General features: G+C 41.8%; 2 protein-coding genes across 8 annotated transcripts; both read left to right on the forward strand.

Annotated features, from left to right (window-relative positions):
* Positions 1 to 9,877: 9,877 nt before the first annotated feature.
* LOC6588940 (fasciclin-3) lies at positions 9,878 to 103,850 on the forward strand. 6 transcript variants are annotated; one of them, XM_026989047.1, is made up of 8 exons: positions 9,878 to 10,278; positions 10,873 to 11,034; positions 92,678 to 92,995; positions 93,825 to 94,169; positions 94,250 to 94,684; positions 97,494 to 97,524; positions 102,546 to 102,894; positions 103,461 to 103,850. In XM_026989047.1, exons 2-8 carry the CDS (start codon positions 10,992 to 10,994, stop codon positions 103,677 to 103,679), a joined length of 1,740 nt encoding a protein of 579 aa, XP_026844848.1. In that variant the 5' UTR covers positions 9,878 to 10,278; positions 10,873 to 10,991; the 3' UTR covers positions 103,680 to 103,850. The 6 variants fall into 6 exon arrangements, with proteins under 6 accessions (XP_026844848.1, XP_026844849.1, XP_002014910.1 ...); XM_026989048.1 differs by having other exon boundaries at positions 102,549 to 102,894; XM_002014874.2 differs by lacking the exon at positions 103,461 to 103,850 and adding an exon at positions 103,263 to 103,322.
* Positions 103,851 to 113,971: 10,121 nt separating this feature from the next.
* LOC113565819 lies at positions 113,972 to 115,539 on the forward strand. 2 transcript variants are annotated; one of them, XM_026989051.1, is made up of 3 exons: positions 113,972 to 114,152; positions 115,144 to 115,280; positions 115,348 to 115,539. In XM_026989051.1, exons 1-3 carry the CDS (start codon positions 114,034 to 114,036, stop codon positions 115,503 to 115,505), a joined length of 414 nt encoding a protein of 137 aa, XP_026844852.1. In that variant the 5' UTR covers positions 113,972 to 114,033; the 3' UTR covers positions 115,506 to 115,539. The 2 variants fall into 2 exon arrangements, with proteins under 2 accessions (XP_026844852.1, XP_026844853.1); XM_026989052.1 differs by lacking the exon at positions 113,972 to 114,152 and having other exon boundaries at positions 115,096 to 115,280.
* Positions 115,540 to 144,179: the final 28,640 nt, after the last annotated feature.

A 144,179-nucleotide genomic window follows, 5' to 3' on the forward strand; every position in this document is an offset into this window, starting at 1 on the left:
TACAGCAGGAGGAGGACAAAAAAAAAAAAAGAGTTTTTAGTGACGACACAAACCGGCTTGCCTCAGGGGGGAGTCAAGGGGGGGCTGGGGGGGATCTGGGTCTGGGTCCAAAGTAAACTTCACACTGCCTTTGCCCGTGCCTTTGGCCGTGCCTTTGCCTTCTTATTGTTATGTTTTATAATATTTTTTAGAGCCAGAAAAGACAAAAGACAGGCGCAGAGACCTTTAGCGGTGGTGCCTGGTCCGAGTCCATCTTTGGGCCAGGGAGTCCCGTCTTGGAGCTGCTTGGGGGGGGGGGGGGTTGGGGGGGCCTGCCACGGAGGCGACACTTTAGTTATTTTCCACTTCTTGCTGCACTCCACTTCACTTTTCAAAGGCCGCATTAAAATGCATGATAAAAACGAGTTGCATTGCATGATGATGGGCATGGCCGGTGCCTGATGATTCTCCAAGCGGATAAAACAGGAGGATGATGCTCTCTGGAGTACGTCTCCCACACGAGCAACACAATGATGAGGATGATGCACGCTGCTGCCGCCGACAAGATAAACATTCTGCCTGATGATGATGATGAGGCCGGCCCCAAGGCCTGGCTAGGAAGACTGCAACTGGTTGTTGCAGGCCCAGGCCTTGTCAGAATTGTGGGTGCGGTATGGATGGATACATTTTACATGTGATGGCCCTGCTCCTCGTGCTCTGGGCACCCACTCTCTCTCTCTCCCTCTCTGAATAAAGCCTGGCTACATGGAGAGAAAAGAGAGGTTTCTTTTGATGGAATTTCCCGGAATAAAGTCGGTTTGAAAGTGGAAGGATAGAGGCGGAAGCTGAGTTCTGATCGGTCTTTAATATGATCACTATATAGTCCTCAAAGATTACAATCTTTCAGATCTATCAGACTTCAGTTTATTCTTACAACAAATAGATATATTTGCCTTGAAAACTTTATCCAGAATCATCCCTGGCATGCTTAAAAATATTCCTTAAAATTCCCACAATTTCCAATCTTTAATCAAAGATCTTTCTTTTATCATGACTACTTTTCTCAGTGTTCTTCTCATTTGCCTGTGGAACTTCTTCTTCTATTTTCTCAGTTTTGGTTGAAAGTCTATGTGGGCGTGTCGCCCCTGCAGAGAGTGGGAGAGGAGGAGAAGCAGGCCTTAACCCTGGCGTTGGCGGGCTAATGTCAGTGTCTGTCTGGGTCTGGGCCTGGCTCTGTTTCTGGCTCTGACTCTATTTCTGGGTCTGAGTCTGAGAGTCTGCAGCTCTCGGGTCCCTGACTCCTATCTGGCCGTCACATCTCTGCCTCTGGAGTTCTCTCTGCTTGCTCTAAAGGTTAAGTATCTGCCTCTCTACGTAGGAGTATCTTTGTATCTCTCTAACTCTGCCCTTAGCCTTGAATCAACAGTGCAGACTCTTCCACGAAGGACTAGGACTCAAGTTTTCTGCTGTTTTTATTTCTATATAATTATTAGATTGCATTTAATAGAGAGGAGAGAAGCGGAGAGGAGAGGAGAGGCTTGAGTGCGTAATAGCCAAAGGGTTTGACCTTTTGTTGGTGTACAAACATGCCACAGAACATTGAATTTTAGTTGTTCGTATCTGTATCTTTCTATCTGCATCTAATCCAACACAAAAATACAGATACAGATACGCACAGCCCTGGCTGTTGAAAAGGAGAGTAAACTGGAAGTAAAACGTTGAATAAATAACAGACCAAAGTCACATTCTGCTCCATCTCTGGTTCCCCCTCTCTTTCTTGCTCTCCCCGTCTCTCTCTTTCTAGTTTTTTTTGTAAGGAAACAAAGAGATGACCGTTTGCTGGCTTTTTTTGAGGTGAGGCAAGAGGTAGCTGCAGCAGCAATGCAAACAAACAAACAAAAGATACAGATACAAAGATACAAAATAAAACCCAAGATACAAACACACACACACACACACACATGCACATGACATGGCAAAAGCGCGCGCAAAGAGCATTCAAAAAAAGCCAAGCAACGGCAATCACAAAAGCAACAACAACGTGACGGACAGACAACAGGTACAACAAAAAGGTACAGTCACAAATGACGGTTGGGGGCAGAGTCGGTGACTGCGGCAGCGACTGCGAAGTTAGCTTGGCCAAAAGCAGCGAGAGAGAGAGAGAGAGGGAGAGAGCACGAACTTAGTGCCCATAAAAGGGTACTAACAGCGGGCGAGCTTAACAGGTGAGATAACAGCGGTCTAACAGCATAGATCTCTAGCTGTGGGTGCGACAGAAAGGGACAGAGAGCATGCGAGAATGAAATGGAAATGAAACACTGATACAGCTCCAGCTACAGAGAGAGAGAGAGATTGGTAACAGAGCATTAACAGTAGCTCTGTTTGCGGGTGTTAGAGGGCGGGAGAGCTTAACAGAATGAAATGGAAATGAAACTGTAACAGCACTGGAAATACTATGGCTTCCAACCACCAAGATCTTCAGTTGTAGTGGAGTTTAACAGAGCAGCAGAGAGCAATGTTAATGAAGAGCAGCAGAGAGAGCAGCGCGCTCTCACAGTGAATGGAAACAAAGCAGATCAGCAACATGTTGACAGAGATCGTGGAGTTTTGTGTGAGAGAGAGATTTGTAATTTTTGTTGCAGAGAGAGCAGCGGCTGCAACACTCCGAAACGACTTGTCAGCCGCCAGCAACAAATGTAGCTATCAACAAAGGCGGCCAGGCAGCAGCAACAAATGTACCCAAGCGCTTGCTTTGAACAGTTTTTTGGGAGTTTTATGATATTATGATTCCTTTCCGAGCACACCCCATCTTTGAATACATTCTAATTGAAAATGACACTCATTTAGTCCACTTTCATTCGGGTATTGTGCCAAGGATGCACTTTATTCATTCAATTAGCCCTGCCGCACGAAATTCATTTGTATCTTTGAGTGGAGTAAAGAAAAGTACTTGTGCTCCCTTAACCCTTCAACGAAAAGTTTGTCATCCAGTGACACCCCCCCCAGTGACTGCCGTGCCCCATGCCACACGCTCTTCGAGCTAATGTTGCACTGGCGGTGGAGAGGCGACAACTTGGCAAACTTTTTTAACCACAGCTGGAAACTGTTAGCCCATTGCCAGTTGCCATTTCCCATTTTCCCCATATTCCCAGACGGTCACCAGGCCACACATCCACAGGGAGAGGGAGGGGGAGGGGGAGGGGGAAGGACTCTCCCCTCTCTCCTTCGCTGTGAGACAATTGGCTGAGGTTCTGTGTGCAACTTTTGCACAGACACACACATAAATCTCAATTTGTTGCAACACTGAGAGTGCGAATAGTTTGCAGTTGCCGCACTCGAAGGCAGTGTGCCACAAGGGGAGGCAAGGACAACTCATAAGCTCTCTCTCTCTCTCTCTCTCGGACCCTAGACAGGGGGAGGGGAGGGGGCTGCACAATTTAATTTATGCTCTCACTTGAATCCCAATTGGAGCCAGCCAACCGCAACATGTTGCACGCACACGACTCGGCAAAAGTTTTCCCCTCTCCCTCCCCCCACCCCTTCAATACTTTAAAAATATATTTCCTTCAATTCCCGAATCACAGCTCCGCCGAAACCCACCTTCTGCTGACTTGCAACCAAAATGCTGAGGTGGCATACAACAAAAAGTGACTTTAATGCGAATTGCCAGTGCCTCCACCCACTCACACGTGTGTCCCTCCTTCAGCAACATCATCATCAGCCTCATCAGAACTGAAGAACTGAAAAACCAAAGAGAGAGAGAGAGAGAGAGAACAGAATTTCTCATTACAAGCGCAGTTTAATCTGCAGTCAACGTCAGGGCCCCGGGGCGTCAAAGGGAAGGGATGCCCAAGAGGGTGGGGGGAGCTACGAACGAGGGGGCTGTCTGGGAGGGGGCGGGGAGGAGGGGGCGGGGAGGAGGGGGCGGGGAGGAGGTGGCAATAGTTGGTTAAAGCGAGGAACGACTGAAAGCAAGTCAAAAATGTGTTAAGCTGCTGCCTTCCCTCTGACTGACTGACCGTCCGCCCCCCGCCCCCCGCCTCCGCCCCTCCCTCCGATCCACCAACACCGTTGCGTAGTGCTTCACTCTGCCACTGCACTCCAACTGCAGTAGACACCCCCTACGATGGACCCACCCGTTCTCTCTCCCGCCCCCACCCTCATTTCCCTTGTAAAAGTAGGAATAAAACAAGAAATTAAATATTGTTTTTACTACCGAAGATTTGAATGCCCTTTTCGAGATCTATTTCTTCTTGGAAATCTATTATTCTTAAGGGTATCTCCCTTGAAGAGCTATCAAGTCCTATCCCATGTTGGAGATACAATTTTGCATCTATTTATTGGTACTCTTTAAGATCATATTTAGAGGAATGAAGAGGGATACATCTATTAATAATCAAGCATCTGATCCTACGATTCCTTTTAGGTAGAATGTGTTCATATCGTAGGCATTCTATTCTCCACAGAACCAAAGGAGAGATCCTCCAAAATCTATCCCCAACAGGATTTTTGGTTGATCTTCTGCTGAAATTTTCATAAAAATTATACAATTTTTTTACGATCAATCGATTTTTAAGAACTTCTGTTTATGTTTTGTAAAAATACAAGAAATAAAAGTGCAATTAGAAAATTTTAGATGGTATTATCAACTAAGAACTGTTCTAACTGTCTTTAAGAACTGATCTACGACCCATGTTTTCTTAGTCAAAAAAGAAATGAAATTTATCGAAAAACCAAGAAAGTTTCAGCTATAGATCTATCACTATATCAATTAATTTATCTATCTAAAATTTACAAAAATGTACAGCATAATATCCAAGATTGAAGGACATCTTTTCCACCCAAAAAACAGACAGTCTTATACGATCTTGTCACTCCCTTCAAGGGAAATCCTTCCTTGTTTATTTTTAGGCATTCCAGGTTCCAAGTTCCTAAGTTCTGTACAAAATTACAATACCCTGGGCCGGCAAGGGCATACAAAAAAAAAGTGAAACAATAGAGAGGAAAAACGAATATAAATTCATTGTTTCGCACAATATGAACATCGGGTGGGGGGGTCCAGTGGGTCTAACACATCGCCAGTCCCTCTCCCAGGCACTCCTTTCTCCCCCCCCTGCACTCCCTTTGGCCGTAACAATAATGGCTACAACAAAAAGCAGAAAACTGAAATGTAACTCAATTGTAATGCAAGGTCTTACCCGCTCATCCGTGCTCTCTGGGCTCTCCCACTCTCTGCAGCACCCCCTCTCTCACCCTCTCTCCCCCTCCGACATACTCCTACTCTCTACTCTCCCTCCAACCTTCCACCTGCTGCTTAATTTACATGTTTTTTCGGGTTACTTTATATAGGAAAAGCCCCCCCTGGCTCTTTGGCTCTTCACATACTTTGCATATCAGCACCCACACTCGCCCCACCACCCACCCCTCCTAAAACAATCCTCCCTCTCACACTCCAGAGAATCTGTGGACTTCTATGCGATTTTCGTTTCATTAAGTTCCTTCGCTCGCTTTTGGTTTTGTTTTTGTTTTTCTCTGTGTGTTTCTGGCTTTCATTTTGGGCTAAAAATGTCAGGGAAATGACTTGCAATGATATTATAATGAGTTTAACTGGCGGTTTGACATCGTGGGAGTACAAAACGGGTCCAGTATGTTTGAAGTTTAAGCAGGAGAAGGGCTTTCATACCCATTTCAAGGGAGTACAATCGGTGTAGAGCCAGTAGCCTCTTGGCAGACAGTTGTCTTTCATAGAACATCATAGTTTTTGTTGAAGAAACGTGGGTGTTCTTTGGGATCCATAGATTTACCTATTTCCAACACTTTTTGAGGGACATAACACTCAATGGCACTCGACATAGATGGTATTTCCCTTAAAATCCCAGACTCTTTTCAGGTAATACGATGGCCAAACAAGTTCTGGAATCTTTAGAAGATTCCTTAGTAGGAATCTCTCTCCAAACCCTAGAACGAACCCAGTGAAAGCCTTGTCGTTCTCTATTTTGATTCCCCTAAAGGACTCCCCTTTGAAATATTGCCCCTTGAAGCCCTTTGGGGAAAATTTAAGAACTGCAAAATACGAAATGCGAAATGCAAGCCGAAAAATTGAAAGGAAACCGCAAAATTGTCTTAGTTTGTTGCCTGCCCTGCTGTGTGATGCTGTTTGGATGCTGTGTGTGTGAATGCAATGCTGTTGATGCTGCTGTTAACACATATGGAAAATGGAGTTGCAAGAAGAAAAGCTGCTGCTGCTGCTGAGAGGAGTGGCAGGAATATGGCAAAAACCAAGGAGATGTGCCAGTGCCAGTGGCAGTGGCAGGCGACAGGGGAGTGAGAGGCAGGAGGCAAAGAGGCAGGAGGCACGAGGCAGGCAGTCAGACGCCTGTTTGTTTTTGCCGTCTGCTTGGATGCTATTCCGGCTGCTTTTCCGGGGCTTTACACGCCGTACTCTCTGGGTCCGGAGAACTACATCCTGCCACCCTCATGGCCCCCCACCCCGCCCCCGCTCTGACCATTACACATTACGTGTAATCATCATTTTGTGCTGGCAATAAACACATGCTGTCTGCGCTCTCACCAACTGCGGGAGTACCAAGGAGTACCCCCCCGCAATCATGCCACCCCGCCCCCACCCATTGGTCACACATACTACAATAAAACATGAAATTTACAATTTCCAGAGCGTTGCGCACTGAACACACACACTTTATTGCATGCGATATTTTTATTGCATGCAAAATGCACAGCTTAAGGAAAAGAGGGGCGAAAAAAACACGGAAAATTGAAGGAAAAAATTGGCAAAGGAAGGCAGGACTAAAAGTAAATGTCGAATGACTAAGGAAATGCCCTGAAGAAAACTTCGAAAAGGTGTTGCACAAAAGAAAAGCTGCGTGCACTCCAGATGGTCTTTGAATGCCTGACTGCCTCACTGAATAAAAAAGTGAATCATTTGTGCCCAAGGAAAACCCCAATAGACCAAATATGTATTCGGATTTACCAGTGGACGCCGCTATCCGTCACGTCATTACAAAACTATTCAAAAAGAACAACAACAGAAAAGAGCCACTGATTAAACGATAAAGAAAAACATTTGTTGATAAAAATAACACCTTAAAAATTCATGTTTTTCCAGAAAGAAATGTTTTGTTCTTAGGCAGGTTTTGCGTTAAAAAACAGATTTTTGTGCAGCCTTCGGAGAACATATTTTTAAAAGATTAAAATATCTACGGTTTGGTGTTTTTTTTTTGTATTTTTATTAGTATTATTTTTTTATAAATTTGGTAATTTATTTTATTGGATTGCAAAATTATTTGTAATAATTGTATTTGTTGATAGATATTTGAAAAATTAAATTTTTCAATCAGAGAAAAAGCTATGAAATTTACATATTTAAAAATTAAATTATTTAAAGCAGGGAAATTATCAAATTAATGGGTTTTTTTTTACTTTTTTTATCATTAATATGCAAATATTATATCGAAAAATATTTTATAAATTAAATAAATATAATTCGTATTTAAATTAAAAATATGGGCCATACTAAAAAATTCTTTTTAATAAATTTATATTTAAATCAAGGTAAATTATATTTATTTTCTTTAGTTTTGTATTTAAAATCCGAATATTTAATGTAAATTGATTGTTTTTACTTTTCAAAATAGTCTTTCATATTTCCTTTTAATCTGTTTGACATTTAAATTCTGATCAAACCCTTTCCAAAAGTCCCGAAGACCCCTTTTTGCCAATTGGATAGAGTATTTATGCTTTATTTCTATGCGTTGTGCCCTGCCTCGCACCTGCTGCCCTCCCTACGAGTGGCGTACACAACATTTTGGCCCAAAGCCTATTGAATGTGTGCTTTGATTAAATTTAAAATGTTTGATAATACTATTTGCTGCTGGAACACAGACGAAAGGGGTTCGTTCGGGAGGAGGCACAGGGGGGGGGGGTGGTCTGCAGTGGGTAATAGTGCAGAAGTAAATACATTAAAGGCCAATGAATAGTAGCTGGATCGAGTGGCTCCTGTATGTCCTTAAAGGCCCCCTGGGGACAGTGCTACAATGATGCAGAAGAAGTGGTGTCCTTGGGTAATGCTAGGGGGTACAATGGTAACTACCCTAGAAATTAATGAAGAGAACTATCAATAGCTAGAGATACAGATAGATGTTTGTTTATGGCCTAGAATCTTTGAGAGTTCTTGTAAAATTAGCCACTCTACATACAAGACTCCTAGGAGTACAAAGACTCCCTTTTGAACCTAGACTTCCCAGAGTTTTTCTCGAAAAATCCACCAAAGATTTACCCCTATATCTGTGACTTCCTCCTTCAGTCTGCCACAACTGCCTAGTCCTCCAAAAAGGATGATAAAACCCCAAAAAACAGTGCTCTGAATCGCGTCAAATCTTCTACCCTTTTTTGAAAGCCCAAGGACCCTAGTCCTTTGCCTTCAGAGACTGGGGGTAATAGATTCCATCTATAGACATTCCATACATAAATATCGAGTATTCAATTTCCTCTTTTTCGAGCCACTGCAAACCACTGTATTGTTTTTCGACATAAATCGATTCGATTCGTTTCGTTACGATTGTGGACATTAAATTTACATCATTCTAATCATTGTGGGTCAGGTGGTGCCTCCTGTCCGCTGTCCTCTCTGCCTCTCCGTCTCTCTATTCAGATCTGGGACAATGGCAAACAGCGGGCGGGCGGCTTTCAATATTTGCGGCTAGCAAAACCCCGGAACCAGCCAGCAGAACGAGGAGCCACTGTGCCAAAGATTTTCTCCGCTCCTCCTCTGACACCCCCCCGCCCCGACTGCTCTGTGTGCCCGTTGCATACAGCAGCATACAGCAGGCAAACAAAAGGCACAAGGCAGAACGAGATGGGGAGAGATTATCAAACGACAAATAGACAGAAATCCGGCAGCAGGCAGCAGGCAGAGGCAGAGGCAGAGCCAGCTTTGGCGACAGGCCGAAAGCAAACTTGGCCAAAACGACAGGCAACAACAATAATGGGAACAACAACAACAACACAAACAACAAACATCTGCAATACACCAGAGACCAACAAATTCAAATCAAACTTACAGGCAGAGCAACAACAAAACACAAGAGCAAATCAAGAACGGAACGGAATGACCCTCTAATACGAGTGGGAGAGTATACGACTATGGGAATACCCCCTAGATGTGTCCCCTGAACACTCGGACAATTGGTATTTAAGGAATAGAAGGGGAATCATCCTTGGACTGCTGCAAAAATCCACAATCGAAATGGAAAACAATGTTCTACGAGCCCAGAATATTTTCTATACAAAATACTCAAGGAACTTAAATATCCCTGCTATAAATATTGAAATATTACCCACAGTTTGTTTCCTTATCCTTTTTTATGCATTATATATTTTTTAATAAAATTTCCTGTCTCCAAAATTCTTTATACCACAAATTGTACCATTTCCCGCCCACTATTTTCAAAAACCCACTTTCTTTTCTCCCCCTATCATAGATCCCGTGATTAACTTCCCGAAAACCCCCCACCAAACCCCCTTCAAGTTACAGGGTACCCCGAAAAAGACTGTCCTAAGCACAGCAATCGCTTGGCAACATTTCCCACTCCTACCGCGGCAACATCTCCGCAGAGCTACACCAAAATGTTGCTAGCTTAGTGCGCATGTTGCCAAGCGGCCGGCCAAATGTTGCCAATGCAGCGCAGTCGGCGTCGCGGCGACTGCATATGTAAAAACGCATACAGGCAGCCCTGCTGTTCGCACCCGATGTTGCTACACATTCGTGCCGCCGTGTGTGTGTGTGCAGCTGGGGCTGTGTGTGTAAGCCGGGGCTGCCGTGGCCCGTCGTTTGGCAACTTCATTCTGAGGCAGCGTCACATTCAACGGTTAACTGTTGCATTCAACGTATCGTTCGCCTCGGCTCTTCGACAATTTTCCCACCCGTACCGAACATTTACGCGCCTCTCTCTGGTCGTCTCGTGCCGTTCGGTTCGCGTCGTGTTTCGTACGTACGCCCTCGCCTCGTCTCGCCTCGCCTCGCCACGCTTGGAGCTTCGTGTTTCGCAAGATACGAGCGTATTGTAATATCATCATCATCGTCGTCGCTGTGCACGCGTGTGTGTGCGTGCGTGTGTGTGTGTGTGCCGAAGGCGTTTTCGTCGTCATCAAATCCATAACGTCATTTCGTTTGTTGCCGCTCAAACGGTGAGTGGAGGCGTCCGTGAGTCGATTCGAGCCACCAAGTCGTGTGCGTGTACTTCTGTCCATCACTGTAGCCATCTCGAGCGCGTGCAAAAGGTGTGTGTGTGTGTTAACGTCTTTGAATCACTGTTAAGGTGTTTAACTTCTGGCGGGGTGTGTGCGTGTGCTATTGCCCCTCACTGTGACTACTCTCCCGCACTTTTATTGTACTTCTGTCGCTGGCCATCAGCTTACTGTACTATTTCGACCCTTAAAAAGCATCAAAGACCCCTTTGGCTTCCTGCGATCCATTCAGCGTGGGTGTGTGTACTTTTGAACCTCAGTGTGTGTGTGTGTGTGGGTGTGTTTGTGTGCCAAAAACCCATAAAAAACCGCCTCCAAAATATGTGAAGTGAAATCATTTTCCCTAGCTTCTGTGTTGACAGTGCGCGCTAAAAGTATATTTACACACACGCACACGCACACACACACACACATAAAAAATCCATATAGTACAGAGCCTCAGCGGCCGTAAAGTGCCAGCGAAAGAGAAGTACACTCCTCAAAGCCCCAAAAGTACGCCTCCGCCTCCGCCCCACCGCCCCCTCAAAACGACACATTTTATGCATGAAAAAAGCTTAAGCGAATGCAGTAACAACAACAACCAACCAAAAAAATCTCTCCCTTTCTCTCCCAAAAAAAAAAAAAAAGAAAAGAAAAAGCCCTTTCCGTAACGGAACCTCGAAAGCAAACGTCAAGAGAAAATAAAACCTGGGATTACAGCGCAAATAAGAAAGGAAGGAAGGAAGGAAGGAAGCCCAACAAACATCATGTCACGGATCGTTTTTGTATTATTCGCGGCCATCTTAACAGGTAAGAAATACTCGAAATAATAGCGGAACAGAGAAAAACACGCTAAGACCCGCTCATCAGATGATATCACGCGCCCGTTTAAGACCCCGCGAACAAACTTGTTCTCACCTTAAGCCCCGGCCAGACCAGGGGCTAAAAGAGTGCTAAACAAATACCCACATATCGCATCGGGCTTGATTGATGAGACATCCATCAGAGCTGCAGGAGAAAGTGTTTCATCCATGAAATATCCATGATATTCGCCGGCTTGACCCCTTTTTAAGCGACTGCGCATGCTCAGAGTCTCGGCGTTGCCTCCTAGTGTGACCTTTATTTTCGGTACAGCCACAGCCACAGCCACAGCCAGTGGCCTTTTTGGCATGCGCCGACGAAAAAGGTCAAGCGATTCGTTTCGAAAGGAGTCGAACAAGTCCGGTGTTCGAACAGATCTTCAAGAGACTTCTTGTAACCATTTTAATGGGCTTACAAAACGAATTTGATTGGTTTTCTACGAGCATAAAACGAATGATTAGCCCCCCCCCCCCTCGCCCCCTCTTTTATGTGGTTTTAATGGGGAGGCAAAATATATATATTAGAGGCATTCTTTTGTGCCGTCTTGTATCTGAATGGCGGGTGCTTATGACATTATGCATCCTTGAAATTAAGACCCAAGGCAACAATCATCCACTTCGAGCTCTTACTTTCATCTCTCCCTCTCTCTCTCTGTCTCCCTCTGTCTCTCTCTGTCTCCTGTGTCTCTCTCTGTCTCTCTCTGTGTCCTCTGTCTCTAGAAATTCTATGACACGCTTCCAGAGCGTATGAGAAGCCCTGGCAGCCTATTTAATTAAAATCCTTCAATGTTTCATGCCTCTACTTATTATTTTTGTAACCCGCTGCCGTTGCTGCTCCTCTTATTACGCCACAGAAACTCCAAGAAGGGCGGGGAGGGAGGTAGTCTGGGCTCTGGGAAAACTGAGACAGATTTCTCATTAGCCTGAAAAGAAGATGCTGGTTTATGCTAAAGCCTAACAACATTAACAGCACAACACAACACACGCGGCAGGGGCGGGGACGGCCCCATCCCCCTCCCCCCCCCACCCACACCATGTGACTTTAAGACACAGAGAAACATTTCATTCAGCAGTCGCTAAGCCTCTCAGAACTCCAACTCGAACTCGAACTCTCTCGGCAGCGACCTTTCAAAAGGTTTTCGGTAAAAATGCAAATGCAAAAAACTGCACAAAAAACCCAAAAAAAGAGGGGAAGAAGGCAGCCTCCCCATTCGGTGGGGGGCGGGGCGGGGTGGGGCACTTCACACTGAATACTTTTACATTTTTATGGGCCCTGACGCATCGCCATCGTCTGTCTGCCTGGATGTCTGCCTGTCTGTCTGTTGTCTTGCAATTATAAATTTTTAATGCGGCAACTGGTTGAGATTCTGTGTTGGGAAAGGTTCCGGCCAGAATTTGAGGGATTTTTGTACAGTAGAAAAATCACAGATCGGGTTTAAGGGGGAAGGATACATATATCGAGGGCTTGCCAAAGTAGTTTCCCTTCCCTACCATCCGTAGCCACAATTCTTAACAAAACCGAAGCCCCACTTGCTTTTAGATGCCATCCATTCAATGGCCATAATACTCTGCCACATGCCGCATGTGCAGCATGTAAATAAGGCAGGCAACGCATCCCAAAAAAAAAAAGAAAAAAACCATTCACAGTAATTCAAATGGAAGCCAAAAGGAGCTCCGCTGCGAATGCGAATGGGAATGCAAGTCCTGAAGTATTTAGCCATGACTGCGGCATCATCTTCTCGGAGGACAACGAGGACAAAAACGGTTCCACATTTATGCATTTTAATGGCCACCAATTGAGGCATGTTCTGGGGAACGAGAGTCAAGCATTGAATTAAATACGTGCTGTGTTTGCCTGCCCCCAGCCCCTGCCCCATGCCCCATGCCCCCTACCCACCGACTGTAACTGCAATTGTGACTGTATCTGTATCTACTTTTTGGCAATCTCCCCCCCCCCGCCACCCCCCGCCACTCGTACACCCATATATAATTTTCAACTCTTTTTTGTACCTATGGTATGGCGCATGGGGGGGGGGGGGGGGAGTGGCATACAGAAAAGAGTAGCATGTAGGGAGCAGCACCCACTGTCCTCTCATTCTCATTCATATTCATAACATCGTTTCATTTTGGCTTTTTGCTTCGCTACCTTTTTGGTCAGCGCAAAAAAAAACTAAAGAGAGAGAGTCAGAAGAGCGCAGTTTGGTCATCAAAAAAGGACACAGAGGGAGGGAGGGGGAGTAGTGCATTTTGGTCATTAAAAAAGGGAGAAATAGTAGAACATTTTGGTCATCAAAAAAATGAGAACGAGTAGCGACTTTTGGTCAACAAAAATTGTAGAAAAAGAAGCACCTTTTGGACTATATAGAAATATAGAAAATATAGAAAAAGATGCATCTTTTGGTGATCAAAAATAGAAAAAAAGAAGATCGTTTTTACCATTAATAACGTAGAATGAGAAGCGACTTTAGGTCATCAAAAATATAGAAAATGAAGCGCCGTTTGGCCATCAAAACTGTAGAAAAAGAAACACCTTTTGGTCAACAAAAACAAGAGAAAGAATATCCAGTTTCGGCTGCCAAAAATTTAGAAAAAGAAGCGCCTTTTGAAGATCAAAAATATAGAAAAAAAAGCATCATTTGGTGATAAAAAATATAGAAAAAAGAAGCGCGTTTTGTATTCAAAAATAAGAGAAAGATTAGCACCTTTTGGTCAACGAAAATGTAGAAAAAGAAGATCGTTTTTACCATTAATAACGTAGAACGAGAAGCGCGTTTTTGTGTTCAAAAATATAGAAAATGAAGCGCAAAATGTAGAAACAGAAGCGTCTTTTGGTGCTCAAAAATGAGAGAAAGATTAGCACCTTTTGGAGATCAAAAATGTAGAAAAAAAAGCGACTTTTGGAGATAAAAAATATAGAAAAAAGAAGCGACTTTTGGAGATAAAAAATATAGAAAAAAGAAACGCCTTTTGGGTGATCACAAATGTAGGAAACGAAGCCCCTTTTGGCCATAAAAAAAAGGAGAAAGAGTAGCGTCTTCTGGTCAATAAAAATGTAGAAAAAGGAGCGCCTTTTGGGATCAAAAAGTAAAAGAAAGAGTAACGCCTTTTGGCGGAAAGAGTAGTGCCTTTTGGCCATCAAATATGAAGCAATAGCCCACCACTTGATGCTGTAACTGAAACAGGAACATGACCAAAGGACACAAAAGCTGTGGGGGGAGGTGGGGGGCAAATAATTCCAAAAATGAAGACCAGCTTTCGAGTATCGCCCCCAAAAACTAACGAAGGAACAGCAGCAGCAGCGGGAGTGGGAGTGGGGGGGTGTGGGGAGCCATTTCCTTCCTCTTTCCTTAGTTTTCCTTCTTAGTTTTCCTTTGTCTTCCGCTTCCTAATTGTTTGCTGAAATATTGGGGCCCCTCCTCCGCCTCCCCCCTGTTGCCTGCTCTGGCCATTGCTTCCTTAATTTATTGATTATTTGTGTGTTTGAAATTAGTTTGTTTTTTTTTTGCTTTTACGCTTTTCATTTAAGTTTTTGGCATTTTTGGAATTTTTTTCGTACATTTTCTATATTGATGATGGCTTCATTAATTAGTTGGCTATAATTATGAGGCAAAACAGAAAGCCTTTGATGGATATACTAGTGTATTTTGGAGAGATATCGGGGGCATCCAAAGCTTCTAAAACTGTGAAAAACTATAGGATGCTTAATGGCATTAATCACAGTCTCTATATGGCTTTTATTTACATCAAATTTTGATATAATTTACTTCAAATCATGCAAAATCCTCCACCGCTGCTAAGCCACACTGCGATAGAGAGATATGGAGTTAGAGCGCATTGCAATCAAGTGGAAATCCTTCCTCCATCCCCCCCACAGAGCCTTCACTGTAAATAATATGCAGACTCCCTTTATAATATACGAGTATATAGTTTTTGGTGCGACAAATAGAAATGCACAATTTCATGACTAATTTGCTGAAAAATGACTGAACAATGTCAACAAAACACACAACTTTTGCATGCATCCTTTGCATCCTTTGGATCGTCCTGTGGGTCTGCCAGTCCCTCCGTCCGTCCCTCTGTCCCTCGGTCGGTGGCTGTTTGTCTGAATATGTTGTTGCGCGTGCACAGGAAGTTGGCAACGCTTTGGGGCATGTTGGAATTTTCGGGTATCCAAAGAGAGAGAGGGAGAGTGGCGGCTGGGGGGGTAGTGCGATATTGACAAAGCGTATGCCAGGCAAATTAAATATAATGGGGATCTACCCTATTTATACTGCCCCTCTGCCGCTGGCTCTCCGCTGCCCCTCTTTTCGGAAAACCCGCTGAAAAGTAGCTCACAGAAACAGAGAGAGAGAGGGAGCCGAAAACAGTTGAAAAGACAATAAAAGAAATGAAAAGGAAAAAGTTGCAGCTTATGGAAAAGTTGCTCGTGTTTCCCCACTTGTTGTTGTGTTGTTTTGTTGCTTTTTTTCGGGTGGTGCGGGGAAGGGGGGCTGCCCCGTCGCACAATGGGGGCTAAAGCACAAGTTTTTGATCGATTCGAAGGCACTGAATTGTCTTTATAAGCACGTTCGTACGTACCCATCGTTCCAGGAAGCGTGTGCGTGTGCAGACTTTGGTCCGAAGAGGCTTTCGAGGGGGCGGCAGGACAGGTACAGTCTCAAGAGTGCACAAATAGAGCACAAGCCCCGGCATAGGGGCTTAGTGAAAGGAAAACATATGTTTTGTGACACACAAAACGATTTCAAGTAGAAAAAGTAACTATTTTCGAACTATTTGGAAATTTAAAAAATTAGGAATACATTTTGAAGCTGTGAGTTTTCTAGGGAAACTCTTTTTGTTCTAAGAAATATATTTTATTGTGGGCACAAAGTCCCAGGGCGAAGTGCCAGCCAACCGATGGGTGCTGCTGCATGACGCAACTTCGCTTAGAGCTTTTGAGCAAAGAATGAATCATCTTTGAATATCTATCTATATCTATGACTTTGTATCTACAATTCCATTCAATCAATAGCATCTACTGGTTCCATCTTATCCTCTATCTCTTAAATCTATCATCTTTCTTCTCATCTACAAACCCAGTCAACATTCTTTCTATGCAAGTTCTATACAAAACAGGGTAGAACCTGCCTACAAAAAAGTTTTCTATACAACGCATCCATTTCCAGATCTTTTTTCTATAAAATCCCCTTGGGATCCGATAGATATCTATATTTTATATACAAAAATGTGGCTTTTTATGGCTGAAACCTTCAATCACAGCTCCACGCTTTGTTTCATCCATAAACCCCATATTTATTTATATCATAGCTATATTTTCCGCCCACTCTTAAAGCTGTCTTTCCCCTTTCTCTATAAGAAAAACAGACCTCTAGCTTAGAGCCAATGAAATTCCTGTAGCGCAGATAATTGCAATTATTATTGTTCTATTTTGTTTTGTTCTCTCAATAAATATAAATTACTTATTCCGTACAGAAACCAGCAAGCAGCAACCAGTTGTTGCCTGCCAAAACGATGATTCAGAATCTATGTATCTGTCGCGGGGGCCTCTGTGGCAGTCGGCAGTCGGTAGTTACTCATGCAGCTGTTTACTTGACCAGAGACGACACACACATGCCCGGGCTCGTAGTCGTAGTCGTAAAAAGAGAGAATAAATAGTAATCGACTAATTCGTAGAGCTGTTCTTCGCTTGATTGACTCTCGAATGCGCTCTGGCTTTGGCTTTCTTTGGGAATTGTGTCAGGTTTTAGTCTAGATTCTAGATAGTTTTTGTGTTGCTGCATTTACTTGCGCTCATTGCAGTTTGGGGTCTTTGATTTGGGTCATGATTCGGCCAGAGATAAGACCTCCATATAAACAGAGAGACACCTGCTATTGCTCTGTCGCTGGCTCTCTGTTTGGGGCAGTGTGTGTGTGTGTGTGGGCGATTAGATAAGGTTTATGTTGCTGTCAGGTTGCTCGGGGGACAATGACAGAGAGTCCCTTATCAGCAGAGGAGCACACACACACACACACACGCAATCGTTGATAGTGGTCGCCGGGAGAGTCTTAGTGGGTCACGATTGTTGGGGGGGATAGAGGAACGAATGTGCAGCGAATGCAATTCGATGCGAGACAAGTGCCATACGGTTGGACATTAGCTAATTGGATATGTAAAATAAGAGCCACAGAGCCACAGAGCCACAGAGCCACAATCGGGCTCCGATCTTTTGGCCATAAATTCAATTAAAATTTCATCAAAACATCAACATATATCATCGGTTTATCCATCTAAAAAGTATATTGTATCTGCTCTATCATTTATCATTTTCATGGCGTGCACTAATCAATGATTTTTCTAGTGCCACGAAGTGAGTGATTGAGAAATGGATGAAATTATAATCAGTGGGATAATGAGTGGCGCGTGGGGGGGCGTGGGGGGCTTTGCTGATGGCCCTAGGGCGTGGCATTCCGTTGCAGTTTTCCCCTAATTAAATGTGCAGTTTTAATTAAATTTACATGACTGACTAAAGCACACAAATTGACACACGGACAGAGGGACGGACAAGGACTGACAGACAGACAGATGGATAGACAGACAGACAGATGGATGGATGAATAGATGGACACTCTCTGAATAGCTTATTGGCTTTGGGTTTTGGGTGCGGGTTTTGGGGCCCCAAAAAAATAATTGAAAATAATGTTTTTGCGCGTGGCGGCATTATAATTATTAATTATATCAAATCATAATGTATTTTGTAGACAGATAATGAATCCCTGTACACAAAATCTACCCATAAATCCATCCACACATCACACAGGAAAAAAAAAATACAGAAAGAAAAGAAAAACCAGTTGTTAAATAATAATAATTCAATAATTCAATGCTTTAAATACTGCAATCAAGATGTATTCACATTTGTGAATACATGAATAGATAGTCAGTGGGAAAAAGGAAAAAGAAAGCAGAAAAAGAAATAAAACAAAGACAAAGATTTTAATGAATAAAAACATTGCCTAATGAATGAAATAATTGGATTTATTTTTGAAATAATAATGATTTCAAAACAAAATGATTTAATTGGAGAATCAAAATTAATAAAAAGAAAACTAAAACATTTAATAAATATAAAAAATTGTTAAAAATAATTAAAGAAATGTAATCAAATCTCAGAGGATTAAAAAATAATTAAATAATTAAATAAAATGCTAATAAAAATAATAATAAAAATAAAAATAATAGAATATTATAAATATTTTTTTTCTTCGTTAAATCACTAAGAAATAATTTTGACAAAATTTAAATGCAAATTAAAAGAAAAGACCGGCCAGATAAAATTTTCTTTCAATAAATTAAACCCCATTAATACTTCAATCAGTAATACCCTCTCCCCGCCCCACAATGAGCCATTTATTTTTTTCTTCCTATCAAAAATTATAAATACAAAATAAAACCCTAATTAAATCATAAATTTAGAAAAAAACCCAATATAAAAACCAATTTGAGCCGCACAAAAATAAACAGATTGATCATCTTCTCCCTCCCTTGTTCCAAGAACCTTTTTCATCTCCCAAACCTCTGGCGAAGCCTAGTCAAAGATCTAAAGATCTCCAGCAAAGTTCAGAGACCAGACTCACCTCAACAGACCCCTTCCATGCCATTCATTGGCCTTATAACATTTTCTTGGTATTAAACACGAACCCTATCCCCGTCCCCGAGCCCGTCCTTGTCGCTGCCCCTGCAGAGTCTTTCGGCTATCTCTTTCCATATATCTAAAATGCTAAAGTTTTTCTTCTCTTTTCTGATTTTTTAATTTTTGTATCTCACGGATACAACACAGCGCCAAAGCTGTTTTGTTGTTTGTTGGCCAGAGAGCTCCATGGCCTGGCCTGGCCTGGCATGGCTCACAAACCGGTTTCAATTCTGTTTTACTTATTTGTGCTTCTCTGCTTCTCCACTTCTCGTTTTCCTGCTCTGCCTCCGACTCTGTTCCAACTAGTTTCCATTTTTGTTCATTATTACTTACTGTTTTATTTTTTTTATTTTTATTTCTCAACATTTCTACAAGTATTTCTTCTGAGCATACCCCTTGATAATTGCTCAGGGGTGGGGTATGCTGTGTGCTTTGAGGGCTTGGAGGGGAATAGAGTTTATCCTTCGATATCTAAAATAGGAAATATATATACCAGCTACAACCCAGCATTAATTTCATTTGATGGGCATACTTTTATGACCCATTTTATCGGCTTTTCGTATAATTATACCACATAAAAAAACACTGTGGTGTCTAGATTTTTATAGATATTAAGCTCTGCTTTGGTTTGTTTAGAGATAAACCTAGTATCTATTTGTCCCACAAAATTCCAAACGATCCTTTGAATTTCAAAGCCAAGATCAAGAAAAAATGCTCCCATTTTTCAAGCTTTATAGATATAAAGCTCTGCTTTGGTTCGATTAGAGATAAACCTAGTATCTACTTGTCCAACAAAATTCCTAACGATCGTTTGAATTTCCAACCCAAGATCAAGAAAAAATGCTCGAATTTATCAAGCTCTAGCTCTAAAAATACTAAAAGACAAGCTCTTTGGATACAAAAACAAGTTTCCAATGTTGCAATAGGTCTTAGAGCCACTTTAAAAGGGAGATCTTCAAGGCAGCTCCCAAAAAATCCACTTATAGATCCCCAGAAAGAGGTATCTTCATGGTCTAAACTTTCAAACTCTTTCTTTTTTTTCCACTGATTTGCCACAAATGTTCTCTCCCTCTCTCGCTCTCTGTCTGCTTTTTGGGTCTCTTTCAAGCGTAAAAACCAAAGCACGCACACATGCGCAATGTGCCCCCAGTATCTCTCTCTATGTGTGTGTGTGTGTTAATATTTTTAACTGTTATTATGCTTTTTGTTGCTGCTGCTATTTGTGGCTCTCTGTTCTACATTATTGCCTTCCATTTTGTGGCCCGTCTCTCTTCTGCCGTTTGTTGCTCATTTCTCCTCCTCGTCGTTTCTTTTTTGTTGGATTGTTTATACAATGGGGTGTTGGTCGACTGCTGGCAGAGACTGTAGCCAGCAGAGACATCCGTGTGTGTGTGTGTGTGTGTGTGTGTGAGGGAGAGCGAATTGTTAAAGTAAATTATTTTATATTTGTATTTCCAGCACGTTGTATTTGCTCAACTTTTTTTTTCTTTCTCATTTTTTTTTTTGGTATTTTCCGTGTGGTTCGCTTCTTGCTGTTTGACTTTTGATGAAAAGAAAAACGAAAAAAGATATGTGAAAAAAAGTCTTTTGGGAGGGAGGCTATTGGCCTCCCCGCTGGCTGGGTAATTGACAGTTTCGTTTCAGGTTCCCAGAGGCTATGACCCATTTTACGGTACCTATTTTTTAGAGCCCCAACCAGAGCCAGAACCTTGGGCGTGGCATGGCAGAGCAGAGATCGTCGTGAGAGTCCAATATTTGCACGCACTTGTGCCCGTGTATCGTATAATTAAGAGACCCTTGCAGCCGGGCAGCGGGTGCTAATGAACCACACCCAGGCCCACAGTGTTGTGTGTACAGTGTACACCATAAATGTATGGCTAAATTTGTTTGTTGCTGAGCCAATTATAGAGCCAGGACAGGGGACACCCAGAGAGAGATGACATGACACGAGAATGCTCGTTATACGTGCATTGTTGGTTTTACCAGGGGCAGGGGGGGGAGGACCACCTACAAAAATAGACAATTTAGCACTTACAGGGGGCCCTGGGTCCAGTGTCCTGGGTTCCTGGGTTCCTGGGTGTTTCTACACCTTCGACATACGCAAACATTTGCCTTGTTCCTGTTGCAGTTCCAATCTCTGCCATCTCACTGAAAACTGTTTAATTTGATAAATGTCCCCAGCCTGTTCGTGCAACAAAACAGTTGTCGGGCCAAGCCACATGGCATTCCCCTCCCCCCACGCCCCTTTTTGTGGCTCTCTTTCTACCGCCCTGTGTGTCGTTTACTCATTTATTGGCCAACAGACAATGGCTTGGGGTTTCTGGCCATTGTCAATCTCTTGTTCATTAGGCGGACAACCAACAAGATTGAGTGACTCGACTCGACCGAGATTAGGATTGATGTTAGCATATTAACATGTCAATTTGAATGCTATTCGAAAATTATGACAGCCAGCGAGCGGGCAGACAGTCCTTCCTCGATGCTAATTCGTTGTGATTGGATCTAGAGTGTTGGCCATTAAGAAGGGGTTGCGATAGTTCTTCGAACAGTTTGAAGGGAACGAAGGGGGGAATGATTTGGTGGGGCATTACGACTAAGGTTTGCCTGGTGATTGGTTAAGTTTTTCTACGAAAACACTTAAAAATCAGCGAAAATTATAGAGTTTTAGTGGAAAAAGTCCCCGATCTACCATATATGGTATATAAAAACATAAATAGAGAATTTTGGAAGTGAAAAAATCCTTAAATCTGAATGATTTTTGGTAAATATATCGATAAACACTTTAGTTTTCTTTGCAAGAAATTTATTTGGAAAATTGTGTGCTCCAGAAGGTTAGATATATACGAGTAGGTGGAAAAATTCACTAAAACTAAATAAATCTTAGCAAATAGGTAGATACAACCACTATCTATATATTCAGGAAAGATAAGCTTCATAGCTTCAAAATTGTGGACACCACCATAAAAAGCGCAATTTTAAATCCACAAAAAATATCCCCTAAAAAGAAAAAAATATCTTAAACTGTATTTTCCAGCCTCAAATAATTTGGGGTATACAAGAAATCGTCTAACCTCTAGGGTCTTCCCTTAACCCACCCAAAATACCCTGTAAAACGGGCTATAAAAAGCCCTAAAAGCCTAGGAAAACGGCCTATTTATACGTCGTGCGTGACTAAACCAATAGACCCCAGGCCCCCCCTTTCATTAGAGCCAAAAAGTGAAAAGCTTTGGCCATAAAACTGCCTGGCCTGTCGCTCTCGCTTGGGCCAAGGCGGAAAAAAAGGTACAAAAAGTACATAGAATTAAAATTAAATTTAAATAAATTTCACAACTCACGCACTTCTCTGGGGAGAGTTTTCCCACCCCCCACACCCCACTCTCTCACTCTCACTCTTTCTCTGCCTGGCCCTGCCTTTCTCTGTGAGTATTTCTGTTTTTTTTTTAGGCTATATTTTTGTGTTTTATACGTAATTACTTTCTAAGTGAGCGTGAGCGAGTGCGTGAGTCAGACGGCAAAAGTTTTTCACTTTATGGCATTTAATTTTGCAGAAAAATAAACCTGCACAAAAAAGGGCTTGCCAAGACGGAGAGCAAGAGAGAGAAGAGTGGAGTAGAGTGAGAAAGTTGTTTGTACTAAATGCCCCTGCCAGATCCCCCCTCGCACCCCCCCTTGGGGTCTTAGTCACGCCTGTTAACTTATCGCTGAAAATGAATATATTTCCTACGCCGCTGGCGACTTTATTCGCATCTAGTCTAGGCCCAAACACCCCGCCACTGATAGTGCCACTGAAAGTGGAGGGGGGATGGGGATGGGGGGCGACTGCTGTTTTCTGCGGGATTTATCAGTCAGCGACTTGGCTTTTGTATAAATTCCATTCTTTTTTTTTATTTGCCACTTGGCCACTTTTTTGGCCTGGCAACGCAACTAAATGAAAAACTTCTGCCTCGGGGCCACAAACACAAACAGAAAACAGAACAAAAAATAACAACAGAAGAAACAGAAGAAGAAAAAGTTCAAGTTTGTCGTTTAAGGAGGAAAATCCAAGTGAAAACTTTTCACTGATGGTTGGAACAGGAGAGCATTATACGACTCCACTAGTTGTGGCCAAGAAAACAGTTTAGGGGCCAAAGAGCTCTACAGGCAATTAAATATTATGGCCTAGTTATCTCCCACTTTTTTTGGGCAGAGGCCTGTGCTTTGGGGTGTCATAATATTGATAAGAATTGGTATATTTATAGCCAGTAATTTCAAGATTAAAAGAGTTTAAGGTGCCCCGGGGAAATGTTATGAAATTTAGGTGAAAAATTCTTTCCAAATAATAATTTTTGATTTATAAATTAAAAGATTACTTTTATCGATCCAATGCAAAACGCATAATCCTAGATATTCCCTAGAAACTGCCACAAAAACCCTTTTTGAAATGCATGAAAAATCATTAAAATTCTACACTCTCCCTCTCTTTCCCTTTCTCCCTCTGACATTAATGTCATAATTGCCCAAAGGGCCGAATAGACCCCTCCAGCCCATATTTATCCTTCTCATTGATGCTTCAATTAAGCACAAAATCCATAAACATATTTTTGTGATATTTTTCCGGGACATTTTTCATTATTATCATTGCCATAATTTAGTAACAATTGTGGCGAAAAATCTAATTATTAAGGTAAATCTAGAATGATTTTTGTGTGGAATTTGCCACTCCATAGATGCACAATAATTTCCGCACTTAATTTAATTATGAAAATCCCATTTTTCACTTAAATATACATTATGCATGAGGGAGGGGAGGGGCGAGGGGGCGGGGCATTATATTACAAGCCTAAAATAAAAATAATAATAATAATAATAAAAATGATTACAGCAATCAAATTAGCCCAGGACTTTTCGAACAAATGATATTCATAATCAATTCCAAAAACAGACCCCCCCCCTCACCCCCTTTTTGGGGGGGGGTTTGCTTGCATAGCACTTTATTTTCATTTATTTAGTTTTGCAAACATTTTAATTACTTTCATTTCTATGGCTGGTAAAAGTTTGTTTTAAATTTGTGCTTTAAAAAATGTTGTTTTGATCGTGAAAACTTTTTGCTGACACTGTAGTAAAAAAAACACACTCTGTTTCTGTTTGTTTCTGGTGAAAGTTGTTTCTGCTTTTGTCTCTATTTTTTTGTTGGGTGTTTAATTATCGCCTTTTTCCACTCTTGACTTTTTTAATTACTAAATTAAATGCGGAAATTAGAAAGATGGAAAGCCAGAAATATGAGAACATTTCATTTCATTTGCTGTGGTTTTTCATATTCTCGGGTGAAAGTCTCTCTCTCTATCTCTCTTTCTCTGTCTGCTTCCGGCAAACTTTTTGAAGGGCGTTGAAAATGGAAATTTGTCATGTTTGTGGCTTAAAGTGTGAGAACTGGAGACACGGGTAGAAAGAGATCTAATTTGGGGCAACTTTTTGTAGGAAATGGTCAGGCATTTTATCATCGCTCATTAGATGATGGTAGGGGGCAAAGAAATTCCATAAAATGTACAATAAAATATTAATAAATCAATGTTCGTTACTCGATGAAGAAAAGCCATTTCTTTGCCCCATTTTCCATGCTTTGTAATACACCCAAGGGACGTATGGCATATCGAAAATGCAATATAGGGGGTACAGCATTTGAAAATCCTACCATTTCCTCTGCTCATTGCCTCTAGCCTCTCTATATGTATTTTCTATACAATTTTGTTGCCTGTTTCTTTGAGAAAACTTATCAAATCCAAAACTATATTATTTTCAGCCAAAAACAAGCAGCAAATTTGTGCATAAATCAATTTCTCTTAAAGTTTGGCTGCTTTTTGATTCCCAAGTGCCTAAGAAATCTAGTTCAGGCCCCCCTCCAAGTCCCTCCCCAACCAAAGCCCCCCACTTGACTTAATTACAGACTTGTGCTGCAGCCTCCAAGCCTCCAAGCCTCTCATTTCAAGGTTGATCACAAACTATTGCCCAAGCCCAAGCCCCTGTCCCTCCCTCTGCCCCTATCCCTCCCCCTGCAATATGCTCTTAAGCAATCTCGTTTCTTGTTTCTCGTTTGGCTTAACTGCATTTCAATCTGTGTTCTGTGCTCTGCTCTCGGCTTTCCTCCGTGCTTTGTGCTGCACTCCACAAGTTGTCTTCGGCGGAACAGATGACTCCGTAAATGGTTTACAACTTTGTCGCCTAACTAACTTAAAGCCGGATAAAGTGAAAGGCCAAGTGGAACTGGGAACAACTGACCCTGCGCTGCCGCTGCTGTAAAGTGTCTAAATTGAATTTCGTGTTGCACTTAGGCGCTCATCCAGGGGGCAGGCACTGCAGTAATCGCACTGAAAGTGACAAAAGCAACAGTACGGGGGAGGGCAGGGGGCATGGGGCAGGGGGCAGGGACCGGGACTGCTACTTGAAGGCAACACCAGAAGCTGCTGCACAAATAACAACAATAACAATTCGCGTAGAAGAACAACTTGGAAATGCAGAAAAACCCAAAGATTTTTTGGGCTATTGAACCGGTGGATACTCTTCAGATCTTTGAAGAGGCAAAGTAAACCATCCAGATCTATGAAGAGGCAAATACTATGATGATCTTGGGGAGGGATTTGGGATATAATCATACAATTCTTTCATTTCTTACGTTTCCATGGACTATCTCTAGATTGAGATGTTTTTCAACACATTTCTGGATGATTTAGGGATCCAATCTTCGGTTTTTCAACGTCTATGAAGCTTGGAGGTCCCTGAAAGGACAGATTCCCGACTGAAGCACAATTTTGCGTTGAAATATCCTTCTTTCTCCTCCTTCCCTTCCCAACCCCATCGGAAAAACGCTATATCTTCGCTTTTCCGCCCAAAAGAGTATCGTAAAACCCCTGGAAACTGCAGCTGTAAATCGTTTTTTTGCCACAAGAACAGCTTCAACGACTACAAATACTCGTACACTCGTTGTGGTGCTCACGAATCGACCCACTTTTGTGTGCCGGCAACGGCGACGACGACTGGGTCAAGCGACTGGCAGGGCAGGCCTTTTGTGTCAGCGATAAACAGCAACAACAACAGCAACAACAACTGGAACTAGAACTGCAACCGATACCGAGTCGAGTCCAATTTAGGCCCAGAAGTGGTTCTGTATATTCCACAACTGCCTTTCCTTTCCCGTCTGACACGCCCATCAAAATACACAGGCAACAAAAATAAGTCCATGAATAAAAAATGCGGTCGTTAGGCAAATTAGCGGTTTTCGGTGTTGGGGATTCGTGCAATAATTACAATATTGTGCCCGCAGCTGTGGCGTAATATCCAAAAAAAAAAAAAAAAACACAAAAAAAAACCAAAACAAAAGCCTCCAAAATATGACATAAGACCAACGGATCGCCCTGTGACGTGCCTAAGTGCAAAATAATTGCAATTCTGTGGAAATGAGTGTTCGTCTGACATTGAATACCCTTTACGCTTTTTATGAATGGGGAATCGTGACGGCGGCTGCTGTGGCGTGAGTCACTTCTAATACGAGTATCCGCCCCTCGCCCCCCCACCCCCCGATTCACGCTAATTGAAAATGATTCACCGAAGAGTAGGCCCCAGCCCCGAGCCCCCAGCCCCCGTGCCTGTCCCCCTCTCTAATCAAACTGCCGCTCTCGGGCTTCGATTTTCACCAGATTTTCCTCCTGGCCGCTGTGTGGATTTAGGCTTCTGGCTCTGCAAGCCCTGTCTGCATGTGAGGATGGGTTTTCCCCCGTTTTGTCTATGAAAATCGACACAGCCTGGCGGAATTGAAAATTTCTAGGCGGAATCGCCTGGGACTATCTGATGGATTAGTGACAGACATTTAAAGTGAAACAAATTGAAGTGGAAATCATGTGCCGACACGTGGAGGGGCAGCTGAATGCATGGAGGTTGGGGAAAGGGAAGGAATGGGGTTTTGTTGGTTAAAAAGTTCACATTTTTCTATACAAAATTTTAAAAGATTTTTACACAATTTCTTGCGTTGCCAAAATCCAACCAAAAATTCCTCTAGTCCCCCTTTAAATTCCTCAAACTAATTGCCATATTTTTTCCTTCTTTTTCTTCCAGGTAAGCCCTCAACAAAATGATCCACATTCCATGCCCTCCAATGAACGATCTCACTTGAGTTCCCAACCGAAAATCGATGCGTATCCAAGGCGAAAGTTCTGGGGGCATTTTGAATGCCAGACACGTCACCGAAAAACGCACGGTAGCCAGCGATAAATGTCACTTGTTCGGGCTGCCGGAAAAACTATTAAAAAAGAATTATCACCTTCTTGAAAATGTCATCGTCGGACCACGAACCATGAAGCGCAAACAAACCGACAATCGACAAAAAAGAAAGTCGCTGTCACAATTTGTAAATAGAAAACAAAAAAAACTAAAACCAGGCCTCGAAAAAAAAAAGCGGAAGCAGAGTGTAAACAAAAGCGTGGAAAACGTTTTTCTTTCGTTTACAACTCTTCATTTCTTTTGTTTTCTTTTCTTTATTTTCCTATAGTTTTTTTCTGTCTTTTTTTTGTTGCTTTTATTTTGGTCTATTTTCATATTTAATTTCAAAGATTGTTTAGGCGTTGACAGCCTCTCAAATGCAAGCCTGTTGACAGCTGTTGCAGCTCTCCGAAAACGGAACGTTTGGCATTGAAACAGAGGCTGCAGAACGCCGGAAAGGGCTTTGCTCGCGATGGGGAGGGTTTAATGCCCAGGAGAGTTTCAGTTTATTTCCTGATCTCAAGAGTTCATCTGTTGACACTCCAATTGGAATCCCTGGCAATGAAACACAAGTTTTGTTTACCTCTGGCAATGCCAAAGACCCAGAAGAGTGTGAACTCTAAACAAACCGAAACTCTCCCTCATTTTCGAGAGAATAGTTCTAGAATTCCTGGGGTGTCGGGCCGCAATAACAAAGGCGTGTGCGTGGCCTGCCGGTAGACAGCCATAAAAATCCTATGGTTTTTCCAGTGATTTTCATTAACACGAAAACGAAAAGGCCAGGCGATGGCGAAGGCTAGGCTGAGGTGCAATTAACACCTCCCCCCCCGCAGGCAGGAAGAAACCTCCACACAATCGAATGTGTGGTGCATGAAACCACACCCCTCCCCCCCTCCCCACAGAGCACGTGTTCTGGAAACAAGTGCCTGGAAGGGGGGGGGGGGCGGCCTGCCAATTGCAATCCGATTACGTTTCACGAATCAACCTGCAATCAAGTAAAAACTACACCAAATGTCATTGGCCTCGCATGAACTTCATGAATTCCCCCATCCCCCGCCCCCCCCCCTCAGGCCTTTTTGCTAGCCATAGTTTTCCCGGCAATTTGCCCCGTTCCCCCTCCTCTCTTCACGCTCTACTGTTTCCCTGGTGCGCTTTCATCAAATTGTTTTCCGGCTTTTGTTTTCGTTTTTTTTCTTTACGTTTCATTTCGTTTTTGCGCTGCGGTTTTTTGTACCTTTAAGTACCTTTTTCTGGGGGCGTGGCAGCTAAAACTTTAACCGAAAATATTGTGCAATTTCATTGTTATTTGGGGAAAAGGGAAACGCCAAGGGGCAAGGGGAAAGGGAAAGGCTTTTACCCTGTCCAAAATTCAATTAAAGTTCTAACAATGCCAGAATATATCCCATCGTAACGTAACGCAACGCAACGCTACGTAACGGGCCACAGACTAAAGTCAAACTAATTGAATTTCGAATGTATAGCAATTGTGGTTATAGATTGGGGTTAAGAGGTGGTTTTCCTGTGGGTGGCAGGACGGTGGGTTAGCCAAGAGATGGCTCTGCTCCTGATTTGTGGGCATGGGCTTTGGTCATGACAAATCAATTGACTTGCAACCAAATGGAATCAAATGTTTTGCGGCTCCAAAACCAAAATCCGCAAATGTTTTTTTTTCGGTGTCGGTGTGTCACATTCCCCCCTTTCCACGGGGGGGAAAACAAATCCACAAAATACGAGTATATTCGCCATAGAGAGAGATTTAGATTCGCAGTTGATTTTGGTGGGGGTTCGGTGCCACAATCTGTTGCACACATGATTTCATTTTTATTTCCTATTAAAAACACATAAAAATACACACAAAACCCACACACATACCAGAGACCAAACAACACACAGGAAAACATAGAAATAAATATCAGAAATTCCGTCTATATCGGATATCGGAGTAACAAAAGTCGTGCGCGCAGGAAAGGGAATTTTTGGGGATTATTTGGTTTTAATTTTTATTGGGTTAGTGGTCACACGGGTCATGGGTCATCGCGAATGGGAATATGTAGAGATTTTTCCATTTAAATGGGTTTATTACGGGGGAATTTTCAATTTTGTCCGAGGTCTTAAAGTCAATGAAAGTTTAAATGGAGTTTAAATGGGGCTGAAAAGGTTTATTGGGTATGCAAATTAGTGGAAAAATGTTTACATTTTGAGTAAAAGTTTGAGAGTAATTTATAATTATTTGTGTAATAGAGAAAAAGAGAAAGACAGCAGCGGAAACAGCCGCCAAGCGTAGCCCTTAATTACCTAGCTGCTAAAACCGCGCCAAAAAATGTACATCAGAGTTGCTAAAAGCGCGTGAAAAAGTTTATCATGCGTTTTTTAACGAATAATATGGAAGCTGTCAAAAACGCGCGGCACTGTGTACAAAGCGTTTTTAAACGTCACAAATGTGGAAATTCGTTCCTAAAAGGAGGCAGAAAGAAAGAAGGAAACAAAGACACAGTGGCAGGGGATGGCTGCTAGTAACCTTCTTAAACGTCTCACAACCAAGCTGCTTAAAACGCTTCCAGATGCAGGACAAGCGGTTTTAGATGCCTCAGAACCAAGCGGCTAAAAACGCCTCCAAATGAACACCAAGCGATTTTAAACGTCTCGAAATAAAGCTGCTAAAAACGCTTCTATATGAGGTCCCTACGATTACAAATGCCTCAAATTCAAGCTGCTAAAAAACGCCTTCAAATGAAGACCAAGCGGTTTTAGATGCCTCAGAACCAAGCGGCTAAAAACGCCCCCAATCGAAAACCAAGCGGTTTTAAACGCCTTTTGTTTATCCCAGCTACTAAAAACGCGCGTATATGAGTAAAATTCCCTCAAAGCCCTTGAATGATCCAAGATATATTGTATTTTGTTACTAGATGTTAGCTTGAGCTTTTCCAAGGAATTTGTAAAGGAAAAACCTGTCCCAAAATTGAAAACATCAGCGATCTCGGCTCCAATCAGGGATCCAATGCTTTTTTGTATGGACTATCAATTATTACTTCTCTAAATATTCATTAAACTTTCCCTAAGTATCTTTCATCAGTGGCCCAGAGATAGCAGCCCTCCGCCCTCCAGTCGTCTCATCTGTAATCATTTTTCATGATTGATCCCAACACTTTTCCAATGATAATCTCTGCAGCGTGCAGCCGTCCCATTGCGCCCTATAAATAGCACAAAAAAACAAAAACAAAAACATCGAGAATCGAAGTATTCCAAATGCCAGACGGTTTTTCCCCCACTTATCCGTAGGGAAACTTAAGCTCTCCTTCTTTTCTCTTTATAGATCTCTGCTTATAGATCTATGGTTTCGATTCTGTAAACACTTTGGAGGCAGACAGTTCCCATCTTGCAGTCTTTTGTGTGCAGGCGGTTCCCCTTTTGTGCCTCTGGCCGTTTCATTATTCTTGTATTTTGATCGGGGAAACAATATTTATAGGGCAAAAATGGAACACCATCGAAAACAAAGCTTCTGCTGCCGAAGGAAAAGAAGTGCTCTTGAGGAATGCCAATTGCCGGTCGTACATCTGTGGCGCTGCCACTTCAGCATCTCAGACAAGTGGGGCAGCTTTAGAGAGAGGGTGGGGGAGGGGTTTGTATCTGTCAGATACATCTGTGGCAGCAGCAGCAATACATGGCTTTACTAATTAGTCATCTACTAGGCTCTTCTTTTTAAGGGGCGTTGCATAAATCTCTAATGCGGGGCGTGGCAATTGTGACAGTTGTATCTGTATCTGTGAGATATCCACGCCCCCCACCCGTCTATCTTATCGCTGCAACTCTTTCTGATGGTTCCTCCGGATACAGGGCCTCCTCCAACTGTTCGACATTCTCCAATCGTTCTGTGTGCCACATCTCTTCCCCACCCCCCCGCCTCTGCCCTGATTTTGTGGCATGTTTCATTTGGCATGTGTGGCATACAGCAGCAGCGGCAGCAGCAGCGGCACACAAGTGCCTTTCTCTCTCAAGTGGCACGGCAGTGTGGCACGGCAGTGTGCAGTTTGTTTGTTCTTTTTGTTTATGTTCGCATCTTTGTCGCTGTGGCAGTTCCTGTCCCCAGTCCCTGTCCCCTGTCCCTGTCCCTCGGCTTCTGGTTTTGCATTCCATTCCCTTGCCTTTTGTTTATCCATCAATGACGACTGACAAGAAACATGCAACATGCAACAACAACAACCAGTATTATATGTAGGTGCCACACAATGGAACTTCCTTCAATTCTTATGGCATCTGCGGTTTGTCTCCACTTTAGTATCCATTCTCAATCCTCCTCCTTTCTCCTCACGCCGTTTGTTTATTCGATTTCGCTTTTGGTTCTCTCTCTTTCTCTTTCGTTTTCGTAATGAAAATGTTTATAAAATATTTCCGTTTTGATTTGACAAGGCGTTGATTGAAATGGGTTAAGGCATTTCATTCATTAGCCTTTTTGCTCGAACAGCAATGAATAAAGGCAGTGAATGGTACAAAAGATTGCTAGATGGAATGGAAAAAGGCGGTTGATGAGTGATGGTGGAGTAAAAGATGTATCTTAGGCCTCAAATATGCCACCAGGAGATTTTCTTCTGAAATATCTTTCTTTTCTTCTTATAAAACCCCTCCCAAAGCCCATTGGTTAATTAACAAACGTGATATGTGGCTTCTGGGCCCACCGTTAGGGTTCTCTGAAAGATCTCCTCAATGACAGAGAGCTTCCCATGGCAATGCCTCATCAAATCTAAAACCCACACCCAAAATATTGCCCTCTCATCTCCGAAAACATTGGAAATTTTTGGTAAAGAATAACAACAACAATTGACCGATCTGCAAATGTTTTTCCAAACTCGAAAATTTCCCATAGAATCCACATTTCAGTATATTTTGGTTTTTTTTTTTTTTGGTCAATCATTTAAATATTCCCCCTTTTATTTTTTGGATCCCCTTCTTAACCCTCAACGAAAAAAAATGCTCATGCAAATTAAGTTTATATTTTTCTCAACTTTTTCTGGAAGCTGCACCGAAAAAGTTAATTGTTTTAAGGGGAAACGGAAACAGCCAGGAAAAAACCATACAAATTTCTGTATAATAATTATGTGAAAAACGGAAGGAAAACACACAAAAATACAAAAACCGAAAACTGAATTAATTATTAGGAAAAATACACAGAAACGTGAGGCTCCAACGAAAAGAAAAGAAAGGGAAAAAAGGAGAACCCATTGAGGCAAAGGTCGCTAGAACTAACCATGATGAAAGGTTTTTCCACTTTTCCCACTGATTTTTGGCAATGAAAAATTGAGTTAAAGGTTGAAAAATGGAGGACATAAAATATAAAAAAAATATAAAAGTATTTTCCAGTGAGTCGGAATGGTTTTTAAAGGTCAATTTCTAAGGTTCAATATTAATAAAACATTATTCCAAGCATAGCTCTTGGCTCTCTCCCATTTGGAGCGCCTTCCGACACTCTCTTTCTCCCCCAATTAATGGCTCCGATCTGTCTTTGGATCTGTCGTCTCTCTTGACACTTTTTCTGTACATTTTAATTGACATAAATTAAATTGTTTGACTTGAATTATTTGCGAGTAGGCGGCTCTGTGTATTTTTCAAGCAATTAAATCGGTATTCAAGGTGGAACCAAAATGCTTAGAGAGTTACCCAAAAAAAAAAAAATAAATAAAACCCGACAATTTCCTGCAATTTTCAAGCTCTTTTTCTCTCTATTTATTTTTCTTGTATTTTTCCAGTAATTTGTACGTGTGTTCGTGTTTGCGTATCTTTTGCTTCAATGAAGTTTTGTTGTGCAAAAAAAAAACAAAGAAGAAACAATTACACATAGAGTGAGGGAGAGAGAGAGAGAGAGTGGGAGAGAGAAGGGGGAGATCTCCTTCTACATGTGTGTGCCGTGCTTGTTTTTTTTTTGCAACTTTTTCCCAGTTTTCCATCGCTGTTTCGCTTTGCTTTAATGTTGCTTTTGTAATTGCAACATAATTCGCTATTACATGCTACTTTTTGTTGCTGCTTTTGTTGAGAGTTTTGTGGGTCTCTGGGTCTCGCAGCTGTTGCCCCGCTGTTTGGGGCAAGTGTACTCCGTAGAGACAATTACCAGCAATTAGAAACGAATTGCTCGAACACAAAACGAAAAAAGAACAACAAAATTATTCGCATAACAGGAAATACTAGATACAGCAGGAACAGATACTAGATACAAAAGCTCTTGGCAAAAGTTCATTGGAAAAGTTTTGAAGAGCAGCCCCAGACACGAGTCTTAATCAATTTTTGAAGAGAATTTCTTGATGAGTTTTCACACACTTTTCCGCACTTTGGGGGAGGGGTGGGGTGGCACTCATTAAAGGAAATTTTGTACATTTTCCATGTCAATGATTTATTCATAGAAATAACCACAAAAAGGCACCACTTTTCGGGCATCACAAGGGGGGAGCCTTCCATAAATTTTGTCTCTGAAAAACTATCTTCGAAAGAAAAGATATTTCTGATTCGCAGAGCAAACCTTAATTAGTTACAAATTTTAGGCTGGACCCCCGTAACTGCATTTGTATCTCTGACACTCTCCAGAGAGAGGCCATAGATACAGATACAGCTACAGGATGTACATGGAGTTGCCAGTTAAATGGCAATTCGTGTTTTGCGGCACAGCCATACACATGTGCCCCTCCGAACGAACAACAAGTGAAACATTGTTCCCTCAGTTTTAGTACAAATTTATTTTCTTTTTTTTCGGTTTCATTCCTGTTGCATTTTTAACATTTTGCTGCTGGACGTGTGTGCACAGGCTTTTTGCACAGACTGTTGTTCGTAAAGGGCTGCTGTTCTGTACACAAATTACTGCTGCCCCTCTGCCCCTGCCCCCCCTGCTGCTCCTGTGGCAGGTTGCTCTTGTAGCAGTTGTTGCCGCTGCTTTTGTTGTGTATGAAAACGTAATTAACAACATTTTCCTGTAATTTTTTGCAACTTTTCCAGAGAGGGCTAACTGCCAACGCAAAATGGCATAACTTATGGCCTCGTTTGTGCACCAAAGTTTTTTTTATACAGGGTAGAGAAGGGCATATGCGACAGGCAGAGGGTGGTCACAAATCTACACTAGGATGTGGCCTCTAATCCACGTAATGGTTTCAGAAGTGCCTTTCTTTACAGGCTAAGAGCCTAGATCTATAAGTAAACCACTATTTTCCTCAAAGAATGAACCCCTTCGAATGATTCTAGCCATCAGAATGGAGCACACAACTTCCCATTAGCGAAATGTCTCTCTCCCAGTGGGTCTTAGCCCAACAGAAAGTGTTTTTCAAACCTGCCACAACCACATTTTCCCAGCTTTCGGCAGCAATCCTGCCTAAAGGGTAGCTCCTAGTCCCATACTCTAGTCCAGCCATCGCTCTCTTGTTTTTTCTACTATGCGTGGCCCCTGACGACTCGACAATTAACTCACTTAAAATACTTTTACCCTAGAGTTGCATTTAATGATTAATTTTGCATGTACTCGTGCCCCATCGTCTTTTTTTTACGATGCCTCACCAAACAAGGGACCGTCGGCTTTGATTACCCCAAAAATAGAAGGAATTAATAAAATTAATATATGGAATGGCCCATCAAAGTCAATTATTGCTGGGGCTCCTCCCCCGCCCCCCATACAAATTGAGGAGCCCCCAACTATTTCCATGCTCAATTGATGGGTTCATGCCCCGCGGAAAAGAAAAGGGAACTTGCCACTTGAACTTTTTACCAGAAGCAGCAGGCAGGGAGGCAGGCAGGGCAGGGGGTGGGGCAGGGGGCTCTGCGGTTTACAAATTTAAATGAATACGGAGACTCAGAGCAGAGCAGACCAGAGGCCGGACAGCATCAAGAATAAATACTTTTCAAGTGACTCAGGCTCTGTCCGTCGTTCTGTCGGGGATTATTGGGGGGGCTTATGCAAGGCCTCAAAAATTTGAGCAAATTCTCAACAGTTTTTCCATTGAAAGAGCAAAGGATTTGCTTACGAGCTGTGGGGGCGGGGGTGGGGGGCGGCCTTTTACCTTCTATTAATTGGCATAGAAAAATGTATTATTTGCAAAGAGAATTGAAAAGTGAGTGGCAAAACGGTTGGTATTTACACAAAATATTATGTAAAACGGCCACACTGGGAGAGAGATTTTCGGGGAATTTATTTGCTTGTTTGTTTCATTTTTTTTAGATTTTTCTGGCTGAAAAACAAAAGTATTTAAGGGACGGCAAAGCAGATTGTTTCGTTTATAAATTTTCCAAAATATAATACCCATAAAAAATTATACAATTTTATGTAAATCAAAGCTCTATCCATGAGCTATTGTTATGGAAAGATATGTTGCCTCTTTGCCACTTTTTCCCTGAATCGGTGGCCCTTTCGTGGCCATCTTTGTATCTCCCAAATTCCCATTCGAGTTCTAATTCTTTGCCTGGTTCTTGGTGGCTGGTGGCTCCTGTTCCTCCTTTGCATAGCAAATCTGCTCTACGGCCTGCTTTCGTATGCAAGACCATAATTATGCCGGTTTCCCATGTAATCCGCATATGTTTAAAATCTACATAATATATATATATTTTTTAATGCCACTTGAAATACAAATTGCCTAGATCTCTGTCTGAATGGGGCACGGCACGCTTTAGGCTACAGCAGGGGGGAGGGCGGGAGGGCATATGCGTAATTGTCTCAATTATTCACCAAAATGAGCCGCCATGCAGCCGCCCACCCCTCCATGGCTCTGTGTCTGTGTGTGTGTTTGCTACTGATTTCATATGCGCCTTGCCCCCCTCTCTGCCCCCCTCTGCCCTCCAATGTTTGCATTTGGGGCAAGAGCATGAGGAATCCGCGCGCTCGTCTGCAAATTACATTTGTATGCGTTTTGTGCACGCATTGCAATCGCTTGCATATAAATTGCGCCGCAAATGCAAAGCCACAACACAATTGTTGCCTTGCCTCCATGCGAGGCATGCACCACTGCACCGCCGCACCACCACCACCACCCTGCCCCCGCCCGCACCGCTGTGGCCCTCCCTTAAGGCAGTCATTAATGCGCTCGCCATGATGATGACTATCTTATGCTTATGCATGTTGACTTCAGCTTTGGCTTTGGCTTTGGCTTTGCTCGGGCTTGCCTACGTTTCCCCCCCATTTAAGGGGGCGCCAAGCTGTGGCAGGTTGTTGGCTGGGGGGCAAGCAGTTGCTAGACGGCGCCTGGCCCACATTTTGGCCTACACTCGGCCAAAGTTTGGGCACATTTCAGGGAAGAAAAGTATCTCGAAAGTCTCCCTTAAGGCCCCAAGTTTTCCTCTCAGTGCATGACTCTGAGACGCCCGACGGAATGCTGTTTGCCTGATGACTTGATGTTTGACTCTCGATTTATTTGCCAGGCGGCGATTTACATGAAACATTTGCCCCCCCCCCACCCCCCTGTCGCTGGCCCCCCCAAACCTATCTACGGGCACAATTAACTCGAGTTTTCCTTTCATTTGATGGCAATTTTCCATGACTGGCCACTGGCCGAGGACTGGCCACCGGCCGCGGACTGGCTACGGGCCAAGTGGCTTTTGGCGGGTACTCTCTTTCGGGCCTAACTTGGAATCCATGTAATTAGTGCAGGCGTAGCCCTCCCCTCCCCACCCCCCTTCCCACTTCTGGCTGATTTTTGGCTGTTGATTGCCCTCCCCAGCGGCCACTGCACTGCGGTTTGCTGTCAGATAATGACTTTTTGGTCTCGAAATTTATGAATTTTAGGCAATATCCGGTTTTGAATTTTGTTTCTGTTTTAAATTGCAGACAATTGCCGGTAATTGAGGGAAACAGAGGCAGTGGCAGGCGCTTGATTGTGGTGTCCGATGATAATTCAAGAAAACTCTGGGATTAGGCAACTTTTGGATGGGGATTGGGGGGGGGAGGGGAAGGAAGGAGCCTCTCTCTTACAGAGTGGCTTAGCTAGCTCTATGCTAGTGAATCCTGCGACTGAATGAATAAAGAGCTTAAGATTTCATCAGAAAATTGTTTAAAAATTTGTAATTTAAAGCATTTTAGAGACCAAAATAATTTCGATAAATATTTTTGATTATTTTGGATACATTTTCCACATTTCTCAGCTGTGTTTCAGGTCTCACCGCCAGATATTTCCCCTGAAACGAGGCGGGCAGGAGGGGGGCAGAAAATATGTAGTTAAAGTCCATCCGTCAGTCCATTGCTTTTTAATTAATTGAATCCGCAATATAAAAAAATAATACAAAAAAATACTGCCAAATGCCACAAATAGCAAACATTTTCATTGCCGCCGCCGCCGTCGCTGGGGGGCAAAAAACAACAACAACAGATATTTCCGATGACAGTTGAAAATTATTAATAAACAATTAAATGCCAATTAAAAGCAACCGACAAACGCAGTGCAAAACTTGTCAACGACTTTCACCTTCCACCTGCCACAGATACAGATACAAAAAAATAATACAAATAAATTTTGTGAATTTTATTTCTATGGAAAGGGTAGATTTTGAGGTCTGAAGTGTTAGATACCCTGTAACCATAGAAGATGTGGTTGAATCCTGATGAAATTCGTCATTTGGGTGTTGAAAGGTGGCTAAAACTAGGGTATAAAAGTTGGTTGGAATATCTGGAAGAACCAAGGACTTATAGGGATTAGAAGTTGCGGTTGCTAGCATAATTTTTGCCCAAAAGTAGCCAGAAGAGGCACATAGCTTTCTAATTGAGGGAATATTCTACAGGGAAAGGGTATAAACGAGCTGTATCTAACTCAAATAGAGGTCTTAAGAGTTGGATACCCTGTAACCATAGAAGATGTGCTTGGATCCTGATGAAATTCGTCATTTAGGTGCCAAAAACTGTCCAAAATCATTCATTAAAAGTTCGTTGACATACCCTAAAGAACCAAGGAGTTATAGACCCCAATAGATAGCAATTCTGCCAGAAAAAATCCCATAAATTGTGTACTCAAAAGTGCTACCCTCTTCTTTGGTTTTAATAAAAAAAAACTTGTCAACTGAAAAGCGCAAAATACTTTCGCCAGATGAATTAATCACTGCCATGCCGCATGCCCCGCCAGCGCAGAGAGGGGGGGTGGGGGACAGGCGGCTCTCTGGTGAGCATGCAATTTGCATGTAGCCACCGCCAGGTGGTGCCGCAATCAATCTAATTACTGTCAATTTGTGGAAAACAGCGCAGAGATGATGGACACCCCGTGGAGTGGAGCGAAAAACTCGCGGGTTCGCACTTCAATTAGGACTGACCAGCAGCACACTCCATGGATCCCATGGATCCCCCCTCTCAGTGGGAGTGCAACGCACTTTGGGAGCTTGGAAAACTGGAAAGGCTGAAAAAGGCTGTCAACTAAAATGGAAAGCTAACATCAATTATGCAGCGAGACGTAGTCGCGGCAGAGTCCACTCTTGGACACTCTTGGACACTCGGACACTCGACTCTCCAGCTGGCAATTAATTTATGAGCTCACTGAGCATCGGATGAGGGGATGAGAGCCTGTCTGTGGCTGTGGCTCAAAGCCGGGCTTAGCTTTCACATCTGGCCGTAGATAAGACCTGAGCCAGAAGTCCTCCTCCTCCCCTCTCTCTCTCTCTCTCTCTCTCTATCGCACTAATCCCATGGCCTGTCATGGGCTTGGGCCTTATCTTGGCGTCAGTTTTATGGCATTTAGCTGTTGCTTTTTATGATATTGCCATAGCCACAGCCATCATGGCCCCTGCAACTGCAACTGCATCAGTAAGTGGCACTAATCCTGTCCAGCCGTTTGGCAGCAGTGACTGGACGGGACCGAACCGGAGAGCGAAGAGCTTCAGAGAGACTGCTGCCATATCAAAGTGAAAGGGTTTTTGGTTTTGGAACCGCATTTGGCCATTGGCCACGACAGACATGCCAACACCACTGGCCTGCCATTTTCGGGGTCACTTTGTATTCGTTTTGTTGGCTTTTACTATTAGGAAAAACACACGCTCCCTCTCCCTCTCTCTCTCACTCTCAGACTCTCTCCCTCATATCTCTCGCAATGTTTGGCCATGGCACAGGCTAATCCGCGTTCCATTTTTGGCCAACAAACAAAAGCATAAACAGCGACCATTAAAACAGCGACTAAGCAAAGAGTCGACTGCCAGATGACCTGGCATGGAGAGGAATCGCCTGTTTGAGGTGTGGCTAAAGTATCTTTGGGGCTACATGGATCTGAGTAGATTTTAGGGGGCAAAGATATGCTAACAATCCATTAGATTCGGTGCTTAAAAGAGTGGCAACCAGGAAAAGAGGTAGAAAATATATTTGAAAGAAAGAGATATTTAAAGACATTTTTTTAAAGGTTTTTAAATTATAAAATAATTATAAAAAAATATCTGAGGTGTTTTTGGTAAATATATAATACATATAGATACATTTATTAGATATTTTAAATCTATTTTTTATTTGTTTTTTTTTTAGAAATCGGTTTTACTTAAACTATGATCTAATCTTACATTAAAAATCCCTAAAAATTCTGTAACTTCATCGATTCCTTAAACCTAGGATTGTCCTAAGTCTAGATCAATTTGGCAGCCTATAAATGGTTCATTATTCAGGCATATTCTTCCCTGCAAAAGCTGACATATCTTCTCGTTGGGGTCGTTGGATCCCCTGTAGATTTCCCGTTTCCCAACTTTCCTTTCAATCAGATCCTGCATGCTGCTGTGTCCATGTCCCCTGCTCTACTCTTTAATCCACTCCCCACCACCTGTCCTCTCCCCTCTCTCCTCTCTCTCTGCCCCGCAAATGATCATCCTCATGGCAACAAAAAGTGTCTCATTCTCTCTCTCTCTTTTTTGATTTCCTACCAACATTTACTGCACTCCATTGCTGCCCTGCCCCCGCGCCCGCCCCCGCCCCCCTTCGACCCACAAGTGTTTTTGGGGCTGGGGCGTGGCATCAGGTGGAAATGATTTGCTTTTGTTTTCCCATTTAGAGACATGCAATGCTGCACTTTTTCCCTCCCTCCCCAGCTTTTCACCATTTTGGTGTTGCTTTCAATTTTGTTGCTACCTTTAGGGGGGGTGGAGAGGGGGAAGGGGAACCCCTGTCTTTGTTTGGCATTGCCATTCGTTGTTTGCAGCCGAGTTTTTGCCATTTCCGTGGCGCTCATGCGTATAATTTTGCTTGAGGCTGTCGCTGAAGTACGAAACAATAAGGCATGGCATTCCCTTGCAGCCGCCCCCACACCCCCCTCCAGCAAGGTCCCCTCAAATATCTGAAGTAGTGCCAAAAAGCTGTGGATGGATGGATGGGGCCTACGTGACGTATGCGCAATGTGACAAACGAAACAGAGGAAAAGCCCACAGGAAAAACCCCAGAAAGAAAAACTGAAAATATTGAACAGACTGTAAAATGCAGTTTCCCAAGGAGGAGCAGAGGAGGAGCCACATTTGCTTCTCTTTTAATTTGAATGCACAAAAAAAAAATTTAAGTTTTTCGGAAAAAAATATATATTTTTTGCTGTTTCTGGAAAAGTCGCTTGATTACATTTTACTCACAGAAAGGGATTGAAAGAGAGAGAGAGAGAATGTCCAGTGTCCCCTCTGCCTGGCTGTCGTCCTGTCTTCCTGTCGCCGCAGCGTTAAAGCCTTAAATTATGGTCTCACATTGACAATTGTCACATGGCTGGGCACAACAATCTCCTTCTCATTGTGTGCACAGAGAGAGAGAGAGGGGAGGAGAGAGCAGAGGGGCAGGCACAGGCGCCAAAGGAGGCAGCAGCAGGAGCCAGTCCACGCTTCAATGCCTCATTTCATTGGAGCCAGTGGAACGCCTGCTGCCGGCTGGCTGCCGTCTGGACAATGGAGGAGTTAAAGAATCCAAAACGGATTTCAATACACTATCCCCACAACGGGGTACTACGATCCAAGCATTTTGGAAAGCTTTCATGGAACAAATTTCACGGCAAAGAGGGCTTTTCCTTCCCTTCTTATCCAACGAAAAACTCTTCCCCCTCGAAACTCTCGAAAATTCCCCAAAAAATCCCCTTGAATATCCTTCATCTCTCATCGCTCCCATCCAGGGATGCCTTAAGAGTATCTACCGCTTCTGCGGGCCACAATATTTCTTGGTTTTGTTGGCATTACTCGGCTTTTGTTCGAACCGAACAACGTGTTAAAACCCTGCACAAAAATGTGCTTTTCATCCGTGGGGAGGGGAGGGGGGGGAGGAGGCGGGGAAGCGACATGGCTTTAAAAAAAAATGTTTGCCCGCTTTTTTTGGTTCCCTAAAGTTGAAGTTTATTTATCTAAGTTTAAGATCAACACGAAGGCAACCCCTTGAGAAAGTCCATACACACCACATAATCCGCCCTCCACGCCCCCCTCCCTCCTGTACTCTCCTCCCCCGTTCGTGCCATCGTCTATGCAACATGCAATCAAGAGCCACATGCACCACCTGCTGCTGCTGCTGCTGCTGCTGCTGCTGTCGTTGCATGCACCGCCAGCAAGTGGCAATGCCTTCATCGCCATCGTCATCGCCATCGTCGGGAGTCTGAGTCTCCATCGTTTTCGTCGTCGTCGTCGTCATAAATGGCCAGTGCGCTCACCAGGGCTCACGTTCTCCTCGTTACGCGGTTCTGGCTTGCTTTTCCTTCATTCTTTGGGGTCCCATATGCCGGAGAGTCGTTGCTTCTGGTTAAAGGTTTCTCCGCTCTCCGCACTCCGCACTTTTGCGGCCTGGAATTGCCTGTCAGCCCCAAAGACCTCCCCCCCTCCTTGCCTCCTGCTTTGCCCCTGCTGAGGCATTAGGCAATTTCTTGCAGGCACATTACACGATTTACTTTTCCATTTCGAATTCGAATTTCAAGCCATGCAAATTGCCCTGCGGCGCACTCTCCGGCTGGAGGGGGGGAGAAAGGGCCCTCAGGGCCGGAAAATGAAAGAAACAAATAAGAATTTGCGGCTACCACAAAATACAGCAACGGCAGCGGCGGCGACGGCCAATAATGCATGCACAGTGGTTGGAAAGTGCACGAAAGAGTGGATTTTGGGGATAAACGCAGGCACGTTTGTGGTTTGGGAGGGGCCAAAGCAAAAGTAGGGAAAACTATCTTGGGAAAATGATGGAAAATTTCATCGCAAAGGCAGAGAAACACAGAGACAGTTTTGAATGAAATTTGAATACCATTTTCGTGCGTGGAACAAAGGCAAATAGTCGAAAAGATCATTAGATTATTTCTTAGGCAAAGAAATGGACACCCAAGGACACAGAACATAGCTTAAAGCACTTTGAATACCCTTCCTTAAATGTCTGTGACTAAAACATTCCATAAATTACATCAAAATATAATCTTCTCCCTCCATCAACCCCTGGTCTTTCCCTTGACACCTTTTCCCCACCCTTCTCCCTCTTTAAAACACATTTCCACACCTTTTTCGCCCAGTGCCACACCACTGTGCCACAAAGAACGCACAAAGACAGGTCACAGAGTGAGAACACATTGACTTGGGGTCTTGGGGATGTTCTGGCCCTGGTCTGGGTCTGGGGCTGAGGCTGGCTTCCCTTACGCTGCACTTAATGCACACGCTTGAGGGAGTTTATTGAAAACCCTCTGCCTGTCGTGCCAAAGGCATTTCCTTTCCGACCTGCACACACACACAAAAAAAAGGAAGCGAACAAAAGACAGGTAATATGTACGTCGAGCAGATTTGGCCGCTCTGTCCCTGGGTTGGCTGGCAGTGTCTTGGCGGCATTGTTGCCGCTCCGATGCTGCTGCTGCTTGTGGGGGGGCGGGGAGTGGAGACAACGAACACGCCTCACGTAAGTAGCTCTGCGATTTGGCTATAGCTTTCGATTCCAGAGATCTTATGAATGCCAAGCATGCCGATAAGCCTCCCCAGATCCCCAGATCCCCCTCTCCTGCTGCCAGCCCGCACTTGATGCGCGAGACGTGTTCAGGACACGTTATGGCAGCGACAGTGGCTGAGGCAGAAAGGGAATGTCCATGGCAACGATGATGATGGCGATTATGAAGATGCAGATAGAGATAGAGATAGAGACGCTATGCTCCCAGCGGATAATACGCCCGCACTCCCGGTGCACTCCTGCTTCCTGCTGCAGGATTTCTTTCCTTCACTTGGTTTTCCTTGGCATTCTCTTTTTTTGTGTTATTGATTTAGTCGAAAGTTTTCCCGCACTCGTATCTGCAGTCTCGTCTTTGTTCGACTTGGCCCTTTGTTCGGCGACTGACTGAAGTGATTGGCTGCGTATGGGAATTGAACGCGAAAATAGCTTCATTATTTAAAGTAGATTCCCAATGCAGGACCAGCATGTGGAAGGATGTGAAAACGCGCTGCGGAGGGCTGCCAACGGATGTGTATAACTTCACAATTGAGCTGCGCATCGGGGACACACACGCTCTCTCCCAGGCCGAGAGTCGTAGTCGGGAAATTGCCTAAATAATTTGTATGCTTCGGGGACCCGCAAATTGAGCGAATCTTCTCCGAGAAAATGCAAAGCTATGGGGAAAATCGGCATAAGTGTATCAATAGGGAAAGTGGTAGGAATGTTGAAAAATGTTAAACGGATTCGAGTGGATTTCATGGCTTCATTGGAAGTCCCTTCTGGGGGGTCTCACGCCTAAGGGAGACACTTATATCACGGATAACTGATGGATCTCTAGTTCACATTTAGTATTTTTTAGTATGATCTAGTATTTTTGGGGACTATTTGGTATTTTCTTGATTATTTGAGTAATATTTTATTGGTATTCTCAGCATTCAGCATTCTTAGTATTTAGTACTTTTAGTATTTTATGATTATTTGGCATTTTTTGTACTAATTTGAATTTTTAGTAATATTTATTTTATTCACCATTTAAAGTATTATTTAGTATTTTAGTACAATTTAGTATTTTTTGATTATTTGGTATTTTTTGTACTATTTTGAATTTTTAGTAATATTTATTTGGTATAACTATTCATCATTTAGTGTAATATTTAGTATTTTTTGAATTTTTTGTATTTTTTGTACTATTTTGAATTTTTATTAATATTTTGTTGGTTTAGCTATTCGTAATTTTTAGTATTTTTAGTATAATTCAGTATTTTTATCATTTTGGTTATTTTTTTATAATTTTTAATTTGTAGTAATAAATTTTTGCTATTTTGAGTGTTATTTAGTATTTTTAATATTTTTTTATTTTAGTATTATAATATTATTAAATATATCTAATTGAGCTTTGGACACACACATTCCATCAATACATATGATTTTTCCCATAAATACTTAAAACTTCTCACATTTATCGACCAATTGCTAAATCCGTTCTCATCCCTTAATCAGCTGATCATCAAAAATCATTTCATTACGCAATTAATTGCATCTTTCTGTCCGATTTTATCAATGCCAATCCCTCGGCCAAAGCCAACTTTGTCAACATTTAATATTAATAATTCCTCGGCATCAGCACAGTTCTTAATTAAACCCACATCCCACTGCTAAATTCCCATAAATGCGCATACGCTACCTCCGCGAAAAAATACATGTAAAAACCAGATTCCTGTCGAAAAAGGAGTCTGTGGGGGGGGTGCCGTGGAAACGGCAAAGTTCAACTGCCAATTCTGAAATCCCTGCTCATTCAAAGCTAACAAAAAAAGAGAGCAGAACAGAAAATGCAAAAAAATACTTGGCTGGATGGCACACAAAAATTTGTCATCGCTACAGGAAGCCGGAAACTAGCAACAGTTGCGCCGATGTTGGGATGTTCGGATGTTGGGATGTTTGGATGTTGTTGCCATGCCTGCTGCCAAAGAACTTTGTTTGTTTTTGCATGTAACCGTATAGTACATATAGTATGTAGCCCCGGCCAAACACCACACCTATACCCCATCGCCGCTATGCCCCAGCAAATCCCCTACGGTGGCAACACCCTTTTCAGCTTCTGGTTTTTGTGGTGCGCCCCCCGCTCTTTTTTGCGATACCCTTTTTTATAGGGTATTTTGATTGCTCGGAGAGGCTTGGAGGATGAACTTCAAGTTTATAGAGTATTCGAATATTTACTTTAAAAGTCCATAAGCGACTGGTGGAGCTATTATTATTACTTCTAGTATTTTTTATTTAAATTAAATTTAAATTTATTCAGTTTTATCTAGCATTTTTGAATAGCTTTAGAATACAGTATTTTTTGTCAGTAGTTTTTTTTTAAGTTTTATATTTTGTGTAAGTAATTTAGTGCAATCTAGTATTTTTTGGTATTTTTAGTATGATTCACTATTAAGTTTTTTTTTTAATAATTTGCATTTTTTTTTAAAGTAATTTAGCATTGTCTAGTATTTTTAGTATTTAGTTTTTTTTTTAATAATTTGTATTTTTTAAAAATATTTTGTATTAATATTCTTATATATCTTTTTTTTAGCATATGGAATTATTAAGTTTTTTTGGTATTTTTTTAATAATTTATATTTTTAGTATTATTTGGTATTATTCAGTATTTTTAATACATAGAATTGTTTAGTATATTTTAGTATTATTCAGTATTTTTAGTATATATTCTTTTTTTTGTATTTCTTGAAACCAGAGATCGTAAGGATTATACATATGTAGGTCCTATATTAAAAATAATGAATTCCAAAAAAATACTGAAACAAGCGAAAAATCAGAAATGACTATTACCCCATGACCTTATCGAAATGCACCTATGTATCTGGCAGAACATATGTATCTACAATCGTACTCTCAGAGTATTCAAGCCCTCAAGCACCCTCAGATGTATCTTTTTTTCTATCATACATTTTTCCGCCCTGTCTAGAGTCTGCAATCATTGTAGGTTCAATGTACCTGAGAGATACGGATGCGATGCGAGAACATGCATAATGTATGTAAATTATGGCATAACAAACGGCAAAAGCGGGAGCTCGAATCGTTTTTGGGTGGCATGTGGCATGTGGCATGGGGCGAGGGGCGTGGGGCGTGGGGCATGGCTGTGAATGCATATGACGCTAAGTGTGAAAGTTGCCATATTAACCACCTGTGGCAGCGCGCTTTATTTTGCCCCGTGATGCTGTTCTTTGCTTCGCGGAAAAGCCATGGCACAATGTGTTTATTGTGTGTGCACTGTTTTGAGAGTTGTCTAATGGGGCGTATGTGTGATATACACAATATTAAGTAAATAAATGCTCTCCGGGGAGAGCCGGGGAGTGCCTCCTCCTCCTCCTCCTCCCCGCAGCCGCCAGCATTTTTGCATAGAAAAATATCTTGCTTTGACATGAGCAAAGTTGTTGTTTTTGCCTTTACTCCGCGTTGCCCCCCATGGCAGCAGAGCAGAGAGCATGTTTTTTCTTCTTATTTATTTATTCATGGGATGGCAGGCGGAGAGTGCGAGTGGGTGGAGCCTGGGAGCTGTGGGGAGGGCTCCATTCCGAATGAATAACACATGAAACTAAAGAAATTGCTTTAAGCTTGTGGCATGGGGATAAATGGAAGATGGAAGATGAAAGATTGAAGATGGTTGATGGTGGATGGCGTAATTGCAATCGTAATTGTTATTGTAATTTTAATAGTCAGGGTTATTTGATTTTAATTAAAATCCGTGTAATTATGATGTGGGATAAATGCAGATATAAATGAGGTAGAAAAACTTTTTGTTTTGATTGTGGCATTCCTTTTTGCCCGAGGAATTTGAATGGGAAATTTTCTAATTTTTCTTAAATGAAAGACAGGGAAATCCAAACAATAATTGAATAAGAACTTAAAGAATTTCTTGCATATTTTTAGCCTTTTCCACAATATTTATTCTACTTTAAATCGTTGATTTTCTTAAGAAAAAACCCATCAAAATGTATCTCTAAACTAAAAAATTCTTTTTCTTTTATTTACAGGTATGTTTTATCTAGTTTCCCTTCAAAAACCCAGCCCCGAAACACTTGTAAGTTCAAGAATTTTCCATTCAATTACGAAAACTGTCAATGCGATAATCCACGCACTAAAACTCAAACATTTGCCCGCCGCAAACTCCCGAAAGCCGAACCAATGTTTGGCGGAAATCAGAAATTCACAGCTCAAGGAAAAAAGCAGGAAAAAAGGTGGGAAAAGCCGAGGAAAAAGAAACTGCAACAGAAGGAGGGGAAAAGTACAGGAGGAGCTGAAGAAAGGGGCGACGAAATTTCAGGAGCAGCACAGGGGAAGGGAGGAGCAAAAATCAGGAGCAACAGAAGGAAGGGAGGTCCAAAAATCAGGAGCAGCAAAAGGGGGCAGGGAGGATGAAATTTCAGGAGCAGCAGAGGGAAGGAAGGGGGGACGAAATTTCAGGAGCAGCAGAGGGAAGGAAGGGGGGATGAAAAGCAGTAACACAATTTTCACCGCCATGCCCCGTCCCGCCAGAGTAAAAGTGAAAAGGCGAAAAACAAAGAAAAATCTTCGCGCGCCGACAATTAAACAGAAAGCGAAAAAAAAGCAAAGAAAGAGAGAAACCCAAAAGGAGCAGAGACGGAACGGAACTTCCAGAGCAGAAGAGCAGTGGAGCAGCCCCCCTGGGAGTCCCCTTGCACTCGGAAGTCCCGGACTCCCGGACTCCTGCACTTGAAGCCATTTCTGGACAATTGGGTCAACAAGGGGCCATAACGGCGGCAGCACCAGCAGCACCTAGCGGCGTTAAGCGAATTACTACCAAAAGGCCGTGAAGAGGGGAGACAGAGGAGTGGCGGAGTGGCCCAAGAGGGGAGTGGAGCTGGAGCTGGAGAGCCGCCCAAAGCTCCAAAGTGGCATAAAAATAGAAAAACCATTCTCTCAGACGACGACGACGACGCGATGGACTTGCATTCAGAAGTGCAATCTGTGGAGTGTCTCTCTCCATCAGCATCCCCCCCCATCACCTTTCTCCCCCTCTCCTCTCTCCTTCTCGCTGTCTCTTTGTGGGCCGCCCTGTCTGTGTTTGCAATTAAAATGAGGCCAAGAATGGCCATAAAAATGGTAACCAGAAACTAAGTTCTTCAGTTCTGCTGCAACCAAATGAAATTAGAAACAGGAAAAACCATTCAAATACTTGCAGGTCGAAGATACAGATACCCTGGAGTTACAGAACTTGCCTCAAGCTTCAATTTTCCCCCTTTTTTTGATGGAATATATTCTTCAATCTTCTGTCTTTTATATCAGAGATTTTTCCTTTCTAAGAAGGTCGGGAATATCTTCAATATTATATATAGTACTCCTATGTGGGGGTACTTCCTCTTTATTCCAAAGTGATTCCAGATGTTATTCCCATCATGAGCATAATATTTATCGAATATCTATCGAACCCTAGCCAGAGATTGTAGAAATATCCACCAAAATCTCCGACTTTTATCTAATTTCTGGGCTCTAGATGGGAGACCTGCTCTCCTCCAACAAACCCGTATACCCCCCTTCAAATGATACCCTACAAAGTCTATATTTTCCTGTCTACCTCCTGTCGTTTCTTCATCTGTCTTTTGGTCATGCCTGACCGTAAAAATGGCGCATACGAGGCTTCATATGGGACTGCGTTTTGCCAATGTCTGACACAGAAACGTGCCAACTGCTCTGACACGCATTCTCGGATCTCAGAGAGCGAGAGCGAGAGCTCTTCCTCCTCTCGAGTTCTGTTACCAACTTCAGGCTGCAGTTGCAGCTCCAACAACTTTGGCCATGATTGTGTGGCTCGAATGCTGATGATGACGATGGCTTTCACATTCCATGACAGCAGCAGCGGCGGCAGCGGCGGTGGCAGCTCTTCACTTGACCAAGTTAACTGCCGTCCGCTGACAGCCATGTTTTTTTCGTAGTCTCTTTCGGTTCTAGGTCTCGACTGACCACTTAGCCAGGAACCTGCGCTCTCGGGCCACTTTCCCACTCCAGAGAGTGGGTGGCATCTCCATTTGCAGCATGCCCCTCTCCACCCACACTCTTACACACAATTGCAGTTTATTGGATTCCATTCCGGGGGCTCTCTCTGTCGACTGTCGTTGGTCGCCTGAGCGCCTGTCGCTGGTTCCAATTTTTGTATTTTCTAAACATTTTTACATTCCCTTTTTTGGCTGCTCCATCTAGATCTCTGCTCTGCTCCTTCCCTTTGTTCGAATCAAGTTTAGCGGAAGCGGCAGTGGCAGTGGCAGTTAGCTCTATGCATGCCACAAAACGCGGCAGGGCATGGAAGTGGTCGCGGCCGCCAGCAAACCACTCGTTTAACGCAATTAAAGGTTCGACGAGGTCCGAGGAAATCCTAAAAACACGGGAGATTGTCTTTTATGGTGGGTTTTTTGGGGAAATGTTAATTGCTGATTGAATTGCTGATGGCAGAGGCCTTAAGGAGGGACTGTTGATATTTTTGGGATGGTTATGGAGGATTTTGCAGGAGAAATATTGGTTTATGTTCGATTTCTGGCCTTGAAAGAAAAAAAAAGCCTGTAAGACCATTCTATTTGAGGCATAAATCGACGATCTATACCGGGAAATGTAATAAGGTTCGGGCCTTTCCCTTTGATTGAAAATTGAGAGGAAAATTTGGCTGTCAGGATGTCTGCCCACCACACTATTTGGCCCTTCGTGCCGCCTAAGAATCAAAAATTTAAATTAAATCCTAAAAATGCATCAAAAATTCCCTTCAAAAATTTAAATAAAACTCCTGAAAATTGCTCCAAAAATGCAGAAATTCTGAAAAATTGTAGAAAGTCCAAAAAAATTCTCTAAAAAATTGCAAACAAAATTAAAAAATATAAGACTCCAAATATTAAAACAAAACAAAAATCAAACACATACAAATTTTAAAATGTTCCGAAATTGTCTTTAAAAATACCTTCAAATTACAAAAATTAAACATCTTTAAAATGCCTTACAAATTTTAAGATTTCCTATAAAAACCTAGAAAAAGACTTCCCTAAAAAATTCTCTAAACGAGTTTCGCTTTACTTCATGCACCCAAAAAACTCTATCAAAAAACTGTCTTGCCCATAAAGCCCATAAAAAGGTTAAGCAATGATAAATTACCCAACAACAAAAATGATAGAAAAAAAAACTTCAGAAAAAAGGCAAAGAAAAACAAAAATTAAATTAATTAAACACTTGGCTCAAAGCCGCCCCGCACCGCCCCGCCCCGCACCGAGCCGCCTTTGCACTAGTCATTAATTAAAGTTGCTTTTGGCCGGGACACGCAGTTAAATAAACAGCAACAAAATAATAACAATAAAAGCCAAGAAAAGAAAGAAAAATCTACAAGAAAAATGTGTGGTCATAAATTCAGCCCCAAAATGCGGAGAGCTACGGAAATATTAGAAGAAATCAAAAAGCCAAAAAGGAAACAAAAAGAAAAACAAAAACAAAAAGAAAAACAAGCTCCAAACAAATTGACTTTCACTTTAATGATGTCTTTAGCAATAGAGCTCGTAAATTAATAAAAAAATAAAAAAGAAAGAAAAAATCGAATGGGAAAAAACAAGAAAGAAAGAAAGAAAGAGGCACTCAAGTGGCGTTTATAATTTATATGCATTTATTTGTCCGGGGGTTAAAACTTTCAAATTTAAATGTGCAATAAAAATGAAAATCACGGGTGCGCTTTGTATCTTTTGTGGATACTGGAAATACACTAACTTTGAGGCGAGGATAAAGGCTGTAACTAACAATAAATACGGGAAAAAGCTATAGGTTTTGTGTTTCGGGAGATCTGTTTCTGATTAGAGTAGAAAAGTGTATAAATCGTGGCATTCCCGCTCTTCTGTGAACCACCTTTAAGAGTACTCCAATCTTCGGCCTCCTCAGGAGGAAATCCTTCCATTGAACTTTTACATTTTCTTCTTTTACTTCTCCTAAAAGTAAATGCAGACAGTTCCAATCCATTGCAGGCCATGACTTTGCTCGGGGGCCATTTGTTGCATGCAAATGTCTGCTGCCATTCCATGCCACATGGCCATAACCATAACCCCTCTGCCACTGCCTCTCCCTCTGCCACCACCCAAAGGCAGGCGTCATAAATGTCTTGTCCATCAAAAGCGTACAATTTGGGTCACCAAGTCTCTCCCTGCTCCCACTCTCCTCCCCCTCTCTGGACGCTCCTTCCTTTCTGTCTGCCTTGGCTGTCAGGCATTGATACTGCGCGAACAATGAAAGGCTTTTCCCAGGCTTTGATTTTGTTCTATTCACAAAAAGAGAATTACGGACAGGCCACGAGTCCAACCCCTTTTTTGGGGAGGGGTCGGGGTCACCAATTGAGTTATTAATGCCTTATTTCCAACTGACTTTTGGGGGCCATATTTCGTACAGATTTATGGCACTAATTAGTTAAATATTTCCCTCTTTCTCTCTCTCTTTTTTGTTTTTGTGGCTCGCCAACATGCAATCCCTAGATCGGGGTTTGATTTATGGCCCCAGCCGCAGCCCCCATCCCCCGACCCCCAAAAATAAAGGAACACACATGTTGAGTGGGTTAAGTGGGAGGGGCTGGGATCGGATCGGTCAACTGTTCTGCGCTGTGGGACTGCTATGATGGCCCCCAAAAAAATCTTGTTAATTGCATGGCGGAAAACCATCCAACGATATACAATAACACTTTTAAATAATAGTCATGGAAAACGCACACACAGTGGAAAAACTACCGACACTTATTGCAGTCATTATCAAATAGTCAATGGGAAATGGGAAACGTTTTTCGGGGTCATGAAACGTCATGAAAATGAAGAGGATTTTTCATGAATTTGGTAAGCAATCAAATCGCCAGGGAATACCCTGGAAAAAGGGAAAAGATAGGGGGTTATATGTGCACATTTTACGGGTAACATTTTTATGAAAAATATAACAAAACTTTTGAGAACTTACATGGTTTTCATCTGCTGTTTATTCTGTAATAAATAAAAGAAATTATTATAAAAAATACCCAAAATATGTATACCTTTTAAAAGAAATATATAGAGAGCTCTTGTGGCTGGAAGATCACAATTTAAGGCTTAAAACAATATTTCCCTAGATAGGAGAGACCCCTCTTTGACCCAAAAAAAATATATTTAGAGAGAGAGGAACCCATAGCGTCCTTCTAAGTGTCAGATAGAGTCTCAGAGAGAGCTTTGAGCTCTTAGATCCCTGGAATCCCCAAAAGAGATATCCTTTCCATTTAATCCATAGGCTATCTCCATAAGCTATCCTTTATCCCTATATCTTAGGGTCTATGGAAGTGCCTAGTGACTTTATAACATCCCCATCGAGATATTTAGACGATTCTCAAATGATTTCCACATAAATCTTGCTATAGATCTTGGATCAATCATAGAGCTTAGATATATTCCTTAGATCCTGTATCTTATCCATGTTTTTCCCAAGCAAAACTCCTGCATTTAATCCTTCTGAAAACCCTCGAACCTTCACAGCTTTACAGAGTATTTCCCCTCTCCAAACCCCACTCCTGGCCACTGCTGTGGCAACCATCGTTTGATGTCGCTTTTCCGGGAAGCATTTCCAGCAGATTTTCAGTTTGTATAGGATGCACTCGGGGGACTGTATCTACGAGTGTATGCCATGTCTCTGGCGCTGTCTGGTGTCCGCTTGCCGTTGCTGGTATTATTATTATTAAATTTTCCTTTGGATTTTCCATGACTTTTGCCGGTCACGGGCATATCTTACGGCCATTTGTTGGACATCAAATGTTGGTTGCTGCCCCCACACAGCCCTTGCCACTGCCACTGCCACTGATTGTTGCTGTTGTTGGCTGCTGGTTGCCGCTGCTGCTGCCGGTTACCATTATCATTTGTTGCCTGACTGCACTTTAAATAATCGTTGGCTCTCTTCAGAAATTTGTTTTGTGTCGCGTCTTTTCTTCTCTTTTTACCTTTAACCCCCCGCCCCCCCTTTCCCTGTGTCTGTAATTTTTATCAAATTTCTTTGGCTTGTTGCAGCAGCAGCAGCGCACATTGTGCAACATTTTGTTTGATGCTGGAGCCAGCGACAACGTTGTAGGAAGATGACGTTGATGAGCTTTTTATGGCCAGTCCATTAGGGGGCGTGGCAGCATTGTCTTTCTCCCCCCATCACCCATTCGCCGTCTGCTGCAGATGTTGCCTCTGCTGCTGCCTCTGTTGCATGCAGCGCAACATTAGCGTCATCGTTGTGGCTTGTCATCTTGATGTAGTATCTCCCATTGCATAAGAGACCCTTCGCCTCCTTTTTGGCTGGCAAACCCGTTTCGGGCGTGCCAGCAATTTGCTTGAACGTTTAACGATCTGTTTATGGGGTTTGGCCCCCTCCTAAACAGCGGAATACCTCTCGTATCTCTCGTATCTCTCGTACCTCTCGTACCTCTTTTAATTCCAGTTCTATCGCACAATCTGCAATGAGAAATCTTCTCATAAATTCATGAATTCAAACAACAAAAAAACATCTCAACAATTGTTGTGGTTCTTCTTTCTCGTTTTTCTATGCATAGAGGGTTTTCTTTTTGTCGTTTTTTTCTTTTGGGACAAAGCATTCCATCTCTCTATCTCCATCGGTGATCTCTTTGTATCTGTATCTCTGCATCCGTAGACCTCAACAGACATGAATTTCTGGTTAAGCTTGAGGTGTAGTTTTTTTCTTTTTTTTCCTTCCATCGATTTCCAGCAACACTTGTGCCAGGGCTCTAGCCCAGTGTTATCCGAGTCAATAATTCTACAAAAGAAATCGCCTTGCAGTTACACTTGCCTCTCCCCCCCTCCCCTCCCCACCCAGCCTTGAGGGGGGGGCACCCACATCTTCTAACACGCTCGATTAAAGCTGAAAATGTCTCTCTCTCTGCTCTCTCTCTCTGCTCTCCCTCTCTGCTCTCCCTCTCTCTGTGTTCTGTGATTTCCATTCATCTTTCATTTTCATGCACTTGGGCTTTTTCTCCCCCCTTTTTTTCTCTTTTGTTGGATTCGAATCCAGCCAGGCCTTTCTCCTTTCTCCCTTTGCCACTTTCTAGTCCCTCGCTTTCCTTTTTTTTTTTTGTTGCTGCCGCATTCAAATGCTCTTTCAATGCCATTGCTTTTTTTTTGCATTCCATTCCTGGAGCTCCTAGAAATGCCTGCAGTCGGACTTGTCGGCTTAGGGCCCCACCCTACGCCCCTCCCCCACCCCTGGGCCTGGCGGAGTTTATTCCGTACGGCACTTCTTATTCCTAACACACGCCATCCCCACCGCCCCCTCCCCTACTGGGCCTCACATGCTCTTCATTTCAAATGCCTTTCCATTTGGAGTCCCAGCCCCCTCCCCAGCCCATTCCATGTCTTGTAAAGTTATGGACCTGCATTCAAGCAAGTCCTGGAGCCCGTAGTACTTCCTTCCTTCCTTCGGCTTAAGGGGGAGTGGGGCGGGTGGTGCATTCCTCAGTCAATCATTTGGCTTTCTTTCTGGGCTCCCCTCGGCTCCTCGGGAAGCGTTTAACTCTGCTGATTGATTGCCGTCAACAATTGTTTGTTCTTTATGCAACATTTATTTCCCATTGGCTTGGGGGCGGACTCCTCCGGAGTTTTCTTTTACAGTTTTCCCTGTGGTTATGCTAATGCCCTGGCCGGCCTTCTGTTGTTATCTTTAATTGGCTTTCGAGTCGTTTTATTGGCTCTTTGTTGGGCCCGAAGGCGAAGGCGAAGGCGCATAGATCAAACACTTGCAACATGCAACACAAATAAAATTGACAGGAAAAATCGCCCACAGACACACAGACGCCCCCACAAACACACACACACACGCACACACACACACACACACACAAATGTCTAATTGCTTCAGAGACAATCTTTTCCTAACCCCCTTCCGCCTCTCACCCCCTGGCATTGATTTATGGCAAAGATGTTGATTTTATTTTATGCGTAGAGAAAATATTTTTTGGTTTTTCCATTCGATGGAAAACAAGGAAATATACGAAATATACACACATCTTAAATATCAATTATTTTTGGGAAATAAAGAAAGAAATTTACAGAATTTTTAAAATGGTAAAATATAAAAAAAAAGCAAATATATTTTTGGGTCCCTAAAATGCCATCTTTATGGCCTTCTTGACTGGCATTTCCCATTCTCAAAAGAACCCAAACACTTTCTTACTTTCTCCCTAAAAATACTCCCCCGCCTGAGCCCCTGACCTTTCCCATTAGCCACCATTTAGGCCATCAATCGATGGGCAATCCATTGATACGATTACGATTAGTGTTTTGCAGGCGATAAAAGAAATCCCCAATGACTCGAACAATCAAAGAGTTTAGTGATCCGATTAACAGGGACCTACCGTCCGTCTGCCTACCCCCAGCCACCGCCCCCCGCCAGCGCCCCTGCTAAATATTCATCCAATAAAGCGTTCCCTTCGATTAAATTGAAGTTTTAATTAAATCCCCGCTTCAAATGCAGCAGCACCAGCATCGTTCCATAATTAAAAGGTGAATAGTGGAAAAAAGGGAAGAAAAAAGGGGGGAAAAGGGGGGAAAAAGAAGGGAAAAAAGGAGAATAAAGTGCATATAAAATACTCTAAAGGGGGGGGTGTCCATGGGCTCCCTTTTTAGTTACGGAAATTGATTGACATAATAAAATAATCCTTGAGAGTTAATTGAAACGAGACGACAAGAGGCGGGACGACGGGGCCGCCCCCGGGCGAGGGAGTGCCCCGTTTGACAGACAGACAGACAGCTGGATCATGGCCACAGAGACAGGTGGCACAAAAAAAAGGGGCACCGTGGAAAAGGCACAAAAGAAATGGAAAATAAATGAAATTAATGTGACTTTTATTGAAATGAAATTTGCCATAAAAACAAAAGGAAAACAACAAGGGCCGGCAAACGAAATGCTCAATTGGCCAATAAAGGCAGGGAAACAGTGGGGGGGGGGGGGGGGGGGAAAGGAAAAGTGCAAAGGTGGAAAAAGTACTCGTTAAATCGATTAGTTTTATTCAATTAAAAGGCCCTGCGAAACAAAGTAATCTTTAAAGCCGTGAAAGGCCCCCTCCCCCTCCTCCCCCCCTCCCTGGAATTTCCATTTAAAAAAAGGATTGGCGTGGCGTGGCGTGGCGGTGGCGTCCCTACTTATTTACCATCAATCAGCGGGGCAAACAAAGCCAATAGCCGAAAGTTCTCTCGCAAGAAAACTTGGCTATAATCTGGCCCGAGGCTTACACCCAGGCACGCAGCGCACAGCACGGAAAATTTTAATTATGCCCCGGCTTAATGCTGGGCACAAAACTTTTCCTGCCACGGTCAGTACTTGCCCCGCCCCTCCCTCCCTCAGAGACAGAGACAGAGAGAGAGAGAGAAGCATTCCTTTCCCCTTGACAACAACACAACTCAAATAGCAAAACTTTTGGCAAACATTTTATTTATTTGCTAAAATGAAAAACAAGTAAGAAAATTCTACAATTGAAGGCGAGGCATTTGATGCCCTAAATAAATTTTAATGGAAGAAGGGAACCTTTTCGTTGCTTTATTTCTGCTTTAGATATTTATTTTTAATTAATTTCTAATTAATTTGCCATCGTAGCTGCTCCAAAGGCTCATAAGCTGCGTTTTTTCTCTCCCAGTGTGGCTTAGCACAACAGAAAATTGCTGCTTTCTCGGAAACCTCGGTCCTCCGATCTCTTTGCTCCTAAAAGCTACTAAAATTTGGTCTTATTTCCCAGAAAAACCCACAGAAAATGTACGAAAATCTCTTGTGAAAACCCCCATGCCCATCTTTAAAGTGTAACCAATAAAGTATTACCCAATATACGGTCTACAAGCAGCAGGGAAAGTTTAATTTAGGCAAAGCAGTGAACCCTTTTATTTTTTTTTGTGTGTGTTTTTTGCGGGGGCACAAAGCCCTCTAGAGAGATTCCACCCGAATGTCCAAAGGGCAACTGTGGAAAACTGTCAAGCAATTTTAATTGACTCTCAATCCCCCCACCTACCGCCCCCTCCCACCCCTCGACACAACAAAATGGTGAATGGAAGAACAGCTTAAATGAGACAAAAATCGAAATACGCATTTGGTTTTCTTTCAATTTTAATTGGCCCAAAACCCCAAAAGAAGCCCCAACAGAAGCCCAAAAGAACCGTCTTCGAATGGCAGGGCTGGGGGAAATTTATATCCCACTCTGGTATGTCCGCTCTGGCATGAAATGAAGGCAGACCCTATGTCTTTGTTATTCCTTATTTCCGGCTCAATTGCTGCACTAAATACTTTGCACAAACATTCCCTGTGAGCCGAGAGCCGTGAGCCGAGAGTCCACAGCCGTCGAGGGTCGGAAGCGAAGCGAAAGGGAACCAGTTTTTTGCAGGCACTAAATCGCGTGTCCCAGCGTTAGACATATGTTAATTTGTAACCCCCCAACTATCTGCTGTCTTCCTGCTGCCCTTTGTTTAATTAGCAAAATATATGCTTATTCGCATCGCATTATCAACGCTTGAGTGAGATAAAACCGTGGCTAAATCAACATTTGATGGGCATTTGGGGAAGTTAACAAGCAGCTGTCGAAAAGGTTGGAAAACTGCTGCACGGAGGGAGGTTTTCGGTATCATTTTCGAAGTTAATCATCCGATGGGTAGAGAGAGACAACTCCATAAGGGGTAGACTTTTGTTCAATCTTTTGAGGGATAAATCAATTAACTTTGACTTTAGTTTGTAGATCAAACTCTAGTCTGACGATCAATTGAGGTGTTTTAGGCGTTACACAACACTACTGGCCTGCGACAACACTGTCTAGATTTTGTGGGTCTGCTCAACGCTTCTTACGCTCGGAACGGCCTAAAAAGTGACTATTCTATGTTTAATCCACACAAATCTTTGGCATTTCCCAACACTAGAAAACTATACACTTTACTATCTACACTTTTAACTCTATTCAGCACTTTTTCAGCTTTGAAGTCGATCTTCTGTAGCATTGTCCAACATTAGTCAAATTTCGAAGTTAACCAACACTGGTTAGACTTTTTTAGCACAATTCAAGACCTTTTACACTTTTTAACACTTCAAATTAAGGAAATTTATCAGTCTAAAAAGTGATTATAGATCTTGATCTCACATAAATGTATAGCATTACCAAACACTAGTCAACATTGCACGTTACACACTCCTGGTTGTTACACCACTGCTCTGCTTAACACTTTTTCAAGCTTTTAAGTTGAAGTTCTGTAGCATTAGTCAAAATTCGAAGTTAACCAACACTGGTTTGACTTCTTTTGGCACAATTCCAGACTTTTTACACTTTTAAAGGCCTGAAATTAAGAAAATCCATCTTGCTCCCCCAAGAATCCATAGCCTTACCCAATACTAGTTAACCAACACTGTTTACCCATTTGCTAGTACTTTTAAAACCCTTTTCCCTGCATTAAAACCTTCCCCAGTCAAAAGTTAAGTCAACAAATGCAAAATTGACTTTATAACATTTCATTTTTTTCCCACACGCCAAACTGCATTAATCAACACTGTCTGAGGGCTAGGGCTGATGAACTCTCGCTCTCTGTCCCACTCTCTGTGGAACCTTTCATATAGTGTGGAATAAAAAGCCCCCGAAACTTTTCGCTGGTAAAAAACATTAATTAAATTGAAAGCATTCGACGATGGCCACCAACTTTACAACTTTTCCGGGGTAAAAAAAAAGATATACAATATATTGATTAATATACTCGTCTACTCGCAAACGCAGGGCTCGCCAAATGTGAGAGAAACAAAAAACTCGCCATGAAATAAATGAATATGAAAATGAATATGAATATGAATATTCGGTAGCATTAAGCGTCGCAAACGAATGAAAAAAAAGAGCCGACACTCGACAATATTCGGGGGGAAAATGTGAGAAAATGGGGGGACTGGGGGCATGGCGGGAAAAACTACCATTTGAATGACAAAAGTCGGCAATTGCAATCAGTTATTGTTGTGGGAGGAGAGAGAGGTCTCTGATGTCTTAAAGAGATTGCCTGTCGGGCGTTTGTCTATTGTGATTATGCGACGGCATCCACTGACAGCAGACCCCAGGGGTTTGGGCCAGGCCAAGACGGCAGCCGCACGGAAGCAGGCAGGCAACACAAAGACTGCCGTTTCATTTACAAAGAGTCTGGCCAAAAACAGATCCGACCGCAAATGGCAAGGAAAGCAAAAGCCAGGGAGTGAAAGAAAGAAAAAGTGCAGACTTTTGCTTTTCGTTGCCTTTTCGCTCTTCATCTTTTGGTGCGGCGGCAGATACAATTTTCCAAATTGCTGGGGACTTGCTTTCCACTGCTGGTCTCTCACGGCTCCCATGGCTCCCAGGCCGCATGCCGCATTCAGGTGGCAATTGCACAGTTATGCAACAGTTTTTCCCCCAACATCTTTCATCGCTCAGCGGTTATGCAAGACTTTCACACTTTGGCCTGAACCTTGACATAGTTTTTCCCTCAAGTTTTCGCTTAATTAAGTGGCAGGAACCCTTTTAATGAACCCCCATCTGCCGTCCTTCCGGGCTTCAAGATCTTGATTAATTCCCGACATTCATTCAATTAAGCATCGAAACAGAGTCCTTGCTCGGTCCTCGCTGACATTTATTAGTCTGCAATTGTTGATTGCCAGCCAGCCCGCCAGCTCTTTTCTTTTGTGTCCTTTTTGGGTAGAAAAAAGGTTTATGGTTATGGTTTCCAGAGATGCGGGCCTTGCGGTCGAGTCACTTCGGTAGTTCGAGTGGATAATGCGGTTAGCCGCAGCCCTCCAGGGGGTGAGACCCACGACATCCCCTCTTGAGGGTTAAGCATCGCAGGAAAACAGGGAAAATCCCGGCAGATACTTAATTACAACATTTCAAAGATACGAATCTGGGATGCAATTCATAGAAATATTTTCGGAATCTTTAGATGCAAAATATTTATATTTTATTTCCAAAAATAGTGAAAAAATTTCCTGTGGCTGATTCTTTCACTATCACTCTCTCTCACGGGGTAGCTTAGACCATTTTGCATATTCTGGTTGGGCCTGCATCGAAAAATATAAACATTTTGGGCTCAGAAACGTTTTTTACGATCGATTTCGGCATCTACTTTCATGATTTATTTTCAAAGAATTTTCTTGAAAATATTTCTTTATTTTTGTGGATTTCTTTCCTCCAAGAAATAATTAAGGAAAACTCTTCTCAGACCTTTTTTCAACATTTTCTCTCAGTGTAGATACTTTTCAAACTGCTGTCTGCTCCGTTTATCCCCACCAATTTGCAATCTCAACTATTTTTGAAATCGATTCGCATCGCTTACCTTACAGATTGCACCACACATCCTGTCCCATATATAATTACACCAGAATCCCCACATCCCCCCCGCCCTCCTCCCCGCCCATACTTTTTTTCTACTAAATAGTTGCGTTGACAGTTTATCTCCGGTTTGGTCCTTGCCTCATTCTCTCCCCGCTGTCTGTAATCTCCTAGAACCGACGCCAGGAACTCCTGCTGAGCCAGCAGCAGCATTTTTTCCTGACGTTGCTACCACTTGAGAGCGGCAGGGAGCCCCGTTAACATGTTGCAACATTGCACACACCCTCCACACTCCACCCCCTCCACCCACGGCACCCTCTGCACAGTTTTGCAAACCATTTGCTGTCCACTGAGGCTGCTTTTACTTCCACTTCCACTGCGGCTGCTCCTTCCACTGCTGCTTCTGCTCCTTCCACTGCCTCTCCTTCCACTTCTGCTGCTGCTGCTGTTGTCAGTGTCATCTGTCAATATTGATTTAAAATCAATTCATCTCCCGTTGCGCCAATGTCTGATTTTGTCCGGTCTAAGCGAACGGGAGAGTCGAGGTTTTCATTAGCCAGGGAAACTTCATCGATGGCGAGTGGAAGACCCTCCCTCCTCGTTCGAGAGGGATAGAAAAGTTAGTCGAATTTTTCACAAATTTCTCCCGAGTTTCGCTCTGAATTTCTAAAGTCTTCGATTACATTTCAAACAGCAGTGGCAGTGGTACGGGCTCTGGCACTGGCTTTGGCCCTAGCCATGCCTCTTGTCGCTGGGTGTACGTACGTACACCTCTTGAATTAATCAAATTTAGTGCATGACGCACCTAAAAAAATAAAGAAGAATGAGGAGAGTCGAATAACGAAGTGTTAGATACCCTTTTTGGGAGGAAAACTAGGGGATTTCGGGCTGAACATTTTTTGGGCGATTTCAAAGAAATTTTGGAGTTTTTAGGTGCTTTAAAAATTATATACCAATGGGATTTTGATTGAATTTGATAGACTTTTATTTATTAAAAATTATTCTTAAGAAATAATAAAGTTTTTCATAGATTTTTGCATTAAATATGATATATTTCCCCTCTGGCATACCAATAGGGCTTCTTTTTTCATAGAAAATGTATGGAAAAACCTCTCTAAGGGTACTAAGCCACTTTGGAAGAGTTAAAGCCAGAGAAAGGCAGGCGCTAGGATCAGCCAGGGTCTAGGGTCTGTAATATATCGATTCTGAATAGGAATATACCAGCTTTGTGGCATCCAAAACGCTACTTTCTGGCTTACAAGAGTCTTATAGACCCCTTATAGACTCAAAGAGTGTCGCATTGGGAGGGAAAAAGTATAAATATGGTTGGCTATAGAGGAGTGTGTTTGTGATATGCCTTGGCCAATCCCTCGTTCTAGCTGTTCATGACACTTGTCCATCAGTTGGGCAAACAAAACGAATGAAACGAATGTCATTTGAGACGTGTTCGCTCCACCCACTCGACCAGAGACAGGGCCCAGAGTGCCCCACAGACGCACCACAGCGGCGAATGACGATGACGATTACATGGAAGAGAAAACTACCCACACAATAAACCAGGAGGCAGCCAGGCACCCATTTCATGACGAGTTCAATGCTCCACAATATGCAAATTCCGACTCTGAACTCTTTTTGTGGCACGCACAGCAGCAGCAAAAAAACACGAGGCTTAAAGTCGTTTCGGTGGAGGCGACAGGCCTCTTGTTATTTAAGAATTAACTTGGGGACTTACACGAGACTACGGGATCCAGGATGCTCCTCTCTCTCCCCCCGGTCCCCCCGCAGGATGGTGTGTAATCCCAAACAAACAAGAGGCTGGCGTTGAATCCTCATTTGGAATCGCATTCTGAACGAGTGCTCAACATTTTTCCAGCATACAGATATCAATAAATTTCCACACAGCGAAGAACAAAAGAACAAACGGGCAAGCGGCTTTTCACTCTTTTTTTCAGGCCTCACCAGCCCCCAGCCCAGAATTTCGCGGGGGCGGGGCCAGAGCCAGAGCATGGAAAATATTTTATTAAATGCATTGCCATTGCCGCTGCCGCTGCCGTTGCCATTTCCATTGAACACCAAACACCAAAACCAGTAAATGAAAATGTGAACAGCCACAGACACGTACAAAGAAAATGCAATGGAAAATTACAACGCAGTATTAAATGAAGGCGAAAAATAATTCCTTTCTTTGTGCCATTTTTCTCTTCAATTTTGTTGGTGTGCGGTTGAAATTTTATTCATAATTGGTTTTTGATTTAACAAATTTATCATTCGATTGGTTCATGTTTTTTTTCCATTGTTGTTCGATAGAAAAAGGCTCAAAGATATTTAAGGGGAATTCAATGTAAATTTATAAAAATAAAAGAGGAAATATTTTGCCGCCAAAAATTCATTTTAAATATATAGAAAAATAGAACAACATTCTTCATAAAGAGAGCGAATCCCAGGCACTCCAAAAATTTCGATGGTTGCACTTTTAGAATTTATTTGTTATTTGAAATTGCGAAAAAAAATTCTGCAAAAATTTAAATTGCATTAAAAAAGACTCTCAAATAATTTCCAGCATTTAATTAAAGCAAAAAAAAGAAACGCCGGCCCCCAAAGGCTATCAAACTTTAATCAATTTAGAAAAATGTGACCAAAATGAATTATAAAATCAAATTTCTGATCAATTAAAATCAATTTTGTGATAGAATTTCATTTGCCGTAGACTTAAGCTGGCCGAACCTTTTGGGCCACAATTTTGTCTGCATTTGATGGACATTTTCTGTATAATTTCGTGTAGCCTTTGTCACATGAGAATCTTTTAAATACATGTGTAATCATTTTATATAATAATTCTGGGCTTTGTTTGTGCGGCAAATAATTGTATGAAATATTCAACAAATTTAACCACGAAACAGTACAGTTTTCACTCCGTCTGACAATAACAGAATATAATGACGGAATTATATGGCAAATTGTGGGATTTTGTGGGCAAAAGTAAATGAAATTAGTCGACTGCCTTATAGCCCTAATTCGAATGCAGAACGAAACGTAACGGCCTACACCCCCCCACCCCCCCTTGATATTTGCATAAACTACATGTAAGAACACCACTTCCCCTTCCCTTTCCTGCCCCCCGAAATGATAAGTTTCCTCCCCACGACCAAAAATGTAATCAAAATTCGCAAAATGTTCGCAAGAGAATTTAAATTTTGTGTTTTAATTAAATCAAAGCATAAATCTCCCACAAAACAAATGGAGTTTCGGCATTCGAGTGCGGTGGAGGGGGCGGGAGGGAAACATGGCCTAAAGGCGAATGATAGGCACGTGTGGCTCTGGCAAATGAGTTACGTTTTCTGTTTCCATTTCCATTTCCATTAACCAAAAGCCAGACCAGCACAATTGAAAATGTTTGTTTAATGTCTTTATGATAATTGTCGGTGCGTGATTGCTGACAACTTGATTACCCTTTTACCTGTGGCAGGCAGGGGAATACCCTTAATAAATGTTTGTTAATTGTTGTGGGAGTTTTAAGGGGGGAAAGCCCCATAAATAAAAGACTTGGCTAAGCTCGAAAGATAATTTCAAGTAGATTATTCGAGGACTTGGCCTCTAGATGCGTGTCACGTTTCAATCGGTGCTGCCAAGCCACGCTGGGAGAGAGAGAGATGCCTGCTTTTCTGGCCCATTTTTCCTTCGATAATCTCCAATAAAAGCGTATTACAAATTCCCCTTTATTCAATCTTAAAGCCTGGCTGGAAAGCCCATTTCCTTTTTGTAATTTTAGTTAATTTCTTGTCAAGTTTTACAATAAATAAATAGGAAAATAAGTGCCCCAGGTACAGAGCTTTCCAGGTGCAGTTTTTGCAGGTGTTTCTGCCTCTGCCTCTGACCCTTAAGCCGTTTTCTAACACCAAAGTTTGCTGGCATCTTAATTCACTTAAGAGAGAAAACTGCCACAGAGAGAGGGAGGGAGAGGGGGAGAGAGGGGGAGACAGAGACATGAAGGAAAACTTGCAAAAATATTTCCTCTGCAAAATGTCAGTAAACTAATTTCCAGTTGAGTGAAAGAGGAGGGAAATGTTGCAAGTTGCAAGTTGCAACACACCCGATACACGTACGTTTTAGCCAATTTTTCGGATGGGGAGGGGGGGGTTTAAAGTTTTTACCTATAATTAAATTAAGCATGGTAGCCCCCCCCCCCCCTTCCCCCCTAACAAGCAAAAAAGTTTTAGAAGCACTAAGCTGTCGGCTAGCCCTTGTCCCTCCTGCCTCCCTCCTGGAGGACACTTTCATCACCTGCTTTTGGGGGCTCGGGGATCCAGAAATGGAGTTACTTTCAGACATTTGAATAATTACAAAAGTTGTCTAGTGGGCCAAAAAAAAAACAGACCAAGATAGAGATTTATGTGTGTCCCCAGTGTTGGAATTTGAACAAATTGTACACTGCGAAAAACAGTAGGGCATAACAGGAAAAGACAACAAAATGTGGCTTTAATTTAGAGAATTATATTCCTGAGTATGCGGGATTTTTCAGAATTTAAACCTTTTTATAACTATAATTTTCTCTCAGTGTTCCTCTCCCTAAATGCATATCCTTCTCTTCATTTTTTTGTTCTTGTTTATTGCCTTGAGGCCTTGGCTTGGCATTATTTTCGTTTTTTTGGCATCGGCAGTAGGGAAGACGCGTGTGAATTTATTTGCAACAAAATTAAATTGAAAACTTTGCGCCAAAGTTGCTGGGCAGCAAAAAACATTGTTGGGCAACAGGATTTCAATCTCAAAAGTTGCAGAAACATTTAAGCAACATGTCTCGCAAGGCAACATAGTTGTGGCAACATATCCCTTTAGACAGGCTATAGCAACATATCCGCCAGCAGAAGTTGCAGCAGCATTTGTTCCTTCCAAAAGTTGCAGCAGCATAGAAAAGTGTCTGAAACATGGCCCTTCCTGCAGCCAGCAGCCAGCAGCCGGCAGCCCACAGCCAATGGGTGGAAATGCTGCCGATTCTGTTGATGATGATGATTGCGCGTATAGCCAGCCTCCTGATAAGATGATGATGTTTAGATAACGTCAGATTCCAACCCCAAAGCCGCAGATGCAGCCCAGCAAACCCCCCTTTGCCGAACAAAAATGGTAAATGCAATTTGGTAAGCGCAAATTTCATTAGAGCTGCTGGCGAAATTTAATAAACCGATAGCGACGACATCCCCATATCCCTTGGCTGGGCGCGCATCAACCCCGATGTTTAGCTGCGATTAGGATGTGCCCGCCACACCTTTATGCCCCTTTCCCGTGCCCGGCCCAACCACCATTTTGAATGGGTAAAAAATGGTAGGAAAAGCCAAGGAAATGCTTTAAGAAGGAGGGTGGGGGGAGAGGGGGAGGGTTGTTCAGACACAGCATTTTTCATGTTAAATGTTTGGCATATTTTTGTGTAACATTCGCTTTGGTTGCGGGTCATAGGTCATACCTTTGCAGACGGCCATTTTTGATTTATGCCGACACACACACACACACACACACACACACACACAGCCCTCAGCAAATGGAAATTTATTGGTTGCACCACACCGCAGCAAACCATTTTCCATTTTCCATTTGCCACACGTAAAAGTAAATCCCAAACAAAAGATGGTATTCCGGAGAGTGCTTTAGGGCGGGGGGGGGAGGGACTGGAGGGGGGCACATCATAATCTGGGCTTTGCAACAGCTTATGTGGGCTCTAGGGCGTCCATTAGGTGTGGCAATTAGGTTTTCTTTTGCGTCTTAAAATGATTTTATTCGAAGCAATCGAAAAAGGGAATACTTGAAATATTCAAATAAATATGGATTTATGTTTTTTGCGAATTTAATTGCATTTAGGGGCCAAAATTTGTGTCCCAACCAAAAATGGATCCATCAATTGCATTCGCTCAACAGTTTAGCGCGCCACGAAAAACATAGGCACTCCCCCGGCCCCCCGGGACACAACATGTCACCTCCATGCCACACACAAGCTCCTAGCTGCCCCCCTCTAACCAGGCTGTCAACAGCCAGTCAACAGCTATTTAAAATTCTATTCCAACATTTCGACGGAGGCTCCCCTCCCCACACCCCAACAGCCAACCAAAACGATTTTCAATTGACATGAAATCGGTTCGCTCTGGAAAAATAAAGAGCGAGAAAATATAGAGCAAGACAAAGATAATGACTAGATCCTAGGCTTAAAAAACTAGGACTTAATTAACTCTTTATTCAACTAAAAAAACAAACAAAAAAATAGTGAAAAATATTTACCGCCTAGTGGTATTTATTATGGTTGCTCTGCTTTTTGGCTTAAATGTTAAATAAACGTAATTTGTAATGAAAATCAACCCAGGCACAAAAGGACGGACGCGGGGCAGACGCGGCGCGGCAGACATGAATAGTTGACTGTGCCGCACAGCCATTTGTGCAACGCGTCGGTGGCATTGTTGGAATTCCCCGTTTGCTGTGAGTGGATATGCATTCGCAGCGCCTGCTTGTGTTTCGTTTCAATACTTGCAGGTTGTTATGGCAGGGTATAATGCTTTTGTGGAGAGATATGATCCCGCTTCTAGCGAAGACCCAAAGATCTAGAGGAGTTGTATTTGTAATACTATTTTGGAACAATTTTCCTTTGGATTAGTCTCAGATTCTCTGTTTTTACTTGAGGAAATTCTGACAAATACATGTATGAGTTTTATCCTTAATTTTTTAAGATATAAACCATATATATCATAAATATATCAACATATAACATCGAAAAAAAAAGGAATAATATTCCCCAATATTTCGGGCTAAACTTTGCCCACCTTTCATCCGAAATATATTACTTGTGGTTTCTTATTTCAATTTTAATGAAATTAATTTAATATTGTATCATTTCTTATACATAATTTGGAAAATATCGGGTTCATATTTTATAGAGAAATATTGTCAATCTGTATACCCAAAAAGATCACGATTGGAAATTAATTGGAGACTCTTCTGATTCTCTGAATAATTTCCAATAAAATATATCCAATATTCAGGGTATTGCCCACGTGCATATATACCCAAAATGCTCACGATCGTATGACTATAGCACTCTATAAGTATTAGTCGTTGGAGACTCTTCCAGACAGTTTTCACGACTGTTTTCTTCGGATTTAATATCTGATCTTAATAATTTCAATTCAAATATTTGCAATATCTAAGGTATTGTCACGTTCGTATGACTATAACACTTTTTATGTAGTTTATAATAAACCAAAATCACTAAAGACTCTTCTGGACAGTTTTCGAAACTCTTTTTCCTTCGATTCCCTTAAAAATGTCCACTAAAACAAATCCCATATCCAGGGTATCCCTTAGCCGGATTCCCATAAAATTCCCTACCGCTCCTATTTGTTGTTGTTGTTATTTTTTTGTACATGAAATATTTCATGATGGCACTTTAAACCCTTTTCGGTATGGGTATTCCCTCTCTCCCTCTCTCTCTCCCTCTCTCTCTGACAGCAGCGGAAGGGCAATAAAAATTCCGCAATGGCGTTAGCTTTGCATATATACACCGCACACTGTATACTGTACTACAGTACTCCCTCCCAGCCATTCCGTTCCGTTTCGCCAAAGAATGTCGCGCACTCGCCCGCAGAGTTTTATTTTATATGTAAATAAAATACCTACAAAAAAAAAACACACAAAAAATAAAGCAACAAAAAATTAAGAGCATAGAATATTTTTGCACTATTTACTCTGCGCTGTTTATGCATAAGCCATGAGGATCTCTCGCGGCAGTAACTCGGCAAAAATTGTATTACGGCACGCGATGCGCGATGCGCGATGCGATGCCCGGATTCCCATGGAAGCCATTAACCGTTACGTGGCTCGTATCTCTATCTCTGGTATCCTGTAGCCCACCAAAAAAGTTTTTCGGCGTTGCAGTACCCCCTCCCCCTCCCCCCAACACAGTAATTAGTGTAATAAGCCTCAATGTATGACCCCTGGGGGGATAGAGGGGGTGGGCGGCCTGAAACCAAAGTCTAGACAGGCGTTTTTTCTTTCAACACTCGAGTTCTTAGACGAAAAATATATCGCAAACAAATATTTCCTTTACTCAGGTATCCATGGGGGCACAATCAACGTATAAAGGTCATAGGTTAGGTTAACCCTCAGAAGGGGGAGGCCCTTAGACCCTTAGGGCTCTCGAGAAACGAGTTATTTTTAGCCAACGCCAAGTTGATCCCTTGGCCTTCCCCTTGGAGGCATCCTACAGCCTCTTTCGGGTTTCTTCTCTTTCCCCAAAAGAGGGCAGGTCTTGCCTTGTGGCATTCCTTTTAATAATCATATATTTGCCCAAATATTTCGCCCTCCAAATACATCTCCAACTAACATTTTTCCATGTCTTTTTTGCTTCCAGGTAATTACACACTTTTAAAAATCAATGACTCGTGCAGGAGGCGGGGGCCAAAGTTCAAAGAAGTTCTGTTTTCTGTGAGTACACGCCCACAAATTACACAAACAAAACAAAAAAAAGTATTGAGGACACTTCAAAAGGCCAAAACAACAAACAGGCAAACAGGCAAACAACAGGCCAGAAGAGAAATGTCAAGTCAAGTCAGCAAAGAGGAGGCAAAGGGGGATGGAAAGGGGAGGCAGAGCCGAGCAGAGGCGACCTCTCGTAATGAATTTGTTCAATTAATAAGCAATCAGTAAGTGCCCTTTGGAGACCCACTCCTTGGGGGTCTTTCAGGGGCACAAAGGGCTACTCTTGTGGTGGTCGAAAAAAAAACGTTGCTTGAAAATGCAAATACAATTTGCCACTTAAAAATCTACATAAATTGTGGACTGTGGACTGCACGGAGGAGGCATTCGAGTGCCACTTGAAACAGTTTACAATAAACCAGAGCAGAGAGCAGAGAGTGGAGAGTAGAGAGCAGAGCGTAGAGTAGAGCTCTCGAGTGTCTTTTGACTTGGTTTCCATGTGGAAAAAAGAGGGAAAATCAATGAGCAAGATAAACGTTTACTAAAAAATAAGAGACTTCCTACTTGAAGGGGTTTCGCCACACAAATGTGTGCCAGTTATGAGGGAAAGCACGGCAAGAAAGTCCCCAATATTAAATGGGAGACTTCTGGGAAAATTCTGGTAAAAAGACAGCAGAAAAGAAGGAAAAATCGGAAAGCCATATAGCCATATAGAACATATATTTATGGTTCTCAGTTGGAGCTGAAAGTAAATATAGTCCTAAGATAGGAGAAGAATACTTCTCACTGGGAGACTGCCATCGCTGGAGATTGAGAGAGAGATGATGATGATGCCCTCTCCTTGAGCCAATGAAAACTCACCCTTAAGTGCTAAGCCACACTGTGTGAGAGAGGAAGAGAAAGAGAGACAGAACAGAGCGCTGGGAAACATATTTTCTTTATTCAAAATCCGATTGCCATCAGATTTTATAATTCAATGGATTCTAAATTAAGTTTCTTCCGGGATTATTATACTCAAAAAAAAGCCAAGAGCCAAAAAATCATCTTTCCTACCTTCCAAATATTACCCTTTAATTGGAGATTTATTTCATTGTCTACAATCTATAATTATCCATTATTTTCCTAACTTTCCTTGCAACAAATACGCCCCTTTACTGCAGATAATCCTCTGCCAAGCTTCCCCTCATCTCTGCCGCTCTACAATCATCATACCTTAACCTTTCAATTATTTTATTCAGCCAGCTGTTTGGCTAGAGCAGAAATCGCATAATTAACCAGGACACAAACGCAGAATCGCAATCATAGGCTATAATATAATTCATGACAGACATGACGGGGCCCTTCCCCGTGGAATTCCCATTCTCTCTCTGCTCCTCCTCCCTTTGATAAATGCTCCGACACGCCAGGGCACATTTCACGCATAACAGGCCACAGCCCACTTCCCAGTGGCACTTCCTCAATGGCACATCCGGACCCTGCTTCAAGGGCTCTTTTCCTAGAGATCCAGAGATCCAGAGAGAGTGAGAGAGAGAGGGTTATTTGCGGAACCCTTTTTCGGGTAATTGCAAAAACTATTAAGCCAAATTATGGGTATTATGGGCCCCTTTCCTGCCCGCCTTCCCGCCCGCCTGCCTGCCACTTGAGAATTAGAAGTGCCGTGAAAATCAAGAGCACGCGAAATTATTATATAGATTTAACCCCCCACGCGACGAGTGCAACCCCTCCCCCCCTCCCACTCTTTTGATTGCAAAATATTTGCAGCGCAGGAGGCACAAAAAAAGGTTCATATTTGTTTGCAACGCCTCCATTCGCACGGCACACGAATAATCCCCCCCTCCCCCCCTCCTGCCCACCCCCGCAATGGCCGACGGCATTCCCATGGCGCTCTTTAAATGGCCCATAAAAAATTGCCAAAAACCAAACAGAAAACAGAAGAAAAAAATATTGTGGCGCCAATTGATGCCACAACAAAACGGGGCGGCAACAGAAAACAGGCAGCAGAAATTATGGATTCAGAGAACGAAGCTGGGGATACTCTTTGCAGGCACACTGGGAGAGAGAAAGAAATAGAGGGGGAGAGATATGACAGCAAAAAGAAGATTTTTACTTAGTGGAAAAAGTGGGCATTTTAATTTTTATTTCTTTAAATTTAACAGAAAAGAAAGAGTTTTGCCACAAAAAGTAGTTTTTGAAAGATTTTCTTATATTAAAAATAATTTTAGTTGGGTAAGCCACACTGGGAGAGAGCGAGAGATATGCGAGCAAGTGACGGAGCAAAGCTTTAATTTTTGTTTTTCACATATTTATTATTATTTAAATTATTTCAATTAAAAGAAAAGAAAAGAGTTTCCCATAAAAAGTAGTTTTTCGAATGATTTTTTTTTTTATATTCAAAATAATTATAATTTAATAAGCCACACTGGGAGAGAGCGATATGCGAGCAAGAGGCGGTGCAAAGCTTTAACTTTTTTAATTTTCATTTATTATTATTTATTTATATTTATTATTAATTATTAATAATTATTATTAATTGATACATTAATAAATTATTTAAATTAAAAAAAAAGATTTTGCCACAAAAATTGATATTTTCAAAAAGATCCCATATATGTATTTCCGAAACAAATTCTTTTTATATTTTAATGATTTTAAATAATAAATAGTAATCCAATCCTAGGGTATTTACCATTTATCTGCCATCAGAAATCACCCCCTCTCCCCCACACCTCCTCCAAACCATAATACCCCCCGCAAAAAAAAAGAGAGTACAAATAGCACTCCCACCAAAATACCCACGAAAAGTGCCTCGATATGTGAAAATGTGAAAATGTGTATGAAAAGCAGAGGGGGGGAAAAAAAAATGAAAAGTCATTTTCACATATTTGTGGCGCTAACGAAACATTTTTCACTTTTGGGTCTAGTTTTGGGGGTTTATTTTGTATTTTTTTTTGTTTGTTTTTGTTGGGTTTTTGGGGGGCTATGCATTCGATTCGAGCTCATCGATTGATGCATAATTTAAGCGGTGGTCGTATTTAAGGGGAATTATTGCCTGTGGTATTATTTGAGCCGAGAGCTCAGGAGCTCAGGAGCTCAGGTGCGGAGTCAATGGTGTGGCAACTGTTCTCGTGCCACAGAAAAAGGCGGGAGAGGGCTTTCAATAAACTCCAAAACTGGTATTTAAATGCAGTTCCAATCCGCTGCCATTTGGAACGCTTGAAGGGGGTTTTTTTTGGAAAAGTTTGATGTTTGAAAGGGGAAAAGCGATTAGGGGAAAGGGCTTTAGATGGGAAAGTACTGTTCAGAGCAGAAGTAATGTTTATTTTGGTTGATTTTTTAAAGAAAACTTTGAGGATTACCAATCAAAGACATTTTGTATGGATTTTGCTGAAGAGTGGAGTATTTTTCCACAAGATTCTAGGACTATTTGAAGTCAACAAAAACCCCATAAAAACTAAACAAAGTTAAACAAGTCGAAGATCATGTTTTTTACTCCTTTAAATACTCTATTTTTAATAGAATTAATTTTTTAAAGTGTTTTTTAATGATTCAATCAATGATTTGGTATCTAAAAGCCACTCTTAAAGGAGCCTTTGATTATTTCCTAAAGAAAATCTGAAGATCTTGGTTCCGATTTCGCTGATCCTCAGTTTTCATAGGTTCCTAAGTGATCCCCAGAGGAGTAATTTTTACCTTTTCTTGATTAAAAATCTACGAATATTTGACAACCGTCTAAAAGACACTCCCCCAACCCTTAACTCTCCTCAACTCAAAAAAGACTCTCCCTTCCTTCTTGCTTCTCTCTTCATTCCCCTATTCACCCTTTTCCCTGCCCAAAAAAGATAAATTGCATTGCACTTGGCCATAAATTAAAATAAAATACATAAAATTTGCCAGTGGCTTTTTTCTTTTTGTATTATCTCTAAAATAAATCTAAATCAAGCCAAAACCTACACACATGAACGCCTCTCAAGTATTTCCCAAAATCAAAATCAAAAATTCCTTGCTTTAAAAAAACAAAAAAAAAGGGTCCTGTTCCTTCCGTTCCGCCGCGCATTCTATGGTTTCTATGGCTGTTCACTGAAATTTTAATAACTCAATTACGCACACATTTGAATTCATTAGCGGAACAGCAGAGGGGCACAACAGGGCGGGGAGGGGAAGGTAGGGATGCGGCCAAGGGTAGCGGCATCGACCCGAAAGCAAATATAAAATAATAAAATGTATATAAATCAAATGTTGGCTGAAAAGGGAAAATGTGCAAAAAGGAGGCAGGCGGTTGTTCCCCCACCCCCCGCTCCCCTGCTGTTTCTCCGCAGGGGTGCATATATATACGAAATTTTAGGAAATTATTACCTCTGCAACAACAAGAGCAACACACACAAAAAAAAAGAAGAAAACTAATAACCATGTAAGGATTTAATAATAAATCAGCTACGCAGTGGAGAAAGAGAGAGCGCCAGAGAGGGAGAGGGGGGAGAGAGAGTGCCAGAGAGGGAGAGGGGGGAGAGAGAGAGAGAGAGAGGGGGGGAGGGGGGGGGGGGGGGGGGAGAGTGCCGGAGGAAACACTGCAATCGGGTGGATATATGGCACCTTTTCCTGTCCCAAAATCCGCCTGGCAAATAGACAAATGAAACGCCGGACAATGGTTATACTTTTTGGGTATTCATAGGTACGAATATTCACGAATACATTCATTATACCGATTGCACAATGGCCTGCCCTGGCAGTTACATATGTTACATTTTGCGGAACAAATCCAGAGATCATTCCGGCCTCTGGTCATTCAGGTACTAGCTCTAGTTCTCCGGTAATCCTCTCTCTTTAGGGGGGGTTGGGGGGGGATTAGCAGCAATCACAGCTTGACTGTTTCATTCACCATTCACCATTCAGTGTTCAATGAATGAATGAATGTTTGGCTGACAGCAATTGGCAGTTGTTCAAGGCGATAATTGACAGGCTTCGCTCGAGGGTTGCTTTGGCTCGGGATTAGGCTTATGAGGTCACTTGAGGGTCAGTCAAGAGGCTTAAAGTGCTGGATAGGCACTGAGATCGGTAGCATCTAGGGATAAACCTTTGCACGACGTGAAAAAGGTTCTAAATTGCTGAAAATTTTGATTGATGATCCTCAGAACTTTAGGGGAAATAAGAATGAGGATTATGATGATGATTGATGATGGAAGAGCCAAGGATCTATACCAAATAGAAACGAGTTTATGCACAGAAAGTAATCAAATGATGAAAATACCCTTAATGATGATTATATAATGAATATTTTCCAAGAAGATTGATGGTTTGAATGGCTAGAAGATGCAACAAAGTCTGGTACTAGCTCAGGCTTCTGTAAAATAAAAGAAGTTGAGGCCACACGTGGCTCGACATCAAGATACAATAGCTAAAAAATAGCTTAGAGAATCAGAGAACAAGAAAAACATAAAACATTATTGGACCGAGGGCCGTTCTATAGTTCCGCATAGGCCATGGGCACGTCCTTCATTGCCCCCATAGGTGGACCAGTAGTCCTCCTCCTTGATAGCGCCAAAGCCAATGGCCAGATCCAGACATGATCAAGGCCATATCCACATCATTCTGGCACTCAAATAGAGACTGAAAGTCGTCTTTGGTGAGGCATCAAAGGCCATTGAGAGAGGGATTCGTTTCTCCATTCGTTGGAGGATCGTTGGAGGAGACATTCACAAAGTACTTGATGGCATTCTTGCACCTTAAATCCCCTCTAACCAGGTCTGCTTTGATCAAAAATTCCCAATAAATCCCCCCTCAAGTAAATTATTAAAAAACTAACTTTTAAATACAATATTTTTCTCCTTCTCCGCCTCTACTCCTTCATTTATTGCCCCACAAATCTCTTATATTCAAAATTAAAGCCCAAAGATACAAATGTATCTACCAGGAGAGACAGAGATGGCGATAGAGAGTGCCCGCTTGACGTCTAATCTCATTAACACTTCACTTAATTTCGCTTTTCCATTGTCAGCTTATTTTAATGGGAAACCAAATCAACCAGCACCCCCCCTCCCCTCTCCCATTGCACTGCCACTCCCTGGTACTTAATAAAATTTTCAATTTTCACACTGCTGCAAAATGAGGGAAAGATTTTCAGCAAATGTTCCAATTTTCTGTGCGGTGCGGGCTACTGTTACAGATACACAGATAAACAGATACAGATACGAAAAGAGGGTGCTAGTATGGGGCTTAAAACCAGTTAAAGTCATTAACTGTCATTGTCGACAGGCACAGCAGAGCCCAGAGCCCAGAGCCCAGACATTACCCGAAAATGCAATTTCCAATGCAAGAGAACAACACAAAAATTAAGCAAAAACAACTTACACTGTACAAAATATTTCAAAAGAATTAATTTCGGAATAAACCTAAAGAATGTGACCACATAGAAGCTTTCAATCTTTAAAGATTGTGGATTGTGTCTAAAATTGAATAAAAAAAATCGCATAAAAAAATATATCCCCAAAAAGAAAAGTACAAAAAATCAATCTAAGGCGGAAGTAAAGGAAATACTGGTCAAAAAGGGTTGGAAAAGAGAATTTGCAGGCCTTTTCTAAGATATTTGCTTCGTATCCATAGACCATAGGACATATATGAATTTATAGCGATTCGAACCCAAAAAAGTTCCACTATTTTTAAAGTTACTTCAACTTTGGACCAAATCGAGGTCCCATTTTATGATTTTAGCTCTTTAATGGCTTTAAATGTAAACCCATAAAATAATGAGGTACGGCTCTAGCCACCAAGACCTGGGCGTGGAACCCAGGCGTTGATCTGGTGGCAGGAGAAACTCTGCTGTCGCCAGTCGTTATGGAGGACCCATATGTGCCTCGAAGCCCAACAAGGCCTCTGTATTCCTGGCCAAACAGTAGTGGAAGCGGGTCCTGGATCTGCTGAGCACCCCAGGCTTTCGTCAGCTCCCCGACAATACATTCTTGCCCTCCAAAAAGCCTACCCTTTATTGGGCTGGACTCTTTTTTTGCTCAGTGTACGCTGCCAGCCCAAACACCTGTTTGCTTTTCGTAGACTGGCAACAGCTGACGCTTTTCCGCAGGCCACACTTTTGCCTCTGTGGAAAAAAGAAAACCTTATTCCATTCATTGTTTTGTGGGCCGCAAATCCGACCCCGAAAGTAGCTGCCCCCCTCCCCCCGCGGCAGTCTTGACATCTCAATTTCCAAATGACTAAAAAAAAAGGTTGCCAGGAGTTTCCATTTTTCCATTGCCATTTCCATTTCTGATGACATAATTCGTTGAACACTCAAATTTCAGCCGCTGCCAATGCCCCCCTGCCCCTATCCCTGCCCCTGCCCCTTCCACTGCCCCTGCCACTTTCCCAAGACTTTTGTGCAGATCGTGACATAATTAGGGTGGAATTATCCCCTGGAATCCTTGAACCCAACCCCCTGCTGGGCCCTGCATTGCTTCAATCAGAGAGGGACACACCCCGTACCCCGCACCCCGCACCCTACCCTCGCCAGGGCGACAGCCGACACTTGTGTGCACAGCTGGCGACAGACTTTTGCCCGAAAGAAAAGCAATTGTTCAATTTAAAACCCGCTTCGTTTCTAGTTTAATAAGAAATTATGCAAATTTTTTGGGAATTTTTGAATGCATTTTCATGGTTTAGCAGGGGGAGGGGGAGGGGGAAAACCCAGCAAAGGTCGGAGAGAACTTTGCTTCTTCTGCGCATAAAATGTAGAATTAATCCAGGGGAAAACTCAACAAAAGCCAACGAAAGGAGCCAAAGGTTAAGTGAAAATCCAACAAGAAGTGACATTTATTATCCCCGCAGGAAGTGGCGAAGAAATGCAAGCCAGTGAGCTCCGAGCTCAGGGAAATCCTCGAAGAGCAGAGATTTCTGCTTTTCCGGTGGCCATGAAATATGCAAAAGAATAAACAATGCCCCTGCCCCTGCCCCAGATCTGATTAGCTAATCGAAGCAATAAAATCGGTCCCTGGTATTCCCCTGGTTAACCCCAATCCCTGGGCGAAGGGGGGGCAGTGCTTTTAGCAGATTACTGGCTTCGAGGTGACTTTTCAATTGTGTCGTCGTCGTCGACGACAAGTGGTGGGGCCGTGGTTAAATGCTAATCACCAAATTGCCATTTGATTGATAACAGCCAGGCCCCCCACCTCCCCTCCCCTCCCCCCACACAAAACACCAAAAGGAAAGGCCACAAAGTCCTCCTCGTGGCACCCAAAACCATAATTAAATATTGCCACCGAGTTTGAATCCAAGTCCGATTCCGATTCCGATTTAGAGACCGATTTAGGAGGAGGAGGGGAAAGAGCAGTGCTGTGGGGGTCGTATAATTACTGAAACTTGGCACGGACAAGACCACAATTGGGATTGGGACTTGGGACTTGGGATTTGGGATTGAGCGGGTCCCAGACCCAGGGACAGAGGCTCATCATCATTAACACCCCATCCAGCGTCCAAGGCAATTCTCTGGCTTGTTGTCAGGGGAGACGGAGACGGAGACGACTCCTCCCTTGGAGTTCTGCTGGTTTCTGTAGCTGCTGCTGCCAGCATAATAATGTGTGTGACCAAAGAGAGAGAGAATCGATGACAACGTAAATCAATGCTGTAGCATTACAGAATTACAGCCATTCGACTGATGCTCGAAACAATCATTAATTAATGTCAATCGAAGGGCGGAATGAAATGAAATTTGGCGACAAACGTTTTCCGCTCGGAATCAACGCAAATGAGCAAAACTCTCTCCGGCAGGAGCTGCCAGGTGCCATCCATCGACTCCTCCTTCGACCTTAATGGCATTTCGGTTCGAAATATCTGTAATTCTGCCAGGAAACTTTTCATTTAAACGTGTTCGTGCTGCCTTCAGATGAACGGAAACGGAAATGGAAATGGAAGCGGGACAGGGAAGGGGAAGGGGGGGAGACATGAAAAAAACGTACATCAACAAATGTCCTGCAATTAATTATTAGCCAAATGTTGACACAAAGGCAGCAAGGCAGAGGAGGCGGGGAGGGAGCTAAGAGGGAGATGCATATGACGTGGAAATAGAGACAAAAAGTGGCGGAAAGTAGTGCAAGATTATGGCAAAAAGAGCAGAGGAAATGTGGGTTTGGGAGCCACTGGGAAACCAAACTTTTCTTGGCTTTTAAATGATGTTTTTTTCGTCTGTCGAAAAAAGGCAAACTTTCATAAAATGTGATAACGAGCTCTCATTCTTTCTCTCTCTCCCAGTGCGGCTTAGCACGTAACTATGGTTACTCTTTCCCACTGGGGCTTAGCACAGAAGGGTAGTGTTCTCTTTTGGCTTATGGCTTTCTCTTTACCAGTGCGGCTTAGCAGTTGGGAATGGGCTATTTCTTTGTCATTTTCTCAACGAAAGCACAGAAACTCTCTTTCACATTGTGGCTTAGCAGTAAAGGGTGGCCTTAACAACGCTTGCTCTCTACATCTATGAGACGCAGCGACTATTTTTCCAATTAAACCACATTTAAAAATCAAAAATCTCTCTCCCAGTGTGGCTTAGGGTCTCCTTTAGGGTCTCCCAGTGAGACCTGAGACTATTTTTCCACTTAAAACAATACAAAATTCTTTTAAAAATTAAACATCTCTATCCCAGTGTGGCTTAGCAGCTTAGCTCCACCTCTCCGCCGCTTGCTCTCTCCCAATGCGACTATTTTTCTCCTTTAAACCCAAAATCCACCTAAAAATATTGAGAAAAATCACTAAATTTTCTTTAAAAAATTCTCTAAAAATCACAAAATAAATAAATTTAAAATTACAAAAATTATTAAAAATTTTCTTAAATTTCCTCAAATTTTAAGTGCCTTCAAACCGCCACCCCTTTGGTATTTCCCATCGAAAAATCAATTAAATTTTCCTGTGGCAAAAAACTTCCCTTCAAAGGGAATTGAAAGGCCCACAGAAATCTCCCTAGAAACCACGGCTCTTGCCTTATTTTCGAACACTAAAGAACAACAAATATATAACCAATATTGGAAATGCATTTTTAATGCACTTTTGCAGTTTGTGGCGTGCCACACCCACTGCCCGCCCCCTCGCACTCTTTTATGAGTTGACTTTTTTTTAATTGAAAGAGAAAACAACAACAAAAACAAAAAAAAAGGGAAACACGTTCGGGAAAAACCGTTTATAAGAGCAAACAGCAGAGCCCCCGCAGCAGTGGCGGTCATTTATCAGTATGGGAATTCTCGGAAAATGTATTGTCTCTGCCACTGCCACTGCCACTGCCACTTGCAACTGTGCAACATAATTGCAATTTAATGCACTTTTATTGGCATTCAATGGGCTGCAAACAGAGGAAGCAGCAGCATCACCATCAGCGTCCATTAATTAAAAACACTTTGCCTCAGTGGAGCCTCTCGCAGCAAATGGAGATGCAGGAAAAGTTAAGCCCACCCCCCCTTCCCAATCCCCCTGCCCAGCCAATCCGCCAACTATTTTCCAGTGACAAAAAAAAACGAAAAACAGGAAGCGACGCGCCAAAGGCCTTGAAGGCTTGTCAAACAAAATCATAAAATGTATTAAAACTGTTCGCCAAAGCGTTGGAGCTTTTAATTAGAGGAGAAAACACACCACACCCCTCCCTGTGCCCCCTGCTGGCACCCTTTGCTGGGGCAGAAAGTTATTCCATCATAATAAATCTTTTGGCTTGTGCATAATTAGCCAGAAGGAACACGGAACTCGCCCACACGCACCTCAGAGTCCCTTGGTCCCCCCCCCCCCCCCCCCCCCCCCCCCCCCCTTAAGCGCAGCCAGGGTTGTCATAATTATGCAAAAAAGTGTGAAATCCAAAGAAGAGAAAGAAGGCAGGTATACGACGCCTCCGACTCTGTCTCTGGGCTCGACTTTCACAACATAATTCGTTATTTATGACTTCAATTATGTTTGCCTGTGGACACACCGCACCCACAGATGCCCCCCTCCCCCGGCCTCCCTGGCCACCACACAGAGACGACAGCACACAAAGGTTAAATGGGCGCAACGAGGCTTAAACTTAACCCCCCACTGGCTCCACGGTGTGTCTCCCTCCCTCTCTCTCTCTCTCTCTGGCCTCTTGGCATCTAAAAACACATTTGTCGTCGCTTCAAGAATTAGGCAATGCCTGACCCCTGACCCCCACCAGAGAGACAGAGAGAGGGAGGGAGGGAGGCGTTTGTCAGATTGAGAGTAAAAGTGAGAAGCAGAGATAACCTTTTAATTACAGCCTTTAAAGGTGAAAGCTCTTCCCCCCTCTCTCCCCACCTCTGAGACCCATTGTTATGATAAATTATCCAGGTAAAATTATTTCAAAGTTTCATCCAGAGAGAGAGAGACGGAGATAAAGAGATAGAGAGACAAAGACGAGGACTTGAAAGGCTTCTTGAAGGCAGAAACAGAGACAGTGTTCTGGAAGGGAATTTCTACTGGGCAAATCTTCAGGAAAACTCTCCTTTTTAGAGGAATTATTTATTTTTTTTATTACAACATAATTTAAAGTATTTATTACTAAAATTTGTACTATTCCAACGGCATAACTTCAAGGCCTTCGACTTGTCGAAGAGTTAGAGGTATATTTTGAAGACATTTTTCCCTAGAATATTTTAGTTTTGGGTCATTTTTCTATGGTGGATAATTTTCAGGGGGAGAATCGTTATTTCTTCCCTTAGGAGATTCATCTTTAATGGATTTTTGCTCTTAGAAAATTACTGATTACTTATTTCCTTAAATATGATCTAATTTTTCTTTGCGAATTGTTCTGCTTTTTTTATCTATACAGTGCCCGACTAAAGTATTGGCACAGCAATATCTTTGCATTTTAATGCTGTTTTCTGCTGCTTTTCCATCGCAATTTTCTTTTTACCCAAAAATGTAATCAATTTTCTATAAGATTGGCAAATTTTTTATGACCAATTTTATTGCCCCATTTTTTACCAGTTTTTTAATCGTCAAATTTGTCCTTAATTTGTCATTCAATAAATTCAGTATTTCCTTTAAATATTGATACCATTAAAAAAAAAAAAAGACAACAAATTCAGAAATAATACAAAGTAATAAATTAACAATAAATTGTAATAAATTCATCGAAATTCCCCGCATTGAAAGCGATATCCCTTTCCAGAACAGCCTACAAGTATTTCTCCCCAAAATTTCTGGTCGGATGCGAAATTCTCCTTTTATTATTTATTTATTTATTTGGGTATTTGGTTAGAGATACTGTCAACACACACACACACACACACGCACACAGTCTATGAATAAATAAAATGTGCCCCCGTGGCTTGTAATTCATGCCCAGAGACCGGTCTGTCAATCTGTCAGTCTGTCAAATCGTATTAATAACAAAATAGAAAGAAGAAAAAAAACCAAAAAAAAAACTGCATTAAATATATGTATATTGGTTTTTTTTTGTGTTTTTTTATAAAATATTTACACAGTTAATATAAAAGTATTTTTAATAAACTTGAATTACCAGAGAAATGATTTTGCGGCTTGTTATTTAAATATTTATGGTATTATCAGGGGGCTGAAAAAAAAACAAAAAAAAAGAACAAAAAAAAAACAAATATTCCGATAATTTACAAAATGAGGTTCAGCGGTGGAAAAGATTGTGCAAAAATTAAAGCTACGGCTTGCAGTTAATCCGAGTGTTTAAGCGATTGTTAATGACCAAACCCACCCACAGAAAAATACAGAAATAATATAGAAAAATACAGAAAAAATACAGTAGAAATCATGGGAACTACTGGCTGGCCTTGTGGCTGGAAAGACAGGTTGTTTCTCAGACCAACTGGACCAACTGCATCTCAGCCTTGAGGCCGGGGCTTTGTCTATTGGAAAAACACGTTTTCCACGTTGCAACACACACACACACACAGACACAAGACATTTGCATGTCAGGGACGGAGCGGCAGCAACTCGTTTCTTGACGAAACAAAATGTTGCATTCAGTTTTTTTTTTCGGGTATTGTTTGTATAAAAGCGCTTAATTGCCTAAAAATCTATTCAATGCTTTTTCAACAGTAAAGCAAACTCGAAATGCAAACAAAGCACAAAATTCAATTAACAAACAAAAACCGAAAGTCAAGCAAAAGATGCAAGAAATAAACAAAGATATGTCCGCATGTTGGGTTGGGCTTGAAGATACTCTTCCCAAGAAAGAAACGACCATCACTGGCATCGAAATTCAGAGACGTACATGGTTTTCTCATCTGTTTAGGCTGCTCCGGAACTCAAACCATAGAAAATTATGAAAGAAGGGCTCTATTTTTGGTGTTTAGATACGAAATCTTTGGCTAATATTTAAGATATATTATTTCTATTGCACTTTGAAGATATTTCCCATCAAAAAGTTTAAAAAAAGACCTGCTTTGATGTGGCAAAGACCTCCATAACCTTTGAGATACTTTTCCTATGATCTTAAGTGGTTTCTTAAGCAATACTGGAAGAATACACATCATTGAATCATTTATGCTCTGGATGTGACTCTTAAAATTAAGGATCTATGGTCCCTAAGATCTTTCCATCGAATCATAACCATATACCTTCTGTTTAGCTCTCCTTAAACCATAAATACCCATCTTTATTGGCCCCACAAACCCCTCGATCGAGGCGTTATACCCTCTGAGATCTGGAAAATCTCCTCTGAATTCTTCAAGTCCAAAGTTTAGTTGAAAGTTTTTCCCTTTTTTTGTTGTGCGAAAGTTTCTTTTTCAAGAAGCAAATATTTTGTGCAATTGTCAGCACACAGCACACAGTATTTTATGCTTAAATTAGCAAAGCATTTCAAATGTGCCAAACACGTTGGCCAAGCCAGACAAGAGAGCGAAAGAGAGCGATAGAGAGAGACGGAGAGACAATTAGCAGTGGAAATAATGGATTCCAAAGAACGTTGCTGTCTCGCACAAACATTTTTGTGGGTCAGCAACAAGTCGCTGCTGAGTCAGAGGCGGAGACCCCTCCCCCCTCTCGAAAAAAACTTTAAACAGAGTTCAAAGACACGCAGAACCGTTAGCACAAAACCGTTAACAGAACGAGAGTACTTAACGGATGACACATCGCCTGCAAAAAGTTTAACGAATTGCAAATAAAAAATTAAAATTATAAAAAAAAAGAAACATATTTAGCATACAAATTAGTTTTCGCATATTAATTATGCAATAAAAACAGGGGGGCCCGTGCGGCATATGGGGTATTCATGGCAGAATGTCGCATTGGATTCTGGCAGCGTTAATTGTGCGGTTCATCGAAGCGGAAGCGGATTCGCAATCGAATCCCCGATTAAAGGGGCGTGGGGCGGGGGGTGGGGGGCAGCCGATAGAGCATTCAATTAATTTGCAAATGAATTGATGAACGAATTACGATTAATATGTTGCAAATATTTTGATTGGGGAAATGGATATGTGGGGGGCCAGGTGTTTCGGGTAGAAAAAATTACTGCAAATTCCATATGGATTTAAATATATTTATTTGTCATTTATGTTCTTAACTTAATGCTAGTTAACACCGATTTCGAGCCACGTCAATTGATCCTCATTTTACACGTAAAAAAAAATAATATAAATAAAAATAATAAACAAGTTGGGTTTTTTAAGATATTTGTAGGCTTTCATATATTCCATTAGTACAAAAAAAAAATTTTATATGTAACTATCTTTGTTTTTCTATTGGTAAAATTTTAATAAATTATATATATAAAATATAACATAAATTTAAAAAGTAAATAAAAAACTATATAAAATAAAGATATAAAAAAAATATATATAAAATAAATAAACAAAAATATAAATATAAAAAAATATATAAATCAATTTCAATAAAATTTGCAGATTAAAAGTAATTAAATTTTGAAACAACCATCTATAGAATATTTTAAACTCCGATCACTCCGACCGATAGGATTATATTTTATTTATTGGTTTAATTAAAGTCTGATTTATAGCAATTAAAAGAAGGTCTGAGATAACAAAATCTGTTCAAAAATATAGAATTTATACAAATTTCAGTAAAAACACAGAAATTCGATTTTTATACATTTTTAACTAATTTTACAAATAATTATTAGAAGAAATATTACACAAATCTCCAAAGAAATACACATTTAATATTCCTTTTATTTTCCACATATATTTTGAGCCCCAGTTCCATTCGCTTTTCCCATTTCCCTGCGCCTTTAAGCTCTTGGCTGCAATTAAAGTCTCTTCTTAAATACAAGCGACAGGCGGCCCCCACACACTCCCCCTCCAGGGTGGGATGTCAACACCAATAGGGATCAATAGTCTGCTGCCCATCCCGTCCACACACACACACACACACATATATATTTTCTCGTATTTTCCTCTGTGGCACAACAAAAACAACAATAATAATTAATTGATTCTGTTGGCGGAGCAACAACACATAAAATTAATGTCAATTTCGTTAACATTTACAAGGACGCATGAGAGAGAGAGAGGGAGAGAGAGAGTGGCCGGGGGGGGCAGAGTGGTCGCCATTTTGTGATTTCCCAGCCATTTGTCAAATTTTCTCCGAGACATAGAACTCCCCCCGAAAATAGCCCATAAATTATGAGAAAACCAAAACCACAGATCAATTTATTTTGTGTCTCTCCCGTGCCACATCCTGGGGCAGGCATCCTGTCAACGCGAAAGATGAAGTAGAAAAAACAATTAAAACCCCATTCCCAGACAACTTTTTTAATGCGAAACGGCGTCTGGCAGCCCCCCACTACCCCCCACTCCCCCCCATTTCCCTCCATCCACAGGCCTTGACTTTTATCCACCTTTCGGGCTGGTTGCTGCTTGCTGGTTGCTGGTTGCTGATTTCTGATTCTGTTTCTGATTCTGCAGGTCTGTCTGCATAATTTTTTGTGCCTTGCCGTCGCCTTGATGATAAATGTTTTTGCAAATCGCTGGCGACACTTGGCGGCCATCCAGGCTGAACGCCCGAAAGACGGAAAGCCCGAAAGTGGGAGCCTCCCTGCTCCTCCTTGCCTCCTTCCCGGCTTTCCCCCGTTTCCTCCAGACCAGACACATTTTCTCCTGTATATTAATAACTGTCATTCGTGTGGGCTGCCGCCGCCGCCGCCGCTCTCCCAAAACAAAGCTAAGCCACACTGCCAGAGAGTAAGAGAGTTCTTTGATATTTTCCTTCACTTTAGTCTTTAGTCTTTAGTCTGTGGAAATTCATATGTCTTTGGACCCGTTGGATCCTTCGGCTAGGTCTAGGTGTGGCCCCAAACAGGCGCGTGTGCCGCACGCGTGGCGCGTGTATATGAAAATTATGTTAATTTATACTCCTCTGGCGGTGTGGCACGAGTCGCAGGCCGAGGCAGCCCCCCCGCAGAGTGTCTGTTTGGGTTAACTTAATGGTCCAAGAGGTGTTTAGAGGGTATGCTCGACGGGCCCAGTCCCCGCACAGTCCACGAAAAGATTTAATATAGAATTTGGGCCACTTCTTCTAAATGGAAGTCAATCCTTTGCGGAGATAAACCAATAAATATTCTACTGTTTTCAAGGAAAAGTCTCCGAGGGAGAGAGCTAAGGGGGGAAATAGAGAGATAGTGCTGTGCTAAGACACACTGGGAAAGGAAGAAGCCTGTTTTCTTTAGTCTGGCTATAAAAATCATACGATTGCCAAGGAAAAGATCTTGGGAAAGATCTAAAGCCAGGGATCCTAAAAGAGCATTCGGTTCTTCCCCTGAAAATAATAACTACATATTTTTCAGCGAATATCCCCACAATATTCCAAGGAATTATAAAAGTCTCTCCATATTCCACATTCAAATTTTCAAAATTTCCTCCTCTAACTTGGTCCAGGGTATCCCTTTAGTCGTGGCATCTCTTAGGCCCCTCGCTGAACTTATTTTTTCCACGTCTGTTGCTCAGATTTTGAGCTTGCGTGTGCGTTTCTTTTTATGCATTAAATTAGAAGACAGAAAAGGGCAGGAAAGTGCAGAAAAGGGAACCTCCTTGCCGTCTGGAATATGTTATTCCTTTTTGCCCGAGACATTGCCTGTCATCGTCACACAATTTGTATAAGCTTCTTAAAGGGTTAAGGGACACACAGGAGAGCGAAAGAGAGGCCACAAATTAATTTCAAGGCAGAAAACATGTTGCACTGGCCAGGGCCAGGGATATATATTTAATAAATTGCCAAGAGTGGAGTGGCAGTGGCAGTGGCTGTATGAGAAATATGGAACCGCAATATTTATCACATGTCCAGGACCCACTTTGATGCTGCATATATTCGGAAACCCAGAGGGAAGGAGAGAGCGAGAGGGAGAAGGAGTCCAAGAAGCAGTCTTGGGTCTGTTCGAATGCTCTGCGGTCTGGGTTTTCAGGGCATTAATTATGATAATATTTCTTGGACTTTAATAAGCCCCATGCTCTGGCCCAGAGAGGGGGGTGGAGGCTCTCGGGAGTATGCAAACTGTTTGCACTCTTGCCCCCCCACACGTCTGCACTCGAGTGCATTGTCAGGTAATTACAATAAGACGCTTATAAGCGCTCTCATCGCAAAAGTAAAGTGCCAAATGCAAGTACTCGCCGAGCACAGAGAGGTTCCAAGTAGAGACTTGGTCTTTGTCTCCGTTTTTGGCCAATAATTAACTGACAGAATGGAGAATCTGTTTGCCTGTTTGCCTGTGTCTGCTGTCTGCTGTCTGTTGATTGTTGTCCTTTGCATTAATCTGTCTGTCGGTTAAATAGCTCGACGGCATTTATTTGTCCTGCGAAAGGAGCCCAAATATTGCCTAGAATTTACACATGTTAATAATTGTAAGGAGACAGCACTTAGTAGCAGTGATTAAGTGCAGAACTTAAGCTGAGGCGAAAGGAATTCCAGAGATTTTAAGGCAAGGATGGAAATTGATGAGGAATTTCAATGGTTTTTCGAAGGAAGTAAGAAAGAAAGGTTTGGAGTTTTTAGGGAAAATATCTAAATAAATCCCAGCAATCTCCGACAGAGTTTTCCCATAGGAAAAAGTTAGTTTTTGGCTACGAAAATGTGGCTTTCATGTCTCCTTTTATTGCTACCGCCTTTGGGTTCCCTTTGTGGCGATATGCCAGATCTCTCGTTCAACCATTTGGCCGCGTATTTGGTCTCCCTGCGATCCTACGATTACGTGCAACAGCCTGGCGATAATCACTTCTGTTCGGGGGCCATCATCTCAGAGCGGCATGTCCTCACGTCGGGCCACTGCATCACCAAGTGAGGATGGGAGATCCCTTTTCCCCAGTCCTATATCCCCTATATCGTTCCCCAGCAAAAGAGGCCTCCTGATGAATGCCCGACGCATTAAGCTGGCCTTCTGTTCCCCCCTGGCCGATGCCCGCGACAAGCGCGAACAGTTGGTCCGCATCCACTCCATGGTGGTGTATCCTCTGTACGAAAGGAACAAACAGGACGACTTGGGGGTCATCAAGCTAAGGCGAAACATTTGGTTCAGGGGTCACCATTTGGTGAGCGTCGGCATTGGCTCGGACCAACTGGACGTGGGCAAAGATTGCTTTGGCATCGGCTGGACCCAAAGGGAGAGTGTATGTGTGTGTATCTCAAAGATATATCTTGTATCTAAGTGGGAATCTGTACTCTAGCGACGCAAAATGAAAGCCCATCCCTTGCTGGTGACCAATGTGGAGATTCGTCCCTTCGAGGAGTGCCTCAAGCCGCAGGCGCAGGATCTGCCAAGGAATGCCCATGCCGAGGGCGACTTTTTGATGTGCCTGAACAACACGGATCCCCACATCTGCATGTCCGACATCGGTGGCCCCATCTTCTGCAATAATCGTCTGTACGGCCTGGCTCTGGGCTTCGTCGATTGCTCCGATCACGATCCCGTGTTCTTCAGCTATGTGCCGTACTATAATTCATGGTTGGAGCGCATTATATCCCAGGGAGTGCTGCTGCACCACAGACCCCCGCTCCAGTGGTTCGTTGCCTGGGCCCTCCTCTGCCACAACTTTCTCTCGGGGCAAATGCATGGCTGAAAACCTCTCATTTTGCCTCCTCCTTGAAGTGCGATTAAAGTGCTGCCAGCCGTAGATGGAGAGCCCTTGCCGGGGGAAAAAACTTTCGCCAGCACTGCACCTGTCTGTCTGCCCCTCTCCCCTCCCCCTCCCCCACCCCACTGTTTGTGCCACGTGTGGCAAATGTCACGTTCACTTTTTACACTGTTTCCAACCGCATTGAACTTTCCTTTCATGTTTCTGTTACCCAAAAAAAACTGCCAAAAAACTTAATAAATTTCTGTACATAAAACATGATTCATTAAGGCGCTTCCCCCCATAAATAATAGAAAATATCCCCTCATTGCTTGGTCAAAAGTAAAAGGCCAATCATTATTAATAGCCACGAAAAAAGGTACACAAAAAGACCCGCAGATACTGTCCAAAAGTTAACAAAAAAAAAGAGGAAAAAATACAAACAAAATTCGGGTTTTTTTCCGTCATAAATCAGTAATAATTATCGCTCTCCAATTGCTCCCTGGCCCCCCCACCGAAAAAAAAGAAACGAAAAGCCGATAAATCGATGCTGATAAAATGAAAATTACCCAAGAAAATGGCATACAATCCATATTGAGACCTCGCACACACATGTGGCGTCTGTGTGGCGTCTGTGCGGTGTGTTGTGTGCTTTTTGTGTGATTTTCCTTTTCATTTTCAGCTGAAATTGCATACCGATTGGCGGCAGACAGCAGCACCCAGACATCAGACGTCAGACATGTGCTGTGTGTGCCTTTCTCTCGGCTGGCCCTCTATTCATTCGAGGCATTCGAGAGGTAGGACCTTTTGGCAGGGACTATGGAAAGATTTTCGAGAAGTGCATATGAAAAATTGAACGAAAAATGGGAGCCAAAAGGCTGCTTTGCGTGGTATAAAGCATGATATAGGTATTTCAGAGACTCGTACTGATAGAAATATATTCTCTTAAAAAATAAAATACTGAAATAATTCTTCTAGCTTTGAAAAAGAGAAAAAGAAGAAAGCAATGAAAAAAAAAAGGATTTATCGATTTTTGTTTGCACAAGAATTTGATTTATCGGCCATTGATAGTCAGCGATAATTTTCATAAATTTGTTTTTTCGATAGCTAAAACTTATCTACGGTTAAGTGGATTTATCGATTGTCGATACTGATTTGAAATTATCGATAATTTTGCATACATTTGTTTATTCCATATACGAAAGTTTGCTAAATCGAATTATCTATAGTTATCGCTTATAATAACGATAATTGTAGGAATATGTGAAAATGGATTTCTTTAAAAACCCAATCACTGACTTCAAAATACCAGAAGTCCCCTAACAAACCAAATCTAAGTTTTTATGGAATTATCGATAATTATCGAAATGGAGCAACATACGATTTTCTGCTTTTATAGACCTCGAAATAATTGTAAAACCCGAATTCACATTTAAATGAAGTTTTTCTTAATTTGAAAGTTAAAAACAAACATTAAAATTATGGTAAATTATTTAATGTAATAATTACGGCTCCAATCCCATAGATCCCTTGAGCTTTCCACCGATTTCTCCAATTTGTAGCCCCTAATCCTCGTCGTTTCCCACTGTCGGTGACCCAGAGGACGCACCCGAAAAACCAGAATTTCGCATTGAAAAATCAAAATACTCGAAAAACACACACACCAAAAAAATGTTAAGTAAAAATCACGTACCACCTAAAAGACGCTAACGTGGCTAAAATGGAAACAATAGCCACAGAGAGAGGGAGGGGGAAAGGGGCGTGTCCAGATTGTTAGATATTTACTCGATGGCAAAGCAAAGTTGATTTTTATTGAAGGGTTTTCTTTTCTCGCAAAAAGGAAGGCATTAAATTAAATCTATTTGTACAATTTATAGAGGGGGCAAAAAAAAAAAAACTCTAGTGAAATGATTTCTATGGCCACACACGAGCAGCAGCAACAAAAACACTTTAGGTTCTTGTGGGGGTAGGGGCGTGGGGGGGGGGGGGGTGCGGGGCAACGTTTCCGCTGAGGCATGACCACTGAACTGGACAACAGTTCATGCCCACAAGGCGAAAGCTGCAAAACTGCAGACATGGCATCAAATAAAGCACTGTAGAGCGCACTGGGCGAGGGGGTGGGGGGGGATGTATATCCAGTCGAGAATCCAGCAAACAACAACAACAGCAACAGCAGAGCTCCCCGAGAGGACGACCGAATATTTTTCGCTTGCAAGAAAACGAAAACGAAACGGGAAAAAAAAAGAAAAAACAAAGCTAAATAAATAAATATCCCAGGCAGCGAAAGAGGGACATGGGACATGGATAAAAAATAGATTTGCTCTGAATATGCACCACAGGAGGGGCAGTGCGGGGGGGGTGGGGGAGGATCGCTGCTGGAACGTATGTCGACACAACGTCTCGAATGCCACCATCGGTTCCAGCGTTTGTTTTCATTTTTCTGTCGTGTGTGTGTGTGTGTGTGTGTTTGTGTATCTGAATCTGTGACATTGTCCAGCTACAAACTCTACTTTTTTTCCCTCTTTTTTTTTGCATCCGCGCGCCACAGTTTGTTGCCCCTTGCCGCCCCCGCAGCACCTCGGAGTTCTTTTACTCTGCGACACTTTTCGATTTTAATACCCCTTCCATAGGGTAGGGTAGGTTAGGGCCCCACAGGGTGTATCTTATTCCTGAAGATACTTTCCTGAAAAACCTTTAGCTACAAGCATTTTTACCATATTTGTTGTAGGTATTCGAATGAGATGTGGCAAAGCTGCTCCTCCACCGAAAATCATCCTAATTGCATAAAGTATAGAAGAAGAAAAACCTGTGGTAACCCCAATTTTGGAGATAGGAGTACCAAATTTGGTAGAAATATATACAAAGCAAATGGCCACGTATTTACCAAGTTTCATCAAAATCGGATAAAGAAGGAATGAGATAGAAAAGAAAACCTTTCCGGGAGTCCCATTTTTAAAGATCATAATTTGGGGCAACTATAAAAGAGATCATTATTCACCCATCCCTCGAAAATCCACCCAATCCAACTACTCCCTCCAAGCGCAAATAATACAGGGTATCCCCATTGTCTGGACTTCTCGGCAAGCCTGTCCCCTCTGGTTTATTTCCCTCGGTTTTTGTGTTGAGGGTGTGAAAACGATTTTCTGCTGACTCTTGAAATTCCAAGCTGCAGCAAAACTTCTTCATTCTCTCTCTCTCTCTCTCACTGCTGCCGCGCGGCATGCCGCAAGGGATTTAGTTTATGCGGTGGTCCGCGTCCTCTAGCTTTTTGCTGTGGCTGTGGCTGTGGCTGTTGCCACGTCTCTAAGTGGTTTCATTGCGCTACAAATTCGAGTGTGAATGCAACAAAAAAAAATACCAGAGTGAAACTGAAATCTCTCACAACTCAATTGTCAAAAGTTAAGGCGACATTTCAGGGGCGGCTACGCTTAAAAAACAAAAACAAACCAAAGAAAAAAAAATAGAAAAAAAAAGAGTTTCAGATTACAACAGCAGCTGCATGACCCGCTTTTTAAAGATCGAAAAAAAACTGAGGAAAAAAACTGAAAAGAGAAGCGAATGCAAATAACCGAAAAGACGTCGGGTCGGATTGGCAATGGATTGGCAGGCAGGCAGGCAGTCGGGCCGGCAGGCAGGCAGCCCTGCCATCTTATGGCTGTTGATTTTCGTACCGTTTCCGGCTGACCAAACAAAACTTCACTCAGCCATTCGAACCGGGCCGTCAAAAGGCACAAAAAAGAAACAGAAATCAATTCGCTTTTGCGTGCAGGCTGCAGCTGCAGTCGGCCACCGCCCGCTACTCCTTTCCGGACGGACTCCTTTGCCCCAATGAGTGCTGCAGCTGCTGGCCGATGGCTGGTTGCATGCCGCCCCATGTTTATGCCAGATTTTGCGGCTTTCATTTACAGAAAATTAGTTCGATGGGAAATCCATTGGGAAATGTGAGCAATTTGCCAAAGTGTCTGTTGTCTGGCCCCCAAAAGCCGCTAAAGAACAACAAATCAAACGATCCATCGGCCAGGCCTTTGGCCAAATATTATTACAAATTGTTAAAAGCAATTCAGGGAAAAGGCAAGGAAAATCTGTGGTCTTGAAACAAGGGAAACCTCAAGAGTACTTCATTTTAGATGGGAATTCCAGTAAGCGGGGGGGGGGGGATTCTTCAACCCCAAATATCTGCCTTTAATTAGGTGCAATTTTGAATGAAAACTATCAGCTTTTATGGCATATCAAAATTTCATTGGAAAAAGTACAACCCCTAGGCAGAATATTCCCAGAAATGTATAGAAAACTCCTAAGGGCAAAACCTCAAGCCCACAAAATCCCCAAAAACTAAAGAGAAATTCATTTAAGAAATCACTAAAACATTTGAATTCTGAATCCGAAAATCCGTAAAGCCGAAAGCCGAAATCCCAAAGCCAACTCAATATTGCATTATTAATGAAAGGCTCCCCCCCACCCCCCAGAGCCCCAGACAAACAGAAGAGAAACTTCTGTTCTCTAAACGTTTAATACTTGGAAAATTACTCAAATGTCTTAATTGGCAAATAGAAAATGCTTGGAACATGCGACTCCCGACTCTTGACTCTCCCTCTCTCTCCCTCTCTCTTACTCCCCCGCTCTGCATCTTGCAGTTTGAGGAACTTTTTGCAAATGCCATTCCATTGGTGCTGGAAAAGTTTTTGCCGCCACCGACGCCGCCACCGCCGCCGCAATGAGAGCTGGGAAAAAATGTCCAACAGCAAAAAGAATGTAGGAATATCTTAATTGAAACTTAATGAGAAAATGCAGCCGCATTGTTGGCAATGGCATGACGTGATGCGTATCTTAAAGATGCAAAAACGTGCAGTGCAGTGCCGTGCAGGTGCTTCGGCTGCTAAATGCAAGAGTCATTTCGGTTGATTGCCAAGACATTAGCCAAGAGACCTCCGACTGTGGGGGGAACGTGCCGTCACCGAGACTCGAGTTATGCGATACCCCATCCATAGAGATACATCTACAAAACGTCGTCGAGATACATCTACATCTCTTCTCATTTACCCGCCACCAGATACTTTTATGCATTACACAATAATAATCTCATATTTTCCGCCTTTGTTTTTGTTTGTATCTCACAGATGCGCTCACCGCCGGCCAAGTGAATGTGGAGCCCAACACCGCACTGCTGAACGAGGGCGATCGCACAGAGCTGCTCTGCCGCTACGGACGGACCATCAACTACTGCCGCATCGAGATACCCGGCGAACAGAAGGTCCTCAATCTCTCGCCGGAATGGAGCAAGACCCCGGGATTCACCTACTACGGCGCTGGCCTGCAGGCCGGCCAGTGCGGTGTCACCATCGAGAGGGTCAAGGCCAGCAACAACGGCCAGGTCAAGTGCAGTCTGGGCGTCGAGGGGGAGGAGCTGTCGGGCACCATTGATCTGGTGGTGGCATGTAAGTATCTCAAGCTTGTTCGATTGATATCCGATAGATACTCGTCACGCGACATGCAGCAGTGCCCCTCAGTCGCTGAAAGAAGGTTTTGTTGGGGTTTTAATATATGTTACGCGTCATGCAGTAGCTCCTCTCGGTCTGGAAATGTATCTTTTGGTATTTCCAGTGGATTTCATAATTTGAATTTCGCTACGGAACTGTTTATACCTCTCACGCGTCACCCAGCATGTCTCCTCGGTCGCTTAAACATCTCACGCGTGGTGCAGCAGTTCCCCTCGTTCTGGAATTGTATCTTTTGGTATTTATAGAGTATTTTATAAGCTAAATGTCGCTACCGAACTGTTTATACCTCTCACGCGTCACCCAGCATGTCTCCTCGGTCGCTTAAACATCTAACGCGTGATGCAGCAGTTCCCCTCGGTCTGGAATTGTATCTTTTGGCATTTACAGAGTATTTTATAAGCTAAATGTCGCTACCGAACTGTATATACCTCTCACGCGTCATGCAGCATGTCTCCTCGGTCGCTTTTACATCTAGCGCGTGATGCAGCAGCTCCCCTCGGTCTGCATTGTATCTTTTGGCATTTACAGAGTATTTTATAAGCTAAATGTCGCTACCGAACTGTTTATACCTCTCACGCGTCATGCAGCATGTCTCCTCGGTCGCTTTTACATCTAACGCGTGATGCAGCACCTTTCATCGGTCTGAAAGTGTATCCAAAGCCATTACGTACACCTCACGCGTCACTTAGAAGCTCCCCTCGGTCGCTGGCACCCGTTCCGCCGCTCTTTCTTCCCCTTTCTAATCGAAAACTTCTCCCCTTTTCAGTGCGTCCCCAGCAGCCCATAATCGAACTGCTCTCCAAGCCCAATCGCGAGGGCTACTTTGCCGAGGGAACCCAGTTCAGTGCCCGTTGCAGCGTCCGCGACGGTCGCCCGCCCGCAAACATCTCCTGGTACATTGACAACATGCCGGCCAACAAGCGGACGAGCCAGCTGGAGATCATCTCGACGCCGACCAACGACAATGTGGAGCTGTCCACCTCCGTGCAGGAGATCCAATGGCACTTGTCGCCCGAGGATAGCAACAGGAAGCTCGTCTGCCGTTCGCATCATCAGACAGATCGCGAGACAGTGCCACCGCAGGAGGCGGCCTACATCATCAATGTGCGATGTGAGTAGAGGGGAAGCCCGCTTGCCGCTATCCCTTTCCTTATTTAAACAATCTCTACATTTGTTTCTCGTATCTTTTAGATGCACCCGTTCATCAGCCAGAGGCCTCTGTGTATGGATTGTATTTGGATCACACTGCCATTGTTAACATCACAATCCGGGCCAGTCCCTTGCCAAGGATTGAGTGGACCATCGAGGGATTGGTGGTGTCGCAGGGCCGCACCGAGGGCCGCTACTCGGCGTACGAGCCACAGTATCTGGGCAACGATGAGTACAATGTAACGCTGGCCATCGCCGGACTGACGCTGGAGGATACGACCAAAATCTACAATCTGCGTGCCACCAACGAGCTCGGTCTGACGGACTACCAAGTGCGCATCAGTTCCTCGAGCAAGCCGCCCAGCAATAGCCTGGACGTGGCCGCCATTGTGGGCATCGTTGTGGCCGTCGCTGTACTGGTTCTGGTCGTACTCCTCCTCCTGTTTGCCCGTGCCACAGGCAGATGGTGCTTTGGCGGTAAGTAGAGAGAGGGGCGGCTCTCCATTCACTCATTCCCAGTTCTATTTTTTTGTTTCTGCTTTTATCGTGTGGGTGCAACATGCAACATCATCATTGGCCTTCAGCAATCATCATCAGCATCATTATTATTTGCCTCATCATCTGCTATGCTAACAATAATTTCTGGCTTTAGGCTCTGACTACCCCCCATCCACCACTTATTCATTCATTCATCCACTCATTTTGCAATCCATCTCCCACATGTGTGCGTGTGTGTGTGGGGCATGCCACAAGCCGCTTGGCTGTTAACTTTCGACACATTGTGCGGCTTTTAAATTTTAATTAGCGTTAACCCACCACCAGAAGGAGCTGCAAGGAGCTGCTGCAAGGAGCTGGCAGGCAGCCCTAAAAACTCATCTAATTAAAAAAATTTCACTTGACTTTTCCCTTCCACCCCCCCTCCCCCCAAAACGGGGGAAGTTTTCCGTTGAAAAATATGGCAGGAAAAACTCCTTAGAGCAAGACGTTGAATGGGGGGGGGGGAATACTATGTGATGGAACATGCGAAAACGAGGGGAAAAACTAAATTCCAAACTACAAAAAATTGTCTGAAAAATATTATTTGCTGGGAAATATAAAATAGCAGATGAGCAGGGGAGCAGGGGAACAGAGGAGGGATTTAAGGGGTAAGAGAGGGAGTTATTTAACAGGGAATGATCAGAGCAATACTGAAGAGGAAATAAATGTGCATTAAAAATATATGGCGGCATATATTATTGAGAAAATATTGTATGTGCAGAAAATTAACATAGAAATGTTTAAAAAAAAAAAAAAAAAGCAAAAATTCTTTACAACCAAAAATTAAAAATAAATAGGGTAATAACGAATATTAACGTTTAAAAACAGAAAAAAAAAACAAAACATTAAACAAAAATATATATTTATTCAGACAAAAAAATTTAAAAAAAAATAGGTCCAGAACGAATTAATTAGGAAACAAAACAGACAAAAAAACGCAAGCAAAAAGCAGACTTTTAACATTTAAAAACTAAAAATCTAACAAAAAATATGTTCACGCTTAAAAGCAAAAATGCAAAATCAGAAAATTAAATGAATACTCAAGAGTATTATATAAAATAAAGTACAAATGAATTTATCAAAGAAAAATAACCTCAGACCTCTAGAATTTGTATAACAACAAATTTATTCCCTTTCAAGTGTGAAATTAATTTTTATTTAATGAATAAATTTGTCAATAAATCCATTAACATGGAAACAAATCCATACAATCGCCAAAGGAAATAAAAGTGAAAAATTGTGGAAATAAGTTAAAAATAACCCCAAAAAAGACCCCCCATAAATATATTATAAGTACCCGTATATCTCTACACAAAAATTGTAAAACTCTCCAAATAAAAAGAGTCTACAAAATGGCAACAACAAAAAGAGCTAACATCAAAAACGAAAAATTGGTTTCAAAAATCTACCAAAAAATGTACCAAAATTAATTACAAAAACAAAACAAAATTGTATTTAAAAATTTGTTATTTGCTTTTCGGTGTTTATAAATCTCTAAAAAATCTATCTTTAATCTCTCTGTATTTTCCGCTTTTCTTTTGGTAAATGGACTAACATCAAAAAAACTGAAAAAAAAACTGAAAAATCTGTGGAAATTTGGCATCTTCTTCGAGCGACAACCTCTCTCTCGCGCTCGCTCTCTCTTTGTCCGCTCTTTCCCTCTCTCACACTCGAAGCTAAATGTTAGTTCTTGTTGTTGTTGCTCTTTGCAGGCGCCACCCTCAATACGGACATCGGTCCCGATTCGGAGGCCCAGATCCATCCGGCATTCAACGACGAGGAGGAGCTCGATGGCCAGGATAATGGCGACGAGCACATCGATACCACGCAGCAGTCGGAGGAGGCCACGCCCCCGGTAACGGACAAGCTGGAGGCCCAGAAGAAGGCCGATCTGAAGAAAACAGCAGCGGCCACTGCGGCGGCCGTGATAGCCGCCGGCAACGGCAGCCAGACGCATTTAAATGGCGCCGGCGGTGTGGAGGCACCCCCGAAGCCCCCAAATACATCTGTCTAGGACTGGGACTCCTCCTTCGGGACGCCCTCATTTTGGCCAGTTAGCCCCTTAGACCCCCCCACCCCCCTTAGCTCTAAGCCAATGGGATATGAAAACCAGAAACAAAATAAAACACTTTTTGCTCTCAAATATAAACAAAATAATAGAAATCTCAAAAAAGGAACACAAAAATTGAATTAAAGAAAAACCTTACCTTGGGCCAAGTATTTTTTAAGTGAATCTCAAATTTCCACTACCGTCTCGAATATCTAAAAAAAAAAAAACAAACAAAAACAAAAAATATATATACAAAATTAATTAATTTTTGTAAAATATTGTATTTTTCGAATATTGATTTTTTTGTCCCTGTATTTATTTAAGCTCTGAACCTGCCAGCATTTTGCATTTTTTTTTTAACTTGGCTTGTAGAAAATATTCGATTTATTTTAATTTTAATTTTTGAATTTTCTTCTGCTGTTCTTTTTGTAATTTTAGTAATTTGTAAAGAGAAAAAAAAAACGAAAACAAAAATAAAAACAAAAATATATGTATTTTTAAAGTTAAAAAATTAAAACAATTTTATGTGATTTTTGGGGCTTCAATAGCTGATGATAATGATGATGTTGCCTTTCCACACACACACACATGCTCTCCTTTCAATCATCTTTTATTAATCTAGAAAAAATATATAAACTTTCTTTAAAAAAAAAACTTCTATTAAAAAAAATATTTCTCTTGTATTCTCTTTTTTCACAGGTAAATCAATCAAGACGCCCACAAACGAAACGTAAGTACAGTAAACCCTTCATTTAGCTAACAAAAAAAAAACATGCATACATATGTCAAAATACAAAGTGCAAAGTTCAAAGTTCAAAGTGCAAGAAACGGGGTCCAGGCCATACATTGATCCACAACTAATCCCCCAAAGACGGTATCTGCTGGTATTTGCTTTCTATGTTAATTTTCGATACCCATTATCTCTACTATATAACCATTAATCAATCAATCAATCAACCAATCAATCAAATATGTATCTTGTATCTTGCGTAGTTCGGATGTGTGTTTGTTTGTCTATTTGCATGCGTCTCTCGAGTGGCTTTAATTTTCAAGTATTTACCGTAACCAAAAGCAATCATCAATCATCCATCAACTCCATAGAGAAGCAGCTCTCTCTCATGTATCCATCAAATAGTACATCTCTTAGGTTAGTTCATAGATCTTTTAGTAACAAAAATTTTAACCTAAGTACTTGCATACATACACACACATACAATCACACACACACACACACACACAAAAGCACACAAAACATTGGAAAAGTCTCTCGAAAACTGCAGAAAAGTATAAAAAAAATTCAAAGAAATTTTGTATCTAGAAAATATGGTTTTAAAAATTTAGTTAGCTATTTTTTTTATCAAAGAACTGCATTGAGCATGATCAATCACCAAAAAGCCGGCTTGGGCCTGAATCGGTATTTTTTGGTCCTTAGAATCCAATAAAAAAATTCACAGTACACCAAGGCTATGTGCCAAGAAACAAAAAACCAAACCAAATACATGGCGTGTGCATGACACAAACTCAAAGCCAGCGGAGTCGAAGAAAAGGCAAATGGAACCCCAGGAAATGATCGGAAATGCCTCGGAAAAGGCATTACTCGTTTCCGTTCTCGCTATTTAAAAAAAAAACTTTAAAAAAATTGCCACCACACGCACACACACACATATTTGGTACAGTTTCGAAGTCATGTCATGTTTTGTCTTTAAAAAATCCCAGAAATGACCAGAAATCCCGTTTTTCACGCTGCCACATGCATACACCCACAATCACACACACACACACACACACACACCCACATTCACTCGCTCGTCCTGTGCTGTCACACGCTCTCGTATGCTCGCTCGCTCTCGCTCATGGCTCGCTCGTTCGTTCGTTTGCCTCCACTCGCTAGTTCGCCAAAACCCAAACAAACTCGTTCGTTCGCTCTCTCTCTATATCTCTGTCTCGTCCACTAGCCCACTCGCCCACTCGCTCTGTCTGTCTCTCTGTCTTCCCCCGCCCACTGTCTAAACCTCATATAAACCTGTCTCTGTCTCTGTCTCACTCATTCACTAAACCAAAAATGTCAAAAATGTCTCGCTGCTGTACCACTCGTCATTCAACCAAAGCAAAAAAAAACATAGAGTTTTAGAGTCACTTTGCTAATGCATCATCTCAAAAAAAACCAACCGAAAAAAAAACTTTTTGCTATGTTTTGTCTTCTTCTTTTATACTACTTTCATATGGACAACAAACAACAACAACAATCCCCGACAACAACGAAACTGTCAAACAAACATTCCACCAAAAAATATATATATAAATCCCCACTGTGTCCCGCGACATTTGTGAAACTTTCGTTGCCGCACAACACAGCGACGGGCAGAACGACAAGCAGCTCGAGCTGGGAGGTGGCCAAAACCATGGCCAGAATGTGGCCCTCCTAGAGACGCCCAACGGCATCACCCTGCTGGGGGCCAGCAAACTCAAAGAAGCCAACGGCAATGGGAATGGGAATGGCATTCCCCTGGAGCGTATGTCCGTGGAGAGGCGTCACACGAATGATGAGGATGATTCCTTCGAGTATGCCACCGATCGCGAGAGCAGCGTCTATAATCCCACAACCCGACCACTGCGCAGTGTCCTGATGAGCCAGGCAGGCGGCCGTAATTCCCGCAGCTCGGCCAGCTCCGAGACAGAGCCACTGGCCACCGAAAACTCCGATCTCCTGCAGAAGGCCAACCAATTGGGCATTCCCGAGTCGCGTTTCGCTCGCTGGCTGCCAAAGGATAAGCGAGAGCTGCTCGAAAAGCAGGCTATGCTGCTGTCGGGACACGGCAAGGCAACGGCGACGGCGCCACCAGCCACACCACCAAAGCCACAAAAGAAAGTGCCTGCAACAGCAACACCAACAGAGACGGCAACGACGACAATGGCGACGCCAAAGCTGCCACAGGAAACGGAAATCTGAGAATGCAACGATTGTGTGTGTGTGTGCGTGTGTGTGCGTCATTGTGTGTCATATTTATTTATTTGCTACTGCTTTGAGGCACAGGAAATGCGGTTGCAGGATTAGGGACTGGACCAGTTTTGTAGCAGTGTCAGCAGGGATGCCCCTCAGAGACCAACCCAAAAACCCCTACGAATCCTGAATTTGATAGATCAAAGATCACAGCTCTGTCTATCTTTGGCTGCTATGAAATACCTAGAAATCTGCTCTAAAGATACTACAAAATGTATCTTTCTTATGATATGGGGTTTCAGTAACCAATAGATTCCTTCCTTTCATAAAAACGACTCGGTAAACCTCCAGATTCATTGAAAAACGATAAGTTTTAAGTTCATTTTAGTGCCTTAAACATTAACCAACTCCCAGGAAACAACAAGGAGTGTTCAAGTGCCTTGGAATTACTCCTCAGACCTCATTCTCCCGCCCTTTCCTTCAACGATTTCCCTTGATTTTCCGCTACAAAACTGTCTCCAAATGTAGGCTTTAAGCTTCAGAACTCAAGACTCATGACAGCCCTGCTTTTCACACATTGAAAAACGAACAACAAAATAAAGATACAGCTACAGATACAGATACAGATTCATACGGCATGAAAATTTTGTTGTAGGCATGAAATTAAGTTATTATCGAATAATAATCGTATCCAAAACCGATTGCATGACAAAAACAAAAACAAAAAACATCGAAAAGAAAAACTCTGTCTTCACACACAAGTATTTACGTTAGTGACTCGTACTAGTAGTTAGTACTGTACTGGCAGTAGTGAAAGTCATGTGTAGAGTGTTCGCTGTACTTTCGTGTCCCTAAGAGCAAAAAATTAAATTTATATTTTTAGTTCTTTTTTTTGGTAAAAAAAAAAATATTTTTTATTTTTAATTTCCTTAAAAAATAAAAGCTAAGCTGTAGAATGTAGGAACTTTTGATAAAAGTTAATTTTCCTTTTTTTATACCATATATATTTAATAAATTAACAACAATAAAAAAAACAATTGTTAAAATCTGAGACAAATATTGGATTTTTTCTATGGTTTTTGCGAGTGTGTGTGTGTGTGTGTGCATTGTCCTGGAATGAATGTAAAGCCTATTTTGGGGAAAAATGGGGAAATTCTAGCAATACTTGCGCCTAAACGAGGAAATTCTCTCGCTCTCTTCTAACAATTTTGCATTTTCCACAACAATAATACCCCACCCACCCGTCCATCCTTCCATCCTTCAATCCATCCATTGAATGGCATGGAAACACACACACACACATTCATAAGCGTATTGAGAGAGAACTAACACACAGATACACGAAACAAATACACACACACACAGATGCACAAAAGTATCTCACAGATACACACACAGCAGTACTTGTTGAGCCGCCCAGACAGCAGGCAGACATTCAAATGAGGCAAAAATATTTATAGAATATAAATGAAAAACCATTCCAGCGAAATGAAAGCAATTTATGCGCTCAATTTAACAGAGAGAGAGGGAGAGAGAGAGAGAGCGTTGGGTAGTGGGGGGATAGGGTAGGGTAGGGTAAAGAGACGTCAGATGCTAGGCTTAGGTTTATGCAATTTGAAGGTCAAATTCGGGCCCAGAGGCCTTTTCAAATATTCCAGGAAAAACCTCCCGATGAAAGCTGCTTTCAAGATAGAAAGATACAAAGATACACAGCTAAACTTTATGTTAGTTAAAGCTGATTTCAGGGCAAACAAGAACAAAAAACCTCCTCGCTTTTGCCGCTAACACAATTATTTGGTTCTAAGGGATTTAGATTTATTTTTTACCTTTAACAATTACCCAAAAAAAACACACACCAGTTCTTATGCCACTAACTACCAGAAAAGAGAGACCTTTAACCCACACACACACACAAACACACGACTAACGACTAACCCGAAACACACACAGACACACACAGACACACGTTTTTGGGCCACTTTTGGGCGGGAGTTTTCTCCCCCATTCGAAAATTGCAACTAAAACCCGACTGCACAGCAAAAATGACATATTTTTAGACATAAATAAAGCTGCTGTTACACGATACGTTTTTCACCGACACTTTTTGAGGAGGAAACCCAAGGGCCTTGCGAAAATAACCCTAAAGATTTTCCACAGCAGAAATAGTCCAACAAAATATTCAAGGATTGGTATTGCCCCTTCGAAGTGCTATAGCCATTCACATGTTAACGTAAAAAACCTAGTTTTATCCTTGAGAACATATTGCCATTCACAAATTGCCAAATTTCCATTGGAAACTCATACAAAATTAATTTATCCATCAGTAAAATACAACCATTCGCGTGTAACCGCCAGTATCGTAATTATTTTTAACATTTTCTCCACATGTTAACGTAAAAACTGAATTTCTTCTTTAGGAAAATATTGCCACTCACATGTTAGCGTGAAAAAATCTATTTTTTAAGCCGAAAAATATAACCATTCACTTGTGAACGTAAAATGCCGTTTCCATCTGTATGAAGATAGCCATTCACATGTACACGCAACAAAAAGAAACTCTCTAGTGCCTTAGTATAATTTGCTTTTGAGATATTCGTATCTTTTTTTTAATTAGAGCTAATTTTTAATGAAAAAGTGTGAATGGCAGAATAAAATCCACTTAAAAAGTCCTTCGGTGGAAACCCTATCGTATAACAGCAGCTTAAGTAGCTAAAGAAAACAAAAACACTCTCATGTCACCAACGAAATCATGCAACCATCCTTCAAAACCACCAAAAAAAAAAAAAAACACAAACAAAAAATACAAACAGCAGCGACACCGAAAGCGCCGACATTAAGGCCACCTCAACCGCCACGGCCACAACGGCAGCCACCACAACAATGGGCGGCAGCGGGTTGGGCGTGTCGGCCACAGAGGAGTCATCGGCCAACAACAGCAATGAGCAGGAAGCCCAGGAGCAACAGCAGCAGCAGCAGCAGAAGAAGGCCAAGAGCTTGCCAGCCTTTGCGGCGGCCATATTAAAGCGTTTCCACGAGAAGGATGCCAGGAAAAGCAAGGACAAGGATGTGGAGACCACGGCAGAGGCGGCCCTGACCCTGGCCAACGAACAGGACACACCGGAGAGCAATGCCATCGATGGCAATGACAATGAACCAAAGGTACAACCAACCCAAGAGCAAAAAAGTCTCAGATTCTTCGATTTTCCCCACAAACCTCTCCTCTCTCTCTTTCCGAATCCCTCTTCTTATACTCCCCTCTCTTTCACTTTCTAATGTGCGTTTGTGTGTGTGTGTGTGAGCGAGATGTATCTATAGCTTCAATAGCAAAAATTGCGCTTTTGGTTGCGAAAAAATTAATTTTGTACTTGATTTACTTTTTTGCTATTTTTATGCTCACCAAAAAAAAAACAACATTTTCTTTGCTACTTTTTTTCGCTCTCTACGCATGCATAAACTATATATATATTGTAAAAACTATATATTCGTGCAACGTTTTTGTATATACATATATTGTATGCAAAATAAAGGCTATAGTTTGGCAGAGCACATCACCAGTGTGGACCTTTAAGTAAAGACCAAAAAAGATTCATAAAAGGTATTGCAATGAAAACCCCACAGAAACGATTCTAAAATATACATATTTCTGCTTCAAATATATATATTAATATTTAATAACTGGAAACTAATCTTTGTTTATTTTTTGTGTTGCAAAAACCTATCCCCAGCAAGACAAACAACTCGTCTATGCTGAACTTGTACTAAAGCCAGCGAATGAGACGGCAACAACAGCAACGCCTGCAGCAGCCGCAGCAGCATCTCTAGGACCTGCCGTCGCCACAACAACACCTGGCCTCGAAGGATCTGGTAAAAATTCAACGGAATACGCAGAAATAGTCTATGTGCAAAAGCCCACAGCCGCAGCCACAGCCGATGGCAAAAAGTAATCTCTAGCCCTAAAAATCTTGCCCCTGGGAGGCTGAAAAAACAAAAAAAAACAACAAACAACAGAAAACTTAAAGCACAAAATGCAGCAGCAACAAATTACACACAAAAACAGAACCCAATGCAACACATAAACATACAACATAAACCACTTTAAAAATTAGAAAGAAAAAAAACACACAAAAAAAATATATATTAAAAATAAAAAATTATAAATAAATTATAAAGTGGTTTTTCAAAAACTTCTTCGAATGTGTATGTGTACTAAATAAATCTAAAGAAATGTAAAACTAAAAAAAAAACACACAAAAAAAACCATTAAAAAATTAACGAATCTCTGCACAGAAAATCTTGACACAAGACACGCCCTCCTACCCCCCCTTCACAATATATGATTCCACCCTGCCCACAAATAAATTAAATCAAATTTACAACAACAAAAAATAACATTTGCAAAAGAAAAATACAAAAACAAAAAATAAATATAAATAAAATTTACATAAAAATAAAAGCAAAAGCGAAAAAAAAATGATAAAATAGGCAAGAGAAAAGCATTTTGAAAAATCTCAATTATTTACATAAATGTCTCGCAACTAAGCTAAAAAAAGAAAGAAATAAATTTAAGGCAAAAAAATAAGAAACATAAAAATTAAAGCAAAGAAAATTAAGGAAAACCCCTAAAGAGACCCCAAATGATTTGTATGCCCCTTTTTTGGAATTCAAAATTAACAGCCAGAGCAAAGCATTTAAAATAAAAAAATAGTACACTTTTCGAATGAAAAAATATTAAGAAAAAAAACTGCTACAAAAGTATTTTCATGGATTTCTTTGAGTCGATTTGGCATTCATTTTCCATTCAACGCAACACCCAAACTGGCGATTAATGTTATTATTATTTAATGCAATTCACGCAATTATAATTATATGTGTATTAATGGATAATTGATTAAGTTAAGTGCATGAATTAATTATGTATTTTCATGATGATGATTGATTTTCGTACTCGAGTATTCTGTAAGTTATCATTTGTACTATATTGTAAAGTTAAGCGCGAACCATGAACACTTTTTTGAATAAAATTCTTTACCAATACGAAGAGGGTGTTTTGTTCTTTGTTCAAAGCGGAAAGGGGCAGCATTTGGGGGCCGCAGGGGACAGTTTCGAGCATCCCGGAAAGGTTCAAAGCCTTCAAACACAACTCTATGTCTTTTCCCCATCAAAAATATACCAAAAAATATTCAGCGTAAGCAAAAGGTCCAAACGTAATTGGTAAGATGAATTTTCGTAGTAAAACCCTTGGAAAATATTCCCAGAAATCCATTACCATTCCAAGTGAAACTTAAAGCAGCCTTTTTCACACCTTTGACCATTGAAAGAAAGTTAGTCACTTTTCAATATTCAAGAATATCAATTGCCATGCTCTGAGGGAAGCTCTGTATTTCCCGTGCCACAAATTGGGGAAATACCATTTTCTTCTATCAATTATCAAAGGAAACTCCTGCCACATTTGGTGGCTTTTATTTCTGTTTCAGCACAAAAAGGCTCCTGACAGTTGCCTCGTAGGCGTATACTTAATTTCAAACAATCAACAGCACCAGAACCCCAATGGCAATGTCAATGCAACATGTGTCTGCCACAGCACACACACAGCCATCCCACATTCGTGTTTGTTCGGATAATAACTCTTGAGATGAACATCCACTCGCACGACGAGTATATAGCATTTTATTTATTTAATTACCAATATTGCCGAGCATTGTGTTGTTGTACCTTGGAGCCTTGCATTCTGAATGTTTAATGAAATGTCAAATTTACGACAATTGAAATTGCAATTGCAATTGTTTGTTGCAGGCATCTTTATTAGCCCTTTGACTGGGCTGGAAGACTCCAAGACGCCTCCCTGGACAATGCCAATGGACAGCAGGGCTCTTAAATTTAAGCGGCATTTATTTGGGCATTTATACTTTTTTCCGCTGGTTGTCCACAAGAAAGTTCCTTGTGTTTTTTTGGGTTCCTCCTTTTATTCGGGGAAATGCTGAAGTGCACTTTTTTTCTGTCAACGAACATCAGCGGAAATGAAATCAAATTTCGTACACACCTGAATGGCTCCAAGAGTGTTTTACCAAAGGGAAAATTCGATGCAATAGCAAGGGTTATATTGCCACAGATACAATATCGTTACTTGAGAGGACCTCCCAATGGATGTGCACAAGGAGATTTTGTCTGTATTTTTGCGGACTTTTTTTATAGGAAAATTCAGGGAAATGTGTACGATAATATGTAGATTATATAAAGTCTATAAAGATCCTTTTGACATTTCCAACTAAACTAAATTATATACTAAATTATAGCCAATTATAGTCTGTAGCTGAGCCAAACAAATCCCGACTAAAGCCAACATTTAAGGACCTCTAACAACAGCCATAATCATGTCTTATTATTCACAGACGGAATGCAATTTATATATTTAATATATATTTAATGCCCCAAAAGGAAAAACGGAAGGCAAACAACGGGATTTTGCAGTTGACTTGCCGTTTCTGTCTGACTGTGAAACCAGAGCTGGAACTGGAACAGAAGCTGGAGCTGGAGCTGGAGCTGCAGCTCGAGGAGTATCTGGCTGTGGCTGCTTGTCAGTCCGTCAGTCAGTCAGTCAGTCAGTCAGGACTGGAGGACTCCCTCTCCCTCTCTCTCTCTCTCAACTTTTTCTGACATTTCAATTTATAAAGCTCAAAATCTGCGCGTTACCCGAAGCGTCCCATTTTTACATTAGACACAAAAAACACAGACCAAAGAATCGTTCGTCTTTTTTTAGGAACAGTAGTTATATATTGTTTTTTTTTTTATGCGCAGACAGTTTAAAAGTAAAATACAATTTTGCAGATTTTTTGCTGTTTTTGTTTGCCAAAGGCTGTACATTGAAACCGACTTGGTGGCAAAAAATGGAAAAAGGAAAAGGCGGGAATGTAATAAAACATTTGCGAGCGAATTTTACTTGAAATAAAAGCGTGGGGTAATTTTTTTTGTCAGGGGAGAATTATAGTATATTACCCTATATATTTGGTGTTGAGGCGTTACTATAAGTAAATTAATATATTTGCTATGATGTCACGTGGTCGTTGGTCAAAAATGGGAGCACTTAAAGAAAAAATAAATGCATTTTTGGGTAAAAAAAAATCATTTTTTTTAATGTATGTGACACTATTAAAAAAAGTGACACTATAGAGAATATTACTAAAAAAAAGTTGTCTATTCATTTATAAGAGATTCGGTTGAGTGGTTTCTATTAAAACTTGTAAGTAAATTTCTCTAAAAGTTTAGGTTTAAAAAAAAAAGCATAAAAAGAATAAATTAATATATATAAAAAAAAATTAATAAATATAAAATAAATAAATACAAAATAAATAAATACAAAATAAATTAACTCAAAATAAATTAATTCAAAATAAATGAATACAAAATAAATAAATATCAAATAAATAAATACAAAATAAATGAATACAAAATAAATAAATATCAAATAAATAAATACAAAATAAATATATTTTTTTTTAGGCACTCCCTGCATAAAATAATCATAAGAATATAAGATACGAAATTAAGGAAAAAAAATCAAAAATGTAATAATTTTCTGGTTGGCGTAACACCTCAAGAGCAAGCTGAAGCCGTTCATATTTCTTAATAGTCAAATTTGAGCTTTATTTGAATGTTGATATTTAAACATGTTTAATCACTTTTGACCAGGCTGAAGGGTAAAGCCCAAGGCGAGAGCCAGAATCGGCTCAGATCAAGAGATATCCCAGGAAGAGCAGGCCAAGATATTGTACGAAATAATAGGCCAAAGCCCTGATAGGCACTAAAGCATAACGAATGCAATACGGATCGAGGGGGGCTCTCAGCCACCAAGGCATCGAAGGAAACGAGGCATTGGACGTCGTCTCAGCAATGACCCAAGAACCCTAAGGAGATCTAAGTTCTATGTAAATGCCTTCCTCTACATGCAGTGCAAATACAGGCCCATCACGAATGGAGTGCCGACTTTTAGTACCCCAAGAAGCCCAAGAAGCCTGAGGAGATCTAAGTTCTATTTACATCTCTTCCCCTACATGCTGTGCCTCTATATGTGGCTATTTCCAATTTCCAATTAATCTGCATTCAATGCTTCTCATTCACGCTTTCCATTCAAAATTCGAACTAAATTCAATATTCAATTAAATCTTGAATCTTTCAGTTGCTTCTCCATTCTATAACTACGCATTCATTAGGTTTTCAATCACAGCCTCTATTCAAGCCACCTCCTGCTGTAGAGCCCCCTCCATTATGCTCCTGGAATCGTTCACCTGGAATCTATATACAGCGACAGCCAGACAGCCAGCCAGCCACAAGGCATTTTGTTAATTATGTAATCCGGCTTAGAACGGGCCCGTGCCGCGCTTCGCATTAATTTCGGTTAATTAGTTTGCCATTTACAATCGGCCAACTATGAGGATTCCGTATCCGTGTTGCCGTGTTGCCGTGTATCCGTATATCCTTCCGCCCGTATTCGTGTAAATCAGTTCAAAATTCAGCTCAGGTTTCCCTCTGGTTGTCCCCTCTAATTGGATATTAATAAACAATGTCCCAGTCATTGATTCAATTACAAAATCCAACGTCTGCATCTCCATGACGATTTAGGCCACCAACTAGACCCCAAAAGGCACACATAACTCCTTGCAGGACTCCCCCAGCAGAAGCTCCCTGCCGAAACTCCTCTGGAAACTCCTTTCATTCCATAAAACTCGTTTATTCCATATCTGACTTTGGCAAATTGTAGTTTTCCCTCAATCTGCATACATTTTCCCACCGCAGGACTACGACAACAACGGCAGCAAGTCGCAAAAAGTTTTCACATTTCTTGGAACAATATTAACACCAAAGGAAGGGGCATCTTTCGGGTGGTGCAACGAAGCAGCGAATACCCTTTTAAATCGATTGAGATTGGAGAGAGAATCGCTTCTTTTTTCTATATTTTTGTGGCTTATTTTCCCAGAATTCCCCTGGAAGCTCCAAGTTTATTCTTTTCCCTGGTTGGTTGCCCAACACTTCCTATGGTATAACCCTCCCCGTCGAGGGTATTCCCTCGTAAGAACAGCTTGTAAAACCACAACAACAGTCATTAGATAAACACACAAGGTGCCTGGAAGGAGGAATGGGCGTGGAGCACGTGGAAAAGCAGCACAAAACTCAAATAGAAATCAAACAAAAATCCAAAATCAAGAGTCATGCAAACAGGGAGAGAAAATCTGCAATCAAGAGAGACTGCAAGAGAGAGAGAGAGAGAGAGAGAGCTCTTTCTTGGAGGTGGAAATAAACAAATATCCTGAAAAATATACAACACAAAAGTTGCTTCGTGCAACATCGCTTGTAGTTTTTCTTGTAGCAGATGTTTCCTCAAGTGAAAGGAGCAACAATTGAAAAGGATTGAAAAGGAAAAAGTAAATTCAAAAAAGGGTAAAGAAATCTACGTTTAAAAGTGGAAATATAGCAAAAGGAATATCGGTAGAAGGCTGTAAAAATGTACAAATTAGCTTAAGGGAATCTCTTTTCTTATTGTGTTTTAATTCAATTCGGAATATGGAATGGTTCAGTGACTCTAAAACGCGTAGAAATGGAATAAGAAATGGAACAGCCGGAAGGAAGACACTGTACTTGTACTGGTACTGAAACGATCTAGTGTCTCTCATAGGAAACATCGTTCGTAGGCAATAATTTGTGGGAAAATGCTACGACTTTTCATGGTTATACCAGAATTTTCTTCCTTGTGGTAGAAACACAACATGTTCATTTTATAAGATTTTTCACCTTTCTTTTCTACCAGAATTATTGTTGGAAAAATACCAAATGTACTAGACCCACTCATAAGAATACTAGATTAATACTAGAAAAATCACATAAAATATGGCCCACTTTGTCGTATAATATTTTTGGTTTTTTTCCTACTATGTACTCCAAAACATACCTCATGGAGAAAAGCAGTCACTGCCTAAAGTGTCAGACGAGATACTCGTTTGGATTTCAGAATCACACACAGCACTACCCACTACCCCACAACACACTACACATCTAGTTTAACATTTTACCTCTCCCTCTAACGAAGGACCTGCCTTCAAGCGGGGGCACGTGATCGAGGACCTCACCCTAGACGATGGCAATGATTGTCCCATCTACAACGACATGATCCTGGGGCGCGATCGTGGGCTGAACGAGAAACTGGATGCTCAAAACGTTTTGAATGTAAGTATCTTTAGTCCGGCAAAGAATCATCCATCCTCTAAAGTATCTGCCCCCTGGGGATCTGCAGGCCAGCTTGGAGTGGAGGAGAATGCGTGGGAGTTTCGCTTATCCGCAGGCCAGCCTCTGGCGCGGACGTGTTCAACAGCTCGGCGAGCGAGTGTGTGCCATCCGACTGATTTGTTGCCGCAAATGACCAGACTATTGTGTAGTTTTATATATTTTATAAAGAAATAAAAGACAAGAAAAGTTTATTGGGTGAAAAAGAGTTGATTTTGACAGATAAAAGAGTGGAAGTGGTGGTGGAATCGTATAACTTGTTGAATGGTTGCTCGCAGAGGCAAATCCTAACCAAATTATCCTTGCGCTGCCATGAAAATCGTCAATCAATCAATTTTAAGCCCACTAGTACCTTCAAGGTGTCTTTAAAACCCTTAAAGGACTTTTAAACCATTAAATCATTACTACAAAAGATATTTTATACATTTCATGCACTTTGTATAAGCCTTTATTCAATTTTCAAATTATTTTACATCAAAATGTATCCAATTATGGAAACAAATTTCTGCTCTACAAAGCAATGAAATGAAAACCGTTTTGCCCACTTAAATCAATCTGCCACTTGAAAATAATTCCGCCCACCCACCGTTCGTGTTCAAAATTTAAAAGCTCTCCCTTGAAACAAACAGCTGTTCCTTATCGCAAGAGCTTTACCATCCACAAAGCTTTGGCTCTTTGCTGAATGAAGGGGCAGCATTAAGAGAGCGAAAGCCTTGAGCAAAGAGTAGCCTTGTGGATGGTAAGCTCTCTTGGGGTGTGGAGCTTTTAAGAGAACTCAAAATGGTTTAAATTTTAAAGGCTTCAAGCGAGAAAACACTCCAAATATTCCATCCAGATCTAAACAAAAACTAAAATATTTTGCCAACAGAAATAAACTCTTAAGGCTTTTGGCTCCTTAAGAGAATTGTGTGGCAAGAAGGAACTGTGCCACAGCAAGCTTTTTTCCCTGCATGTCCTTTATAATGTGCCACTCTGAGGTGCCTCCTATGTGTGTGTGGCAGTGTGTGTGTGTGGCAGGGTGTGTGTGTGTGTGTTCTACTTATTTGCCAGACGTTTTGTAAGTAGCAACAGGTCCTGCCTGCCTGCCTGTCCGATTTTAAAATAGCGAAAGAGATAAAAAAAAACGCCAAGCAAAACCAGATAAAAAATTAAAAACAAAAGAAAACTCAAGGAAAACCCCTGTCCTGCCGCCACATCCATTCCATGCAAATTAGCCAAAGTTTTCCTGTTCTCCTCCGTCCAGCGAGGGCACATTTTTCAAGCGAATAAATAACCAGAGAAACCAGAGAAACCAGAGAAACCCCACTGCTGCTGCAATTACGCTTGATTGCCACGAAAATGCGTAAATTAAAACTTGAAAATAAAACAAAATACAACGGAAAAAACAACAAAAGCAAAGCGGCAAAGAGAACAACAACAACAAAAATGTTGAGGGGAAAGTGTGTAAGCAACCAAAAAACAACAAACTTTTGGGCGTTTGAGTGGGCGTTCGGTCGCGACGCTGCCTCAAAGGGCAACAGGGCGCATACTTAATTATATCTCAGAGTTTGCTCCTCCTCCCGGGTCTTCCTTGAAGATATTTTTGTGGTTGGACAAAAAAATATATATACATTTATGGCAGAGAGACAATTAATTAAGGTTTTGGCAGGGAAAAATAACACGCAAGTCCTTGGCTACAACTGTGCAACAAGTCGAAAGTTTCTTCAGCAGGAGAGAGAGAGAGGGGGGAGAGGGAGATAGAGATAGAGAGAGAAAGAGTGAAAGGGAAACAACAGAATTGTTTCGGGTGGGGCAGAAAGTATCAAATAAACTTTTGGCATTTGGGTTTTAGCACCTGTTCCATCGGCCAGTCAGTCAGTCAGTCATTCATTCATTCAGTTAGAGAAAGAAAGAGAGAGAGGGGTATAGAGAGAGTGAGTGTGAAATGAATGATGCATTTCAAGACTTTTTGGAGTATCCAATGATGGAAATATCCTACGTTTAGAGCAACTTTTAGCGTACGCCCTTAAATATTCCCTAAATATTCGAGATATTCATTCATAAGCCCTTAAATATTCCCTAAATATTCCAGATATTTGTGGCCTTTCGAATGGCATTTTTTTGGTATTTATTTTGACAAAACTCCTCTGTCTTCCCTTCTGGAATGTTCTCTGCCGCGCATTTCATGACACATTAAATATTTATCCACCAAAAATATATTTCACTCACCGCATATTTGTGGTGTTTTCACTCATTTTCGGGTTTTTTTCGAGCTATTTTTCCCAGTGTATTTGCATGTGCGAAAGCAGCGAAAATTATTGACATTTTTGAGTTGGAAAATATTTTTAATCAACTGCATTTGAGAGATACTTTGACCCATGAACTGCAGCTGTGCTAAACCTAAATTTGGGAGTGGATAAATCTATATAATCCGACTGGGGTTGACACCTGGAGAAAACTTAGGTATTGAACTATAATACAATGGAATAATAATATAATTATCTATTTACTTATAATTAATTATTCAAATATTTTAAGTTCAATTTAAATTGTTTTCTATGTACATATTCCGTAGATTTATTTATAGTACAATGGAATAATAATAGAATTTTAATAAAAATATTATAAATTAGAATTATTTATATTTATAATTAATTTTTAAATAATTATTTAAAGTTCAATTTAGAATATTTTGATCAAAATAATATTTCACGTTTAATGGCTATCGATGTGTAACGAAATATATCGTAGGCTCCATAATTATTCTCTCAGTGCATTCAGCGGCTCGAAGTCTAAGCTTTTAGGATGTTTTTTGGGGTCTGTGGCCATGTCCACGCCGAGTGACATTCAATTTTCAATTGCCACACTTTACTCTCTCTCTCTCTCTCTCCCCTCTCTCTTTCCTGCTCTCTCTCTTTCGCCCATTGCGGCTTTGAGGCGGAAATTGAAAACGTTAAGAAAGTCTCAATGTCTGGCATCTCTGGGAAATGTTGCGTTGAAATGTGCCACGATATTGGCCGGTGCACGTTGGGGCTAACCATTTTGCTGTTTGTCCCCCATTTAGTTGTTTGTTTGTTGATTTCCCTGTCGCTCCTGTCCGCTGCTGCTGCTGTTGCCATTATAATTAGGCTCAAATTGCTGCACTTTGCTTTGCATTTTAATTACTCGACGAAGAGGCAAAGGCAAAGGCAAAGGCAGGCGGCGGCATCTTTGCATCTCGGAAATGTTGCACAATTTAAACGAAAAGCGAAATGCGAAAGGGAAAAGCGAAAACGAGGCAACAACAGCCAAAGGGCGGGCAGGGGGGATGGGGTGTTGCAGGGGGGGAGCATCGCTAACAAGTTGCTGCCTCGCTGCCTGTCAGGGCCCGTCTTCCGTCTGTCAGTCGCCCAGCCCCCCCCCCCTGCCCTACAGCTCCTGCTACTGTCCCTGCTCCTGCCCCTGCCCCTGCCCGTGCCCCTCCCCCTGCTTCATTCCGTCAGCGTGTAGCATTTCAAGCAAAGTATTTAATTTCCACATCATACACACGGCCGCCCAGGCAAACAATGACGGCGGAGTGGGCCGAGAGAGATGTGTTCCACAAAATGTGTGCCAAGGCGAAGGCTGCCGCTTCAACGCGAGGTGGCAGGGGCAGGGGAACGGGCGGGGGGCGGGGGTATCTGGAGCATTACGGTGTGCCACGAAAAGAAAAGCGAAAGGTAGCCGGAATGCTGCCACGCAGAAAACTATGCTACACTTATTGTACAGCTGCCTCCGTGCCTCGCTGCCTCATGCCTGCTGCCTCCGTGCCTCACTGCCTCCTGCCTCCTGCCCACTGTGGCTCCTTCTCTTCTGCGGGGTATGTGGCATTTCTCAAGGGATTTGCTTTATGGGAAAGTAGACTTTTCTTTGCATCTAAAGTCATACAAATTATTGTCAAAATATAAATTATTTTTATTATAAATTACTGTCCAAATCAAAGGCTATCATTCGGGGGCGCATAACTGAAGGAAAAGGGGTCTTCGGTGGGGGCAGAGGCTAGTGAAACGCATCCTCGCTTGATCCTTGATGATGGCCATCGCGCAGCCCTACGACTTCACGGATCACAAGTTTTGTGGAGCTGCACGCTGGCCCACAAGTGACCCCTGGGCCAAACCATCTTCAAGATATTCCAGAAAATTGTACCGGTAAATATTAGCCTTCCTTCCAGTCACTGCAACACACAGCCATTGACCATTTTCCAGCCTCAGCCGCGAATCAGGCGGCGGTGCTAAGCCACACTGTGAGAGGGAGCTGGTTTTCTTCTTTCTCTTCAAAGGGTATCCCTACTTTTCCCTTACTTTCTCTCACTCTCACATTCCCTTCCCCGCCTGCAATTATTCCCTGATTTTCCCCATCGTTTTCCCCTTAGTTTTCTTCGACTTCGCTTTTCTTCTTTCCCCCGGATTCCTTTTGCTTGTATTTCATCCATTTTATTGGTTTAATTTTGTCACGTTTCGAGCGGAGCAAGGGAGAAGGAAAGTGTCGCCAAAGAGGAACGGAGGGCGAAACGGACGGACAGCGAAACGAAAGGTTCTTGCAAATCATTTCCATTTCGCTTTCTTTCTTTGTAGCTCTCTTTCTTATTGTTGCTTTGCGGGGGTAGAGAGAGAGAGAGAGGCCCAAAAATATAAATAGCAAAATTTACCATTTTGTGCAGTGACTTTTGGAAAGTTTTACATTTTTATAGGCACTTCAAGCAGTACTTCCTTAAAGCGGCAGAAACAAGGCTGAAGACAAACTGCAGTTGGCATAAGCACAAAATTCTACAGAAATACCAGAAAAATACTAAAAATATACCAAAAAATACTAGAAAAAATATAAACATTTTAAAACCCAAAACAATACAAGAAATGATACCAGAATAATTGTAGAAAAAATACCAAAAGTACTAGACATGCTCATAAGAATACTAGATTAATACTAGAAAAATCACATAAAATATAGCCCACTATGTCGTATAATATATTTGGGTTTTTTCCCACTATGTACTCGAAAACATACCTCAAGGGGAAAAGCAGTCACTGCCTGAAGTGTCAGACGAGATACTCGTTTGGATTTCAGAATCACACACAGACGAGCACTACCCACAACACACTACACATCTAGTTTAACATTTTAACTCTCCCTCTAACGAAGGACCTGCCTTCAAGCGGGGGCACGTGATCGAGGACCTCACCCTAGACGATGGCAATGCTTGTCCCATCTACAACGACATGATCCTGGGGCGCGATCGTGGGCTGAACGAGAAACTGGATGCTCAAAACGTTTTGAATGTAAGTATCTTTAGTCCGGCAAAGAATCCTCCATCCTTTAAAGTATCTGCCCCTTGGGGATCTGCAGGCCAGCTTGGAGTGGAGGAGAATGCGAGGGAGTTCCGCTTATCCGCAGGCCAGCCTCTGGCGCGGACGTGTTCAACAGCTCGGCGAGCGAGTGTGTGCCATCCGACTGATTTGTTGCCGCAAATGACCAGACTATTGTGTAGTTTATATATTTTATAAAGAAATACAAGACAAGAAAGTGCATTGATTGAAACAGGGGAAGCCTCTTAGACCTTCAATGCCTTAAAGCATTCGCGAACCCTTACATCTTCCGATTATCCCCTTTAAAGGTTTCCTTCTTGGCCACTAAATCAGTTATAATGTTCTTCCTCTCAAGGGAGAGAAAGGGAGTGGGTGTGGGAGGGGCATGTGGTTATACCTGGCATTACACGGGGGTTCAAATGTCGCCGTTGACCCGCTGCCAAGTCAATAAATTCTCATTGCCTAAGCCATAAATCAGCATCATGGTGTCGCTAAGTGTCATTTTTTGTGTGACGTTCTGGATGGCTTTTTACCTAGCCAAAAACAACAGGGGCGTACGGCGTGCTCCTCTATATAGAGGGGGCGTGGCAGCTGGGGATCTGCTACTGGCAGCAGGGCGTTATAATTTACACCTGGTGAATGGGATGGAAGGAAGGAAGCAAGGACAAAGTGCCTGCCTGAACCTCAAACTACAACTACAACTGTCATTTGACCTTAAAAGAAAAGCAAGGGCTAGCACAGGGGTGGAGGGAGGGGGAGTGAGAAGGTGGTGGGGGGGAAATATCTTTGTTCAGGCTGCGGTTCGTTGGGTTTGACGCTTGATATAGTGCCATGGATATATATTTTACTCAAAAGCGAAATTGCTTGATTTGAAAATTGGCAGCGCGATGGCTCAATGGAGAAAAGGGAAGGAGAGAGAGAAAGAGAGCGCCAATGGATGGATGGATTGCTTGACAGCTAGAGAGGGATAGTAATATGCCCCCACAGGGGGATGGGCGGCATTGCATTCTCCTTTTGATTGATGGACACCTGGTAAGGCGGGAAACCTCAAACAATTGGCATGCGGCACAAAAGGAGAAGTGGGGGGCACAAATTGGTTGTACATATGTATGGGTGTGTGTGTGTGTGTGTGGGGTTAAGGATCAGCAGGGCAAACAATGGGTTAAGGATCCAACAAATACCGCTATAATGCAGGCATATGCCACTGCAGGCTTCCGATCAGCAGGCATCCCAAACGGTTGTATGTAATAGGCTGGGTGTGTGTACGTAATAAGCTGTCTGTATGAAATTAGCTGGGTGTAGATATGTACGTAATTAGCTGTGTGTGGAGGTGTACGAAACTAGCTGTGTATATGTGCAGGGGTGTATTTGCCCAGCCAACCAACAAACATGCCTTTTGCGAGAGTTCCGCCAAATGCTCGCAAAAGGCTCGCAAAAGGCTCTCAAAAGTCTCGCTAACGATATCGCAAAAGTCTCGCAAAAGGCTCGCAAAGGATGTCGCAAAAGGCTCGCAAACAATTCCTTTGCGAGCTTTCATAAATGATACTTTCACTGCCACAAACTGAAAGACACAAGTATCGTATTTCTATCCTTTGCGGGTCCGAATGCGAGCGTTTTGTCCGGTTAAGTCTCGCATTTGACTCGTATGTGACTCGTTGCTGGGTATTCATTTCAATCCTTTTTATCTGCACGAAATAAGCTGTGCTTTGCCCCTGGCTGTACGTAATAAGCTGTTTATATCTAAATAATAAATTTTTCAGCATTTTCCACGATTAAAACACCTTCGAAAAGTACATAAATAAAATTTTGCTGCCCATAAAGTTTACGGGTTTAAAATCTCCCCCCTTGGTCCTTTTTGAAATTCCTGCTTCTCAGAGGGGGGGGGGGGGGAGTCCTCCCTGAATCTATGGACTAATAAAATGTTCCAATTAAATGCAATCCGATCAATAAAGGACACACAGAGAGAGGCGCAGACTAAATTTAAAGCTCTTTTCGCACCGCCGTCCTCCACCCTCCACCCTCCTCCTCCCCCTCTCACGTTATTGAAAGCCCATCTACTATCTGGGGGTATCCTACTTCTCGTCCTTTTCGTCCTCCTGGCAGCTGCGTTGATTGCCGTAACAGCTTTTGAAATTAAGTCGCTGCAAGTCGCTGCCGCGTCGTTGCTAAGGAGGTGGCAGGAACGAGCCATGTGGCAAGATGGAGGGAGGAACACACACACACACACACACACAATTGACGCAATTGCAAGGATACTTTGATTTTATTTCATTTGCTGGCAACATCTGAGAGAGTATGTGTCGTGGGGGGTGGAGGGGGGAGGGAGGAAAAACTGTGGCAAAAACTGGGTGCTGCAGGCAAGGGGGAGAGGGAGAGGGGCGTCAGCGAAACAGTTGCCAATAAAAATTGCATTGAAAACGCTTAACCAAGCAGCGTGCATCAAATTGATTTCATGCTCCTCCAACGTTGACTGTAGTTTTACAACGTGCATCATCCGCACAGACACAGACAGAGGCACAGGCACCGACATCGACACCGACAGGACGCAGACACAGGACACAGGATGCGCGCGAGTGGAGAGCCCCAAAAAAATATGCTACCTCCACCTCCACCCCCACCCCCCCCCCCCCCCCCCCCCCCCCCCTTGTAGTCGCACAAAAATATTGTCTGTCAATATTCGAATACCGCACATCCCCAATCCCAATCCACACCCGCACTTGCACCCGGGGAAAAACCCCGCCCCCCACCCGGAAAAACCATCGAGAAAACCGAACGGTAACGAAATGTAATTTTTGTTTTCCAATAAAAAGAAAAACACGCCAGAAAATAAACAAAGAATACAAAAATACTGCAGTGGCAAAAAAAAGTCAACTACGAATAGTGTTTGCTCTGGTCAGGGGCCGTGGAGTCAGTTGCTTGGAAAACCCCCACCTGAAAAGCGAGAAGAAGGAAAATAAATTGTAGAAAATTCGAGAAATTCAAGAGACATTCAAATACTGAAACATTTCCCCCAGAAAGCTCTGCTTTCGCGAAGAGAATCCCTTCTGAATGCGGCTAAATGTTCGACAAATGAGTCGAAAACGAGGCACACGGGTCTGGACACCATGATATACCATCCAAGGTGGGCCTGGAAGGAGGGACGACGAGTCTCACTGAGGGAGAGCTGGCGGGTTAAGATACATGTAATGCCTTCTTCCTTCTTTTTCAAATGTTTCAATATACCTCAAAAATGCTGTAGTTTTATTATAATTATTTCTTGAAGAAAATTCATCAGAAAAGGTGAATTCCAAGTAGTTCTCAGATTTTGTAGTCCCTGTATTTTTTCTTGGAATGTTTCTAATGGGTTTTTTTTTCCTGTAGGACTATTTCCGATCATAAATAGTAGCCATAGTTCCCTTCTAAATGGAAATCCCACTTCAAGGCCTTAAAGTTCTGCGTTCCATGCGTTTCCATGGCCTGCAAAAACTAATCTCCAATTGTAGGGATTCCCCTCTGTTGGAACGATTTTCCTTTGATATGATGGGTAATCTCTTCAGATATGTGCCACATGAATGCTTAAAAGCAGAGCATCGTTTGGGGCACACACCGAAAGGAGAGAGTATTAAAAAGAGGGGCTGAGGGGGGCTGGGGAGGAAAAGCAAAAGTGGCATGCGTGAAAAACGTGAAAATTGCCGCCGCTGTTTTCGATTTTTACGCTCAATCCCTCAATCAGCGCCGCCCAGCAGTGTCTCCCTCTCTCCGTCTCTCCATTGAGGCAGGAGGAGGGCAGCCATATAGGGACTCAGATATCCTTGCATGAGGATATGGCGCATGCCTTTAAACTTGTTATTTCAAGGATATGCACAGACAGACAGCCCGCGAGAGCCCCCAGAACTGACAATCGCGCATTCGGCTTTGGCAACAGAATTTTTACGTGTGGGGGGCGGAGGGGTTTGTGGAATGCCCGCTGCCAGATTTCTTTATCTGCCATAAGCATCGAAAACTACACACAAATTCATGTCGAGTCTCATATCTATTCAATTTGCGACTCTCAGCAATTGTTTGGCATGTTTAGCGGCTCACTGAACAATTTCCAATGCGTACCGAACAGAATCATCCTTTCTGGCCATCCAAGCCTCAGAGACAGAGCCAGAGACAGAGCCAAAGACAGAGCCAAAGACAGAGCCAAAGACAGAGCCAAAACAGTTGCCAATTGCCTTGTGAAAACTGTGCCATCGTGCCTCTGATCCCAAAACAATAACAAAGGATCCACTGTGGATGGCGGCACTTAAATATTTATAGAAATATATTTAATATCTTCAATAAGCCGCTGGTTTTCATTGACTTTTCTTTTGGCTTTTATTATATTTACACAACTGTTTTTGAACGACAGCAGCAGCGGGGAACACACACGTTTTTTTCAGCTCATAAAATTTTATGAATACGACAGAAAATAATACATACGGGGTAGTACTTTCGGTGCATCGTAATACGTAATACGAGTGCGAATACGAGTACCAGAACGAGTGCAGCACAGCTGGAGATAAAGTGCAGTTGGCTTTGGCCGCCCCTCCCTCTTGGTTGGTTGTTTTTAGTAATGGTTTACCAAGGAAACAAAACATTGTGACTAAGAGTGCGTCAAGAACTGAAGGCCTCTGGAATGATCATCCTGCATACGATGAAGGGAGAGTTTGAATACCTGGGCGGATGACAAGAGATTTGTACTATCAGATATTTGTTTTTCGAACACCACTAGAGACGAATCTCTCGATACGCCCTTTGGAATGATCGAACTTCGATTATTATTATACAGTTGGGTTTATATATAGGCTGATAGGGATTATCCTACCACACATAGTGTATCCCAAAAGAAAATGTGACTTTTTATATGAATCTCATGCTTCAACAAATTCAATTAAATATCGATAGAATATAGAAAAGTTTCATCAAATTTAATTCTTATTAGCAGAATTTCTTAATTTATACTTTTCCCGTTTGATGGCTTTAATTGCAGAATCTTGAATAATAATGGTAGAGGAGTACGAGTAGAAGATTACTATAGGAGTACGTATAAGAGTAAGTATAAGATGAAGTATACAATGGAGTATAAGATGGAGTATAAGACAAAGTACAAGATGAAGTATAAGTATGAGTAAGTATAAGATGAAGTATACGAGTAATTATAAGATGAAGTATACGAAAGTATAAGATGAAGTAAGTATAAGATGAAGTATAGGATAAAGTATAAGATTAAGTATACGATGAAGTATAAGATGAAAAATGAGATGGATAGAGTATAGGATAAAGTATAAGATGAAGTACGAGTATAAGATGAAAAATAAGATGATATATAAGATGAAGTATACGATGAAGTATAAGATGAAGTATAAGATAAGTATGAGATAAGTATCTTAGTAAATGGCAAGTGTAAGATGAAGTATAAGATTAGTATAATTGTTATAAGAATAGTAGTGGCAACCGAAATCGTATAAAAGTAGTATACGAGTAGTAGAATTAGGTGCAATTGGTATACGAGCATTATAAGATGAGTATAATTGTAGTATAAGTACAAGATAGGAGTGGTATAAGCTACGTGATAAATGTAGTATACGATCGTTATAAGAAAAATAGTAGTAGTAAAAGCATGGTATACGAGTATTATAAATGTTGTAAGCGAGTAGTATAAGGGTACGATAAGGGTATTATATGATTAGCATAAGAGTATTATTGGTTAGTATAAGACAAAATTTATATCAGTAAAGGATTCTTAGATAATTCCTATTCTGACAGCAGAAAAGTGGTAGAAGTAGTAGTATAAGAGCAGTGTCAATATAATTTCTCTAATTATTACAGATTTTAATGATTGATTTCCCTGCGAGGGAAAGGCATCTCCCTTTTCCCTGTAAAACATTTGCCGCACTGCAAAAAGCTGCCTATCAAAAATATATAGAAACTGCAGCAAAAATGTAAAGTGCGTCTAGTGTCAGGGGTCGTGGGTCGTGGATGGTGGGTCGAGAGGTAACGAGAATTGAATAATATATGCTATAATAATAAAAACTAACACCAGCAGCAGAGGAGCAGCAAAGGCAGCAGAGGAGCGGCGGCAGCAGAGGCACACCAGTAGCCATGGCTGTGGCTATAGCTGTGTGGCAGTTGCAACACGATTGTGGGTGCAGTGCAACAAAAAAAAACGAGGGAAAATACACGCAACATAAATAAAATGCAACAGAAAATGGAGAAAATAGAAAGAGGGCACAGATATGTGTGTGTATGGGATATGGGATATATAGGATATACTCGTAGTATAGTCGTATTTACAATGTTTATTGTTGTGCTTCGTGGAGCGCAAATACTCGTACATTTCGTATGCAAATATCAAATGTGATTCCGCATGCAGCAGTCGGCAGGCGGCAGTGGCATGCATTGAAAATAGGAGTGAAAGTGTGGCAAAGGTCCAAGAAAGCAACAAAATGGAAAATATAGAATTTAAAGTGCAAATCAAAAGTGGGGGAAATGGCAAATGGGACAACTTTTACTGCGGTTCTTTGGGTCTGGTTTTGGGTCTGTTTCGGTCTCTGGCTAATTGCTGCCATTCAGGGGCCGCCGACCCCCCCCCCCCCCCCCCCCCCCCCCCCCCCCCCCCCCCCCCCCCTCCCGGTGTCCTGTTGCCAAACTTCGATCCATGGCTTCCTTTGGCTGTGTGTTAATTCCGTGCACGTGTTGAGCTCATCCTCTGGTCTGAGCTCTAGTCATAACCCGACCGAGAAATGGAGACCCTGGATGGCAACACCCTTGCCTCCAGTCACAAGTTGTTAAAAACTAATCAATCTTTCAAACTTGACTAAAGGTTTTGCCTCCTGCTTTGACTGACTTTGACGGGAGCTCCACGCCCCACGCCCCATGCCCCTTTGCCCACTCCTCCATTGCCCCACATCCGTGTGTTTTCGTCGCGTTTTTTTGTGTGTTTCTATCCACTAGTTTGGCCTTAAATCAAATTCTCATAGAGCGTCATAGAGAGAGAGACCTATTCCATGCCAGTGCTTTATGAAATGCTGTTGCTGCTGCTGCTGCTGTTGTGGCTGTTGTTGTTGTTGTTGGCATTGACACTTCAGCACAGGACTCTCCATGCACACAGGACAGACAGGACACAGGCGTGGAGGCATCCTTCGATTAGCCATCGATTGCCAGAACCAATTTGTGGTTGATTTCTCTAAAGGTTAGCACTGGCTCTGCCTCTGGCTATGGCTCCGACTCTGGCTCTGGATTGTGCACTTGGCCTGCGGCTGCTGGTGCTCCTATGTGGCTTGATTGATGAGCGAGTGATAGGTGTGTGTGCGTGTGTGTGTGTGTGTGTGCGTGTGTTGCACCTGTCAATGCCAAATGGTATTCCATTCCGCTCAGAGCTTAAGCCAGTAATTGTTGAATAATTTTTTAAGTTATTTTTAAATGGTTTGGGCACAAATTTTCACTGCAGGTAAACGGAAATAAAGGCGGCAGAGGGAAGACTTGTCACATTTTTTTTTAAATTTTTTTAAATATATTTTTTATATTTACTCCTCCATTTACTACTGCCTTTTCCCAAAAGAAGACATCACACATAAAAGTGATCAATTTAGGTGAATGAAAAAAATATTCCTTATTTCCCTCCTCTTAATTTAAATTTTAGTTTTTTTTTTTAATTAAAAAAAAAATTATTATTTACCGAAAAAAAATATATAAAATAGGCAAAATTTTATAATTAATATTAAAAAAAAATTGTTAATTAAAATGAATTTAAAAGAAAAAAAAATTATTTTTAATTTGTATAGCAATAATTTGTAATCAATTTTTTGTTAATATAATAAAAAATAGGTGTTATATCTGATATTAATAATACAAATTAAATCTAAATTTGTACAATAAACACAAATTCGAATGCTCAAGATTTCTTAAGACTTAAGCTCAAACTTTCAGATTAAAGAGCTCCATCCCGCAACGAAAGTCCGTCCCAATCGCCCATTTAGTTGATTCAACTAATTTGGTTAAGTTTGCATTAACTTCACTTGCAACAGAGTGGCAGCAACACCCAACAAGCAGCACGTGGCACACAAGTAATTGAAAAAAAAAGGAAGGAAGGAAAGACCAAGAGGTACAGAGATCCAGCTGATAGCCAGGGCAGAGGTCCAGTCCAGTCCAGAAGGAGATTCTAATTAAATTCGCGCTCTCGCACTTTCATTTAAGCAAATTTACAATGTGGGAGGCGCGGCTTGCCACCCAGAGAGGGAGAGAGAGAGAGCGGCAGATGGGGGCCAAAGTTGAAGGCAACATTAATTGCAAATCCACAGAGGCAAAGAGAGGGGGGGAGAGATGGAGTCTAGGCCTTGTCAACGAGGTGGTCCTTGGCTAGGCGCATCCTTGACCCGTTTCTGTCTGTGGGCCGCAATGCCGCAATATTAAAATGACTTTTCCTTACTTCATTTCATTGCATTTCATGAACAATTTAAGCCAATTGTGCGGCACACAGAGACAAGAGACCCCGAGACCCCGAGACCCAGGACCCTCTCAACTCTCGACTCGAGTGTCCTTGCATATACAGGACCTTATAAATTAATTTGGATAAAAACGGTTTACTGCTGGCAGAAACAAAAACAGCCGAAGCGAAAAGTTTGCTTGTCTTGCAGTTGGCTCTAAAATTAAATAAATAACTTTAAGTGGCTTTCACATGCAAATGGAATCATCATCAAGAGGGCCCTGAAAGGGCGATGAAAAGAGCAAAGGAACAAAAGCTGAAACTTGTATTCAATTCAATTGATTTTAATTAAGTTATAATCGTTATTGAATCATATTTGGGTGCTGGTTGGGGTTCTGCATCTCATGTGTCTGCCATACATATTGATACCCTGTTCATTCTCAAAGGATTAGGGGTATTTAGGAGCCTTTGTATCGGTATGGAACAGCAGAAGAAACACTCTTGTGGGGGAAATACTTCAGTAAAGGCACATATAAATGACTAGGGGGAGTCCGGAAAAGCAAAAAGCCAAGCAATCGAATGAAAAGAAAGAGGGAGTAGGCTCGATGCCATTTTTGGATTGCTGTATTAAAGATCTGCAGATCTGGTATGCGGCCCATATTCAATCGAAATATAAAGTACTTTAAAATAAATATAATATTTGAAATTTGTAGGGAATATATTCAAATTAAGTATGAAAATATTTAATTTATATATGAAATTTAGTTAAAAGAATTTAATCAATTTAATTTAAATACAAAATATATTTAAATAAATTTAAATAATTTAATCAAATTAATTTAAATATGAAATAAATTTAAAACAATTTAAATCAATTTAATTTAAATATGAAATATAATTAAATAATTTAATCATTAAATCAATCAATAATCAATTTAAATATACTTATATAATAATTATAATATATTATAATTAAATATATTTAAATCAATTATTTTCATAAATATTAATGTCACTTTCCTTAAATGTCTCGCAAATTTTTAAATCAAAGTGTTAAATTAAAGGCCTTTTGCACACATTTTTGTGTTTCAATAAAAAAAGTCTCCAAATTGCAATAAAACCCAAAATCCTGTTTACATTTTGCAACAGCTTTTCTCTCCTTTTCTAGATACAATTTTAAAGCGAATAAAATTAGGAAACATTTCCCATTCCCATTGAAATTTTAATGCTAATTTTCTTAATAAAATTGTTTTTTTAAATAATATAATTTCCTCTCATTTTGGGATTGCAAAAAATCCCAAAGAATAAATCCGATTATCAGGTATGCCATAGTCTCCATAACGAATATCTATTTGCATAACAGTGTCTCCCTGCCACACACACACACACACACAGATATACATTCGAATGAACACACGCCCACACTCTTCGGTGGGGGCACATACACATTTTTAATTAAATTTGAGGCAGGCAGCAAGCAAGCAGCATCTTTCGTGCAACTTAACACGAAATCTTATTTACACGCCAACCGCAATTTAATGTAGCATACATTCGGGCGCTCCGAGGCGGCAGCGACAGCGACGACGGCAGCGACAGCGGCGGCAACCTTTTTTTATTTACGACTTCAATAACATGAAACGCAAAGCGCGCGCCTACGCATGGGCAAGGGGCGTGGCCGCAGCACACATACACAAGTATATTTGTTAGAAGAGAGCGCGTCAAAAAGTTATTAAAATGTGCCCCAGCCCTGTCCCGCCCAGTACTGCCTCGCTCTTCACTTCCCTTTCGCCCTGCCGCGTGTCTGGGACTTATTTATTGGGGTTCCATTCGCGACAGGTGGTTGCCACACACACACACACCGCCACAGACTCACTTGCCACATGCCGTAAGTGCTTGAGGTGCTGCGGCGCGGCTGGTGGCAACCACAGTGGCAGATTGCAGCCAGAGCGTAGCCTTGAGTGTTGATTTTTGGTTCTAAACAAATTATGAGTATTCATACGAGTGTATTCATGATATTCATGCATGAATATTGCATGCACGAGTGTTTTTGGCCAAACTTCAAAATACAAAAATGTAAATAAAAAGCAAAGGCCTGTAAAGTTGGACTTTGAAATGGGGAAAACATTTTAAAAATATAATAAAAATAAATATAAAAATATATTAAATTATGCTTAGACTTCCCTTCGTACTTTTGAGGCTCTCTAAGCCGCATAAAGCATTCGAAAGCCCCTACATTCTCCGATTATCCCGTTCCAAGACCCAACAAAAAAATTGCCTAAATTTCATTTCTTTTCTTTTCCAAACAAAAATCCAATATTTTGCAAAAACTTTTTGCTCGATTTTATTTGCAACTAAATAAAGTAATTTAATACCTTTTTGCATTAAAAAAAATTCTTGCATTTTTCTGTATAATTTCTACCGAATTCCAATCAGAAAATCAACTAGATGCTCGCCCTGCCCAAAGACATTCGCAAACATTTTCAGCAATTTCAAACATGATTAAGTGTCTGAAAAACTCGGACGAAAATCTGCCCCAAAAAATAAATGCACCTGCAACTACGATTTGTTGGACTCTCTGTTGACCTCAACCCTGGCTTCCTGGCTTCCTGGCCCCTGAGCCACAGACGTGACACACAAAAAGATATTTGCCCAGCACTTGCAGCTAACACAAAAATAACACACACACACACACACAGAGAGAGAGAGAGGGAGAGAGTGAGAGGGAGAGATTCTTCGTATGGGAATGCCATTGGAGTTGGCTTTTCAATTGCCAAGAAAAACTTTGTGCCAGAAGTTCGTCCGTTTCCATTGTTGACTATTTTTATATAATAATAATGTATTTCAAGCAGACCAGAAAGAGAGAAAGAGTGCGAGAATTAAAATAAACATCGCCTGTAAAATATATATAAAGTTTATAAGAAACTCAGAGTCCTGCTGGCGATGCTGGCGATGCTGCTGCTGCTGCTCCTGCATTTTCCCAAAGAAGAATTTGAATATTTATAAAGATTTTTTGCATTTTGGCAGAGAGCTGAAAAGAATTTCCCTCATTGAAAAATTGTTTATTTGGCCCGAAAGTCGAAGCCAGAGGGAGAGCCAGAGATCGTTCGAGAACAACAGTGGGGTTCGGGGGCTTCAAGGGGGGGGGTGGGGGTGTCTAACAAAAACTTTTCCCTAAGTCATGCAAATGCAACTTTCGAGTTGTATTAAAAACTTCAACCTCTCTCTTTCGTACCTCTGTGCGAGTGTGTGTGTGTGTGTGCCTGCAAAAAAGTTGGAGGCCAACATTATGCGTCCAAGCGTTGCAAGTCTATTAAAAATTACTTGTACATTTTTCCACCAAAAGAGTTTGAATAAACATCAAAGTTTTTGCAGTCACTCGACAGTTTTTAATGTTTTGAGCTTTTAAGGGGCGTTTTAGAGCCATTGAAAGGACAAAACTGTTGCCTCCGCCTCCGCCTGCATCTGCCTCAGGCTTCCATCAATGTTTGAGCGGTAGTAAAAGTTTGATGGGGAGCTCCAAGAGGGAAATACAATATCAAATCTCTTCTGTTGTTATCTACAGGGTGGAAAATAGTTTCAAATTCCATTTCTTATACCTACGCAGGTTGCAAAGCCACTGATAATAGCCAGAGTGCACTTTGGGGTCACAATAAGAAACTGAAAAGGTTTAGGTGCCCCTTAGTAAGCCGTCGCCGAGAGCGACTACGATGCCTGAGCATTGATTGGAAATTCAAAACAAATACGAATGCCAATTTCTTCGTATTTTCAGGCGGTGTCTCCTTTCTTCAAGCCTTTCCCTAGTTTTAAAATTTTCATCTAATATTTATACATCGTTTTTCAACTCAGATTTTTTTGACTCTGATTTTCCTTAGAATTTCAAATAGTTTTTCTTTTTTCCAACATGGATTTTCTTGTAAAAGTAAAGGATTTCACTACCATTTAGGTTGGGGAGCCACTGCAAGCCTACCTAAAAGTGTTGCCTACTTTTGGACTGCACAAAGCAATTCCTGAGAAACCAAATCCCTAGCAAATGTTGCCTACTTTTGGGGCTGGACGTACAAAAATCCACACGAGTAAACCTTATTTGAGCCATGCTGAATCAAATCAATCACAAAAGCAGGAAGGATATCCGTTTCATGTAAATATTGTGAAATATTGTAAATCTACAGCAAAATAAATGTAACAATTTTCCGAGGAAAATGCATGGAAACTAACTAGCAAATACATGTAGCATGAAACGTACGACACTTTCAATTAAAATACATGCATCCTCCCCACTCCCCTCCTGTTGCTGCTGCCACACTGCTTTGCTTTACTTTTATGCTGCATGCTGCCCCCTGCATCAACAAATAAACAAACAACAAACAAAGCGCGTCAAAAAGCAACAAATGCGTTTAATCAAACATGCAACACGAAAGACCTGCCAACAGAAAAATAGGTTGGGGGTGGCATCAAACAGCAGAGGTGGGGAGGGGGGACTTGGGGGAGTGTCAATGCAAGGTAAGGAAAACAAAAGGTGGCATAAAACTACAGGTGGTAGAGCCACTGCAATCGATATTACAAATTGCCACGAATTTATGAGCAAAACAGTTTGAGAGGCCCGGCAATCAGTAGCCCAAAAAATACAGCATACTTTTGGGCTGCAGCTACTGGAGAGGCGGGCCACTAGAAGTTTCAAAGAGTGTTGCATACCTTTAGGCTGGGTGAATATTTATTGCATTTTCAGAGTTTGGCGAGTGGAAAAATCCCCATAAATCCTCACGGAGGCAGCCACCCAACCTTCTTTTGCACACACCTTGGCATCAAACGTAGTTGCCCCAGAGGCCGGAGCGAAGAGTCTCCCGCTCCAAATAGTCCAACTGGGGGCCACATAAAATGCAGAAAAATCGAAAAACCAACAAACCAACAAAACGGGCCCCGGACCCATAGCCGTGCAAATATTTGTCAACTGTAATGAACATTTCTCATATTTTCACCTGCATTTCTCTTAGAATTCTTGCACCGCCAACCCCGCCCCCGGTCGTCTGCCCATGCCATTTCGCTCAGTGCTTTTCATAGACCATTTTCTTTTCACATTCTAAAATTGGAGTCGAAGGAGAGTGGAGTCTCTCCACACGTCATAAATGGAAATGTAATACAACACATGTTGCTGCCCCGCAGGCATGAGTCTGTGCGTGTCTGGTGGTGCCTTGTGCGCTCTGTGCCACGTGTAGACATCCCAGCCATCCATCCATCCGTCTATGGGGTCCCTGTTATCACTTAACAACACAAATCGGTGCGAAATACGTAGCCAGATTCTAATTTATTTTCAATTTAAAAAAGGTAAATGTGCCGACAAGCAGCAAAGAGGAGGAGGAGGAGGAGGAGGAGCATCCACAATCGGAGGAGCATCCAACCAACAAGCAATTGCCCTGAGGCAAACTATTTGCAGCAGCAGCTGGAGAGAGGAGACGAGAGGCTGGAGAGAGAAAAAACTGTGACACAAAGCAAATGTTTGTGTGAAAAGCAGAGGCCTTCAAGCAAATATCAGCCAAAGGCCGAAAGGAACGAGCACAAAAATGGGAGCAGACATTGGGATCATCCATGCAGGAGAGCTCTGCAAATTGTTTCGCAAAATTAAAAGCACTTTTCGACACAATTTAGCCAAGACAGAGGGAGAGCCATTCAATCTGTAACTCTCGAGGAGGGTCCCAGCACCAGAGGGGGAGATTCGAGATGCCTTTACCCAGTGCTCTGAGATATTTCATTTGCAGGCGACCTGCAATGGTGCACAGGTGAATATTTGGTTGGGGGGGAGATATGCATCTATCGGATACTCGCAGTTCGAGCCGAAACTCCGAAACTTCAAGCATTCGATGCAGAATTCCTGTTTAAGTAGCAGAAGGCCTTTGCATCTACGAGTCCCTGGACTTTGGGGTTTACTCCAGGCTTTAACTAAGCCACACTGTAAAAGAGAAAGGGAGAGGGAGTGACAGAAGAGTTTTCCGCATTTTGTAGATACGTTTATGGGCTTTAACCAAAGCTTCTCTTCTGGGAGAAAAGGTAGAGAAAAGCCCCTTGCAATCCTTGACTATAGGAGATCCAAAAATTATATATAATTCAGTTTGAAAAGAAGATAATTCAAAGAATTTTCGGTAAGTCAATGTCTCTACAGGAAATACTTTTCCCTGCCATCGGAAGGGGTGCCGGGGGAAAAGTATCTCTGCCTCTGTGCTTCACCAGAAATGTACGTACATTAAGATACAAAGCAATCTTTTTGCCTGAATTATAATCCATTTGGCAAAGTGAAAAGGCAAAAGAGTGTCGCAACATTTCATCGGCTTCCACACACGTCTACGTCTTTCACCTGCCTGCCACAGCATTTGCCAGCGTTTTGCCTCCCGAAAACTGTTTTTGAGGCGGAAGAGGGGGGAAGACGGGACGACAGAAACAGCAGCAGCAGCAGCACAACATTGAAGCAGCAGCGACCTCAACAAGCGGCGCGGCTTTCTGCTTATCAGAGCAACAACAGCTGCGCCCAACAAGCACACACACACACACACACACACACACACACACACACACACACAGGTACAGCCCTGCTGCTGCTGTTACATTTTCTATTGCATAAGCAAAAGGCGCGAGCAAACACGCCCGCCCCACAGCCAAACACCCCACAGCCAAACACCCAACAGCCAACAGCCATTTTATTATTATGTGCAAAGTTTTTCAAGCGCAACGCAACACAACGCAAAAGGCGGAAATACCTCGAGTGTTTGGGATACCCTGAAAGATCGGAGAAACGGAGAAATTTGTCCGCTTTTATGGGCTTACCTTTTTTTTTGGTGGGATTAACCCTATCAGCCCATACGGCAACCCTTTTGTGTAATAATGATCCCTAAAGGTAGTACCAAATATAAGGTATGGAGATGGACGCTCGATCGTTCCAAGAGTCGTGCTCGGAGAAAGAAATATATATAAAAGTACTTTGAAATAATATTCCCATTGCAGGCACTGTTTCCATCAACAGATATCTTTAAGTGTCCCTTATTCGCTCGAAAACAATTGAATACGATTGAAAGCAAAGCATCAATCCGGTTGTCTGTCGAAGGGAACATTTGACAGAAGTCTTGGGAAGGGAAGGAGAGATATATTTTTATAAGATGCATCATCTTTGTGTTCTTTAATAAAATGTGGCTAAAATCTATTATTGTGGCATTTTTCACACATTACTTGATATTTTCTTCGACAATTTTGTATATTTTCATGATTTTTGAAGAAATGACACAGAAGGACAATATATAACCCCTTAAACTGGCAGTTGATTAGGTCATTCTGCGATATAGCTATGCTATTTTGTATGCTATCCACTCTCTCACAGTGTGGCTTAGCTGTTGAGTGTGTGAGTACCATCTACCATGATGCAAAAGCCACTTGTGTCTCTACAGAAATCTTTTCCACAGGTTTTGCGCTACGTTTTGAAACCTAATTCAGAAAAATAATGCTGGAAAATTCTACAAAATTAAAAAATAATGATATAAACATCCTAGCTTTAGTTTGTTTTAATGATCCCAATGAAAAAACACCAAAAAACCCCTTTTTGGTTCCAACTTGTGCTGAAAATCCTAATACTCTGCAACATATTTTCCTTTTAAGAAAAAATAACAACAAAAAAAATATAAAACAAATTCTGTGAAAACTGAAAATACGAGAGAGGAAAAAGCATTGGCTCATTTATAACAGTGGGTGGGGGGGGGGGGGGGGGGGGGGAAAGCGGTAAAGCTACATAGAATGAAATACTGACAGAGAGAGGGAGGGAGGGGGAGGGGGGAGAGGGCGACGGAGTGACAACGACACTTGATGCATGATGACAGCAGCAGGGTAATAATGACAACGACAACGAAGAGCACGACAACGACGACGACAACGACGACGACGACTGCAATGAAGGCGACAACGCACATCTCTGGAATCCCTGCCCCGCCCCCCCGGGAGAGAGAGACACCAGGCAGGTGCCCTCCGCCCGAAAGATGGAGTATTCCGTGGAAAAGGTGCACATTTTCAAGATGCATTTCGCATGCAAATGTTTTTGCAATGCCAAATGCCACACGGAAATGACTTTCACAGAGAGAGAAAGAGTTAGAAAGAGACAGCATTCCATTCCAAGCTACCGAAACCCAAGCCCGCATTGACCTCCATCCGGAGGCGTGGCCGTAGCCGTAGACGTAGCCTCCAAATGACAATCAATTGAGCTACAAAGAAAAACTTGTCCAGAAGTTAATTTTCCTTTTTAGCAATTGGCGAAAAGATATGGAAAACTTGACAAAGGAAAACTTTCCTCACGAAAACTTCATTAAAAACAAAAGAAAAGATTTGTACACTGAGCAAAGAAAAAATTGAAGACTAACAATCAATAAGAAGCTCTTGCCGGCTTTCGCTTTCCCTCTCCCAGTGTGGCTTAGCAGCTAATGGTTATCTTCGGCTGTCCTCTAGAAAAGATATTCCCCTTGGCTTTGGTTACTTTTTAATCTCTATTTAAAGACCTTTTCTCTTCCAGTGTGGCTTAGAGGCTGGCTTCCTCTGGCTGTTGCTCTGGCTCTGGCTCCTGCTTATACAATGCTCTTCTCTTATTTCTTTCTTTCAGTGTAGACTTCTTTACAGCCAATGGAAAAAGGCTCTGCAATTTTAATATTCAACAAAAATTTTAAAATGCGTACTAAAAGATTTTCTCCGAGAATGGAAATCGTAAAAAGAAACAGTTTTCCCTTGCATTTTGAAATTAATTTAAATCTATTTCCTCCATTTAATATTTAAATGAAATATTACAATATTTAAACTAAATATTTTAATATTTAAATTAAATACTTTAATATTTTAACTCACACATTTAGCATTTTTAATATTTTTGTTGTATATTTTTTTAATAATATTATTACTAATTTTATCTTTTTTTTTATATTTATATTTTATTCAATATATAAATATTCTTGAATATTTAATTTAATACTTTTATTATATTTATTTTCAAGTGTTTTATATTTAGATCAACCCATTTGCATATATTTAATTCAAACTCTATTAAATTTGTATTTAAAAACAGGAATATTTAATTTCAATATGGCTATAATAATTCTCCTTTTCCTATGCCACTTTTCTCCGAGTGTATTGTAGACACTCTCCGCATTGATGGATGGTTATGTGTGCATCTCAGGCCCGACTTCTGCCTTAGTTTCGACACAACTATTAGATGGAAGTTTTAAGCAAATTTAGATTGATCTTGGATCCAAGAAGACAAGACAAGAACTTGGCTTATTAATTTGCAGGTAGCTACAGCGGCAGCAAGGCAGCAGCATCTGTTGGCCAAAGTTTAAATGGCATTGAAATCGGTGGACCAACTTTTTGTCAGCTAAAACATTTTGCACCTTGTCGGCTGCAGGGGGGAAGCGCAGGCTAAAATGTTGCAGACAGCAGGAGGAAGAGAGATGGGGGGGCACGGGGCATGGGGCACGGGGCACTTCAATCACTTTAATTGAAACACGAAGTCTACGCATTTATCTACATCAGCTGCAAATATTACGTTCTCTGAGGAGCCCGAAAACCCTCATTGAGGATAATGATGAAGCTCCTGCTCCTCCTCCTCCTCCTCCTCCCCCCGATGGCCCCCGATTCAACCGCTCTACGTGAGTGTTGGGTTGCGTGAAAAGACTTCAATTAGGCGAATTCTGTGGAGCCAGGAGCAGGGCCAGACACCCAAAAAAAAAATATTTTCATCTCTCAGACAGGAAATTGACACAATTTTTTCGCTCCTTCTCGCTCTCTTCCGCCGCGCCGCCACACAAAAAGGTTGCAGATTCAACAAGTCCTGTCATATGCGAGTTCCAGGTAGGAAATTAAGCAAATCGAGTGATATCTAGAGAGAGTCGTGGGGGGGTTTGACACATACTATATTTCGAGCAATTATCCAGCATAATATTCCATAGTTTTGTGGCCACAATACAAGCCATTCTCTCTGCCATTCATCCATAACCTTCCACTAATTGGATTCCTTAAATGGTTTTATAACCTAAACCAATTATTCCATAAATGGGGCGGAGTTACCTGCCTTTTTTTGATCCATTTATAGCCGTCATTATGCCACATTCATTCCACATACAGGGTAAGCCATTGACATTGAATAACTTTGACATTTGGAGAATCGATTGAGTTTCGTAGACTTTCAATTAAGTGAAACTCTTATCCTGGATCGCTTTAGACCGAATCAAAGCGCTGAAGTCCTTACGCTGTGCTTTGCAAACGAAAATTCCCTGGAAATGGAAATATTGATTGGCCACCCAGATCTACAGATTTGACGCCTCCGGAGCTCTTTTTGCGGGATTTTGTTTACGGCAAATAGGCAAATATATTCGTGCCGATCTCAACGCTATACCGCCCCCCGAGATGTGCCAAAAACTGATGGAAAACGCAGCAAAAAGGGTAAATTTTAAGGTGTGCTATAAAGGATGGCCTCCTTGATGGATATTTTGCCTACAAAATAAGTCCGAATAAATACCAAAAAATCGTTTGAATTGTCATGGCGCACCCTGTACGTACAATCGAAACGTAATCGTGGACACCCCCGCGTATCCCCTGCCGCCATTTTTAATATCACATAATTTTCGTAATTTATATTTGCATTCGAGAGTTTTTATAATTCGATTTATATTTGCATACTCGCACATGTCATTACACTGACTTTTCTATCCGCAATTATTATTCGAATTAACCATTCGTGTGCGTATGTTTTTTCCATAGTTATTTTTATTTGTGGCCAAATTGGTTTTCTTTTATTTTGCTTTGGCTTTGGCTGTCACTGGTTTTTTTTTTTTGTTTTTTGTTTTTTCTGTTTTTTCTGTTTTGAATTTAATTAAATTCACATTTAAATTCGTGTGTTTCTGGCTTAGCAATGGACTTGTATCTAATGCAGCGCGAATGCATATTAAACACCAATTTATATGGAAATAATGAAGAGAACAGCAGGGGGAGGGAGTTGCCCCTGAATCTGAATCGAGTGGCATTTCGGTGGAAAATTGAAGGGGGCCTCCCTTCCGGTTAAATTTAGAGAGTATTTATGGAATATATGTACATTCCATCAACCTATCAATCCATCAATCCATCAGCCCATCAATCTATCAATTCATCAATCTATCAATCCATCAATCTATCACTCCATCAATACATAGCAATTCATCAATCCCTCAATCCATCAATCTATCAATGCATCAATCTATCAATCCATCAATCTATCAATCCATCCATCTAATGATCTATCTATCCATCCATCTATCCATCTATCTATCCATCAATCTGTCAATCTATCTATCCATCTATCTATCTATCCATCTATCTATCGATCTATCTATCCTTCTATCTATCCATCTATCAATCCATCTATCTATCCATCAATCTATCCATCTATCTATCTATCTATCTATCTATCCATCTTTCAGTCTCTCTCCACCTATAGCTACCTACCCGTCCAGGCACTCCTTTGAATAAACTGTTTTGGATGCATTTTTATCATATTTGTTCCAAGTTTCCTTCCATCTAAGCGCTGAATAATAAAAATGAGGGGAACCCCCTGTCACCTTGGATTTCCACCCAAATTCTACTTCCATTAAAACGGAATTAAATTTCCCCACAAAGTAGCTTCAACCGAAGGAATCGCCCAACAAACCTTAAAGAGCCCAAGGGCAATATTCTTCGTCCCAAACAGCCATTTCCTTGGGCACATCTTCAACTTGGTTTATTCGCAGCCTCCATTCTTGGCCATCAAATCATTTCAGTTATAATTTAATGCCTGCAAACGGGAATGGTTTAGGGTTTAAGGGGGGGGGAAACCCTTTGGAAGGGAAGGGAAAACAATGGCCTAAGAAGTGTGGAAAGGACACTGGTGTTGCCCTGTGGCCTGGCCTTAATGATTTGGCCATAAATTCACGTTTTTAGAGAGACTCCACTCTCAACAGATTTTTCATCTGAAATTTACTCACAAAATGTTGCACATCTCGATCTCTGGATCTCTCGATCTCTGGATTCTGATTTAAAATGTCAATAAATTTTCATGGATTTTTCTGGCCAAGAGGCAATCGTTTTCGGCCATTAGAGCAGCTGCTGAGTCATCAGACGACATCTGCCGGACTCCTCTGACCCTCATTGTACCGCCAGACGCTGCCTCATTTGTCCTTGCAACCTGCCTTCGTTCTCCCGTCCTCCTGTCCTGCCTCCACGCTTTGCCTGCAGCCTGGCGACTATTTTTATCACTAATAGACGCCACTTTGTTGCTGGGGGAAAAAAAGGGGAGGGAGCGGAGACTATGGCCAAAAGAATCACAAGTTTCGTGGGCCAAATTGTTGACAAATTTCAAGGCGCACCTGGAAGACAAATTATCAAAAAGCAAGAGGCCAAAAGGAAGCAGAGGCAGCAACTTTCTGCTTGGTAATGAAATGATGACAAAGCGGCCAAGACGATGATAGCCACCACCAAAGTGGTGGAACGGGCAAGGACGAGGGGCCCACAGCAGAAGGTGTTTTAGCGTCTCAAGGAAACCCAAAAGAAAAGAAATATCTGCCCTTTGTTTTGTTGACTCTGCTGTGGGATGTAAATTTTGCTTGCTTTTCCTTCACTTTCCCCTCGTACTCGTAGTTTTTTCCTCCATTAATTATATGCTTCCTGGGGGGGAGAGATGCCTTCGAGTCCTGTCGTATTTGCTGTCTGGTCGCCCCCTCCGTCCACTTATTAGCCATGTATTCAGCCATCGTAAAAGCCAAATGCCTGTCATTTAGTTGATTACAAACACAATTAGCCAAAGGTTTATTTGATTTTCAAGATGCTATGCAAAGAATCTCCTCGTAGATTGGATTGCCCAGGGACGCACTCTGGACACGCTGAAGGACACTCGATGTCTGCCACCCAGCCTGGTGTGGCAGAGTGGCAGAGTGGAGCAGAGTGTGGCCTGTCTTTGCAGGTAACAAATGTCGATCAATCATTTTGGGGGGAGGCGCCGGGGCACTGCTTGGGGCAAAACTGTGTCGGCACTCGCATTGGGCGAAAATCAATGAAGGACATTTGTGCCCTCTGCCTGTTGTCTCCTGTCTCCCGACTTAATGTTTATTTAAATTTCGAAATGGCAGAGCAAGCGAAAGCTGATGAAATTGTAATTGAAATTATTTTCAAATTAATTATGAAAGGAATTCACGAAAGTGAAAGGCAATTTCTTAGACAGTTTTGGAAATGGAAAAATCTGTCTTTCATAAGATATTTCTTTAGTTTTTAAGGAATCGAAATCCGCGTGGTGTACGTAACTAGCTGTGAAATATCATAGTTGTTTGTTATAAGCTGTGTCCCTGTATGTAATAGGCTGTGGGTCATAGGCCACCATTTCGCGCTTGACCAAAGTCGGGGTGTGATGGATCTGGATCTTCTTCAAGCAATATCCACGCAGAAGGTAAAGGACCTTCTTGAGATTCTTGACTTAGATGGTCTTGTGGCCTTTGTTCAGGCCAATGCAGAGATCGTGGCGGCCGTAGAGCCTTTCTCACTCAGTTGCTGTCCAAGCTGTGTATCTATGTGTCGAAATAAGCTGTGTATGTATGCAATAAGCTGTGTAATAGAGGCGTATGTACATACGTAATAAGCTGTGTATGTGGCCACGATCCTCCCACAAATATCGATAGAACATTGATCTTACGAATTACTAATCAAAAGGGTATTCATAAAGAGGACTAAATAGTCTAGGGTGATATTGAGTCTCTGTTGTGGAACCCCTTTATACCGATCCATAATCCCTTCTTCCCTTACCTTCTTCCCTTCCTTTCCTTCCCTTCCCTTCCCTTCCCTTCCCTTCCCTTCCTTTCCATCCCCACCGCTCATTTCTTGGTCCCAAATCGAAGCAATTTCCTGGAAAAACCTTATGTAAATCTTTGCCTAATTATCCAGCATTTCAATATCCAACCAAAAACCCCATCAATCAGTCAATCAATCCTATTTCCTTGGGCCCTGGCAAAGACCAATCAATAAACAGAGCAAAACGCAGTAAACATTTTCAATTGAAGTGCAATCTATCAATCGATGCAAAATCTACGCCTCTTAAGCTCTCTCTCTCTCTCTCTCTCTCTCTCTCTCTCTCTCTCGCTCTCTTTATATATATTCCGTAATCCCTCGTCCCCATTCCAATCCCCAACCCCCCAACGAATGGACAGCATAACCAATATCAATTTCAGGCATTGGAACAAGTGTTGCCCCCTGGGGCAGAGCGGGGGTGGGGCTGGGGGGTCGCTCATTTTTAATGCGCGACGACAGAGCGCCGTGCCGCCTGCATAATTATGCATGATCCTGAGGCAAGTCCAGTATTTTCTCTGCTCTGCCTCTGCCTCTGTCCCATGGACTCCCCCAATCATTTAAGCCACCAATCAGCGTCAGAAGCAGCAGCGGGGCAGCGGGAGAATCGTTTCAGTTTCCTGGCTAATGCCAACACGGATGGCGCCTGTTTTGAATTTTCAAAAAGTACGTGAAGGACTGGCACTGCCCCCCCGCCCCTAGAGAGAGAGAGAGCCACCTCCTCATAGCCGCCACCACCACCACTGGACTGCATTGCTTTTGGTCCAAACTGCACCAAAGTATGGCAATCATTTTTGCTTTAAGGCAGACTCCGCGCTTGAGCTCCGTGGCGGCTTGTGCCTGCCTCCTCGTGGACCTCGGGGCCTCTGCCTCTGCCTCTGCCTCCAGGAATGACCAACATTTTCAATTACAACAAAGGAATGTCGGTCATTATTTATTATGCCGACCGCATGGCCTCCAGACTCCATCGCAGACTTCTATCCCCCAACGCCCGAGCCATGGAATTCTCCATTCGTCCAGCCGTCCGTCCGTCCCTTCCGCCGTCCCGCACAACCTGCTTCCCTCCATCGTTTGGCGTGGCTCATTTCAACTTAAGCCTTCCACAACTGTCCTTTAGCCTTACGCCCCCGCCCCTTACCACGCCCAAATTTTCCCACCATCGTCAGATGATATTCATGAAGAAAATTCACTGCCTTTTAGTAGATATACATTTTGCAGTCACTGTCTGTGCTTCGTCATTTCTCACAAACAGCCCTCCCTCCTTGGGCGGGAAAGCGGCTTTTCATAATTTTTCACCGACTAGAAGACGTGCGAAATGCAATTGCAGTTGGCCCTTCTTTTTTGACCCTATATTTACTGTGCACTGCGGCGAAAATTGGGGCTAAATATAAAAAAGATGCTAAGCCACACTGGAAGAGAGAAGTCTCTCTACTCTTTCTCTCTCATAGACACGGTCTATGTTCTCTGGATCTGGCCATGAATCTAGCTCTGGCTTTCCTCTCTCCCTTCACTGATAAGCCACGCTGGAAGAGAGAAACCAAACATGTCGTTGCTTCTCTTGACACACTTTTTCCCTCAGTGTAAACAACGATGGCCATCCAACCCTTTTTCGCAGAAATCCTGTCAGTTTTATGTGTTTATGAAATTTTTACGCTGCATATTTCCTTCTCTGGTGTGTATTTCTTTCCGTTTCGTCTGTGTAGATTTTTACATAATTTTCGCAGAGCCCACTGGGGGGGGAAAACTCTCATAAATCATCAGCAGGCCGGGCTTCTGACTCTTCGGCTGCTCATGAAGTAGTTTTCTGTTCGGTTCTGTTTCTGCCAAATATTCTGCCAAAGTTCATTGGCTTCCCGGCGAACAGAAGACGTAAGGAGGGTTGGCCGAACATTTTAATTGCATTCCGAAAGCCAAGTCTTCAATTGCACACACACACCACAAAATATACAGCTGTCTGGCGGGAGAGACAAAAGGTCGGAAGATACTACGAGTAGAATATTCATGAGGTTAAATCTTGTCTTGAATGAATAGGTCATTCATAAATAACGTATAATGGAAACAAAAGGTTGATTCTGCCACTGAAAACTAGGAAATTTCATCGATGATTCGAGGAGGGCCTTCGGGCTCGACAAAAGCCTTTTAGAAGTGACCCAAAAACGTATCTGGCCTTGTGCTTCTTTTTTGAAAGAATTTCGTAAGAGTTTTCCTTTGGCAAATCACAGATTTTTCCCCATTCTTTTCATTGTTTTCTTGCTGTTTTCGTAAAATCCAACAAGTAGGTCGATTAAGGGAGAATGCATCACAAATTATGATTCGACAAAAAGAAAAACAAAGGCCCAAACAAAGCGTGAAATAGGAACAGAAGAAGATGCTGCGGTGTTCCATCTTCAAGCAGACGCTGGAATACCTTTACCCGGTACTAAGCCACACTGGGAGAGAGAAAGAGAGAGAACAAAATGCGAAAAAATTGTACTACGGGGGAAATTAAATTTTCTTAATTTCTGGCGCTATTTTTTATGGAGAAATGGGTAAAAATTGGGTTCTAACAGGTACTTTCTTTTGAAGATAATTCTTAAAAATAAATTGAAATGGAAAAAAAAATTAAAAATAATAAAACTGAAAATAAACAAATTTAAAAAGTATAATTGAATAAAAAAAAAAATATTATTCCTTAATAAAATGAATACAACAAAAATAAAGTTATATGTATAAAGAAAAATAAAAATAAAAGGTAAAAAAATAAAAAAATAATTTAACATATACATATCTAATTAAATAAATTTTAAAAAATTTGTTTTTTGATATGAACTTCCCGAAAATATTTTTTTCCGTGACTAGTACCCTAAATAATCGAAGAAAAAAACCAAATTTAAAATACAAATAATAAAATTTTAATAAAAAACAAAATACAATAATAATTTCCAATTCCAAGTCCTTCGAACCTCCTCTCATTGCCAAAATACCTATTCCTTGAGAGCACAACTCAAAAGCCCTGCTGCAGTCATCTATTATTAGTGGTGTCCTGGTTTGGTTTGCTTTTCTTTTTTCCAGTGAACGGAAAATTAAGTTGTAACCCCGAAAGGCAAATGAAAACAATGATGAGGCTGCGAGAGAGGCTGATGATGATGATGACAGACCAAGAAGAAAATGCTGCTAATTTGCTCGTTTTGTATTCATGTTGATATTTTCCCAGTAGCCACGAGCCGGGGGAGGCGGCCCAGGCCCAGGCCATTCCATGCCACCTAATTGTTGTCCAGCCCTGACACAGATACCCCAATAAAACGGGACACAGAAACAACAAGAACTAGGGGTACGGGCCATGCGGGGGAGGGGGGGCCCTTCGGTGGGTGGGGGACAAACAAAAGTAAAAAATAAAACCCTTTTTTTGCTGGTAAAAGCCAAACAAATGAGTTTTGGTCACAGGGAAAGCGATGGTGGCGTATGCGTAATATTATTTGCTACTATTCTCGCTCGCTCTCGCTGTCGTTCTGCTCTCAATTTGATTAGGTAACAAATAAGCCGCACAATGGCGGATCCCCCCCAAAACCAGCCGCAAATAAAACAACCAGAAACAAGAGGAAACATGGAGCAATATGGCAGATACATCGGTTTCAGTGGCCGAAGGTTTTAATACCCTTATAGGTCGATCATTTCTGTGGAAGATCCAAGGGAGTGACTTTGAAAATATCCCATCAAATGATAGCTTTAAACCTTTACCAATGTCTTCAATAAATTTATCTTTTTTCCCTTTAATTTTAATATTTTTATTCCATTTTAAGCAGATATTTATTAATAAAATAAATAAATAAAAAATAAAACACTTTCTGCCTGACAAACACCGCCCAAAAATAATACGCCCCCTGCCTCATAGAGTACCCCCCAAAAATGCTATATATAAAACATATTTTTGATTTATTTGAGCGTGTAAAAAAGGGACACAAGGACCCAGGGACACAGAAACACAGGAAACGAAGCCAAACAACAGAAGCGCCAAAAAGTTTCTCTTCTGGCGATTGTCGAGGACACAATTGTTGGGGCCTCCTGGCTGTCTCCTGCCTGCTCCTGCCTGCTCCACCTACGATAATCCTGTTAAAATTTGTTTGTTTCAATCGTGGGCGAAAAAAGTTTTCAACACGACAAAGAGACAACTTTGGCAGGTTAACCAAACTCAAATCGATTTGGGAACACTAGTCACGGGTTAAGGAAAAGGAAATTGATTTCGTATGCCAGGAGACCGTCACGTACTCAGCTCCTCGGCTTCTCCCCTGAGGTGGGGGGGGGGCAATAAAAGCACACAAGAAAATTCACAGCGAAAATGTTTCTTTGATTTGAAGCCAAAGCAAGCGATGGGCAAATTAGCTGCGCTCCAAAGTTGCAGTTTTCCCAGCTTTTCCAGCTCCCTCTTTCATCGTACTCTGCTCTCTCTCTCTGCTCTCTCTTTCTCTCTCGCTTTTTATGGCTGACCATAAAATGTTTTCGCGCGAATTTTGTTAATTTTACTGAAGGGATGGATGGAATGGAATGGATCCCCTCTCTACACATAAATTTTCCTTACTACCGCGGGGTGTTTGCGTTTCCATTGTTTTTTGGGTGTTTTGCTGTAACTCATTTGAGCGTAAAGCATTGCAGATTTTTTCCCCCTTGAATTTTCCTTCTTTTTTTACGAGCAGTACATATAGATTACAAGGGGTACACGGTAGATATTCGAGGAAATATTCGACGGTATATATTTTAAAAATATTTTAACACTCTAGCACTTCTAGAAAGATTTTTATTTACTTGCAAAAATGAACAAGAAGGGCTTTAATCCCCAATAAACGATCTTTTCTCTTCTCTTCCCTTCGAAAATCGAGAAACTTATTTCAGGATCTAATATTTCACTATAAAGTAACTCCCCATCGAATAACTTTTTCGCATAGTATGTTCTCCCATATTTTTGTTTGGATAAAATGTTCTCGCCCCCAAGTGTTGCACACATGGCGTGTTGCACACTTGTAAATGCAATCGATGTGATTCAATTTGTTCGGACATTAGATTCGATTTATTAATTAATTTCGTTAGTGCCACACACTCGCACACTCGTAAAGCGAGGGAGAGTTTTCCCACTCCCCTCTCTCCTCTCTCCTCTCCCCTCTCTGCGTGTTTTTTTGGGGGAAAAAACTTTATCCGAATTTCCCGAAACTAAATGGGGAAAACTGGGCCAGCGAGATGTGGCAAAAATAAAATTACATTTTCGGCTTCGCATTCGAATTCAATGAAGAGTTCATAAAAACAATTATTTTCCAAGCCTCTAATTCAGATAATAACAAGGAGATAACTAGAGTTAATTATAAAATATACAATCTACATAATTGGCTCAATAGCTGTCGAATATTTGCAAAATTATGTGAATTATGGGAAATTACTGAAAATTTATTGCGGGTTTAAAGTATTTAATTGGATTTTTGGGGGGGTTGCAAAAATAGACACAAAAATGGTATACAAATTCCTTTAAAATGTGGAATAAACATTTCATTACATTTATTTGTTTAATTAATTTTTTTAGTAGTTAGAAAACTTTTCCCAAGTGAAACTAAGCCACAGTGGGAGAGAGAGACTCATTCAGGAGATGCACATATGTGGAAAAACTTATGTTCTTCTGTATTCTGGCCATAATAATTACATCGTATCCCACACAAGAGTCCGATGGAAAGTAAAAAGAAGGAAGCACTACAGACCTACTTAATGGGCAACTTGAAGACAGAACTTAATAACTGGGCCACAACTGAGAGACCCTACTGTCCCAACTGTTTGGGTCTACGGACAAGGACTGGGACTGGGACTGGGACTGGGACTGGTACTGGGACTCTGGTGTTTATTAAATATCTTCCTGGCCATCATTAGAGGGGGGAAATTGCTTGTAACACATTTAACCAACAGACGGACAGAGGGAGACAGAGGGACACAGAGAGAGAGAGGGAGATAGAGAGAGAGAGAGACACAAAGAGAAGCCGTGCAACAAATGTTGGTCTCGCACTCGAAAGTCATTAAGCTGTGCCGTGACTGCCTCTCGAGTTCAAACAATTATCTCTGGAGATGAATGATGAAACGTTCTCGTTTAGGGGAACTATTTTCTATTTTCCTTGTTATTAAAAACAAATTATTCAACTATTTCGCAGGCACTCGACACAGACACAGACACACACACACAGACAATTTATGTAAATGATGGAAATGGTGGGAAATTACAGAGAAATTACAGAAACGCCATCATTCACAGGAAGGGAGAAAACTTTCCGCTAAAGTGCGGAAAAACTAATCAATCTTAATGCTCGCAAAACGAACAAACAAGCAACAAGCAACACACATTTGATGTCATTAGAAAATGTTGCAGGTAAATGGAAGAATGCCACCGATTCCCCCCCCCCCCCCCCCCCCCCTTCCCCAACAGAAAAAGAAAGAAAAATCGAGAGAAAATGCTACCAAAACTTTAAGAAAAGGCGTGGCAGTGGCTGTGGCAGCGACAAGGGGGGGGGGGGAGTGGAATTTGACATTCGCGTTGCAAGTATTTTTGGGACGCTGCTTTCGTGATTGATGTCTCATCATTCAACTGG

Source organism: Drosophila persimilis, unplaced genomic scaffold (assembly GCF_003286085.1).
Source record: "Drosophila persimilis strain 14011-0111.01,24,50 unplaced genomic scaffold, DperRS2 tig00000191-arrow-pilon, whole genome shotgun sequence".
NCBI classification, from domain to species: Eukaryota; Metazoa; Arthropoda; class Insecta; order Diptera; family Drosophilidae; genus Drosophila; species Drosophila persimilis.

Coding starts and splice junctions, on each gene's coding strand:
- LOC113565819 (XM_026989051.1), top strand. CDS start 114,034: ATGATGGCCATCGCGCAGCCCTACGACTTCACGGATCACAAGTTTTGT. Junction 114,153..115,143: donor TATTCCAGAAAATTGTACCG/GTAAATATTAGC, acceptor CCTCTAACGAAG/GACCTGCCTTCAAGCGGGGG. Junction 115,281..115,347: donor ATGCTCAAAACGTTTTGAAT/GTAAGTATCTTT, acceptor GGGGATCTGCAG/GCCAGCTTGGAGTGGAGGAG.
- LOC6588940 (XM_026989046.1), top strand. CDS start 10,992: ATGTCACGGATCGTTTTTGTATTATTCGCGGCCATCTTAACAG. Junction 92,996..93,824: donor CATTGATCTGGTGGTGGCAT/GTAAGTATCTCA, acceptor TCCCCTTTTCAG/TGCGTCCCCAGCAGCCCATA. Junction 97,525..99,149: donor AAGACGCCCACAAACGAAAC/GTAAGTACAGTA, acceptor CGCACAACACAG/CGACGGGCAGAACGACAAGC.